The 125,100-nt window shown below is 36.7% G+C and overlaps 1 protein-coding gene across 3 annotated transcripts; it reads left to right on the forward strand.

The window, feature by feature from the left end:
- Window positions 1-57,259: 57,259 nt before the first annotated feature.
- Window positions 57,260-101,059, forward strand: SLC6A15 (solute carrier family 6 member 15). Of its 3 annotated transcripts, none has more exons than XM_059402383.1 (12): window positions 57,260-57,643; window positions 76,285-76,757; window positions 81,812-81,969; window positions 82,333-82,459; window positions 83,816-83,997; window positions 85,388-85,498; window positions 89,145-89,386; window positions 89,496-89,688; window positions 90,926-91,118; window positions 93,918-94,077; window positions 97,990-98,152; window positions 99,707-101,059. In XM_059402383.1, exons 2-12 carry the CDS (start codon window positions 76,469-76,471, stop codon window positions 100,076-100,078), a joined length of 2,190 nt encoding a protein of 729 aa, XP_059258366.1. In that variant the 5' UTR covers window positions 57,260-57,643; window positions 76,285-76,468; the 3' UTR covers window positions 100,079-101,059. The 3 variants fall into 3 exon arrangements, with proteins under 3 accessions (XP_059258366.1, XP_059258368.1, XP_059258367.1); XM_059402384.1 differs by lacking the exon at window positions 57,260-57,643 and adding an exon at window positions 58,227-58,314; XM_059402385.1 differs by lacking the exons at window positions 89,145-89,386; window positions 90,926-91,118; window positions 93,918-94,077; window positions 97,990-98,152; window positions 99,707-101,059 and having other exon boundaries at window positions 89,496-89,635.
- The last annotated feature ends 24,041 nt before the right edge of the window (window positions 101,060-125,100 follow it).

Here is a 125,100-nt window from a genome sequence, read left to right on the forward strand (position 1 = left end):
TCAGAGAAAATGGTGTCAGGTCAAAATGAAAAAAAAAAAAAAGCAGAAAATCAAAAATGAACAACAATGTAATCTAGGTTTTGAAATAAAAGTATTGCCTAATGGCCTAATTTGAAATATTATGTAACATATAAATTTGCACATTTATTTGCTGCCATATATAGTTGAAGGATTTATCTCAAAATATATATAGCAAAGATATTTCAAATAAGGATAGAATAAATTTTTCAATTATCCACTTATGGAAAATAATATCATTGAGACTCTCTTAGAACACATGTTTTTATTTTCCCTTGCCTACCCAGATATCAGTTGTCATGAGTCCTTTATTAAAATTAAGAAAATTAACTATTTAAGGATATTCATTTTACTAATCGGTATGTCTGGTTTTAGCTAACTGAATCGCTAGTAATGGGAACAAAATATATATTTAAATATTCAGTTCAGTTATGCAGATAAGGGTATTTCTGAGAGATAAAATAGTCTCAGGAGATCACCTAGTCCTGTCACAGGCTACAAATATTTTTGATCACATGTTACAAATAAGACATTCTGAACAAGATTGTAAAGTGACTTGGTTCAAGATAAAACCTTTAATGGAAGAAATAGGACTTAATTTTTATTTTTATAATTTGCATAATATTTCAATGAAGCACTGATTTTTTTCATAGGATTGTTTTCCCTTAAAAATAGCTCAGATGAATTTAACTTGCTTCTTTGTGTGGATTCTTTGTTATTTTAATTAACTTACCTTTAATGTCAGTACAGCTCACTGTGTTTTCCTTAAGAAATAATCTTGCCGGGGCCCCTGGGTGGCTCAGTGGGTTAAGCCGCTGCCTTCGGCTCGGGTCATGATCTCAGGGTCCTGGGATCGAGTTCCGCATCGGTCTCTCTGCTCAGCAGGGAGCCTGCTTCCTCCTCTCTCTCTGCCTGCCTCTCTGCCTACTTGTAATCTCTGTCTGTCAAATAAATAAATAAAATCTTAAAAAAAAAAAAGAAAGAAAGAAATAATCTTGCCTTTCCACAAAGACAAAGAAACACAGATTTCAGTTAGGAGTGTTGGTTTTAGATATCTGGCTTGGGTGCAGCTAACTAAATTGAGTGTAAGCTATGGAGGTTCAAAAGTTTACCACACTCTCTTCTCAGTAATTAGCCTTCAGAGATTCTTGCTTTGGCCAGGGACTCTGTCTCTTTTGGCTCCCCTGTTTTATCTCAGACTAACTTAGACATCAATCTTAGCCACTTCAATAGTTTGCATAATCAGTCCATTTAAACTACATATATTATGGGCTTTAGTGCACTCAACTAGAGATTTGGGAGAAGTTGTGGTTGGAGCGGGCAGTCTTCCTTCCCTCTCCTCAGTCTGCTTCCAAGAAACACATACATATTCTACCCTCCCAAAGGCTAGTGTGGCTGTTCTCCTTTTCTCCTGAAGTTCCCTCTTAAAGTGCTTATCAATTCTGATAAGCAAACCAGTTCTCTTTGGCTCCTAAACTCAAATTTGCATTCTGACACTTCACAAGGAATTCAGCAACTAGAGCCAGGAATTCGCATGACTACACTGTTTCAAAAGAAAGACTCATAAGGAATAGTGCAGAGGACCACAGAGGAAGGGAAGGAAAACTGAATGGTAAGAAATCAGAGCAGGAGACAAACCATGAAAGACTCAGGACTCCAGGAAACAGAGTTACAGAAGGAAGGGGGTTGGGGTGGATGGAGTAATAGGATGATAGGTATTAAGGAGAGCATGTATGGTACGAGCACTGGGTGTTATATGGAACTAATGAATCATTGAACACTACATCAAAAACTAATGATGTATTATATGTGGGCTAATTGAATATAATAAAAAAAGAGAAAAAAGAAGACGTAGTCCCTATATACAATGGAATGTTATTCAGCCATCAGAAAGGATGAACACCCACCATTTGCATTGATATGGATGTAACTGGAGGGGATTATGCTAAGTGAAATAAGTCAAGCAGAGGAAGACAATTATCATTTGGTTTCACTCATGTGTGGAACATAAGGAGTAGAGCAGAGGACCAGAGGGGAAGGAAGGGAAACCTAAATGGGAAGAAATCAGAGAGGGAGACAAACCATGAAAGATTCTGGACTCCAGGAAACAAACTGAGGGTTACAGAAGGGAGGGGGGGTTGGGGATGGGGTAGCCAGGAGATAGGTATTAAATGGGCATGTGTTGGGATGAACACTAAGTGTCATATGCAACTAAGGAACTGTTGAACATTACAACAAAAACCTACGATGTACTATATGCTGGCTAACTGAACATAATTTTAAAAAGAAAGAAAGAAAGATTCACATGTATTTATATATTACAAAGAAATTCTTCCTCATGAGGTAGATGTGGATGGCAGTAAGTAAGGGCAAGCTCCAATCTGAGACACAGGAGAACCTAAAATAAATACACACAGCAGAGATAATAAATAATTTGGCAGTGGTTAACTGATGCTGAGTTTATGTTCTACTCAGGATCTGAGGAAATGAGACTAAACCCTGGCATTTCTGTTCTAAAAGAAGATAATGCCTTGAGCTGCCACCTATGCTTAATTATGGCAGTGAGAAGGTACTAGATCTGACATGTGTCCTAACTGGGTTAGGTTGCAACTAAATAATTCAGATTTAACTATGTTTTTGTTTCAAAATTTGATTTTGGATTTTCCTTGACCTTATTACCTACTCTTCAATAACTCTTTACCTGATTGAGCTGCTCCTTAAAAGAATCATTTGATAGGACAATAAAAAAAGCTAATAATATTTACCATTACATAAGAGAAAATGGCAATTGTTGAATTAATTCAATCTTTTAGCTTGAATTTCATTCAAGCAAATTAATATTTCTGCATTAACAGATTTCTGGAAAGAAATGATCTTGCTTTTTCTCAAAGAAAAAGAAACAAAGATTTCAGTTAGCAGTGTTAGTTTTAAATACCTGGCAACTAGTTACCTAGATACTTGGCAACCAGTTACCTAGATACCTGGCAACTAGTTACTAGATACCTGGCAACCTGAGAACATCATCAATACTAATAATTTGATTATTAATCAATTCCCAGTTGACCAGTACAGATGTTTTTATCCCCTTTCCTCTAGTTCCCCTTAGTATACAATTTTGCTTTGACTACCTGTCCTTTAATTTCTCTGGAAAAGGTCAGTGTTTTGCCTATTAAACCACACATTTATCTCAACTGCTATATATTTAATGTCTGCTGTTTTGCAAAACTGCTCTCTGCTATGGGAATTCTAGAGAAGAGTAGAGGGGCGCCTGGGTGGCTCAGTCGGTTAAGCGGTCCTGGGATAGAGCCCGGCATCAGGCTCCCTGCTCAGTGGGGAGTCTGCTTCTCCCACTGCCTGCTGCTCTGCTTACTTGTACTCTCTATCTGTCAAAATAAAATAAATAAAATATTTTTAAATTTTTTTTTAAAAAGAGAAGAGTAGAGTAGAGCATGGTCTTTGACTTGAAAAAGATGAAAAATGCCTAGGGAATTAAAAAATTAACCCCAGGGATAATTTGGAGAATAACAAGTAAGTACTGTTGTCATAGAAGAAATCAGGTTTTCATTTTTTTTTTTTTTTCCAGGCCAGGAGATGTTTTTCTTTTATTTGCAAGGCATTCTGCCTGATACTTGGCATCCAATGCTGAAAAATACAGACATGGCCCTTGTGAAAAAAATAACCAGAAGAATGGGGCAGTTTTAATAAATAGCATAGTTATATACATAAGCTCAGCAAGAATGATTGACTGCATTGATCTCTGAGAAGTTTCCACTTGGCTGGAAATTTTTATAAGGAATCTCTAGGTCAAACTTCTAGTACCTCCCCAGGCCAGAAGCCACGCCAAATACTTGCCATCAGACATGCCTGTAGTACTTGTAGATTTGGGTGTATTCCTCTTCATGAGGTCCCCAAAGTATCCTGAGGTTCCTGCACCTGCCAGGAAGTGACATTCTTTACTCACCTGGTGAGACTGCTGGGAACTCTGTAGGCAAGGTACCAGGCCAACATTTCTCAGGGCTTTTATAGCTCCAGGTTTCATAAAGTCAACCTTAGTTCCTTAAAGCTGTTTGGTCTTATCTGAGTCCATGCATGTCTCTCTCAAATATGACATTCCAGTCAAAGTCTTGGTAAAATAACCAATGTTTCCAATGGTGTCATGTTAGAAGGAGAACAGATTCTTATTGAACTTAAGCAAATGACTATGATTGCCATGGAAGAAAGAATAGTTAATGACATCTTTTGAATTTTAGAGGGTTCAGATTGAAAGAAAAGCTAAATGCTTTAATTAGTTTATAAATGAATAATCTTTCATACTTTTATAAGTCAAAGATATCTTAAGAGAAAATTTCTTTAATCTGAGATAGCAAACATTAGATAACTGGTGTTAAAACCAAGAGTTACAAAAATCCATAATAATCTTTATTCCCAATTCACTTAGTCCCATGTTACTATTTTTGTTTAAAATGCAACTTTAGTTAGTTTTGGAAGTTTTTACCCATTTTAGTTTTGATCTTAAAGATATTGAATACCTGTGTTTGTCCTAAAAGTCCTTTTTATGAACCTCCTTGAAGATGATACTTGGTTTGTAAGAGAGTAAGTACAATTATAAATCATAAAAACTCAGAAATGGATGTTATTTAATGATCTGATGGGAGAGTTCCCTATGATGCAATTGGCAAAGAAACTCAGTTATTTCTGTGTCACATAACACCTCAATAGCTAGAATATTGAGTGATGATGACCTTATACCAGAATATAACATACCAAATAATTATGCTGTGTATTAAAACTGACTTGCTTTTTCAAACAAATTTAGTCTTATTTAGTTATCTCTGGAAATGAGGGCTATTATAGAGAAAATATATTTGAATAAGACACCTTTGCGGATACTAAATTTTAGTTCTGATTGTCTTTGAATGTTGTTTGCCTAATCTCGACAACTTGAGGTAAACTTCAGAGAAATTACTACAACAGCTCATGTATAAACAATCTCCTTGCTTGGCATTCTGTGGGGATAACAGGGTCCCATGGGCACATGATTACTTGAACAACTGGGAAATGGGATAGATTCCCCAACAATTGTATAACTCAGCTATCACCTTAACCAATTCTATGTGGCTGGGATGACAAAATTGCTCTTTAAAAGCCAGAGTGTACCCCAAGGAGAAAATGGATAGCCCCAGTTTTCATGATTCCAATCTTCATGATTCGATTGATTGATGCACTTGAGGAGGCCCTTATCTCCTGAGACAAGTCTTCTCCCATTTGCCAGTGATACCTTGTAATTAGGACATTATTTAAGCTGGACTTAAAACAAAAAGGGATTAAGCCTCTGCCTTCCAATCCAGTCCCACATTGGGGTCCCCGCTCAGCAGGGAGCCTCCTTCTCCCTCTGCCTGCCCATCCTCCTGCTTTACTCTCCCTGAAGTAAGTCTCCCATTTGCCAGTGATCCTTTGTAGTTAAGATATTGTTAAAGCTGGACCTCAAACAAAAAGGGCTTCTTGATGGTTTCATCCCTCATAGTCTTTTATCCTAGAAGCCACGTCTACTGACAATACAATTGCAAACAAAGGTTTTCACCAAGCATGCAAGAGCTCTCCTGGTAAAAACCACCTCAAAGCTCACTATGGGACTTCCAAGACTTATGACAGGACGGTGATATAAAATAAGCAAAACATTATGCTTGCTCAGCAGGAATCTAAATGATACATCCTACACACTGGATGCATTCAGCCAAGAACTAAATGAAGTCAGAGAAGAACTTCCCGAAAACTGCACCACTATTGACTGTCTACTATTGCTATACTATGTGGGGCGTAAGCAATTTCCTCACATGTATTGTTTTAACATTACAGTTAACTCCTGCAAGGTGTTCCAATTCATAGGGTACATTTGTGGTCAATCAAAGAAGATCAAGGGATCCACTGATCTATTTGTCAAAATTGATAATTGGGGATCTTATCTAAGGGATGTGATCATAATTTGGGGCCTAATATTTGTTTTATGTTCATGCTTTTGCATGTGCTGATGCATGTACTGTTTGCTGCTATCATGACCCTCCAGAGCCATACCACAAGCCCCTGGACCAACCTCTGCCTAGATTCTAACTGCCATACAGCCCACAACCCCATGTCAGCAGGAAGCAGCCAGAGCTGTCATCACCCCATTCCCTCTTGGCAGTTAGGGTTACTGTTCCAGGAGGAGGAATGAGGAAGGGCTAGGCAGGGAAGATAGGTAAGGGTGATGTGATCAAGCTCACAGAAATCCCCAAAATGTGGAGGTATGGGGAAACCAGAGCTAAGGGGACAAATCAGACCACCTTAACCTTGGCAGGTGGGTGGGTCATGTGGGGTGGGTATCTTTATGATAATCACCTGTGACCAACAAAGAATAATCAGACCCAAAAAAGGAAGTAAGCCATTGAAGGTGTTATCAGTAGAGATGTTAAAAAGATTTAAGTTCCTTGGGGGCTTTCTATAAAAGGCCAACCCTAAAGGCCCTCCTTGGCAACCCTGTCCTGACCCCTCTCACACTTGAGAGTTCTTTCTTCACTTAATAAGATTTTATCATTTTACTCAAAAAAAAAAAAAAAAAGAATGGGGCAGTGATTAAAATTATCATAAGCACTGTAGAGGGAAAATATGCTGTAAACCTCAGTAATAAAGAAACTTAATCTAGTCTGGAGAGTTGAGAAGTGTATCCTAAGGAAATTACATTTAAGTTGGCAACTGCAGGAGGAATAGGATATGGGTGCAGGGAAAAGAGAAACACAAAGGAAGAAGGGTATAGGAAAATGCTGACCAAGGCTATGGGCAGGGGAAGTAGTGAAAGATGATGAAAAGCATTCAGATCCTGCAGGATATTGTAGCCAAGGCAAACAATTTTGGATTCCATCCTAAGTGCAATAAAAATCTGTTAGAGTTTTAAGCAAGGGAAAGAATTGTGATCAAATTTGGCTTTTAGAAGTGTCCCTACGACTACTGAAAGACAACGGATGATAGGTAGTGAAGGGACTATTCATAGTCTAGCTAGTACAGGATTAAGATGTGGTCTGGAACATTGGCAGTGTTGGTTCAGATAAGTAAGAGAATTTAAATTGTACTTATAAAATAAAATTAAGATTACAGTTGACTCTTGAGGTACCTGGGTGGCTCAGTCAGTTAAGCTTCTGACTCTTGATTTCTGCTCAGGGCGTGATCTCAGGGTCCTGGGATCTAGCCTCATCTCTGGCTCAGCACTGGGCAGAGTCTGCTTAGCATTCTGTCTCCTTCTCCCTCTCCCTCTGTCCCTCCCAACAATCTCTCCAGCCCCCCTCCCCCACCCCCCACACTTTCCTTCTCTCTCTCTCTCTCTCTCTCTCTGGGGGAGGAGGGTGTGGAGAGACTACATTTGGCTCTTAAACAATGCACTGAACTCCCTGCAGTGGAAAATCTGCATATAATTTTTGATTTCCCAAAAATTTAACTACTAATAGCCTACTATTAGTCTGGAAGCCTACCGATAACATAAACAGTTGATGATTACATTTTTTGTATGTTATATGAATTATACACTATGTTCTTACAAAAAAAATTAATTTAGAGAAAAGAAAAAGTTATGAAAATCATAAAAAAGAGAAAAAAAAATTGATGGTACTCTATTGTTCACAAATCTGCATAGAGGGGTGCCTGGGTAGCTCAGTGGGTTAAAGCCCCTGCCTTCGGCTTGGGCCATGATGCCAGGGTCCTGGGATCAAGCCCCACATTGGGCTCTCTGCTCTGTGGGAAGCCTGCTTCCTCCTCTCTCTCTGCCTACTTGTGATCTCTGTCTGTTCAATAAATTTTTTAAAAAATCTGCATATAGTGGACTCCCCCAATTCAAATCAATGCTGCTCAAGGGCCAACGGTACTTGGTTATGGATCAACTATGGGAGGTGAAGAAGAGGAGAGTATCAGCAAATGTTTCCAGATTTCTGACAGGAGCATGTAAGTAGAATAATAATCTTTCCACCAGGAAAGATTCATATGAGCTGGGGTAACTGGATAAGATTTGTGCAGGGTATGAGTCAGGAGTGATAGGTTTCAGATGAATAAGAGAGGGAGGAGCCATTAGGGAAGAATATCTTTGGATACCCTTGGTAAGGGTGGGCACATCATTGGTGTTGAAGATGGTGATACTTATTGATAGGTTTAAGTAGAGAACTTGGAATCCTCAAATGTTAGTCTTGATTCTGTAAGGGGAATGAAGAGCCATTTACAATTCAGACCAGCAAATGGTGTATTAATTATCCTTCTCTTGAAATAAAGCAGGGGTTATTTGGAATTGGGAGAAGCTAGAGACAGAAACACTAATTATAAAACTATGCCAAAATAAGCAAAAGACAAAGCTTCCAATAAGAAAATAAACTGAAGACATGAGTTGGTAATTCCCAAAATGGAGTATAAATGGTCAATAAAGAAATTTTTCTTATAAAAAAAATGAACTTTATCAGGTTCCAAATAAGTCTGAGAATTAAGATACTATTTTAAGCTATACACTGATCACTTTAAAATGGTAATGCTGATTTTTGTTTGAAAGGAGGCAGAACAAGTACTCATACACAGCAGGAGGTAAGATAGAAGGACATTTGGAAAGATCATTTTTTAAGTTTTGGTAACTGATATTATATAAGTCACTCTTTCCACCTCTTGGCACTTATCTAGAGGAGATAATCAGAGATTCACAAAAATGTATATACATAGATGCCCATATTAGTGCTATTTATGAAAAGAAGAAATTAGTCATGAAGTAAATATGCAAATGTAGGGATTAAATGCATAAAGTTTGATGTATTTTTGAAAAAGTAATATACCTAATTAAAAATCATGTTTTTGAAGAAACGTGAGAAGCAACCAGAAGTGTGTACAACAAAATGTGGATAGTTGTTTTAACTAACTCATAGTGATGAGGGAACAAAAGGCTGGCTGAGGACAAAGCAAAAGGCTGACATGTTGCAATCTTTCCCCACCCCCGTTCCTGGGTGGGACATACATGACATTCTTTTGGATTCTCCCAATTATCCTAATGTTAATAACTTGCTAATAGGGAAAAACAACCTTGAGGATGGCACGGCCTCTGGTATCCCAGTATCTTGTAGACCCTCCTTAGTATATGAAAGTTCTATTGAAACTTTCCTTTTCCTTACCTCCCCCAACTCCATGATACATCACCTGCCACCCCTCACAACCCTGGGGCAGCATCTCTTCCTGCCCATGGGTCTTGTCCCCATGCTTTAGTAAATCACCTTTTTGCACCAGAAATGTCTTAAGAATTCTTTCTTGGCCGTAGGCTCCGGACCTCCCCCCACCGAACCTCACCTATATTCTACAACTTCATCAATAGCAGCACCAAAAATTATGCTTTGGGGGTGTCTGGGTGGCACAGTCATTTAAGCATCAGACTCTTGGTGCTGGCTCAGGTTATGATCTAAGTATATTGAGATCAAGCCCAGTATCAGGCTCTTCACTCAGTGTGGAGTCTGCTTAAGGCTCTCTCCCTCTGCCCCTCCTCCCTGCACTCTCTCTCTTTCTAAAAATAAATAAATCTTTTTAAAAAATTTACTTTTTAAAATTTATTTTTGTTTTTTTTAATAATTAGAGAAAGCACAACAATAAATTCTACTTTTAAAAGCTATTACAATAGCTCAGTACAAGATCATTGGACGAGGCCAGTGAGAATGAGAATAAAGAGAAAGAAAAGAGATGAGAAATTTTTGAGAGAAAAACTAGATTAAGAGAATTGATTAGATTTAGAATGTGGATGATGAAAAAATAGTAGAGCTATGATTGGAAATAGGAAAGTTGCCTGACTTTTTGAAAAATCTGGTGTTGGGAATGTTTAAAGAAAGTATTCAGTACTCTATAGGAGAAATAAGATTACTGGTAAGGAAAAAGGTCAGTTGGGTAAATTCACAGAAGAAAAGAACAGAAAGAAGACTGAGAACTGGATCCAAGGTTTTACTGGTCCAGTGCTTCTTTTAGCATTTCAATAATAGAGATAATAGGATTTGTATTTAAAGTCAGTAACTAGAAGAATAATGCTTTTTGACAGCTGCATATACACTCACTGGATGAGATTATAAATTAACTTGCTTAAAGCTATTTACTTTAGTTATGTCTGGGCACTGCGGTTTTAGTCAGGAGACATGCCAGATGTAATTTACATTATGTAGGTATTAAGGAAAAATCTTGTGATGCTGCTGGCTTATGTTTCAGGGGGAAAAAAGAGAATTTTTTCAATAGTTACTTATTCAATTGGTTTTAATTTGGATTAATAAATTTCAGAAACTAATATTTTATGACTGTACTTTACATGAAAGAATTGATAAATAATAATTGAAGAAAATTTGCTAGCTCTTGGTTCAATATAGAAAGCACCATAAAATCTATCTCTAGAATTTGTTTTCACAAAGTTCATTCTTCTTTATTTAAAATATTTCAAATCATTTATAAGTAACATGTCTAAACCCAGCATTGAGGATTTTAGAGGAGAATTGTTTAAAATTAGTTCTAATATACATGCTATATTATTTATTTGCAGAAAAATAATAAATAAAGGTCTGTTCTTCCTTTATTAGAAGAACTGTCATCCAGTTAAGCAATTCCACTCCTAGGTATTTATCCAAAGAAAACAAAAACACTAATTGAAAAGACAAATGCACTCTTGTGTTCATTGCCACATTATTTACAGTAGCCAAGATACAGAAGAAACCTAAATGCCCATAAATACTTGTACAGATAAATATCTATTCCACAACCTTCTTTATCTGTATAATATATATATTATATGTATAATATATATAATATATATATCTGTAATATATATATATATATTATTACTAAACCATTAAATAGAATGAAATCTTGCTGTTTGTGACAACACAGATGGGCCTAGAGGGGGTCATGCTAAGTGAAATAAGTAAGACAGAGAAAGACCAATACTATATAATTTCATTTATATGTGGAATCTAAAACCCAAAACAAACAAACAAAATAAAACAGAAAGCAGACTCAAATACAGAGAAGAAATGGATGGTAGCCAGAGAGGAGGTAGGTGGGAGATGGTGAAAGCGATTAAATAGATGAAAGTGATTAAAAGGTCCATTTTCCAGTTATAAAATTAGTAAGATACAGGAATGTAATGTACAGCATAGGGAGAATATAGTCGATAATATTCTAATAACCTGGTGTGGTGACAAATGGTAAATAGACTTATTGTCAGTACCATTTCATAATGTATGTAAATACTGCATTACTATTGTATGAATATAATATTGTGTGCCAATTATTCTTCAATAAAAAGGAAAAGAAAAATACTACATATTTAGGATAAAATATCAGAAATGGATTTGAAAAAGAAAAAGTATAAGAGCAGGAACAGACTATGTTTTGCCTGTCCTTATGAAAGATTGATAACGAATTGCTGAGTAAATAATTGTTGAGTGAATGAATGTATGTCTTATCATCTTTGCCATCTCAATAGGTACTCAAGAGGTACAGAGCAAAGCTATGAAATATTCATATTGTTTGAATTTTTACAATACATGAGGAATGATAATAAAATGTCATAATCCTACCTCGGAGTAGACTTTTTTCCCTAAATCATTCTTTTGAAAATTATCAGGCTTAAAGAAAATAAGTTTGGTTTCCTGGTGGCTCAGTTGTTAAGAGTCTGCTTTCTGCTCCAGTCATGATCTCAGGGTCCGGGGATGGAGCCCGGCTTTGGGCTCCATTGAGCAAGAAGCCTGCTGCTCCTTGTCCCACTCTCCCTACTTGTGTTCCCTCTCTCCCTGTCTCTCCTTCTGTCAAATAAATAAATAAAATCTTTAAAAAAAAACAAAAAACAAAAAGTTTATAGTAAATAAATGTGTACCAACCACCTAGATTTTAAGAATAACTTTTTGCTCTACTTGGCTGGTAACATAATTATCTATTCATTCCACTACCCATTTATCAATCCATATTATTTTTTTATGTTTTTCCAAATATTTTGCAGATATCAGTACATTTCCCCAAATGTGTTTTTTTTAATGATTTTATTTACTTATTTATTTATTTATCAGAGAGAGAGAGAGAGAGTGCATTCAAGCAGAAAGAGGGGGAAAGAGAAGCAGGCTCTCTGCTGAGCAAGGAGACCCGATGTGGGACTCAATCCCAGGACACTGGGATCATGACCTGAGCTGAAGGCAGTGGCTTAACCGACTGAGCCACCCAGGCGTCCCTACATTTCCCCAAATGTTTAAGCATACATAATGCTAACAAGAGTTTAATATTTTACAGAATTATTTTTTCTTTTGAGCTAAATTTCACATACAATGAAAACCTTGAGTGTACCATTCAGGAAGTTCCGATGCCTACAGTAATGCATGCAACTCTAAATTCCTATCAAGATACACATTATTGAAACCCCAGAAATTTCGTTCATACCCCTTCGCCATCTGTTTTTTTCTCCACATCCCAGAAACAACCACTTATTTTTTTTCATAGATTAGTTTTTCCTATTCTAGATCCTCATCTCAATCATACAGTACGTATTTTTTCATGTAAAATTTCTTTCACTGGGTACTCTGTGTTTGAGATTTCTTTATGTTGTTGTGTTCCTTTTTATTGTTGAGTAGTATTCCACCATAGGAGTAAGCCACAGGTGATTTATATATTCTCCTCCTGGTGGGCAACTGTGCTGTTTCTAGTTTTGAACTATTATGAATAAGTTGCTATGAAGATTCTTATATCTGTTGTGTATATGTGTGTGTGAACATATCCTTTCCCTCCTCATCAGTAAATTTTGTGCCACGGGGTGGGTGTATGCTTTATTTCAAAACTATTGCCAGACCATTTTTCAAAGTGATCATACCACTTTCCACTTCCACTAATAATATATGAGCCTTCAGTTGGGTCTATGTTCTCCTGCACATTTAATGTTGTTAGTCTTTTTTTAGTATTAGGCATTCTGATAAATAGAAGTTGGGTTTTTTGTTTTGTTTTATTTTTAATTATACTTGTGTTTCTAGGTTTTTCATTTGTAGATCACAGAAACAATGTTTCATTCTGGTTACAAAGAATTCCAAAACACATAATTCAATGAAACTGATTTTTTTCTTCCTTTTCTTTGTGCCCTCATCTGCAAGATACCACAGCAAGTCCCAGAGATTTCTTGCTCAAAGAAACACACAGGAGCCTAAGATAAGGAGTTCTAGGTTAGACTGCCCCTTCTCAGCCTCTAGACTCAGTTGGGAGTCCAAAAGGGAGCCCAGAAGATTTGTGTGCTCCACTTAAGACCTCTCCCTTGCTGGCCTCAACATCAGCACTGTCCAGTAAAAGAGTGGGAGCCCAGATTTCTTCATGTTCCTGTCAAAAGCCTCCTTCTTCCTTTGCTGAATTCTGTTCACTGCCTTGCCATCACTATCTGCATGGAGGTGATAAGAAGTAATTTTTTTTTTAAGATATTTATTTATTTATTTATTTATTTGACAGAGAGAGAGAGATCACAGTAGACAGAGAGACAGGCAGAGAGAAAGAGAGGGAAGCAGGTTCCCTGCTGAGCAGAGAGCCCCATGGGGGACTCGATCCCAGGACCCCAAGATCATGACCTAAGCCAAAGGCAGCGGCTTAACCCACTGAGCCACCCAGGTGCCCCGATAAGAAGTAATTTTATTATGTCCTGAACATGGGATTACTTCTGTCAAAGTAGTTGAGGACATCCAGACCATCACTCTTCTACTGAGTTCAAGTCTCCCTACAGTTCTGTTGGCCATCGAATAATAAGATACTGTTCCCATTTTATTTGTTTGGGCCCTACCACTAGAATATAAACTCCATGATGGCAGAGATTTTTTTTTTTTTTTCAGTTTTTATTCAATGCATATCCACAGTACTTAGGACACCTGGCACATAGTATATGTTTAATAATTATTTGTTGAGGAATAGATTTCCTTTGACAAGGAAGTTTCATGTCTTGAAATGGGAAAAACTGAATCCTTATATGTAAATGAGTGAAGCAAACTTACAAATTATTAAAGGACCCACTGTAGTTCATGTAAGTTACTAAGTTACTCACTAGCAGTATTGAACCTCTGGCCAATCTCCTGACTAATTGAATCTTAGTCTCAAAGCCGGAATATTCTTAGATATTACTTTTCTACCTCATGTAGAAGTAAACTATCTAATGTATTTCATATGTCTCCTTTTGATTGATATTTCCAGGGATAAAGAAACAGTTGACCGGTTGTTAAAATAATATTCTTCTTGTCTTGACTTCCGGGCCCTTCTTTTCAGTGTCCTATACTATTCACTTACTTAATCATCACAATGAACTTAGCAACTAGGCATTATTGATATCAGCCAGGTAAGAACATTTCATAGAACAGGAAATAGAAACTAGCAAGGTTAAGTGAGTTGAGATTTGAAGCTTAGGAATCTAGTTCCAGGGTCTTTAATTATTACAATATTCTGCTTACAGTAACTTATAACCAGTTATAAGAATCGTGAAGCCCCTGGGACACCTGGGTGGCTCAGTGGGTTAAAGCCTCTACCTTCGACTCAGGTCATGATCCCAGGGTCCTGGGATCAACCCCCACATGGGCTCTCTGCTCACGGGGAGGCTGCTTCCTCCTCTCTCTCTCTGCCTGCCTCTCCGTACTTGTAATCTCTGTCAAATAAATAAAATTAAAAAAAAAAAAAAAAGAACCGTGAACCCTCTAATTCAGTTAAGTTGAGTAAATAGACATAAAAGGACTGAGGAACTAGATTTTTTTATTTTTGAAGACTTTATTTATTTATTTGAGAGAGAGAGAGCGCATGAGAGGACAGAGGTCAGTGGGAGAAGTAGACTCCCTGCCCAGCAGGGAGCCCAATGTGGGACTCCCAGGACTCCAGGATCATGACCTGAGCTGAAGGCAGTCACCCAACCAACTGCGCCACAAAGGGACCTGAGGAATAGATCTTGACTAGAATCTTTCCCAGAGGAGTTGGGTGGAGTGCTCCTTTTTTTCAGTAGATTTCTCAGAAAGCTTACTTGTCCCCTAAAGCTAGGAAAGTATAGTGAATTTGTTCCGTACTCTCAGGTGTCAATCTAAATGCCAGAGATGGGCCAGGCAGCTGCTCCAAAGGCAAGAATAAAAGCATTTTGCCACCTAGTTAACATCAACTTTCCCTCACCCTACTTGCAGGAGCAAAAATATTGGAATGTTTCTTGAGGTCACATGCATGTAAAAGAGCTAGCATGGGGATAATCTTCAGCCTTAGCCTGTAAAATAGTTCTAGAGGAGCGGAAGAACCTTAGGAGTGGGTAGCAAATATCACTATATTCTTAGGGGTTGCAAGGGTAAGCAAACAGTCACAAGAGAGTAGAGAGAAGCATTAAGTGGAATGAGGGTGTTGCATATTCCTTCCTGTTTCGAGGAAGCCTCTGAAGAATGCCCAACCACAGTTAAAAGAGACATTGTCAGCTTTAAATACCTGGTATGCACATAAAGAATGAAGCCAGGATACAATAAGACTTGGCTTTCTCCCCACACTTTCCTTCCTTCTCCTATTTCAACTCTGAAGAATCACAGCTTAAATAAAAGGAGAGTTAGAAGCCTAAGGCAAAAGGAGATTGGCTCTATCCTTGCATGGAATCAACAGCTTTGACTTGTAAATAGGACCAGATGTTCTCAATACTGAAGCGATGCTCTTTTGTGATTTAAAGAAGCCAAGGACATTTTAATGACCTAAGAATAAGGTGTAAAATCGTGAGACTGCCCACATTTTTTTACCTAGAGGCAAGAAAGAACTCTCCAACAGAAGCAAAAAGCAAATCTGCTTTTTGGTTACATTTCATGACACCCACTTACTCAATGTACCACTTATAAGGAAGGACCTAAAAGCCCCAGTGATTCCTGAGGCGATGGTCCAGTCCTTCATCGTGGTCTCGTGGTGGAGTTCTATCACAGCCCAAAGATTTCAGAGCAGACTGGTAACTTTTTACCTTTTTCCTATAGAAATACAAGCTTGCTATTTTCTTCTCTTCTATGATTTGAAGAGAGAATTGCACTTATGGATGTGTGGACTGACACCATATTTTTAAAGTAACTTTTGGATTATGTACTCTTGGTGGTTGTAAGGACCTATTTTATATTTTTATATTTTATCAAGAGGCTTTCATTGAGGTTAAACAAAAACCTTGTTGTTTAACCCTTAAACTGTCCCTGATCCCCTTCCCACAGGGGATTCACTTAAAAACAAGTCCTGGAAACCAGCTCCAGGTAACAAAGCCCAGATACTAGGGTGGTTCAGGCTAGAGGGAGAATTCAATCAGTGGGGGTTGCATACTGTCTCCCTGGTTACCAAGGAGTATGGGCCCCGCCCTTTGCGAGCCTTTTGGGCGCCAATCCCAATCAAGGTGTAATAGGCTGGTTCAAACGTCTACTAGGGTAAATTGTAACTCAATTGGTCACCTAGCATCACTGTGGAGTTTCCTGTGTGTGTTACAATCTCATTGGCCATCTGTGCGTGGCCAAGCCCGACCACATGGCCTTTGCCCTTAAAAGCTAGTCTGTGAAACAGAGAGGGGTCGCCCTCTTTTGGAAGAGGTGTGGCCCCAAACGTTCGGTTAGATTCTTGATGCTTGGTGCAAAATAAAGCTTTGCTTGACCTTCGCTTGATATCAGTCTTGCTCCTTTAATCAAGGACCCATTATTGGGGCATAACAGTGGTTAGGATTTTTTTTTTTTTAATTTTTAATTTTTTAAGTAAAGCAGCTGTTGGCATATGCTTTTAGAGGTTTTTTTCCTCTACCAATATTTGTTATCTTTGGAAGATAGAGATAAAATTTGATGCTAATGATTAAGTATTAAATAATGAACATGATTTGCTTCAAAATGTGTTTTAAATTAGACAATTTTGTCAACTAAACCTCACAAGATGACTGCTCTGATTTATTAAACTTCTCTCCCTATGTATGTAGTGTGAGTTGAAAAAAATACAAAATATACCCAATATCTCCAAATTGGTCTCAGACAGAAGTAAACCTATGAAACAAGTAAAATCTGGATGGATGGATGGATGGGTGGGTGGATGGACAGATAGACAGGGATAGAAATACTGAGTTTCTGATGGCATAGCCTTGATGGAGGAGGACCTTTTAGAGTAGATTTGATCTAATAAATAAGAACTACTAGGAGGGGCACCTGGGTGACTCAGTGGGTTAAAGCCTCTGCCTTCGGCTCAGGTCAAGATCCCAGTGTCCTGGGATCAAACCCCGCATCAGGCTGTCTGCTCTGCAGAGAGCCTGCTTTCTCCTCTCTCTCTCTGCCTGCCTCTCTGCCTACTTGTGATCTCTGCCTATCAAATAAATAAAATCTTAAAAAAAAAAAAAAAAAAAAAAACGAACTACTAGGAGATGGGAGAGAAACCTTAAAATGTATAACCTCCCTCCACAAATTAGGGCTGGTCTAATTATTCTTCCATCCATATAGGATGGATGATATCTCTCTCTCTCTCTCTCTTTTTTTAAGAGATTTTATTTATTTGAGAAAGAGGAAGAGAGATAACAAGTAGGCAGCGAGGCAGACTGAGAGTGGAGGGAAGCAGGCTCCCTGCTGAGCAGAGAGCCCAATAGGGGGCTCGATCCCAGGACCCTGAGATCATGACCCGAGCCAAAAGCAGAGGCTTAACCCACTGAGCCACCCAGGCGCCCCAAGGATGGATGATCTCCTAATCTCTATTTTATTCCCCTAACTCTTTCTATGGTGGAGATGATGATTTGGGTATTTTCTTTTTCACATCCTATCTCTGTAAAGTGTAACAGTTCAAAGAGGAAGAATGCCTGTACCCAAAAGAATCTTCAGTTGCAAGATCAAGCAAAATTAGCAAGGGTTGGAGTTTGTTATCTATGTGGTAATGGGATTCCCAGCTTTTCTTCTTTACCTTCTCCACCCAAACAATAAATGCTATTCTCCAATTTTTCTTGTGAAAATACACAGGCTAATATTGGATAGTGTAGTCTCACCACATACGTGGGCCAGAGTGAGTTGCAATATCCTGTTTAAAAATCACAGGAAAGCATTTCAATTTCAGAAAGCATTAAACAACTATCCCCAAATCATCAATAATCTGGGGGTGCCAATATTTATGCGGAAGAACACAGAGTGAGGTGGCTAGTTTCCAAAGACAGCACAAAGCAATTCCACAGTAGCCTACAGTATATGAAGGAAGGGATGGTCTGGGACTTGGGAACCCTATATATATATTTTTTTATTTAATTAATTAATTTATTTTTCAGAGAAAGAGAGAGAACACAAGCAGGCACAGGGTGGCAGGTAGAGGTAGAGAGAGAAGCAGGCTCCGTGCTGAGCAAGGAGTCCCATGCAGGACTCCATCCCAGCACCCTGGGATCAGGACGTAAGCTGAAGGCAGCGGCTTAACTAACTGAGCCACCCAGGCATCCTGGGAATCTTATAATTTAAAAATCTTGCCTTGCAACTTCCCCATTCCTTCTCTTAGAGCACTGATTCCCACACCAAGGAAGTTTAGGTAGATCTGCTGAAAGAGAGAGGCCATATGGAAAAGCAGTGCAGAACAGACATCCAGTAACAACTGCCTTTCACTGTAACTGTGTGAAAAGTCCAAGCAAGATCCATAGGCCAAGTTTACACCTGGACCCATGTCAACCCACAGAATCTGGTATATAACAAAACTGTTATATTAAGCCACTATATTTTGGACTGGCTTATTACACAGCATAGATAATGGACAAAATAAGAATCCCCTAAATCTTGTCTCCTCTTGAACATGGTGAATTTCAGTTTCTTTTTGTGGAGCAACAAACAAATCTACCACAGCTAAGGCTTTGAAATTACCTTTTAAATTGGTTCTTGACTTTTTACCCCACACATGACATGTCATCTATCCAGGAAGCATATCACTTGAAAAATCCCACCCCTGATACACCATGACAAAATGGACCATTATATTCCCTTTTCCTGAGAAGCGAATAACTAAATTAACTAAATATCCACTCCAGTTACAAATGTTGCTATCAAAGCAAGGCCTTGTAGAAAGCCAGGACGGTGACAAGAGATAGCCAAAAGAGACTTAGTGCATTTGTTTTTAGACTCTGTGCCAGAATTAAAATGTGATGTTGTGTGGTTCCATTTTGTGTAGGTTTGAATCTTACAAATGTGAGCTAGTGTGATTGATGTAAAATACTAAGTCTTACTTCATTATACAAAGTCCAGAAATAAAAAGGAATCTTAAGAATCACATGATTTTAGAGGTTCCTAGCTATTATTTGCAAACTGAGTTTACATTTTTTAAAGATTTATTAACGTGAGAGAGAGAAAGAAAGAGGGGAAGAGAGAGCATGTGCTGGCACACAATCTGGAGAGAGCAGGGGAAGAAAGAGGGAATGAGAGACTCCCAAGTCGACTCCCCACTGAACAGGTCTTGATCCAGGGACCCCTGAGACCATGGCCTGAGCCAAAATCACCCGCTGGATGCTTAACCCACTGAGCCATCCAGGTGCCCCCAACAAACTGAATTTCCATTATTGTCACATGATAGAGTTACACTAGTTTGCAAACAGAAAGACCGACTACAATCTGGAATTATCTGTGTTTTCAACTCTGCGGCCTGTGTGGAGTCCGTTGTTTTGTATAAAATATCACTGCCTCAGGTATTTTAGTCTATGCTACCTAAGGTGGGAGTGGAGGTGAGTGAAGAGGAGAACCAGCTTTCAACACATTTTTGAAGACTTAAGAACCCTTTGTCTACAGAAGCAAAGCACCAGCATTTAAAGGGTTCTCTTAGGATTCAGGAGATCTGAATGGACTTCAAACTTAACCTGCCAGTTACCCAGTGACTGATGTCAGATACCTTACTTAGTTTCTTCTTAAGCAGTTCAATGATGGGATTCATTCATTCTATCCTATCTATTTATTCACTAGTGAATTTTTTTGAGTGTCTACAATGAGCCGGGCACTGTACAATGAGAATACAAACATGAATACATTGTGATTTTTGGTATAATGGGCCTGATAACACTTTATAGGGAACAGAAATGTGTGTAATAATCTCCAGAGTATACTTGATCTCTAAAACTTTGTCATTTGGATTCCCCTTGATGTTCCAACACAAACTGAAATTCAAAAAAAAAAAAAAAAAAAAAAAGCTACATACTAATTTTATTTCTGTTATAACTCTGAAGCTATTAAGAGAGTAACACTTTAGAAAAAGACAGCTTGTTTCCATAGCATAACAGCACCTCTGTATAATTTTGTAATATTCAATGAAATGTTCCATAAACTACAATACAATCACTGTGCAAAGATATATTTATCTTGCAATACTCTGTTGACTTGCAGAAAATCCTTCATTTAAGTGGTTAAAAACTGAATGGATAAGTTGAAACACTTTAATAATATCCACATTCCTTGCAGTTTACCTTTGCAAGCCAGAAAATCAGTTCTCATTCTTTTCTATGGAATCGAAATGAAACAATGTCTGGGGGATTTATGAGAAGTGGCAGGAGCCTTGAAGAGAATTTGTCATATTTTCAGGATTTCACAGTGGGGTCTTCAGATTACCTGCTTCAAAAATCTCTAGGGTTTTTTTTTATTAAAAGTGAATTCAGAGACTTGCCCAGTCCTAGTGAAAGAGAGTTTTTAAAGCAGGTCTTGGGAATCGTCAACAAGTTCCTCATTTGGTTCATACACACCCCAGTTTGTGGGTCTTGTGTTTTAATCCTGCCACCTTATTTTGTAGGTAGGAAAACTGAGGCACTGAGAGATTTAGTGGCATATTATTATTATTAAGTAGTCTAGTAAAGTTCTTCCTAAAAATGAAAGGAACTGAGCAAGAGTGGTGTTTTTGAATAGCTTCTACAGTGGGAAGGAAGAAAAAGAAAAAGGTGTGAGGAAGATAGAGAACATTTTTCATAGTCTGCTTTTTCCATGATTGGATTTATGATAAATATATTCATTCCTTTCCATCCTACTCAGAAAATTCCTTCTCTGTTCACTATTCAACTGGAATTTTAAATGGTGTTGATCTAAAGTCTGCTTCAAATCATTTGACAAGCAAGACAAGTCAAGTCACAATAACTCTATTCTCTCAGAATCATGTCAAACTGAATACACATTCAAAACAGAGTAGAAAGGAGAAATACTCCCCCATACAAACAACTGAATATATTGAACATCACCTGGGTCTCAAAGATAGTCTGGGTGACATAAAATGCACTTCTTAAAACGTGAGTAGATTTCATTCATAATTTTCCATCTTGTGAGATAGGTATTTTATTGTTTAGAAGCAATTATATAATTGAGTAAAATACCTTGGACTTTAAAACTTAAACTGTGAAGTCACCATCTACAGGAGATAAACTCACTAGGTTCTGCCTTTGTCTGTACTATCCTTGTGTTTAAGAAAGTGTATTTAAGAAAGAATTATGCACTTCGCATTTTAGATAGATACATAACTGGTGTTTCATGACTGTTTAACCCCTAAGCCATGCTTTGTTCAAGGAGATTTTGAGTAGGTAAAAAACTTGCATAAATAAAATGTAATTTAATTTTTTTTTTTTTAGATTTTATTTATTCATTTGACAGACAGAGATCACAAGTAGGCAGAGAGGCAGGCAGAGAGAGAGGGAGGACGCAGGCTCCCTGCTGAGCAGAGAGCCCTATGCAGGACTCTACCCCAGGACCCTGAGACCATGACCTGAGCCAAAGGCAGAGGCTTAACCCACTGAACCACCCAGGTGCCCCTAAAATGTAATTTTAATATAGTTAATATATTTATTTTGATATTCCTAACTATTAATTTGTGAAGAACTAAACGTATTTGGTGGTTATCTATGCATATGCTTTATTATCTCAAATCTATTCCCTTGTAGGAAAATAGAAATGTAGAAGTCTTGTTCTTTGGAAAACAATCTCTAGAGGATGCGGTACCAGATATTTATAACACTTGCTTTAAGAATGAAGAAAACAGACACTCATTTTTAAATTAGCTTTGGGGCAACTGTGACTTGGGCAAAGAACGTTGGTGTTAGTAAGATGGTCCTGTCTGGATTAAAGTTTCATGCAACATTGCTGGTAGAAATTAATTTTTATTTGATGTTGAATTCTTGATGAAGTTTTAACTTGTCAAGAGTTGTAAGCTTATAAATGTGTGTATATGGTGAAATTTTATTCAATTAAGCCTCATAATGCTCTAGGTATTTTACTGTTCTGAAAAGGAGATCTCTTGAACATGTTGTTTCCTGTACCCACAGGCTAATCCTCAAAGTGTACATTCATAACCGAACATTAGTCTACAATTTTAAAATAAATCCTGTGGCATTTACAAGTTAAACATGTATTATTTCCTGTACAACACAGCTTCTTTGTTGACATTTTTTGGGGGGTATAAAATGGAATTAAGGGCTTTTTATGTTCTTTTTCTTAAAGACGTGAAGAAATCTGACATTAAACAAGATTACCAATGGAAATAAACTAGAAGTGCACTGTTGTTGCATATGTACTCTTAAAGAACCAACGTTAAAAAAATAAAAGGCAAAAAAAAAAAAAAAAAAAAGAACCAATGGAATAATTTAATATAAAAAAAACAAAATTAAAAAAAAAAAAAGGAAAAAAAAAAAAAAAAAAAGAGAACCAATGGAATGATCTAGTATACCCCATACTATATGTTCAAGTAAATATCTTATATTTAAAGACAAAATTACTTAGAGGTCTTTTATTTATCTGCCTTGAAATAAAAGCACGTCACTGCAACTTAATAAGGCAATAGGTGATCTTTTTATGCCACCCATTTATTTAACCATGAGATTTCACAGAAGCCTATTCAGGATATTGAACCATAAATCTTAACTAAATATGGGAGAATATTTGGCAGAAAGATTGCAAGAATAATAATTACGTTATAATCCTTATGGGCATGGATATTATGCTATGCTGGGAACAACTTTCCTACCTAGTATTTTAAGACTAAACTTGTTGATGAAGCCCTAAAGAAGTGTTATGACTACTTATATTTATTGAAAGGCTGCTACATTTCACACATTGTGCTAACACTTAAAATATTTTTGTTTGTTTGTTTGTTTGTTTGTCTTATTTATCCTCTCAGCTGCTCTGCAAGTTAGCTAAGTCACAGATGAAAAAAACTGTGCTCCCAGGGATGAAAATAAGTAACTCCTGAAAAGAGGAAGACACAAATCTAAAGCTTTAAATCTGAGCCTGATTCCAAATTTTATAGAAGGAAAATATAACTTTAAAATAGAGGCATTAACTTCGAAGGAAGTCATTTTTGAAATGTAAACATCGGTTCTATATAGGTGTCTCTCCAAGAAAAGGACCTTATTATTACACCCATGAGAATTATGGGGCCTGAAAGTAAATCATAGTTTAAGTCACAGTATAGGAGTGAGGCAACTTAGTATCACAGTGGCTAGACCCTTGGGCTAGAATGTACATTTCAGGGTCTGATAAACTAGATTAAACAGCCTTGCTGTTTACTAGCTATGTGACCTTGAGCACATTACTAGTATCTCTACACCTTAGTTATAATATCTGTGAAATGGGCATATAAAGAATACCAATCCTTATATGGAGGATCAAGTTCATGTATATCAAGTTCAGTGCCTATGGATAGTAAATGAGGTGTGCATGTGAGCTGTTGTTCTATCACACAGAACACTTGTGGTTCAGGATCATGACATTATAGAGATGGATAGCAAATGTCTGTCAGATCCAGAAAAGAGGCAAAGGAAATCGGGGATTAGGAAAAGGAAAATATGCACGTTTAGCTAATTAATGAGCTAAAAAGTGAACAATGACTCACGGAAATAGTACAGCTGATTCTGGCATTCATATTTAACCTAGAATAAATTACTTTATTCAACAGGGATTTACAGAATGAATTTTTCATTCCAGGCCTTAGGTTAGATATAAGAAACTTTATAGAGTAAGGAAAAGAATCATTATTTTAGAAAAAGAGGAAAATCTTGGGACACTCCAGTGGCTCAGTCTCTTGAGTGTGGACTTTGGCTCAGGTCGTGACCCTAAGGTCCTGAGATGGAGTCCTGCATTGGATGGCCTGCTCAGCAGGGAGCCTGCTTCTTCGTCTCACTCTGCCTCCTGCTCCCCCTGCTTTCTCTCTCTCTCTCTTGCAAATGCATAGATAAAATCATTATAAAAAGAAAGAAAGAGAGAGAGAGAGAAAGAAAGAAAGAAAGAATCTTGACATACGCAACAACATGAATGAACCAGAAAACATTACGCTACATGAAATAAGCCAGTCACAGAAGGACAAATCCTACGTTATTTCATATGTGTAAGGTGTCTAGAGTAGCCAAACTCATTTTAAAAAGAAATAATATTATAGTTGCTAAGAGGTAGGAAAAGGGGAAAGCAGGGAGTTGTTCAAAGGGTATAAATGTATATAAACTGAGTAAGTTCCAGAGATATGCTGTAGAACGTTGTTGCACATCATTAACAATATTGGGTTGTGTGCTTAAATTTTCTAAGAGGGTAAATACTATGTTCTGTGTTTTTCCTGCAAGCTAAAAAGATTTCTTAAATGTAAAAAGAGGCACTATCTCTGCCCTTTTAAGGCTTACAATCCAGATTCATATGGATTAAGCTCAAATCAAGTAACCTTTCTTAGCACAGATTCTAAGATTCATCTGTCCAGCATAAAGAGTTAATGTCTATTGAAATAACTTATGACTACAGTATTATATACAGAAAAAAAATCCTCTGAATAAGCCTGAATCTCAGAGATAGTAGCACAAAATTATGTGACTATCAATCCCTCATTAGATTTAGGAGGGTAAATAAGAGTAAACAGGTGAAAGAGTAGATTTTGGCATGTAGCTATTGATAGTAAGATAAAAAATATTTTATGGGACATGATCAAATGCCTAAGATGTTCTCTTTTTGTCATCTTCACTTTAAAATGATACCTAATTTCCTATAAATTTTCTTATAGAGTAAACTTGGATATAATCACAATCATTTCAATCATTTAAATAGAAAAAAAATCAAGTTGCATTAGGTAGATATTTTTAAATTTCAGCAATTAGCAACTGAGAAGAGAAAGTCAGTGGAAACTGACCCTAAATAATAGAAATGACAAGGTGAAAGTTGGAACTATCAGATTAGATTAGAAAGGCAGTTAGTTCATCAAATATCCAGGTGTCCCCTATGTTTCAGAGACCTCACATACCTAACTGAGTAAAGTGGTGATTTACCACCAGATTATTGCAAGAGAAGGTGAAGATATGGGTCACTCTGCTTTAAGGCAGGCAAGAGTTTGTCGGTCTCTTCACTTTTTCCTTTTTTCTCCTCTCTGTAGCTGGAAACAATTTGAAGAAGGTGACGTTGCAAGATGGGAACAATCTGAATTGTTCTAATGTTAGAACAAAGCTCTTGTAGGAGAGCCACCTGAGCCACACTGGATGTGATGTGAATAAGAAATAAACCTTTCCTGAAAGCATCTAAAGTTTGGAGGTGGCCCCTTGCAGAAACTGGCATTAATTACTTTGGCTAATATATAGGATTATTATCATTTATTTTAGTCCAAATCTCTGGATGCTGCTGGGGAAAGTTTTTATTCCTTTCTGATTATAACTTCCTTCCTTGCCTTTATGTTACTACTGCTTTATGATTTCTTTATATCATTTTTGTTCATCAGTAGGTATACCCTGATCATTCATGTGAAATGATTGGTTCAGAATGGCTCCCTCTCCCCACAAAATTCCACGTTTTTCCTAATAAGCTCCAGGAAGAAATGGAGCACTGATGACATTATATGGGGTTTTATTTTATTCATTATCTTTAGAGCTCAGTATCATCTCATCTAGAATTCCTGATTTATATAGGTGCTCTGACAGATAGTATTCCCCACTTATCTCAGTTCTTTCTTCCCCCCAAACATCAAAAAAACAAAAAAATTAATCATGTGTCAGTGCAATCTAAAATTATGTCTAGCCCAGCACATTTAATACCATGATCACTAAAATTTTCTTTATAATTGACCCCAGAAGCTATACAAAGACTTTCCATCTTGACCTAATTATGACCACAGGAAAGGCTCAGACCATCTAGAGTAAGGATATAGCATCTATATTTACATTCAATTTCCACTGGAGATAAAGTAGATAAAAAAAATAGAAACCGGTCCTTCAAAATGGGTAGAATAAAGTATTTCTGCAATAAAGACAATAAAATCCATTTCTACGTAAGACCTATGAGAAAACTATTAATAATTATTAAAAATCACTTTTTCAGGATTTTGGAAATTAACCAAAGGCTTGCAGTGATTGGAAGAGAAGTGACAGAATCTTGATTAAAAACAATTAACTTTAAAACATTTAACTTGCGGGGCGCCTGGGTGGCTCAGTGGATTAAGCCGCTGCCTTTGGCTCAGGTCATGATCTCGGGGTCCTGGGATCGAGTCCCGCATCGGGCTCTCTGCTCAGCGGGGAGCCTGCTTCCCTCTATCTCTCTCTCTGCCTGCTTCTCCGTCTGCTTGTGATCTCTCTCCATCAAATAAATAAATAAAATCTTAAAAAAAAAAAAAAAAAAAAAACATTTAACTTGCCCTTTCCCAGCTCCATAGTAGCATTGAAAACCAGCAGCTTCCCAACCATGATAGCTATTAAAACCAAAGGCTTGACAAACTGGAAGTTGACAGGCCAGGTGTGGGGTACCTCAAAACTCCTCATCCCCTGAGAACAGTTGCAAGTTGATCTGTCTGGTAGCTTCCTGAAAAACAAAAACAGCAACAGCAACAGCAACAAAAAAACAACAACAAAAACATCAACAAAAAATCATTATTAATAAGACATGGAGAAGAAATCTTTTTTTTCCCCCCAGTTTTTTTTTTTAAAGATTGTATTTATCTATTTGTCAGAGAAAGAGAGAGAATAAGCACAAGCAGGGAGAACAGCAGGCAGAGGCAGAAACAGGCTCCCTGCTGAGCAAGGAGCCCAATGTGGGACTTGATCCCAGGACCCTGGGATCATGATCTGAGCCAAAGGTCAACACTTAACCGAATGAGCCACCCAGGAGTCCCACATGGGGAAGAACTCTTAAAAATTGTATTGGCCCATCACAAATAAGGGCTTCCCCAGTTGGTCTTCCACCTAAGTAAGATGATGTCTTAAACTCTACCTTATTCCTCTAACTCTCCCTAGGATGGAAGAGGTTATGCCCTGTGTATGCATTCCTTCTGCATCACCTCTCTGTCAGGTTAGTCCATTCAGGGAGGAAGAATGCCTGTACGAGGAGAGATATCAGCTAGGATCATAATTAATGATGTCTTCTCATTTTCCTGGTCATGCCTGGTCAGGAAGGATACTACAATAGTAGTATCCTTCCAGATTGTGGGAAATCCTGAGGTGGGCCTACCTAGCTATCCTTAGCCAATTCACCCTGGCTTTCTCAAATACTTAGGTACAGGGTTGCCAAAATTGGTTCTAATAAACCACGTCATTTGGATCTAAGATGTGAATTTCATTCATATTTTCTAAAAATGTACCCAGTCAGCCATCTTGCTATGTCTTCTGCAGGCTATTCTAGTCATTAAGCATCACCCATAGACAGTGCATTATGGCTTTTATCTGTGTGGGGACATTTAGTCTCTGACTTGACAGGCCACAGTCTAACTAGAATCTAAAAATCATATCCAGATCTGAACAAATCCTCATTCCTAAAACACTCACTGGTTAGCTTTATGAAGTATTGTGATTACCTCAGTCCAGTGATCCTCAATTACAGCTACACAGTAGAATGATCAATAAGTAAAAAGTACTAATTAAAGGCCCTAGAAGTGAACCTTTAGCGTCAGGAGTTGTAGGAAACCTTCCTGCTTGTTCTAATGGGCTGGAAGCCTTGGGGAGTGGCTTAGGCTAATCGGAGCATAGAACTGAAACTGAGATTAATCTTAAAAACCACCGACCTAACATTTTGGAAAGAAAGTTATGGATAATTAGAGGTAACCACAATATACACTACAGTAATATTCCTGTTTAAAAAAAAAAAAATCCTTGCTTTAGGGGCACCTGGGTGGCTCAGTCAATCAAGTGGCAGACTCTTGATTTCACCTCAATGACAGGGTCCTGGGATGGAGCCCCACATCTGGCTCTGGGCTCACTGGGGAGTCTGCTTGAGGACTCTCTCTCCCCTTTCTGCCCCCAGCCCTGTTCTCACAGGCGCACACACTCTCTCTCTAAATAAATAAATAAATAAATCTTTTTAAAAAAATCCTTGTTTCAATATGTATTTACCCAGAGAAATGTTTGAAAAAATAATCCAAATAAAATGGTACTTTCCATTTCTTTCTCATCAGTAATTCCTGTTACATCTTGTTCAATTGCCTTATTCTTAAACGTCCATTTTTTAATCTTACATTCTCTGAATAGCTTTACACACAGAAACTAATACAGTATATGTGTATTCTAGGACATCTGATTCATGGATGAAGTAAACATTTTGGGGCTTATTTAGAAAAGTCACTACTGTTTTCCTTTCTGGAAAATAACTTCTCATAAGTAAGGTTTTAGAAAAATTATGTATATAATTTGGATATTGCCTTTATGTATGATTATGGGCACTGCATTAGATAATGGAATAATGCCTATTTATACTATAGTCAAACATCATTTTTGTCTTAAATTTTTATAAAACCCCCCTAGTTCAAACCTGACAAAAGTTGCTTTACTGTATGCCTAAACAGTGTGAAGAAAGCTTCTATTAAAATAATATTGTGTAAATTCCATGTTAAATGAAATAGATAATCGCAAAGTTTTCATTTTACTGTCTTCACTTAATTTGGGTAACAAGAATTTTAGTAACTTATGTGGAATTTTTTTTTAATTTTAATAGAGGTAAAATTATGAAATGCCTATAATAGAAAAAAAATTACTTTTGGCTATAACCCAATGTCAAATTGGAGAAACAACAAACTAAAGCATTTGAATAGAAATACCTTGAATATCTAAATTCCATTCTCCATTTTATCATAAAGAGTTATGAATTAACATTTTTGATGATCTGTCAGCAGTATTTTCTGACTATAAAATGTAAGCAATTTCATAGTTGGCAATAAAAAAAAAGATTTCACTATTTTGAAGAAATCTTGTTTTAAAATATCAGCTTAAAGGACACCTGTGTAGCTCAGTTAGTTAAGTGTCTGCCTTTAGCTCAGGGCATGATCTCAGGGCCCTGGAATTGAGCCCTGTGTTGGGCTCTTGGCTCAGCAAGGAGTCCACTTCACCTTCTTCCTCTGTGCACTATCTCTCTCTATCCCAAATACATAAATAGAATCTTTGAAGAAAGTTGATTTAATTTCTCAGAATTGTTAAAATTAATTGAAATTTAACTTTTATAACATTAAGGTGAAACGTAGAAACATTTCCACTGTGTGTGTGTGTGTGTGTGTGTGTGTGTGTGTGTGTGTGTGTGGTGATTTTAAAATTTATTTATATATTATCCCTCTCTCCTTTTTTCATCAAATTATCCACTTTTGGGAATCAAAATGTCTTTCTATTTGATTTTATACTCATTAGGTTCATCTGGTAATTATTTAAGTCATTAAAAATCCTTAGCAACATAGTCTTTAAGGTTCTGAAACTATTATTTTCAAGAAGTACACCATGTGGCATAGGTAGAGTCAGAAAAACTTAACATTCATTTATTGTATTTTAGAATTTTGAAGAAATCTACACATTTCATGTAAAAAGCAACTCATTTATCTTCTTATCCTATCTTATCTAAATTATCCTGTTCTAAAGAAGTTAATTTCTATATTACTGTTTCTTGACGTATCTCAAGGATTTAAAACCACTTTCCACAAAATGTATTCTTTGAAAAACATAGATTTCTATTTCTAGAATTGCTCTATTATCTGAATTGTAAGTGGGGTAGAAGAAAAGTTGATTTGCATGGATCATCTTCATTCCCATCAAAGAACCATAAAGGTATTGCATTTGGACCCTATAGTCCTAGAGGTTAGGGATGCTAATTTTATTTTTTGTCCTCCATATCCATTATGGTTTATAGTTCTCTCCAATGTTTAACCAAGGAAGAAAAGATTGGGGGGCACTAATGAAGAGGTGGAGAAGGGAAAGAAAGAAAAAAAGAGAGAGAAGGAAAGAAGGAAGGCAGGAAAGCTGGAGGGAAGAAAGGAACTTAATTACTTCACATGTATCTGTGTGCCTCAGGCCTGAAATTACCATTCTTACTCATCTATAACTACGGGTATCCTACTTATTGCTCAAGATCATGTTTAAATGGACTAATTCTATGATTCTTCTGATCATCCAGAAGTAGACATCTTGTCTAACCTTACCTCTGCGTAGATGTCATGGGCAGGCAGCCTCTCTCAGCTTTTCGCACCTTCAAGTTTAAATCTATGAAGCTTACATTCCTAGGAAGAAACAGAGAAAGAGAGCATCTTTCTCCCTCTCTCTCAGCACATATATCAAACCCTAAAAAGAACACCAATTGGCTAGAGGTTGTTGTTGGCCTGGATCACATGCTCACTTCTATAAAGGGAGAAGTAGGGCTCCTTAATGGGCCACTTTATGAGAATCTTGTGGTGTATGAAATGAACAGTTCTCTCCAAGGAATTTATGCCAACTAGAGACAAAAAATCAGATACCCACTATATATATATATATATAACTATATACTGTGTTGTTGGTGGTTTTTTTTTTTTTTTTTTTTTTTTTAGATTTTATTTATTTATTTGACACAGAGAGAGAGATCACAAGTAGGCAGAGAGGCAGGCAGAGAGAGAAGAGGAAGCAGGCTCCCGGCAGAGCAGAGAGCCCAATACAGGACTTAATCCCAGGACCATGACCTGAGCCGAAGGTAGAGGCTTTAACCCGCTAAGCCACCCAGGCGCCCCTATATACTGTATTTCTTAAAAACAATTCAGTGGAAGGCATATAGAAGGGAATGAATAAATGTGAGCTAAATAGGTAAAGAAAGAAATACATTTCTATTTCATAAATGATTGCTTTGCAATATTAAGTAGTACTAAGTTGGAAAAAGGAGGCATGTCTTAGAAGAAAGAAAACCATACTATAAGAAATTTGGAACATTTCTATTCATTTAGAAATTTTTAATTTTGTTTCATGTAAGTGCCTTGTAATAGGATATAGATATTAAACTCATTTTACTTAACTATGGCTTTCTTAATCTTTTCGAATTTTGATTGAACTTTTTGAATTTGTAGAAATTTTCCTGGAAGCATGACTTGTATTTTATTTTATTTTATTTATTTATTTGACACACAGAGAAATCACAAGTAGGCAGAAAGGCAGGCAGAGAGAGAGGCGGAAGCAGGTTCCCTGTTGAGCAGAGAGCCCGATGTGGGACTCGATCTCAGGATGCTGAGATCATGACCAGATCCGAAGGCAGAGGCCCAACCTACTGAGCCACCCAGGCGCCCATGATTTGTATTTTAAAAGAAATGTGTACCAGAGTTGGTAGGTTGGGTTTAACTTAATTAGAATAAAAAGAAAAGATATTTATAAAATTAAAAAAAGGATCAGCACAATATGACAAACAAAAAAAATTATTCCATTTTAAATCTACATTAATTTCACTGCAGTAATATTTTTTACTTCTTCATATGGCTAATTGCTTTGAATGTAAAATACAATATAAATTGTATAAACCTGGAAAATCACTGTATGGATAAAAAAATTTCATTCATTTTTATGTATGATCATTTGATCATTTGTAATTTTTAATTATAAAAGTATTCTATTAGCACTGACATTCTTAACAATGGACTTTTAACTTAAATTACTAAAGAATGACTTAATTTTCAAAGTGAAAATTGCAACTATATGTGTCAACCTTTTAAGGTTGCATCGGGAAGGATATTATGTATTTACTGTTTCCAATGCCTCTGGTTACTGCCAGCATCTGTGTATAGACCCAACACATTTGGCTGCTGAAAAAATACAACACTGGCTTAAGGTGCCAACAGTGGGCCATTTAACTATGCTTGGAGAGCTTGACTACAAATAATTGTGGCAAAAAGCACTCTGCAGTATTGTTAACAAATCCATCCTTTTCAAGGGTCCTGAACTTGGTAACACATTCGTAGCAATTTTTTTGTCCCATCCTCTGCCCCTGGGTAATCGTCAATTACCTAGTTAGTTTCCACCAAACATCATTTACAGGCTCTGATTTCTGATGGACAACACATACCCCTACCAGAGAGACATCTGTGCATGTGCAGCAATGTTTCTGGAGAATTATGCTGGGTATGTGAGAAGACCTGCACATTTTTCAATACTGACTTAAGGGCTGGTAACAAAGCTGGATTTCATAATGTCAACCTTTTGCTATTGTATTGCCCAGATAAATAGCATCTCTTATGTTGCTAGCCTCCCTTTTTAATTATATTTACAAATATCTGTGTATAAAATCATATTCAGTGTCCAGTTTTAGGCAGCAATATTATTGAGAATGTGATTGTAAAATTAGTCTAGCATCTGGGTTTAGAGTACAAAGTGAGAAACACGGAATATGCAGATTCCTTTTGAAATAAGGTTGTGGGTGATGAAAATTACAGATGCAAATATAAATTTTAGAAATCATGATATTAACACAAGAGAGGAAACAAAATCACAGAATCCAGATGCAATTTAGTACTGTTATGTTGATCAGTGAAACTGACTCTTTAACAACACAGTTTTCTGTTTTCATTTCCAACCACTCGTCCATGAATCACAAAACATTGTTTTCAATTCCCAAAACCAAGATGACTACGTTTAAGGGTAAAAAGATGTGCTAATGTTTGCTGTACCTTAATTATAGATTCATATGTGTCCTCCAGTGAATTAAAAGTAGGTTAAAGTCATGATTGCTATCAATTTCATAGTTTCCAAACTAAACCAGTATACAATAAATTTCCTCTTAAGGTTTTTTCTAGACCTAACTCTTCTGTTAACTACTCTGCTTGATAGTATCATCCAACTTTACATTTTGTAGCTCACTTTGTATTCTAAACTATTGTTTGTATTAAAATTAGTCTGTAAATTAAGAATATTAAGATTTTCTCCCAAAATTTTGAAATATGGGGCATGAAGGAATTCTTTCCTTAAATTTATCTCTACCTGCCCCTACCCTCCCACCCCCAGACAAATCACTGCAATAACTAAAGAAACCGTCTGGCCTAGAAATACACATTTTAATTTAATTGTGTTATTTTGCTGGTATGATATGATGAACATAAAACCACCCTTCAGAGCCAGAAGAATTACTTTAAAAGTACGAAATGGTTGATATATTGTCAGGCAACAAGTATGGGATCATCTCTCAAGAGGTCACGATACATAAATGTGGACCAATGGATCAATGTAAGTCTGTAAGATAACAAAAATGTGATGCACTGAAATAAGTAAATACACAAAGAGCACTTGGATTGACTTTTATTATAATACCATTGGGTGTTTTATATTTTTTATATTTCTCTTTCCACTGGAAGTAATAAGAATCTAGGCAATTCAGGTATCAATCTCTGTTATGAAAAGAGGTAACAGATTTTTCTTTGCCGGACTGAGTACTCCACCATTTGGAACCTGTAAGGATTTCATGGAATACTTAGGAACTACTTCACTTGGAAACAAAGATACATAGTCTCCTGACTTGGAATTGTAAAGGAAAGTCAGATAAATGTTGATAGTTTTGAAAAGTGGTTCCATATGAAGATATAATAAGAGTTAGCTGGCTACAATGTATTTCAAGGTTGTAATCTTGAAAAATAAGTTAGTTACAATGAACTCACAATCTCTAAGGTATACTTTCTGTTTTGAAGAGCAACTTTAATGTACTAATGTGTTTTGTTTTGTTTTGTTTTTTTATGAATCTAACATAAAATCATGAATTACTTTAGGTCGGGAGATTCTGGCAAACTAGCTATTCTTAAGAGGTAAATGGCAAATGTAGATGCTTATAAAACATTTCCGTTGGCACAAACAACAACTTATGAGATGGCCAAATTGTGCTTATTTTAACTAATTCATAATATATATATATGGTTATATATAACTATATATTATATAATATAGATCAGCTAGTATATAACAATGTTGTGAGAGATAAAGAAAATACAAACGAATGTTATATCTTCTATTCTCAAGGTGCTCCAGCCAGGTAGAGACAAAGGGAAATCAGTAAACATTTAAATGTGTTATGATGAATGTGAAAGAAACACTTTTAAATGCAATTCTCATCTAGAAATGAGTGACTCTGTGGCCTCAGAGAAGGCTTCATAAAATGTAGACATAAGAAAGTTTTTAAAAATAAGCAGAGTTTGGGGGGGGGTTATGGTTATATTCTAGGCAAGGAAAACATCATAAGCAAAGATTCAGAAGCATGAAAAAGCATGGGGTTTTTGTTTGTTTGTTTGTTTGTTTTAGAGAAAGCTATAAGGGTTTCCACGTTGTTGAACCAAAAAGGAGCACAGTCCTTGGAAAGGTGAGATGGCTGATTTTAGAAAAGCAGGATGTGATGGAGGTATATGAGAGGTAAAGGCTAAAGCTTAAGTTAGGAAAGAACTTGTAGGCACTGGAAGAAGGAGAGACATTGGAAATTTTTAAGCACAGAGATGTACTTAGATGTATGTTGCAGAAATGGCACATGGTTATTAGAATGAAAGATTGGTTTACAAAGCCATATTTTTATGTAATTTATAGGCAGAGAAGTTATCACAAAATTAAAATCATAAAAGGCTCAGAATATGGCACCGGTCAAGCTAACCTTTAGTGAACATTGGGCCTTTGGTTCCAGAGGGGTGAAATTTTCATTCTTCTATGGAACTTCTGCTTATATTTGCAAAATCAGTATATTATACTCTAATTTTGCTTTTATCTCTTCCTCTTCTGATAGTAGGTGATATTTTTTTTCTTTTTAAGCAAGGACCATGTCTTATATTTACCATGTTAAGCAATATATTGAGTCATGAAATTCAGTAATGTCGAATAAAACAATGAATCAGTCAAAGACCTAGTCAGCTGCCTTATGCAGCAGTTGTATCCAACACCAAGCTTTGTTCTTTGAAAAGCATGCTCGGAATTTGATCAAGTAGTTATTATTGATTCAGTTTCAAAACTCTCTGCTGCTTTGCCATCTAGTCTACATCTCTACCTTGTATATACAGGTAGACAAAGAAATGACATTTGCAAATAAAAATATTTTCATAAAAATAATTGAGATTAGATATAAAGTTATTTACTACACTGGCATTCCAATATGTTGGTTTTTGTTTGTTTGGTAGCAGAGGAAAAAGTAGAGCTTTAGTTAACATAAGGATGAGTTTTGCATAATTTAGTTTATAACCTTAAGCATATACCCATGATGTATGTTCTTACAGGAAAATACTGAAGTGGTAGCACCAATGAATGGGGAATCAAAATAAAACAGGTATGCAGAGGTCTGATTTCATCAAAGGGGAGAAACTACTGAGTCTTTTCTTTCCATAAACTTACATAAGGTGTCTCCTCTCTGAAAGTGGTCCAAAGCCCAGCCTTTGATCTGTGTCTATTGAAAAATCAAACTAATAATTTATCTAATGTAGCATCACAAGAGATATTTCTTTTTGAATAGTAAATAGCAAAATAGACTATAACTTTGAACTTCTATATTTGATCAATAATAATGAAGAGAAGTCCATTAATAATTTTTCTATTATCTCTTGCTCTTTTACATGCATTGGTGAAAGTGTTTTAATCTTTCTAGAAGAAATTTATAATTGGAAATGAAAGAATAATTTAAAAAATAAACAAAATCCAAACACAATACAGGTAGCTTCCATTTTAATAGAAATTGACATTTATAGGGGAAAAAAAACCCCTAGCACTTCCTGTTTATGTAGTCTTTGATTTACATCACACATTTTTATTACGTGCCCACTGTGAATCCTAATTGCTCTATGTGCTTGAGATCTATCAGCTGCAAATATAAAGAATCTTACCTTCATGAGCTTAAAGAAAAACACAATAAACATAACAAAGAAATAATTATAGTTAACTAGAACACAATAAATGCTATGGAAAAAGAATAATTAAAACAGGGTAGAGAGATTTGAGAGTGCTATGGCTGAGTGGTAGGATGAAATCTAAAAGAGGATATTGAACATATTGAAGATATTGGAACAGAGCTGGAGATGAGAACATTGGCTTGCAGATATTTGGAGTGAAAGTGTCCCAAGTAAAGGGAACAGCCACTGCAAAGTCCCTGCTAAGCCATTTGTATGTCTTCATTGGAGAAGTGTCTGTTCATATCTTCTGCCCATTTTTTGATATGATTGTCTGTTTTGTGTGTGTTGAGTTTGAGGAGTTCTTTATAGATCCTGGCTATCAACCTTTTGTCTGTACTGTCATTTGCAAATATCTTCTCCCATTCCGTGGGTTGCCTCTTTGTTTTCTTGACTGTTTCCTTTGCTGTGCAGAAGCTTTTGATTTTGATGAAGTCCCAAAAGTTTATTTTCACTTTTGTTTCCTTTACCTTTGGAGACATGAAGTTTCTGTGGTTGATATCGAAGAGATTACTGCCTATGTTCTCCTCTAGGATTCTGATGGATTCCTGTCTCATGTTGAGGTCTTTTATCTATTTTGAGTTTATCTTTGTGTATGGTTCATCATCACTAGCCCTCAGGGAGATTCAAATTAAAACCACATTGAGATATCACCTTACACCAGTTAGAATGGCCAAAATTAGCAAAACAGGAGACAACATGTGTTGGAGAGGATGTGGAGAAAGGGGAACCCTCTTACACTGTTGGTGGGAATGCAAGTTGGTGCAGCCTCTTTGGAGAACAGTGTGGAGTTTCCTCAAGAAATTAAAAATAGAACTTCCCTATGACCCTGCCATTGCATTCCTGGGTATTTACCCCAAAGATACAGATATAGTGAAAAGATACAGATATACCCCAATGTTTATAGAAGCAATGGCCATGGTCACCAAACTGTGGAAAGAACAAAGATGCCCTTCAGCAGATGAATGGGTAAGGAAGATGTGGTCCATATATACTATGGAGTATTATGCCTCCATCAGAAAGGATGAATACCCAACTTTTGTAGCAACATGGAAGGGACTAGAGGAGATTATGCTGAGGGAAATAAGTCAAGCAGAGAGAGTCAATTACCATATGGTTTCACTTATTTGTGGAGCATAGCAGATAGCATGGAAGACATGGGGAGAACGAGAAGGGAGTTGGGGAAACTTGGAAGGGGAGGTGAACCATGAGAGACTATGGACTCTGAAAAACAATCTGAGGGTTTTGAAGTGGTGGGGGGTTGGGAGGTTGGGGTACCAGGTGGTGGGTATTATGGAGGGCATGGATTGGATGGAGCACTGGCTGTGGTGCAAAAATAATGAATAATGTTATGCTGAAAATAAATAAAAAATAAATTATAAAAAATAAAAAAGTCCCTGCTAAGAATTCAACATGCCTAGGGTGTATGAGAACAGGAAGGAAGCCAACGTGGCAGATCCTGAGTAAGCAAAAGGAATGAGCAAGAGAATTGCTCATAAGCTCATGCATTGCGTTCAGATATGGAGAGCAGATCATGGAAGACCTAAAATTCCATTTTATCGGAATTTGACTCTACTCTGAATGAAATGGAGAGCCACTGCAGATTGTTAAGAATGGGAGTGACAGGCTAGGACTTATATTTCAAGGTATTATTTTGGCTGCTATTAGAAATGAAGTGTAGAGGGACAGGGCAAGATTAGGTCAATCAGTTGGAAGGATATTGGAGTTGTATAGATGAGAGATAGATGGTGGTTCACATCAGGAAGATGGAAGGCTAGGAGATAGAAGTAGCCAGATTCTGGAAATATTTTGAAGCTTTATTACTATTTTAACTTGATTTAATTGGTTTATTTTTTTTTCTTGTATAAACTTGGCAAGAGATCAAAGTCTAAAATGGTCATGTAATGCTAAAATATTCCTTCAAAATGTTGTGCATCTACTGTTTCTTTCAAGTGTATTTGCATTATCTCACATGCGGATGGTGAGTTGATGAGTGGATGATATAAATTTTAAGTATCACTCTGCCTTAACTGTTCAAAGTACTCAGTAAATAGTCTTTCATTAGGTTTCTTAAATGAAGCTTTGAGAAAACTTTCTGAAAATTTCCAGTTTTGTATAGTTCTCTTGCTTATCAAGTCTTCTGTGATTACAAATGATTATGTGAGATCTAAGGATATGTTTTATGGCAATAGATATTCATTATTTTAATAAAATATTGTGATTACAATGGTTAATTCACTTAATCTTTTCATCAATTATAATATTCTTCTGGTGACAGAATTTAAAATTCTTGTATTCTTGGGGCACCTGGGTGGCTCAGTGGGTTAAAGCTTCTGCCTTCGGATCAGGTCATGATCCCAGGGTCCTGGGATAGAGCCCCACATCCAGCTCCCTGCTCAGCAGGGAACCTTCTCCCCACCCCTCCACCCCCCACCCCCCACCCCCGCTTGCCTCTCTGCCTACTTGTGATCTCTGTCTGTCAAATAAATGAATAAAGTCTTTAAAAAAAATTCTTTGGGTGCCTGGGTGGTTCAGTGGGTTAAGCCACTGCCTTCAGCTCAGTTCATGATCTCAGGGTCCAGGGATTGAGTCCTGCATCGGGCTTTCTGCTCAGCAGGGAGCCTGCTTCCCTCTCTCTCTTACTCTCTGCCTACCTCTCTGCCTACCTGTGATCTCTCTCTGTCAAATAAATAAATACAATCTTTTAAAAAAATTCTTTGTATTCCTTTTTTTTTTTAATTTGTATTTATTTATTTGATAGAGAGAGAGATCACAAGCAGGCAGGGAGGCAGACAGAGAGAGGAGGAAGCAGGCTCTCTGTAGAGCAGAGAGCCCGACGCGCAGCTCAATCCCAGAACACTGGGATCATGACCTGAGCGGAAGGCAGAGGCTTTAACCCACTGAGCCATCCAGGTGCCCCAAAATTCTTTGTATTCTTGACACAAATATGCAAACAAGAGAAATACACTACCAGTGAAAGGTAAGCATGAAAAAAAAAGAAGGAAAGAGTAAAATACTAGATTAAGTCCAAATTTTCCCCATTAAAGACATGTATATTTATGTTAATGAGATATTCCTGGTAAAAGTTAATACAATATGCTTGGATATTTCACAAAGATATGAAAATTAGTCCAATAAATGTAATTATCTTTGGCATTTATTGTTTTTAAAGTTATATTACTCTTTAGTACAAAATGAAGAGGAAATGTCCAATAACCTCTATAATGTAAGCTACATAATAAGACAAATAATATAATATTGTTTTCAAAACTGACAACACATTGAAAATATGTATCCTGTTTTTATAGGGCAATACATATTTTAACCTGGGTCTAGGAGAATACATGTTGTCCTAAAAGAAAAAAAGGTCGACACAAAGTATAATTTGGATTTGTAAGATGAAAATTAATTTAATTGTGTAAACCTCATTTTTCTTTTTTGTTATTTTGGTCTAAAGCCCATAAAATTAGTGAAGGTAACAAAGCTAGGAATTTGAAGAATACAAGGACTTATACAGAAAATACATTTGACATAATATGTCTAATAGGGAAGCAAAGCATCTTGCTTGCATTGTTGTGATAACACTTTACCTATATAAGCTCAACCTAAATATAGTTTTACATTCATGTTTAAATTTCAATGTGATTGAAATCAGAGTTTTTCTTGTTAAAAAAAAAAAACATATCAGTAACTATAAATGATAGATTGGAGACATTTAGGGCACGGGACAAAGTGATTAATGACAAGTTTTTGTAGAACTTCCTGTAACACAAGTAGTTCAGTTTAAAAATACTCTTGAAGCATCTGCTCTTTCAAAATCTGAGTTCATTGGACAATTTTGTAATTTTTTTCTTCTAAAAAGTCACCTTTAGTAGCCTTCACAGAATGGATAAAATATTATGCAAATCACAAAGCTATTTTAGTAGCATTTTTATGTGGTGGGTGTGTGTGTGTGTGTGTGAAGATTTGAAAGCAAAAAAAAATTATTATGTAGTTATGTAGATAAAGATGCTTTCCTTTTTTACTATTTTACTCTCTAGTGGGGAAACAATTCAAGTGGAGCCACATGGAGATGTTTCAAAATTCTTAATTCCCTCAGAAATAAGGCATATAAAGACTTGAAAATAAAATATGAAACACCCATTGATTCCAGTTTATCCTGAAAAGGATTTAATGCACATTTACACCTGGTAGCAAGCCAATTCATAAAGCTTATATGATTTTTATATTACGTTTATATGATCCTTTGTCTATAATAATACTTTCATTTAAGAACAGGTAAATTTAGTTGCAAGATGTGCACATTTTTCAGGTAACCTTTCCTTATAACTTCTCATTTTCACTGAGAATGAAAACTATCCATAAGAGAAATCATCAGAAATTTGGATCTGTACTTCTACTCTAATTGCTTAGAACATCTTTCATGCCTGCAGATATTTTTATATCTAAGACAGCCTGCAGTTCTGCTTGGCAATATGAAACTTGTTTCACAAATTTTTCAGCAGCTGGTATGATAATGAGCCAGTTTTTATGTAGATTAGTAATCTTCCTAATCAATTTTTAAATACAAAATTAAAATTTTAAAAATTTTGAGTAAATTTTTTAATGGTAAAACACTTCACCAAATCTATTTATTTAGCTTGCTTTTCATTCAGTCTCTAATTTTAATAAACATTTCTATGAAAGGGAAAAATTTTTTCTGCCAGAACTCTAGGTTTTAAAGGTGTGATATATTAAAGGTACATTTTACCTTTTGTTTTAACTTAATATTATTATGAAATAATACATTTTTATTAATTAAAGATAGTGAGGTTAGCATAGTCTTGCATTACCACTTTCTTTATGTATTTATTTATTTATCTATTTATTTTTCTGTGAGTAAAGTGAAAGAAGTTTGTTAAGAGAAGGTACAGAAAGAGCTCTCAAATGTGAGAGGAGTCATGATAGAGTTGCCAAGGAGGGCCTTTAGGGTTGGTCTTTTATAGAAAGCCCCCAAGGAACTTAAATCCTTTTAACATCTCTACTGATAACACCTTCAATGGCTTACTTCCTTTTTAGGGTCTGGTTATTCTTTGTTGGTCACAGGTGATTATCATAAAGACACCCACCCCACATGACCCCCCCACCTGCCAAGGTTAAGGTGGTCTGATTTGTCTCCTTAGCTCTGGTTTCCCCACACCTCCACATTCTGGGGATTTCTGTGAGCTTGATCACATTGCCCTTACCTATCTTCCCTGCCTAGCCCTTCCTCATTCCTCCCCCTGGAACAGTAACCCTAACTGCCAAGAGGGAATGGGGTGATGACAGCTCTGGCTGCTTCCTGCTGACATGGGGTTGTGGGCTGTATGGCAGTTAGAATCTAGGCAGAGGTTGGTCCAGGGGCTTGTGGTATGGCTTTGGAGGGTCATAATAGCAGCAAACGGTACATGCATCAGCACATGCAAAAGCATGAACATAAAACAAATATTAGGCCCCAAATTATGATCACATCCCTTAGATAAGATCCTCAATTACCAATTTTGACAAATAGATCAGTGGATCCCTTGATCTTCTTTGATTGATCACAAATGTACCCTATGAATTGGGACACCTTGCAGGAGTTAACTGTAATGTTAAAACAATACATGTGAGGAAATTGCTTACGCCCCACATAGTATAGCAATAGTAGACAGTCGATAGTGGCGCAGCTTTCGGGAAGTTCTTCTCTAACTTCATTTAGTTCTTGGCTGAATGCATCCAGTGCGTAGGATGTATCATTTAGATTCCTGCTGAGCAAGCATAATGTTTTGCTTATTTTATATCACCGTCCTGTCATAAGTCTTGGAAGTCCCATAGTGAGCTTTGAGGTGGTTTTTACCAGTAGAGCTCTTGCATGCTTGGTGAAAACCTTTGTTTGCAATTGTATTGTCAGTAGAGGTGGCTTCTAGGATAAAAGACTATGAGGGATGAAACCATCAAGAAGCCCTTTTTGTTTGAGGTCCAGCTTTAACAATATCCTAACTACAAAGGATCACTGGCAAATGGGAGAAGACTTACTGCAGGGAGAGTAAAGCAGGAGGATGGACAGGCAGAGGGAGAAGGAGGCTCCCTGCTGAGCGGGGAACCCAATGTGGGACTGGATTCGAAGGCAGAGGCTTAAGTGTCCCCAAATCGCACCTTTAGAAACCAGAGTGTACTCCATGGAGATAATGGATGGCCCCATTTCTTTATGACTAGATTGCACTACCACTTTAAAAGCAGTATATTTATTTCAATCATTTCTTTAGAAAGGCACAGTACTACAAAATAAACATGCTACTTTTGAACCTGCAGCTAATTATTCTTATTAATTGCATGTGCCATCATTTTTCAAACCACAAACTAAGCAACTATTAAATGTATCCAGTTATTAACAAAGTACAAGTTTCTTTATTATTATCCCATGAAATGACCATTCTTTTGAGAATAAAGAGAAATACAACTCATGGACTTTTCTTCTCTTGACTGTATTTTTGTGCACATGGACCTACTTTCCCAGTTTAAGACCCTGGACTATAGCAGTGTCCTCAGACATGAGGGGGAAAATGTACTGAAACTTTTCCACAGAACAGGGAATAAAGTTCATTGTTCTATTTATATTTTATACATGTATAATTTGTTCTATTTATATTTTATCTAAACAGTATACATGTTTCTTTAAAACACAACTGGTTGTACCTTGAATTCAGTGCTAATCTAAAGTAATCAGTGATAACTTTTGACTCTAAAAATTCAAGGATACAGATTTATCGAAGGTTTGGGACACCTGGGTCACTCAGTTGGTCAAGTGTCTGCCTTTGGCTCAGGTGTGATTCCCAGGATCCTGGGTTCCTGTACTGCATTGGGCTCCTTGCTCTGCAGAGAGTCTGCTTCTCTCTCTGCCTGCCGTTCTCCCTGCTTTTATGCAGTCTCTCTTTCTTGCTCTCTCTCTGGATAAATAAAATCTTAAAAAAAATTAAAAAATGATCTAGGATTCAGTATCATAGGCCCTTCAAAAATGTACTGAGCATAATGTGAAACACCAATATTCTAAATTCTGTTTTTATCATTTTATCAATTCATTACCATTTCATCAATTTAAATAATTACATGAATTCCTAATATTCAAAGGTGAGCTTTTAAAAAAGAGCATGGGTTTGACTGGTATTTTTGGTAGGTATTATTTTTTAAAATCTGCACCTTGACTTGGTAAATTTGGGTATGGAATAATATATAGCTTGCTACAGATCAAAGTGTGTTAGAGTTCAAAACCAAAACAAATAAGTATTTTCTGAATGACACTATCATTTGTTTTTCCACATGTTCTCAATTTGAAGATCCAAATTTTGTCCAGTGCTAGTTTCTCAGCCTCTGAAATCTAGAATTTAGAAGACTGCCTGGAACAAGCTAGATTCTTAATATATTTTTAACAATTAAATGAATGAAAAAGATATCTTTCCTTGTCATTGTATTAACAATTTTCAGGTTTGTATATGTCATTTTGGTGTATAGAAAAGTGTATTTTTATCTTTTTTTCGCTGTATTGATATCAGTTTGCCCTACGAACATAGATGCAAAAAGCCTCAACAAAATACTAGCAAACTAAATCCAATAGCACATTAAAAGGATCATATACCATAATCAACAGTGATTTATCCTTGGGATGCAAAAAGGTTTCAGCAAATGCAAATCAATAGAGGCGATAAACTACATTAAGAAAGTGAAGGATAAAAATATCATATCATTATCTCAATACATGCACAAAAAGCACTTGACAAAAATTCATGGCAAAAACTCTCAACAAATTAAGTGTAGAAGGAATGTATCTTAGCATAATAAAGGCCATATAAGGCAGACAAATAGCTAACATCATACTCACTGGTAAGAAGCTGAAAGCTTTTCCTCTAAGATCAGGAACAAGATAAAGATCCTTTCTATTAGCACTTCCAGTCAACAGAGTACTGGAAATTCAGGTCCGAGCAATTAGACCAAAAAAAAAAAAAAGAAAGAAAGAATGAAAAGGCATCCAAATAGGAAAGGAAGAAGTAGTCTCTATTTTTAAATGAAATGATCTTATATAAAGAAAATCCTGAAGATTCCTCCAAAAAAAGTATTGAAATTAATAAAATTAATAAATGAATTCAGTAAAGTTGTGGGATATAAAATTAACATACAAAAATTAGTTGTGTTTATATACTCTAAGAACAAATATTCCAAAAAAGAAATTAAGAAAACAAGCCCATTTACAACATCATCAAACAAAATAAAACAAGACAAAAACTTAAGAGTAAATTTAACCAAGGAATTGGACAATCTGTACAATTGAAAACTATTGATGAAAGAAATTAAGAAGAATAAATAAATGAAAAGTTATTCCATGATCATGGATTGGAATTGGAATTAATATAGTTAAATTTTCAATACCACACAATACATTCTTTTTTTTTTTTAGATTTTTATTTATTTATTCGACAGAGAGAGATCACAGGTAGGCAGAGAGGCAGGCAGAGAGAGGAGGGGAAGCAGGCTCCCTGCTGAGCAGAGAGCCCGATGTGGGGCTCAATCCCAGGATTCTGGGGTCATGACTTGGGCCGAAGGCAGAGGCTTTAACCCACTGAGCCACCCAGGCACCCCCGTGCCTAAGCTCCCCCACACACTACATTCTTTTTTTTTTTTTTAAGATTTTATTTTATTTATTTATTTGTCAGAGATAGAGGGAGAGAGAGCGAGTGAGCACAGGCAGACAAAGAAGCAGGCAGAGGCAGAGGGAGAAGCAGGCTCCCTACCGAGCAAGGAGCCCGATATGGGACTCCATCCCAGGGCGCTGGGGTCATTACCTGAGCCGAAGGCAGCTGCTTAACCAACTCAGCCACCCAGGCCTCCCTCCACACACTACAAATTGTTGTTACCTCCTTCTTGGTGCTTAAGAAAATTGATACAGAGTCAAAGTTTAAAAGCCACCCACCTCCCTGCGACGACTAATAGAAAGCCAACCTCAAAGTAGGTTAATAAATGCTTCACTTGTTGTTTTACTAAGGAGTATAGTCCAGAGACAGTCTGACATGACTCCGAAGAACTGCTCTGAAACTTGTTAGCTGTCAGGGATTGTGGCCATAAAAAGGGAAAAGAAGTGTATGTACTTGCAAAGAAGTTCCCCAAAGATTTGGGTGTCACAAGAACAATTCGTTCAGTTGTAAAAATTAAAGTTTACTTATTTCCACATAGACATGTGAGAGACCCAAGGGTCATCTTAATACGTTATGTTTCATCATATCTGATCGTTCAAAAGCATTGCTTGCATGCCTCCACTGAACTGATTTTCCGGCTCTTCCTGTTTTCGATATCTCCTTGAGGTCACTTGAGATGGTCACAGAAGGCTGACATCAGTCACCTACACAGTTTTACTGCACACCTGCAAACCTTTTTTAGAGAAAAAGAGGTCAATGCTCAGTAAGCCTGTAGGTCTTCACCCAGGCACAATGATAGATACTTTCTCCATCAAGACTGAATAGGAATGGAATGCTAAACAACTGCTTTCTTCATTATGCTGACTCAAGAGCTGGGTGAGACTGCACCTAAAAATGGAAGGTCTTTAAAACATGCCATTGGGCAAGATTGGGATCTTCAGGGACTGCAAAGTTGAGCTACCTACGGGACAGCTGGATAGGGAAATATATAGTTGTGGAACAAAAGAGAGAAATCTAGCTACAGAAGATAGCTTAGATTACTTACATGCTTGGGTTGTATTAGAGTATTGTTGATAATATTCAGTCCTTTCCTTCACCTTATGGGAGAAATAGACTTCCCTGTCCCATTAAATGGAGCTTGACCAAGTGACTTGCTTTGGCTGTTAGAAAGTGGGAAGTTTTGATAGTGTGCCAGTTCTAATTCTGGCTCTATGAGGCATCAACTTTTTATTGGACCTTTTTGGCACTCCTGGCTTTTGCCATTAGAAAAACATGCCTTGGATATTAATGGTCTGAGATGTGTGAGAGACATGTGAAGAAGCCTTGAATGAAGCTTAGAACCCAGCGCTTGGGAGGCTCAGTTGGTTAGGTGACTCCCTTTGGCTCAGGTCTTAGTCCCAGAGTCCAGAGATCAAGTCCCATCTTGGGATCCTGGCTCCCTGGGGAGTCTGCATCTCCATCGGGCCTTCTCCCCTCTCATGCTCTCATTCTCTCTCCAATAGATAAATAAAACCTTAAAAAAATAATTTAGAACCAATAGATCCAAGTCAGTCTACATAAGGTAATTCCCAACTACCCCATAGATGTGTGATGAGGTTAATAATTGTATTTTTAAGCCACTGAGTTTGAGAATGACTTGTTTTTGCAGCATTATTGCAGCAATAAGTGACTTATTCAGTACTCCTCACTTATTTTTGAATCAGTACTATCTTTCCATTGAATTGGCCCAGTCCCTCTCACTTACTTCTGTTACATAAATATGCTATTATTTTGAATTGTGACTATTTTCCTTCCTTTCATAATCAGAAATTGACAGATCTGTGCAGATAGGTCAGGAGGGATTGTCAACTGGGGGTCCCTGGCATTATCAAATGCAGAGAGAATCTAAAGATGCGGGGGGGTAGAGGGAAGAATTTAGTTTAAGAATCTACCTGGCTGGGTGGGAAATATAATTTTCAAGTATTACTCACAGGAGAAGTATGGGCAAATAACTAGGAGATTAAACATGAGGGTAAGGGTGTGTGGAAATAATAGAAGAGAAAAAATTGCTTAGAGTTTTTATTAGACTATAGATTCTCTTCTGACTCACTCATGTTTTACACATATCCCCAAATTCTTATAGGCATAACATTAGACAAACCTATTATTAAATATGATTGCACACTGCTGTTTCTTGAAAGATATGCTATTATATCTCTCTTCACTTTTAAGTTCTGCAAATTAGTTTGGCTTGAGTCCAAAAGAGCACCAATACTTATGCATTATTTAATTTAAAAAGCCCTGAAATCAATTTTTTAATCCCTGGATATTGTTATTTTCAAAGGAAATATGATCTTCTTGGCTTTATTTCCTACAACAAAGGAAATTATTCTAAGAAATTATTTGACAGAACTTATAAATGTAATTGGACTATAGCATACCAACTTAGAATTAAAATTACCCTCTGTTTATTACAGAGTAGTTTGCAGGGTTTTTTTTTTTTTTAATGTAAAAACCTAGAATATTTAAGCTCTGTTAAAGTTAGAACTTTTATTATAAGATACTTAGTACTGTAGCAGAACTACTGTGTTTCATGGAAGCTATGTCTTCAAAAAACATTCTGCTTTCAGCTTCTTAGCCTTAACTCGATTGTCTTTTAAATTCTCTATTGTGGTGAAGCTCAATATCAATTTACTGATTATTCAAGTTGTGGCCAATAGGAAGCCCTTACTCCCCATTCAGGAAACTGTATCTAACTAACCACAGAAACCTTTGGAATTGTTCTTTTCAGTATTTCTCAGAGATGTTCTTCCCTGTCCTGACATTGCGCTATCTCCCACTTTAGCACTTCTTAAAACGCTGCAAACAGGAGGCATCTGGGTGGCTCAGTCATTAAGCATCTGCCTTTGGCTCAGGTCATCCCAGGACCCTGGATGGAGCCCCGCATTGGGCTCCTTGCTGGGCAGGAAGCCTGCTTCTCCCTCTCCTGCTCCCCCTGCTTGTGTTCCCTCTCTTACTGTGTCTCTCTCTGTCCAATAAGTAAATAAAATCTTTAAAGAACAAAACAAAAAACACCGTGACCATCATTGTGATGCTTGAATATGCTTAGCATTCAGAAAATGTTTACTGTAGAGAATGAATGAATGAAAATAATTATGCTTTCCACAAAAAACTCAAGATTTCCCATTTCTTTCTGTCTTAAGCCACAAATCTTTAGCACTATGATCAAGCAGATCACCAAGACATGACTTAATTACCTTTGCAGTCTTATCTCTTAACTGTAGCAGACCTGTATTTCATTTCCCTCGCATGAATAAACTTCATTCTCACAACCATGTGCTTTTGCTGATACTATTTTTTTTAAAGATTTTATTTATTTATTTGACAGACAGAGATCACAAGTAGGCAGAGAAGCAGGCAGAGAGAGAGGAGGAAGCAGGTTCCCTGCTGAGCCGAGAGCCTGATGCGGGGCTCGATCCTAGGACCCAGGGATCATGACCTGAGCCAAAGGCAGAGGCTATAACCCACTGAGCCACCCAGGTGCCCCACTAATACTATTCTCTTAATCTGAAGTATTTCCCCCTAAATTTCCTATCTGGAAAAGTCTCATTTTTCTTGCAAGTTTCATTTCAACTCTATTACATAATTAAGAATACATACTTGGAAGTAAATTTCCTTTCGAAAATATTATTGTTTTCTATAAAACTAAACATATGTCTGCTACATGGCACAGAAAGTTTATTCCTAGGAATTTACCCAAGAAAAATGAGAATATATACCAATGAAAAGAAATATGAAAGAATATTTATAGCACTGTAGCCATAATAGCCCAAACTGGAAATAGCCCAGGTACCCATCAGTAGGAGTATCGATAAATATTGTGTATTTATATTCATACAAAAGAATAATACTCGGTAATAAAAAGGAATGAAGTACTTCCATAACATGGATGAATTTTAAAGTATTATTCTGAATGAAGGAAGACTTAATAAGATAGACTACTGTATGATTTCATTTATATGAAGCTTCAGAGAAATGAAAACTGAGCTAACTGTAGTTGTTGAATGTCATATGAGTAAAAAATGCTCATTGTAGCAGCTGTAGTTCTTGGGTAGTTAGTTGTACAGCAAGGTTGACTAATACACGCATAGCTAAGAAACATATTTTTAAAGTTTAATATGATATTGTGCCCAATTCTAGGTTTGACATTTGGTTGAGATAAAGAATAGGCTCTGAAAAAAAAAGTTTTGTTTTTTTTTTTTTCCAAAATGACTAAAAAGGAAGAAGAAAACCTAAATAGGCAGATTTTTTAGAAGCTTTTGGAAAAAACATGAATTACCTCTACAAGATTACTAGGCCCAGATGGTTTTACAAGCTAATTCATTTCAATCTTTAAAGAAGAAATACTTCCAAGAAGATATATACACACTATTCAACAGTTTAGTAAAACAAAATCTTCTCATTTCATTTTGTAAAGCCAGCACAGCCACAATAACACTGAAGATCTCTCTCTCTCTCTCTCACACACACACACACACCTCGCTCATGGCAGAAGTGTTAGATGGTAGATTGCCTGTTGTCAGTCTGACACTTTCATTTCTTCCCTCTAAGGGGGGCACTGCGCTTCTAAGAATCCCCTTCTTCGAAGACTCTGAGGGTTTGCCAATAAAAGGAACACATGGGTAATTTGGAAAACAGAAGTGAAGTGGAAGTCACCACTCTCACAAGGTCACGGGGCCAGACACAGTGGCCTTTTGGAATTCCTTGTGATCTTGGATATCTCCGGCTACATAGCTTCAGGCTGAATTGTTGGTGAACGTTCCTCTGATTCTCTGGCTATAGTGATCTAGACCTTCACTGCCCTGCCCCAATTCCTTCCACATTTTTAAACTTCCATTTCCTGTATTAATTTTTTATTCTTGTACATTCATAACAGCTCTGCTCTGCTGACCAAAACAAGACTAATAAAAATGTTCATTCCAGAGTGGATCTAAGGGAACAGAGCCTTAAGGAAGGAAGTCTGGAATTTGTTCATGTTTAAAAAGGCTCCATGAGGGGCACCTGGGTGGCTCAGTGGGTTAAAGCTTCTGCCTTCAGCTCAGGTCATAGTCCCAGGGTCCTGGGATGGAGCCCCGAGTTGGGCTCTCTGCTCTGCAGGGAGCCTGCTCCTTCCCTCTCTCTCTCTCTGTCGGCCTCTCTGCCTACTGTAATCCCTGTCTGTCAAATAAATAAATAAAAATATTTTGAAAAAAATAAATAAATAAAAAATAGAAAGGCTCCATGAAACCCTTGCAACTGGTAAAAGAGTTTCTGATGGTCTCTCTAACACTAGGAAAGAGACTAGAGAATAGTGATAAAACTGAGTCTGAGAACTCTAAGAAGTAGGAACTCAAGTTGTAGGGGTTACACATTTAAAATATTTGGTTTGATCTAGATTTCAATTGTTTTTCCTCCTTACTTAGTTGCCCATGAATGATGTATCCCTTTTCTCACTAGAAGCTTTCCCTCTTTATCTCCCATTCTCTTCTAGTGAGTAATTTTGCCTGTGTTTGTTTTGGAATTCCTCATACAACAGAGATTGTCATAATCATTTTATTATCTTTAAAAAGTTGCCATAGGAAGGCTGAGACAATTCTTTCTAGAAGACTGTTACAATGCAACTTTACTTACTTACCCTTCCTGCAACTTGGGATAGAGGTATTGTGGGGGAAGTCTGGGGTTACCCATCGACCTCTCTGTGGTGGTGGAGGGTGGGTGGCCCATATGTCAGACCCTGGCTGGCTCACCAATTGTTGTTTTGAAACCTGAGGAGCTCCCCAGGTGAAATCTGAAACTAGGTCCCATACACAGAGAGCAAGGAGAGACCCAAGAAAGAGACAGACCATGCCAGATTGATTGGTGGAATGTGTAAAAAGCAAGGAAATATACCTACGAGGTTTGTTTTAGGCTGCTTGAAGATGAGTAAATCTCTGCTCTTGCTCACCAGAATCTTACAAGTTTCTATAGAGTCTTAGTGGGGTTCAGTCACATTTATGGTCCAAATGGTCTCAACAACACATACTCTCTCAAGGTTGCTTTCTTGAAATGTTTCCAGTTATGGAAGCAGTAGGAAGAACATACATTCCAAGGAAAGGGTTGGGAATAAGGAATCTCTGATTATCTATCAGCAGGCACATCCTCTTGATGACCTCTTCCAACATCCAGTTTCTAAAATCCAATGTACTTACACTGCCTGTAGAAGGTATATTCATATGATGCTTTGTAGGGGTTCTTCCACTGGCCCATATTTTTAGCTATTTATAATGTTTTTTTCATTCATGCCCCTTTTCTGTTAATAGTGTCTACTTTCTACTCAATGTGATCATTATGAAACTATGAATCTCATTTCCTGAGCTATGTTACTTGGTTCAGATATAAAAACGTGACCCAGAATAGCCAAACAAAAACAAACAAAACACACAGTTTTTTAAAATTCTAGTTGGAGGGGTACCTGGGTGGCTCAGTGGGTTAAAGCCTCTGCCTTCAGCTCAGGTCATGATCCTAGGGTCCTGGGATTGAGCCCACATCGGGCTCTCTGCTCAGCAGGGAGCCTACCTCTGACCAACCCCCATCCCCATCCGCCCGGCTTCTCTGCCTACTTGTGATCTCTGTCAAGTAAATTAAAAAAAAATAATAATAATAAAAATCAGGTTGGAGTAGGATTATATAACCATGTGGACATCAAAGTTTATGCTACATATTGGAAGATTTAAAATTCATAATTAATGAGCTTTATTTAATAAATAAAACATATACACTCTTTTGACTTCAACATAAATTATTTTTTAAAAAATGAACAAATACTGGACCACAAAAGATCTCAAAACTTCCAAAGGAACTCATATTACAAAGATCAAGTTACCTCACTACAAGGTCAACATAAAAGATCAACAGTAAAAATAAAATGAAAAAATGTGCTTATAAATTATGTAACTAAGAATTGAAATTATTTAAAAGGATCACTTAATTAATTTATAGTTTACAACTAATGTTGTACTCGGGGAGAAAATTATAATGTTGAAGGAATATAATAACAGTTGTTCAAATCCAAAAGGTAGAAAAGATAACTAGAAAAATGTATAAATAACATGAGAAAAGAAACTCACAAAAAAGCAAAAATACATTACTAACAGTATCAAAAGTTGATCCTTTGGACAGACTAATAGACAAATATTCAGCAAGACTGATAGAAAAGAGAGAGATGCGGTCAAAATAAGCAGCATTATCTACAAGTGCATGTTTCTACAAGCGTAGTCTAGGATTTAAACTAAGAAAGTAAGCCGCCCTCTTAGCGTAGTAGGTAGCGCATCAGTCTCATAAACTAAGAAAGTACTAACAAATATATTGCAACACTCTAAAAAAATAGATGAAATGAACAATTTTTTTAAAAAGGATTATCAAAATTTACTCAATTAAAAATAATTAAATAGACCAATAAAAAATTCAATTCATAATAAAAAATTAATAAGTAAAATAATAATAATAGATTCAATTATTAATAAAGTATCTCTATGTAACATCTTCTTCCTACTTTCTTCAGTTTCCCAGGCAAGTAATGAACAATTTTTATCTTATGTAAGAGTACTTGAGAGAGGGTGGGTGGCTCAGTGGGTTAAGACTCTGTCTTCGGCTCGAATCATGATCTCAGGGTCCTGGGATCAAGCCCTTCATTAGGCTTCTTGTTTGGCTGGGGAGCCTGCTTCCCTCTCTCTCTACCTGCCTCTCTGCCTACTTGTGATTTCTCTCTCTCTCTCGATCTGTCAAATAAATAAATAAATAAATAAATAAAATCTAAAAAAAAAAAAGTATTTGAGAGAGTGTGAACTTTGGATCTCACTTTACAATGCTAGAATAGCCCTGATTTAAAAAAATATCATAAGGGGAACATAAACAAAAACCAAATAATTTCATTTTTGTATATAGAAAAAAACTTTAAATGAAATATGGAAAAGTTGGATCCATCAATTTATTTATTTATTTTTTTTTTTAAAAGAACTTTTTATTTTTTTTTTAAGATTTTATTTATTTATTTGACAGAGAGATCACAGTAGGAGAGAGGAAGGGAAGAGATCACAGAGAGAGAGGAAGGGAAGCAGGCCCCCTGCTGAGCAGAGAGCCCGATGTGGGACTCGATCCCAGGACCCTGAGATCATGACCTGGGCCGAAGGCAGCGGCTTAACCCACTGAGCCACCCAGGCGCCCGGATCCATCAATTTAAATAAAAAATAATAGTATATCATTGTCAAGTGGGATTTATTCCAGGAATAAAAAAGCAGGTGTGAACACCAAAAAAATGATGACTGTAAATTTTATAAAAGAAATTAAAGTTTTTAAACTTGCCTTTATAGTGTAAGGCAAGTGTAAGGCAAGAATTTGCTGTATCTGGGTCTCCTCTCTTCCTCAGACATGTCCTGTAAACTCCTGTTTGGGTCTTTTACTGACTTCTCTACTTGGAACATCTGCAAGTCTAACTTCTCAAAGTGCTTTAAGTCACTGTTCCAATAAAATCTCAGAGGCTTATCCTGACAATTCAATTTTAAAATTGAAGTGTACCTTCCTTCCCCTGAATCTTCTAACCTCTTTAGCCTACTTTATCTTGTTTTAAAATTTTATAGCACTTAGCTCTTTTAAACATATTGCATGATTTACTTACGTTTAATATAAATTTTTGTCTTCCCTTTCCCACTCCACTGGCTTATAAATTCGACAAGGTTAGGGATATTTGTCTATTTTGTTTGCTGATATATTTCAAGACACCTAGGACTGTGCTTGTTATACAATAAGTACCCAATTAATATTTGTTGAATGAAAGAGTTCATGATTTAAAAACTCAGTAAATTAGTAATTTTTTTTTTAAAATATCAGAAATAGCATATACCAAAAACACACTTTAATATGAAGAACAGTTTTTAGTTACCACACATTGTTCAGCTAAACCAGTGGATGGAATATTGAAATATTTTTGTACTGCTGGAAAAATAGCTGTGCCTTAGTCCCCAATTGTCTCCTTTCTGCTACTTTATTCACTCTGGCTCCCTTCCTAGGATGCTGGTCCTCTCTATGCTCAATTTCCTTTGGTCAGTACAATTACAGTTATTAGTTAGAGAAAATTGAATATTTTTAACATCACCATTATTTAAATCAAACATGAAAGAAAACATAGAATGAAATCACCTAAGAGAGTATGAAGAGGGAAAAAAAAAAAACCCCACCAAACAACCTAAGGACCAAGGACAGAGCCCCAAAGCCATTAAGTTTAGAAAGAGAAAAATAAATGAAGATGTATAGAGTTACTACAGATGTCGGAGAAAACCTCCAAGCATTTTATTTTCACAAAAATCAAAGAAAAAGAACCTTGAATTTGTCCTGTTTTCCTCAAATAATAGTTGAAACTGTTGAAACAACATTTTGAATTTAAACCATAACAATTGATTTGATTGCTTTGACATTTGTGAATTCAGTTAACCCATCCTCTACCTATGGAGAGATCAAATAATAAAGTTATTTGCCTTGCTTCTACCTCTCACCCCTTGAAAAATCAAGAAGATGTAGGTTGAATATATATTCACTAGGTATTTTGGGTTTGTACAGTCTTTGGTGTCATAAAAATTTTGAAACTGTATATCAAATACCCTTTAGTATGGAGAATAATATAATAAAATATTTATCAGAAAAAAAAAGATTTTCCACAATATACTACATGTCTAACAAATAAGAGAATGAACTAACATAATCTCATGGTGTGAATTGATTTAAACATTTTCCTTTAGTACTGTGACTTTTAAATCTTTTTTTTTGTGTGTGTGTGTGTATTTTTGCATTGCATTTCTGAACTCTGGTGCTATATTTTTGGGAATTTTTGCACAATATTGTCATTTTGAAGGATTAGGTGCTTAAAAGTACATATCAAATTCAGAAAAGTATTTAGATAGAGGTAGGTATTTATTTACAGTATCTAACATGCCTCCTTACTATAAACACGACAACTACAGTTTCATCTTTTTCTGCAATGTGTGGCTAATAACTGTAATTATTGTATAGAGAGTTGGTATAAGAACTAGGGAAAATAAGGCATTTAAATTATTCTACACATTGCCAAGGCACATACCTAACTTCGAATCAATACTTGCTAATATTAAATAGTGTGGCCAAAAAGACGAGCCTTCCTTTACTTGTAGGTTGAAATCGTCTTAGTCCTACACTTTCCCTTCTGCTACACCAGCACCATGTGATCATTTTCCCTGTGTGATAAAGCACTTAATAATTATTGGTTAAAAGATATTAGCAATGGGACATTAGATTGAAAGGTCTTTATTGTTAAAATTAAAAATAGATACTTTTTTTACCTCTATGACTAGAGTTTCTAGGTTCTCCTTTTTGGATCTTTCCACGTGCCCCACTCCCCAACTCCCCTTCTTATTTCCAAAGGTGACTAGCCCTTGTGTTTGTTCTACATTTTCTTCCTGTTAAAATTTATTCACTAAAGATTTACAAGATAGCATTAAAAAACATGAATTCTGGGGCACCTGGGTGACTCAGCCAGTTAGCATCTTCTTTGGGCTCAGGTCATGATTCTGGGGCCCTGGGATGGAGCCCTGCATCAGGAATCTCACCTCAGTAGGGAGTCTGCTTCTCCATCTGTGCTTTCTCTCTCTCTCAAATAAATGAAATCTTCAAAAATATAAAAATAAAATACATGAACTCTGAAGTGAGGCAGATCTGGGTTAAAATCTCCATTCTGTCATGAACCAGCTATGCAGCTTTTTGCAAAATTTTTTGAATATCACCTATATCTAATCTCTAAAATCACTTCATTAATTAATTGAGATTAAACGAGCTATTTTAAAGCTCTAGGTACTTAGTGGGAAACTCAATAGCCGTTTTTTTCTTATTTCTTCTCATTGGCTTCAAGACATGAATTAGTATTAGTAATTTTTGAGGGTATCACTCCATAAATATTTTGTGATTTTATAGCTTTGTACATGTATTTGAGGTAGGTGTCAAATGTCAGTGAACGAGTGTGAGGAGGGAATACTTCTAGACAAGTAGGCCTTCTTCGTACTGCTATAAACCATTCTTGTGTGCATACAGAAAACTTTGTTTCCCACAGATAAACCTAATCCTGATTATGGAAGACATAGTTTTATTTTCTTAAATTCTTCTCAGTTGTTATTGGTATTATTTCTACTGTATATCACTTTCAGTACATAAAAATGATATATTTGAACATAAATATTTGCCTGTTACCAGTATGTGAAGTAAAAAACCAAATTATACACAATGTTCTGTAAGAGGTTTATTGGAACTGTTCCTCCCCCCCCCACCCCCATCTGTCAGAGTATTTATTTACTCATGGCAGGGGAGGGGCATCCAGGGAATCAAATCTCATTTAATTTAAATATATATATATTTTAAAGGTGAGATTGGAAGAGACTGAGAAAAACTCTCTTGACTGCGTTAAAAGCTAAGGATTAGTTGCAATGTTCTGACCTGAAATTTAGGTCTTGTGATTTCTTTCCAGGAGATTTTTCACTGCATGAAAAACCTGTCTGCAATGGCCTTGTTATTTAATTCAATCTTAATTGGATACAAACCGTCAAAATCTGAGGGATTGTTGGAGGGACCCAAAGTGCACTTAGGTATTTAACATTAATCGTCTGCAAGTGAAAAATGCCCTTCATCAAATCCCGGAACCTTTCTGCTATACTGTGTTTTAGGCTTATTTTGCATTTCTTTTGAATTTCGAAAAGAAAGTTTCAAGGACATCAAATCTAATCTCCAGAGCACATGCCCTGTTTAGGGGAAGATTCAGCCATTTTCTCAAAAGAAGGCTTAGCTTTGTGTTCAGTGATGTAGATGTTAGGGATTCTCCACGTGGCTTAATTATGGGCATGTCTTGATTGCTGCAAGAATTTGTGTTGTACTGAGACCCCTTGGGGAGGAGTCCGACGCTAAGGGACCCGCATAGGGTGAGGACCAGCTCCCTAAAGCAGCCTTTCTTAACCCGGCCGGAATCCCTGAACGCTATCAGGCCAACGTTCGGCAGAGAAGCAAATGCCCAGATGGCTTTTCTTTTGCAAGAGATGTAAATGGCCGGCTTGAGAGACAGCTAGGGAAAAGGGTTCTTGGGGTCACCCCCCCACTTCTTGTCCCGTCACGGACTCTCGGAGAGTATTAGGGGGTGCGAGGCAAGACCGTTTTGTTATCCTCGCCGAGACAAAGGCGCCGGGCGGGCCACTGGTGCCTGTCCTCTGCGCCGGGTGGGTTCAAGGAGGCTGGGATGTCAGGGGTAGCCGTTTGGTTTTTGCTTCGGAGCGGACTTGCCCGGTCCACACCGCCCCGGCGGGCCCATCCCGAAGCGCAGGGAGGACGCGGCTGGGCAGCCGCAGCGGCCTCTGCGTCAAGGAGCGGTGGGGCAGGGAGGTGCGGCGCGCAGCCGGGCGACCTGGCTCCCTTCCCCCGCGGCGCCCGCAGCCTCCCCCTCTCCCCCGCAGCCGGTCGGCGGCCGCAGCGCGGGCGGGCCGGGCACGTGGGCGCCTCCGTCACACCCTCGCTCACACCCTCACACACACACCCGCGCGCACGCACCCGCGCGCCTGGATCTCGTGCTCTTTCCCTGGCCGACACACAGGCGCTCGGGAGTCCCTCGCAGGCAGCTCGCAGGGCTGCGACCCCCTCTTGCCCAGCCCCAGGGCCCGCCCTTGGCAAGCAGCTGCTGCTCTCTGAACAGCTCCTCCGCGGCCTCCGTCGCAGCCACCTTTGGCCACTGCTGCTCCTGTTGGGACGTGGAAGAACCAAGAGGTGCCCGGTGGAGACACGCGAACGCTACTGACACGTTCCTGCTGCTAAGGGCACGGTTTTAGGTAGGGCGGGGCTCACCGTTAGCCACCCTGGAGCCGGGGGGACGGGAACGCGAGCGGACTTGATGGATGCATCCCGGGAAGGACTCAGGCTGGGTCCTGGGATGAGGGGAGGGGGGCAGCTCCGAAGCTTCTGAGGGTGAACTTGGGCCGGGCGGGCGACCCTCCAGGCTGGGTCCTGCACCTGTGCACAATGGGGGGGTAGGTGGCGGGTAGGGGGAAGCACATGGGTCGAAACGTGCCGCCATCCTTCCTTCTCGTCGTGGAACTCGCCTACAGCATCCCCGAGAGACTAGTCATTTCCAAGTCAAGTCAGGGCTGGCTGGACGGGTGGGGTCCGACTGGGGCGAGTCCGAGAGGAAAGTTGGTAGGGTCGGGACGGAGCGAGGCGCTTCCGAGGTTCTAGGTGAGTTGGAAGCCGATCCCCCGCGCGGGTGGGCGGTGGGGCGGGGAGAGGAGCCAGTCTCATTCCTCATTCGCTTCTCGTCGCTTTTGCCACTGCCGAGGGCGACTACCGGAGGCTGTGTGTTTTCACGTGACCCCCGTTCCCTTTTGCCCGAGGAACCCTGCGATAAAAGGTCCGTAAGTGGGCCTTTCCGCGCACGAGGCACGTGGCTACGGAGGAAAGCACAACCTGTGTGTTCCTGCGCATCCAGGAATAGGAGAGTGTGCCGGTGAGAGGGTGATGCGGGGAATTTTAAGGAGAGGATGGGAGGCATTGGAAACTCAGATCGTTTTCTGCACCATTCACTCGGCTTGTCTGTGCGGGGCCTGGGCAGCGGATGATTCTGAATAAAGGGAGAGGCTTTCACATCATAACACGCAGGCATCCCAGCCTTATAAATACGAACGAATCGAAACGCCCGGCTGAGACATCCCGGGGACAGGTGTGACCCACCCAGTCGCAGAGGCCGCGGGAGCGGGAATTCTTTTCGGTTAAGACCAGGAGCGGCGTTGGCCGCGCGTTGGAGAGGGACGCCCCTAGGCTCGCGCTCTCTCGTGTCTCGCTCTCTCCCCTCTTTCCATCTTCTTTCTTCCGAGGGAAAGGCTGGAGTAAGACGGGGCGGGGTCCGCACTCGGGCGCGGCGACGTCAGCAGTGTTTGGGTGCTTATGCAAATGAGGCTGCGTCCGTTTCTCCCGGTCTGGCCTTGCTCTTCCAGGTCTTAAAGGTAGACGCAGCCTTACTTGGTCTGCACCATTTGTGTGGTTCACTACCCAGAAACACGGGAGGACTGAAGAATATGCACTGGGTTTAAGCGCCTCATCACCTAGTTTTTAAAGCTGTTTTATACCTGTCATGGCCTGCTGGCTTTCCCGGGATACCGAGAGCAATGTGTTTGCTAGTATTGAAGTATTCTTTGACCAAGCAACCTCCTAGAGCATCTTACCCCACCCAGCTTCATGTCCACAAGAACGAGGCTGAGATACAAACCTCCTTACTTCTTTGGCGCCTAGGTTTGACTTGTGTAATAGGTTCTTAATAAGTACTTGATGACGGACTGAATTGTCCTTGAAGAGTTTTTATCTGATTAAATTCAGAGCATTCTCATCAGAGTCATATTTTTATTTTTGTGTGCGTACCCTCTGTATCCACATGATCAATGATCCACGTTGATTTATGAGAGTAAAATATATTACTGAATTCATTGACCATTTCCTGCCAAGAAAAACACTTTAATGCGTTCTTTTTTACAGGAAAGCAGGAATTAACACTATTTTGAAAGGATAATAATCTCTGTATGTTGACAAGGTTTTTTTTTTTTTTTTTTTTTCTGATTGCATGCGGTATTCTTGATTCAAGAATTATTTTATACTCCCAATATATGCTAACTCAAGATATAATATTTTAATTGCATCAAGAAAGATATTTGTACATGTTTCTAGAAAGTAATTGCTCTGTCATCCAAATAATAACGTAAATAAGAAGTACTTTCTTGCTCTGTTCAAGCTGCTGTAGCAAAATACCATAAATTGGGTGCTTTATAAACAAAAGAAAATTTATTTCTCAGTATTTTGGAGGCTGAGAAAATTCAACATACAAGAAGATTTGTTGTCTGGTGAAAGCCTGCTTCCTGATTCTTAGATGTTAGATGGTGCCTTTCAATGTGTCCTCACATACTGGGAGGGGCTAGTTAGCTTCCTGGAGTTACTGTTATTACTCCAGAAGGCCCCTCTCCTAATACCATCTTAGGGTTTGAATTTTAACATATGAATTTGGAGTGGTGGTCACAAACATTCAAGCCATAGCAAATAGAAAAATTTAATTGGCTAATAGCTATTTGAGATACCAATAATCAAATGAAATGCCTTACTTGTCAGTTATTAACTTAATAAGTAAAATAAGTTAGAATAACTTCTAAAACCTAAACTTCGGTTATTTTTTTTTTAAGATTTTTATTTATTTATTTGATGGAGATTACAAGTAGTCAGAGAGGCAGGCAGGGAGAGAGGAGGAAGCAGGCTCTCCGCTGAGCAGAGAGCCCGATATGGGGCTCAATCCCAGGACCCTGAAATCATGACTTGAGCCGAAGGCAGAGGCTTTAACCCACTGAGCCACTCAGGCATTCCACTTTATGTTTATAATCATTAATTTACTCAGTGATCAGAGTTCAGGTTTTGCTGTGTGCATGTTAGAAAATATGCTGTCCTGTCATAAAATAAAGCTGGTGTATGAATAGGTAAGAAATTTGCATTCTTTTGAACTCTGGGGTTATTACTTAGGTAGTAAAAATATCATTGACTTAGAATGATAGACCTGAAAGAGACCTTGCTGGTTATTAAAAGCTCTGAAAATTTTACTGTTATTACATACATAGGCATGATAGGATATGTTTATATGTTCTATGCAGAGTAATTTTTTTTAAGATTTTATTTATTTGAGAGATAGAGATAAAATGAGTGGAGGGTGGGGAGAGGGAGAAGCAGGCTCCCCGCTGAACAGGGACTGGATATCAGGACCCCATGGTCATGACCTGAGTTGAGGGCAGACCTTTAAATATCTGAGCCACCCACCCCTATGCAGAGTAATATTAAAATAGTTTCTGAACAAAATTCCATGGGCATAGTCTTTGCACAAAAACATGGCAGGAGGAATCTTTATATTTTTTTCCAATTTCCCTTATAACTTAAAATAAGCCCTAACTACTCTTCTGAATGTATTAAGTAAAATTTTTATGAATTTATCTACTTAAATATTTACTTTGACCAATTATGATTTTCTCATATTTCTCTGTCAATAAGCCCTAGACACTGGGCTACAAGACAGTTTTATTTTTATTTTTATTTTTTTTTAAAGATTTTATTTATTTATTTGACAGAGAGAGATCACAAGTAGGCAGAGAGGCAGGCAGAGAGAGAGGAAGGGAAGCAGACTCCCTGCTGATCGGAGAGCCTGATGTGGGACTCAATCCCAGGACCCTGAGATCATGACCTGAGCAGAAGGCAGCGGCTTAACCCACTGAACCACCCAGGCGCCCTACAAGACAGTTTTAAATACACAATGTCGCTTGATATAGAAGACTGTTTTCAGTCTTGAAGGTCACTTTATTTCCTTGTGATTAATGCACTAAGGTATCCTTTCACAAAGGATTCATTGATTGTTATCTTTAAATCAAATGCTTATACTGGGACCCTTTTCACCTATCAGATTGGCAAAGATCAAAACATTACTCACTATATTGAAGAGGACAGAGGGAAACAGGCACTCTCATATATGGCTTGTTGTAGTACAAGTTGGGACAACGTTTATAAAGTGTCACTTGGCAGTATTTACCAAAATTCTAGAAGCATATAACCTTTGATCAGGTAGTTCCACTTCTAGGAATTTATTCTACAGATCTGCAAATGCCAGATATACAGAGTCAAGTTGCTTGGACTAATTGAGGCAGATTATCAGAAATGATCTAAATATATACTCATACCATGGTCTGTCATACAATTAAGACAAAACAGAACAAACAAAAAGCAAAACAAAAACCAAACAATTATATTGAGAACGAAAGCTTTTGAAGGCTTTTGAAGTGAAAAACCAAGAAGCGGAATTATGCATGTAGTGACAGTTGTGGAAAAAAAAACAGGTTGGGTGGGTGGGGCAAAAACACACAGCACGGTGGGGAGAAAACACATAATAGCTTGAATTTACATACACCGATTCCAGTGGAGGACTTTGGTGACTTACAGGGAAGTAGGGGTGGGACTGATTGATATGCTGAGGGACAGAGTGGAAAGATACTTTTCACTCTATGCCTTTTAATACTCTATTACTGTACTATTTATTCAAAGTATACATTAAAATATATTCTAAAGTGAAGACAATATCCTTGGGAAGCAAATATCCTTGGGAGTATCCAGGCATCAGATGCTGTACAGTGAATAAGGTATAAAAGTCAATGGGTATTTTGGCTCCAAGATTTCCATTGTTCCTGAATTTACAAGAAAGCTTCTGCTTTCAACAATCTTAGTAATAAAATTATATTAGTGCAGCAGATGAGATTTACTGGATTCACTAAATTTAGCCAGTTTCACCAGCATAAAACTACAATAAATTTTTTAGTGAGTTGACTGGGGTTTTAAAAAAAAAAATCTATTTTGGGATGGCTATAGATTCACATGTAGTCGTTAAGAAATAACACAGGGAGCTTCTGTGTGCTCATCATACGGTTTCCTGATAATGTAACATCTTGCAAAACTGTATGACAGCTTCATAATCAGAGTATTGACATTGATAAAGTCAAGTTACAGAAGAGTTCCTGTGTCACTGTAAGGATCCCTGTCTTGCTCTTTAGAACTATAACCATGTCACTCTGCTCTTCATACTTATTATTTTGCATTTCAAGAATGTTACCAAAATGGAATCTTATAGTATGCAACGTTTTGTAATTGGCTTTTTCCACTCAGCATAATTGTCTACAAATTCATCCAAGTTAGTTGGTATATCAGTAGTATGTTTATTTTTATTTTTGAGTACTACTCCATGGTATGGATTTACCAAAGTTGGTTTAACTATTCACCCACTGAATGACACCTGGGTCATTTCCAGTTTAGGGTTATTATGAATAACGCTGCTATGGATACTCATTTTCAGGTTTTATGGAACATAAATTCTCATTTCTCCAGGATAAATGCCCAGGAGTATAATTGCTAGGTTATATGGTAGATGGATGTTTAGTTTTCCAGACTACTGTACCTTTTTGCATTATCACCAGCAATGTGTGAATAATCAATCAGGTTTCTCTCTGTCCTTGCCAGAGTTTTGTTGTCACTATGTTTTAACCACTTTGAGAGGTATGCAGTGACGTCTCATTGTAGTTTTAATTAGCATTTCCTTAATGGCTAATAATGTTGAACTTTATTTCATGTGCTCATTGGCCATCCAGACATCATATTCAGTGAAATGTCCCAGTTTATTTTTTATTCATCTTAAAATTATTTTTAATTGTTGAGTTTTATGAGTTTTTATAGATCCTAAATACCTGCCTTTCCCCAGATTCGTGGTCTACAAATGTTTTTCTTCCAGTCTTTAGCTTATTCTTTTATCCTCTTAATAGGTTCTTTCACAAAGCAAAAGTTTTTAATTTTGAAGTTCAGTTTACTAAATTTTGCTTTTGATGTTGTAGCTAAGAACTTGCTCTGGATCTCAAAGATTGTCTCCAATGGTTTATTTTTGGAAGTTTTATAGTTTTATGCCTTACATGTAAGTCCATGATCCAGTTTGAGTTAACTGTTGTATAAGATGTGAGATTTAGGTTGAGGTTGTATTTTTGCCTAGAAATATCCAGTTATTCCAGAACCATTTGTCAAAAGGTCTGTTCTTCTTTCTCCATTGAAATTACATTTGTATCTTTGTCAAAAATCAGTTGGGTGTATTTTTGTGGGTCTATTTATGAGTACTCTCTTCTGTCTATTGATCTGTGTATCTATCCTTCTGCAAAGATAACACAGTCTTCAGTCTTTCATTGGTAAGTATACCAACTGTATGTTTTTTGCAGATGATTTTTGTAAAATTGAGAAGGTTTCCTTTTATTCCTGGTTGGGTTTTTTGGGAACATATTTAAATTACAAATGGATATTGAATTTTGTCAAAATGTCTTTTCTATAACAATCAATATAGTCATGATTTTTTTCCCCTTAGCCTGTTATGGTATATTACATTATTGATTTTGAATACTGAACCAGCTTTGTATACCTAGAATAAAGCCCATTTGGTCATGGTATATAATTCTTATTATATTTTGCTGAGTTCTCTTTTCTGATACTGTTTTGAGGAATTTTGTGTCTGTATTTATGAGGAATATAGGTTTATAATTTTTTGTATTGTTTTTATTCCTAGTACTGCTTCAGAGTATCAGAGTAATACTAGCTTAAGAAAATGAATGTGCAGAGCCACATTATCTTCTATTGCCTAGAAGAGGTTATGCAGAGCTGGTGTTAATTCTTCTTTAAATGTTTAATAGAATTCCCTAGTGGAACTGGCTAGGCCTAGAGATTTCTTTTGTGAGAATTTTAAATAATATTCATTTAACTTACTTGACAGATATAGAGCTATTACATGATCTGATTTGGGGTAAGTTGAGGTAGTTTGTGTTTTCGAGGAACTTGTCCATTTTATCTAAGTTGGTAATTTATGTGTGTAGAATGTTTTGCTGTTTAACTGTATGATCATTTTGATGTCTGTAGGTTTTGTTGTGATAGTCCCTGTTGCATTTCTGATATACAAATGCCTTAAATATAAGACTGACCACATGGAGCTTTAAAAAAGAATAACTAAATGTGTCTCTCAAAGTTAGTATTTACCTTATGGCTAGAAGAAGAATCACTGCATGGATTTAAAAATCTAAACTACACATTTTTTACACAGGTCTAGCCTTATTATGCACAATTCCTTGGATGATACTTTAAATTTCAGTAAAGACTTACAGTTAAATTCAATGAATATTCAATTTGTATCCCTTTTGGCAAATGTTTCAGTTATCTATTGCTGTGTACCAAATCCTCCCTGCCACTGTGTTTTTTTCAGTAGGTTCAAAACAATGGTTTATTGAGCCCCTTTACCCTCTGTTGCCTTTCTGATATTGTAATGATTTAAAACAATAATAAATTATTATTTCTTATTATTCTTCATGTTGGCTGGGCTCAGCTAGATACCTCATCTGTTCCAGTTAGTATGTGTTAGCAGCTGGACTGGCACTAGAATGTCAGTGCCTTTGTTCTTGTGCCTAGGGCTTCAGTCAATAAGGCGCTCTCTCTTTTTCCAGCAGGGCAGATGGACTTTTATGTATAGTGTCTGGATTCCAGAAGAGTGAAAGCAGGAACTTGCCAGGCTTCTCGAGGCCTAACCTTGGAACTTGCAGTGTCACTTCTGCCATCTACTGGTCAAGGCAGTGTCCCATACTCCCATAATTCAAATTCAAGCTCAAGTACAGCCCAGAATTAAGAGAAGAGGAAATAGATTCCACTTCCTAATGGGAGGAGTAGCAGACATGTACCTCATTGGGTGGAATTGTTAAACATGTTAATTGTTTCGAATTTCATTTTTCCTGACGTGATAATACAAATATATAAACAAATGCAATATGGGGCGCCTGGGTGGCTCAGTGGGTTAGGCCGCTGCCTTAGGCTCGGGTCATGATCTCAGGGTCCTGGGATCGAGTCCTGAATCGGGCTCTCTGCTCGGCAGGGGGCCTGCTTCCTCCCCTCTCTCTCTCTGCCTGCCTCTCTGCCTACTTGTGATCTCTCTCTGTCAAATAAATAAATAAAATCTTTAAAAAAAAATAAACAAATGCAATATAATATTATATGCCTCTAGTCTGCTAAAGTAGCTCCTAAAATGTTTCTACCTACTAGTTCTTGGTACTTGTAAATGTTATCTTGTTTGGAAAAAGAGTCTTGGTAGACATAATCCTCTAATGAAGAGATTATCCTGGTATATTCAGATGGTACCTATATGCCATCACAGTGTCCTTATATGAAAGAGTCAAAGGGAGATCAGACACCCAGAGAGGAGGAGGCAGCAATGTGAGTGTGGAGGTGGAGATGGGAAGGATGTGGCTATTAGTAAGGGAATGCTGGCGGCCTCCAGAAGCTAGAAAAAGCAAGGAACAAACTGTCCCCTTGGTCCTCCTGAGGGTGGGACCTGCCCACACCTTGATTTTGGTTTATTAAAAGTTATTTTGTATCTTTTGTATCTCTGGTTTCCAGAGCCTTGAAAGAATTCATTTATGCCACTTGAAGCTACTAAATTTGAGGCAATTTGTTACAGAATTCTTAGGAAATGAATACAGCATCTAAATCTGAAGTGTTCTCAATGTATTAGCAGAATTTTAAGTATTTAAAATAATTTTTGTCTGTTTTTAAAATGTTTAAAAGACTTATTGAAATGCTTTATTAAGACTTAAAATCTGTCCGTGGTTCATAGAAGTCAGCAAAAGATACATTTCACTTTATGGAAATTACTTTATGATGTTCAGATAATTACAGGTCTTAGGAATGTACAAAGGGAGGTCCTGTTCAGCCTTCACCTAGCTTCTCTCATTTTACAATTTTGCGTAGAGTATCAATACAATATCAATACCAGCATATTGCTATTGGTGTAATCCATAGTTTTTTTCATATTATGCAGTCGTTTTCTCTCCGTGTGTGTGTGTATGTGTGTAGTTCTTTGTAGTTTTATCAAATGTGTAGCTTCCTGTAACCCTTCACCATAATGAAGATACTGACCTGTACCATCTCACAAGATTCCCTTGTCCTTTTTAGCACACCCACCTGCCTTTCCCTATCCTCGCTCCTAGCAACCATTGTTCTGTGGTTCATCTCCATCATTTTTTTATTTCACGAATGTTATATAAATGGAATTATGCAATGTGTATCCTTTTGAAATTGGCTTTTTTCCCCACGCAGCATCATTTCCTTGAGGTTCATCCAAGTTATTGCATGTGTCAGTAATTCTTTTCTAGTGCTGATAAATCACAGTATGGATATAAACTACCACTAGTTGTTTCATCATTCACCCACTGAAGGACATTTAGTTGGGGGGCTATTGTAAGTAAAATTGATGTGAACATTTATGTGCAAGTTCCAGCTTGAAAATAAGTCTTTATTTTTCTGGGGTATATGTCTAAGAGTGCAAATTGGTGGTCTATGTGCTAACTCGATTATTAGTGCTAAAATGAACTGCCAGCTGTTTTTTTAGACTGGCTGTCCTGGATATTTCTATCAGCAATATATGATTGATCTAGTGTCTTTGCATCCTCACCAACTTTTGGTGTCTTTACTTTTTAAAGTTTGTTTTTAGTTTTAGCCATCCTCATAAGTATGTTGTAGTCCACCTTTTTGGGCAAAATACATAAAAGTATAAGTTGTGACTTTGTTGTCATTTGTAAAAAAAAATGTTTCTCTCCTTTTTAAAAAAATTTTTTTAAAGATTATTTATTTATTTATTTGACAGACAGAGATCATAAGTAGGCAGACAGGCAGGCAGAGAGGGAGAGGAGGAAGCAGGCTCCCCGCTGAGCAGAGAGCCCAATGCGGGGCTTGATCCCAGGACCCTGGGATCATGACCTGAGTCAAAGGCAGAGGATTTAACCCACTGAGTCACCCAGGCATCCCCAAAAATGTTTCTCTCCTTTGATTGGCTCTGTGATTTTTGTTATTTTTTTATCACAGTGAAAACATTTTTATGTAAAGGGGATATAATTTGCAGAAGAAATGTTTAGGCTGAACTCTATATTGTTGGGTTTTTTGTGCTATTTGTCAAGATCATTATTGCAGGGTGTTATAGAATCCCTTATCTTTTTCCTCTTGGAATTATTCCATAACTAAAAACTTCTCAAGATATGTCATTTTTTTCTTGGGTGTTGCAATATGGTTTAACATTTTGTTGTTATTCAGATAGCCTTTACTTTTTACCTTATATATAAGAATTAGAAAAATGTATTTCATTTGAATCCACAATGAAGTTCAGATTCACTGTTCATAATTAGTTAATATTTAAAGAAAATTTTATCAGTAAAATTTGTAATTGTCCGGGTTAAGGAGGTAATTTCCTGTTCTAGTTCTTTATTATAAAATATTAAACTTTTGGCAAGTGCCAGTAATTACCCAGTGCAGACATGTCTCTGAGATGCAAGTGCCTACCTGTTATTTTAGGTCTTTGCATATTTTCACTGGAAATGTTAATTAGAATTTAATACAGTTTCAGAAGAGGTTGTAACAATAGTTTAAGAGCTAAAATGTCTTGAAAGAGTAAGAATTGCATAATATTTTGAGTTAGTTACATAGTGAAAATATTAGCAAGACAAAGACAAAGGCAGAGAAAACACCTATTGTCAGTATCAGGAATAAAAAATGTGGTATGACTACAAATCCTAACATGATTAAAAAAAAAGCCCTACAGAATATTACTAATCACTTTCTACAAATTTGACAATTTAAATGAAATGGATAAATTCCTTGAAAAAAACAGCTTACCAAAACTAACATAAGTAAGAGAAAGTCTCAGTAGCTATATATCAATGAAACAAATTGAATGTTTGTAATAAATTGAATTTTTAATTAAACGTATTCTCTGAAAGAAAACTCCAGGTCCAGATGGCTTTATTGGTGAATGCTGCCAAACATTTAAGGAAGAAATAAAACTAATTCTACATGTATTTTCTCAGAAAATAAACGAGAGACCATTTAAAAATTATATTTATGAGTCTACCACAACCAGAGAAGTGAAATACAAGAAAAAAATTATATGCCCATATTCCTATGAATATAGTTGAAAAAATCCTTACCAAAACACTAGCAAATTGATTTTAGTAATATATTAAAAAGGTAATACATCTTGACCAGTGATGTTTATCTCATAATGAAAGATTGGTCTAAGATACAAAACCAGTGTAGATTAAGAAGTTACATGATTAATGGGGTACCTGGGTGGCTCAGATGGTTAAGCCACTGCTTTCAGCTCTGGTTCTGATCCCAGGGTCCTGGGATCGAGTCCTGCATTGGGCTCCTTGCTCAGCGGGGAACCGGCTTTTCCCTCTCCCTCTGCTGCTCCCCTTGCTTGTGCTCTCTCTCTTAATCTGTCAAATAAATAAATAAAATCTTAAAAAAAAAAAGAAGCTACATGATTATCTTAATAAAGGTAGGCAGTAGGAAATCATGTGTCAAAATTCAACAGTTAATCAGGATTAAAAAAAAAAAAAGACCCTCACTGAACTAGGAATAAAAAGAAACTTTCCTAAACTGACAAAATGCATCTATGAAAAAAACCCCATAATTAACATTGTCCTCAGTAAAATATTGAATACTTTCCCATTAGCACTGCAGCATAGATTAAGATGTCTGTTCTTAATTAACACTTCTGTTCAAAATTTTAGTAGATGTCCAAGCCAGTGTGGTAAGTCAAGAAAAAGAAATTAAAGATAAACAATTAGAGAAATCTTAAACTATCTTTATTTACCTTTGACATACTGTGTGTCCTAAAACAACATCAACTTGAATTAGCACTATTGCAGGATGGGAAGCTTGTATTAAAAATCAACTTTGCCCACAGATAGTTTAAAGAAGATACCAAGTTCACAGAACGGAAAGCTCAAAATTTGAAGATGTCAGTGTTCCCCAAATGGGATTATAGAACCAATGTAATCCCAGTTAAAATTCTAACAGGCCTGGGTTTTTTGGGGGTAGAAATGAACAAATTAGGGACACTGTTGGTTAAGCATCTGCCTTCAGCTTAAGTCATGATCCTGGGATCCTGGGATCAAGCCCCACATGGGGCTACCCATTCAGTGGGCAGTCTGCTTCTCCCTCTGCCCCTCCCCCTGCTCATGCTTACACACTCTCTCTCTCTTTTTCTCTTGCAAATAAATAAAATTTAAAAAATTAAGAATTAAAAAAAGAAATTAAGCTGACAACAAAATTTATGTGGAAAGGCAAGGAAAATGTCTCAAAAAAGAAAAAGACCATTAAAAATGGTTAGGATTGAGAAACACTGAGTTAGAAATTTATTATGTTGATTTAAAAATGTTTTGAATCTAGTTTCAAGTGCTTTAAAATAGATTTTTTTCTGAAAAGTTGCATATGAAGATAATTAAAGCAATACAAAAATGGGAGAATGAGAAAAATGTAAATATAAGTCTAAATTAAGTAAGGTAATGTTCCCAACATTTTTTATATAAGTCCTTACACAGTAAATGAGTGTAAGGACACCAATTGTTGTAAATTTATAATAGCTGTATAATTTAGGGTGCTTTGTTTGAAAGCTGTAGAAACTGATGCTGGCTGAGAGGAAAAATAAAATAAAATAAAAAATAAGATAAAATTAAAAAAAAAGAAGAAATATTGGCAAGGCTCAGAGGCTCAAAAGAACAATGGGGTGCTTGGCAATGAGATGGAAAGGGCAAGAATGAAAACAGTTCTTAAAACTAAGAACCAGAATCCATGACTACAGTAGTAGTTACAGCCTGGGCATAATGCCTTTGGAATTGAGTGAGATGCCAACCTTTCGATCTCTTTGTTCCTGTCCCCAAGATTCAGAATCCAGAGAGGGGAATTCTAACTGGACAAGTGTAGAAGATTATTTTCAAAAAATATTTTCAAAATTCCAAAATATTGGCTGTATTTTTCTTTTCTCTCTATGTACACCTTTTGCAATTTGACTTTGTTGCTTCTACCATCAAAAGGTAGAGTTTACCCACTCAAATCAGTCTGGACTTAGCTGTGACTTGCTTTGGCCACTGAAACATTAGCAAATGTTACACTGAGGCTTTACTAGCATTTGCATCTTGGGCTTACTTCCTTTGGGTAGGGTTGGAACTCTTGAGCTTATAATGTCAACAAGTTGAAGCTAGCATTTGCAGAGACTACATATGGGAGAATAAAAGTGCTCTGGCTGGTAGGCTGCCTCCTGCCAGAATGTAAGACCATCCTAGCCCATCCTTACCCAGCTGAGTTGACAGATGACTGTAGGGAAGAAGGGACTTGAGTCAAGACCAGCAAAACAACTGATCGCCTAAGCCTAGTTCAAATTGCAAACCCACAGAATCATAAGCAAATAAAACATTTGTTTGTTAAGCCACTAAGTTTTGAGGTAAATTGTTATGCAGCAAAAGAAAATTAGCATTAGGAAAAAAGTGATGTTAAAACAATTTAAACATATAACATTGGCTCTAGACCTACATTATCCTTAATAATTTGCAATAAACCAGTTGTAAGTGTACAACTATAAGAGTGATAATAATTATAAATAACAAAAGAAGGCATATATTGAGTTCTGTCAATGTTTTGGCATTTATCTAAGCACTTTATTATTAGATAACAAAGTAACTTAGCCAAGGTCATAAAACCATAAGTGATAGAGCAAGCTAGGATTCGAACTCAGTCTGTTTCTAGAAACTAGATAGAGTGTGTGGCATTAATACATGTCTCTTCCCAGCAATAAATATAAATTTCTATAAGATCTCATAAAAAGTAAGTAAGAAAGATTATATGAAAACGTGAAGAGGTTGGGGTCATTATCCCCTTTTTGACTATGAGTTTTATATTTAGACAGTATCCTAAATTGCTTCCTCATATGAAAGATGAGGATATTCTCATACTTTTATTTCTATCTTCTCCCATTTCAATTCCTGATTGTTAGTTATTTCCTTTTTTGACTTATATTTTTCCCCTTAAACATAATTCATTTAGATTTTAAAGCTTATTTCCTGTTTAAATTAATGTTCACTTTTATCCTTTAACATGACTTCTCTCTTACTGACGTCTGTACTTTGTTCTCTCTCTTGGTTAGCCACATTTCCCGATCATGTAACCTGTTCCTCTCCCTCCTCAAAGGGATTGTCGGATTTCTCACAGACAAGATTATTTGCCTGTGGCATTTATAATTGGAATACAAAATAAGTGAGTATAAAAATTGGAGAGTGAGGGGGCACCTGGGTGGCTCAGTCATTAAGCATCTGCCTTCAGCTCAGATCATGATCCCAGGACCCTGGGATAGAGCCTCACATCAGGATCCCAGCTCAGCGTGAAACCTTATTCTTCCTCTTCCACTCCCCCTGCTTCTGTTCTTGCTCTTGCTGTGTCTCTCTCTGTCAAATATGTAAGTAAAATTTAAAAAAAAAAAATGGAGATCGAGTATTTTTTCCTTCTAGTTTTTTTTGGAGGTTATTAAACATCCTGAGAAGTCCTTTTATTTCCCCTTTCTACTTCTGCTTGAAATCCCTAAGAATATTTAGCCCAGTATTTTTCAGTATTCACCCTTCTGTATTATTATTATTTGAAAATATGAATCTAGGCAAAACTTCTGTTAATTTATCTTTCAGAATTTTGTGTCATATTAATTCTATTATCTTCCTTTCCTTTCAGAGGCTGCATAAAGCCAAAAGTATAGATATAAATTTAGTTTCTCAATGGATTTATAAAATCCAATTCTAAGTTTGTTGGATCACCTTTATCTGACTTCTATTTCCATTAGCTTTTTCTCTGAATTCCTTTAAGATATTTGACTCTTTTCATTCTTTTTGAGAAGTTTCCTGAAGTCTGTTCTCTATGTCTATGGATGTACTTGTAGCAGACTTTGTTTCTAATGTGCCTTTTATTCCTATACTGAATTTTCCCATTTATTATCTGTATTCTGTATATATCCACCTAACTTTTTTCTTCCCAATCATCTTTTACATCTTTTCTTTGAGTTTTATTTTAAAGGGACACTTTTTAAAAAAAATCTTGATTTTATTGTATCTGAGTTTTTTCTTTCTTTTTTTTTTTAAGATTTTATTTATTTATTTGACAGAGATCACAAGTAGACAGAGAGGCAGGCAGAGAGAGAGGAAGGGACGCAGACTCCCTGCTGAGCAGATAGCCTGATATGGGGCTCCCAAGACTCTGGGATCATGACCTGAACCGAAGGCAGAGGCTTTAACCCACTGAGCCACTCAGGCACCTGTATCTGAGTTTTCTTAAATAAGTAACCTGTTTGAAACTCTAAAGCTATTTTCTACATTTGTCTTTTGCTTCTGTTTCTTCCCTTTTCAGCTATAACCACTCCCATCTCCCTGGTTCTATAGAACCTTGTCATTCTTAGTAATTATCATTAAATGAGGAGAGTTTTATCTTGTCATACTGTTTGATAAAGAAATTAGTGCCATGAAAATGGAGCCTCGATGAAGTGATCTGAGGAACTCCACATCTTCTGTTCAGATATATTCTCTGGAACATTGGTTGTCAAATTTTTTTCAATACAGTCAGTAAATATTTTAGGCTTTGCAGTTTGTACAAAGTGACTCTGCTGTTGCAGCACAAAATTAGCTATAGAAATATGCAAATGTGTGGGCATGGCTATGTTCCAATGGAATTCTATTTATAAAATCACATAATAGGTTGTATTTAACCCATGAGTAATAATTTTTTGACCCTTGATCTTGACTGTCTGTTGCTCAGGGGTAGACAGGAGGCCCTTTCCAGGTCATGATGTCGACTGCTGATGCAACTCCTAGGTGCAGATGAAGTGCAGTGGATGATAGCTTAACTTCTGTTGCAGGGATGGTGTGTGCTAACTTGGCCGTGCAGTTAACTTGAAACTGATTATCCTACTGCCTGTGACCTGTAGAGTACTGATGTTGTATGACCTTCCACCCCGCTTGTTTTCTGGACATTTCTGCTTCATTTCTTCTTTTCTCAAATGTAGCAATGATTAATATGTTTTTGGCAGTGGTCAACCTTGCTATTTATCGTATAGTCTACTTTTATGAACTAAGTCCTTCAAGAAAGCTTTTGGCATCATAAAAAAAAATGTTATATTTTAGAAAAGTTGGGTCTTGAAGATGTGAAATTAATTGGGTTTCCAAACTGTTGTCTTGTATACTAACTTTTTACAAGTTACTTTACTTTTGGCTTTATGCGGCCTCTGAAAAGAAGGTCTCTGACTCAGTAAGTTATAGGGACCTAGGATAAAAAAAAAATCCCCAAACAACCAAACAGGTAATAGTGCAGAATACTTGTAGATATCATACAATATTATTCTGTCCTACTTTTGGGGTTCATTCATATGACAACAACTTTAAACCTTGAAAATGTGAAATGAGTGAAATAAAGTCCTTTTCCAGACAGAGTTTATGGCCTAGTTAAGAAGACAGCTCTAAATAAATGCAACAAGATATTTAGCCATCTTTTTAAATATGTTTCATTTTATAAATGTTACCTAGGATTATTACATTATATAATATGTATATATAGATATGTTTTATATACTAGGTATATTTCAGGCATTTGTACCATTGTATTTAAATTTTGTTTACATTTGGGACTTTTTTGTGGAAAATACAAAATCTGGATAATTTGGTAGAAAGTTGTGTGTGTGTGTTTTTTTTTTTTTTTTTTTTAGGATTTATTTATTGATTTGAGAGAGAGAGAGCATGAGTGCAGGGTGGGGCGGGGAGGGCTAGAGGGAGTTTTAAGCAGACTCTGTGCCTAGAGCTCAGAGCCCCACATGGGGCTTGATCTTATGACCCTGAGATCACGACCTGAGCTGAAACCAAGAGTTGGACACTTAATCAGCTGTGCTATCCAGGCACCCCAGTCTGATAGAAAGGAACTTTTTTTTTTTTTTAAGAAAGGAACTTTTAAATGTAAAATTTGCCAAAAGATATTATACGTACAATTGTATGATTATTCATTAAAAATGTAATAAAACATTCTGCAGTGTCCACAGTTGTTATTTTTCATTTCAATTTTTTTTTTTTTGTTTGGGTGTTTTTTTGTTTTTTTTCTGCAAAGACTAGACATTTATAGAAGAAATACTGTAGTTTATGAGATGATTTGTGGGAGGCTCATGAGTAACCGTCTTTTAATTTTTTTCTTTATGAAATGGTGGGTATTTTTACTGTAAAAGCATTTCTAAACTTTGATACATTCCTTACCTTTCTATTTGTATGGAAAAAGCAAAAAGAATACCTAATAACCTTAGCTTATTGAGGAAACTAAGGTTTAGAATGATATAACTTAACTACCAGAAGTTATGCAACTGATAAATAGAAGAACTAGGACTCAGCTCCAAGTTTGTCAGATTAAAGCCAATGCTCTTATCTATGTATCAGTTAAATTACTGTGCCAACAGTTTATCTTTAGATAATTGAATAAGTGTGGATCTTTACATAATTCATGTCTCACAAATTACAGTTTCCTATATGCCAGATTGTTTTCTTACAGTAAAAATTATTTGGTAAGTTAGCTTATTTCAGTCTTTCAATGGTTGTATTTACTCATTTACTCAACTAATATTTACCGAGCTCTCAGGGAAAAGAAAGCAAACTAAACAGACATAATCCCTAACCTCTTGAAACTATTTCCACATCAAAAACTTGGTGATCTATTCACAGTAGTCACTGTGAGAAGTTGTTACATTATTCTAGAGATGGGTCTATTATTTAAAAATTTTGCAGTGCTGTTTTTTCAGAATTTCCTTTACAGCCTACCTCTTAATCTTCACCAAATCCAAAATGAAGGTTTGCTCTTAGGGTATGTATTTTAGTTCGGAAACAACTAAACACCTCCAAGCCTAACAGCAGCAAATAAGCTACATGGTCAAGTTAATGAATTCCTTTTTTCTTTTGCATTGAGTTAATCAGCACCCTGTCTTGTTCATTAAGATTGTGAATTAAAGTATGATGGGCTATTTCTCTGACTTTGAAAATAAATCTAACACAGTTCTATCAAAGAATTCTATTTTTTTCTAGCAATAAGTGACAGAATTCTTAGGATATTATTTCTAAAGCACCCAAGCCAGCTTTGAAGAGAAAAATTCATATGTTTTAACACTTTTTAAAATAGACAATGTCACTGGTTTGTAGACATACCCTATACATACCTTACTTGGTCTGTATTTGAACAGAGAAAAGGATATGAGATATAACATACAAAGATATAAAGAAAGGGAAAAATGCCAAAGTGGTGGCAGTGGGTTTTTCAGGGTCATGTGAGAGAATAACACAAATAATAACAGTCCTGCTTCTGGTTTTGGTATTTATGTTTGGTGCTAATGCTGCTTTTATCCACCCTTCCTGATCTCTCGCATTCTAATGATGTTGGGTCATATAAATTATGTAATGTGGTGTAGTTATTTGGGGAGTGCCTTTCTCTCCAGTAGAGATAAGCTCTTTTAAAGCTGATCACATATGATGCATTACTGTTTATATCTCTGAATTTTATCCATCTTACAAATAATATCAAGTGAGTGAATGATGAATATGTGGACAGAAGAGATTCTGCATAAGACAGATTTACAGGATGGCATGCAATTGTATATAAAATTCTAGAAGGAATAAAATGCGGGATATGTTGTAGTCAGAAGTAAAAAGGAAGAATTAAGAAAAAAAAAAAGTCAGAAAATTTTAATTACTAACAAATAGCATCTGTTAGGCATTAGAATATACCTGAGATCAAATTAGACTTGTGCAAGAAGGAAGACATAGTTAAAAGAAAGTGTGTCTGAAGCACATGTGTACTTCATACTGTTTACACTTCTGAAGGGCAAAGGACGATCAGATGTTGTTATACTCTGTAGAAAGAGTTTTTGTCATAAAAATTTATAATAAAGAGTTTTCAGTATTTTAAGTGTTTTTCCTTATTAAATATTATTGTTTTTCAACTTAAAATTTTACAGGTACCCATAAGATATTGGACATACAGGGATCCAGGAACCATTAAGACTCTGTCACCTTGAGCCAAGGATTTATTTGATACTCCTCTCCATCTTTTATTCATATCAATTAACATATTTCAAAAAAGAATTAACACATTTACCATCAGGAAATTTAAAACAAAAATTGTTCTACCCAGACTTTCCAATGCCGAAGAATAGCAAGGTGGTAAAAAGAGAATTAGACGATGAAGTTATTGAGTCTGTTAAAGACCTTCTTTCCAATGAAGACTCAGCTGATGATGCTTTTAAGAAGAGTGAACTAATTGTTGATGTTCAAGAAGAGAAAGATATAGATGCTGAAGAAGAGTCCGAAGTCGAGGATGAAAGGCCAGCTTGGAACAGTAAGCTACAGTACATCTTGGCCCAAGTTGGATTTTCTGTAGGTTTAGGAAATGTGTGGCGATTCCCATACCTATGTCAGAAGAATGGAGGCGGTAAGTTTTGGGGTTGTTTTTGTTTTTGTTTTTGGTTTCTGTTGTTAAGAGTGATACATTGCTGAATAAATTGCAATTGACTGTCTTGAATCGCTCGTGTTGTTTCTGCAGCCTCATTATTTCAGAAGCCACGGATTCCACTGTAAAGCCAGGGAGATTCCTTTGTTGGAAGTGGGCTCAATTCTGTTTTCAGATTCGGTTTCCGTAGGAGGAGATGGCTTGTTATGAATACTCAAAGATTGCTTGAGGGGAATACATTCTCAGATTTTTTTCTGTGGATGCTATTAAACATTGCTAAATTACTGACCTTTCTAACAAAAATGTTAGAGGCATCCCTTGTGCCTGTCAGTTATTCTCTTTGGCAAAAACCCCAACGTTTCCGGTATAAGACAGTACTGGTGAAATAAGTCAGAAAGAGTGTTCTCTCCATAATTTATTAACTCTGAATTTTAAATTATTTCACTTTTCAAAAACAAAATTGCATATAATTTAGAATAATTGTGGTGTTGAAGTGCTGACCAGAACTTTGTAGATCCCAGGAGAAGGGATTTAACCAGATAATTAATGTAATGGCAGACATTCTTCATCCTTATATATAATATATATTTTATTTCTAATGCTGCAGTATTTGGGGACAATGCTTAGTTTCAAAGAAAACTTCAAAGAAGTTAGCATCCTTAATTTCATTTGTTTTAAAGATTTTATTTATTTGAGGGTGAGAGAAAAAGCAGGAGAGAACGAGGGGGGTGGGGCTGAGAGAGAGGGAGAAACAGACTCCCCACAGAGCAGGGAGCCCAAATCCACGCGGAGGCTCCATCCCAGAACTGGGATTACGACCTGTGCCAAAGACAGATGCTTAACCCACTGAGCCACCCAGGCACCCCCCACCCTTAATTTTTTAACAAAAATATCTCCCATTAACATAGCATTCTAGTTTTTTGGATTTTTGCATATAACCAGTAACGGTTATTTAGCAAAAATTATCTTAAATATCAGAAAAAAAGCATCTACAAAGGAATGGATTGTTCAGGTAGGACACAGGCTCTATAGTACACCAAAGTCAAGTAATGTTAACTAACATTTGGGTTGAACTTTGTTGCCTATATATAGGAAACTATTAAATGGAAACTCTTAAAATAATAGTTTTATTGGAAACTATTAAAATAAATGTGGTCAAAAATTAAGTATTATATTAACTGCATTTCAGCACACAAAGGGTAGAAAGAATATTTTGGTATTTGATTCTAGTTTGTGATAGTTTTGTTGACTGGCCAAAGATATGGTTTTATATCTGATGTACAAATCAAATGAAATAAGTATAATCATACGTGAAAATTCTTTTTAGAGTATGAGATAAAAAATTGAGGTCTTCTGATGACAAAATATGTTAAAGATCTTGTTTAGTTTATTTAGTTAGGCACAAAACAGCAGGTTTGGAAAAAGTTGCCTGTTTGATGAATCATTTGAGAGGTAAAAATCAATGCAGGAAGTCTGTGATACACTACGCATCCCTCCACCTACGCTGGAAGCTCCTTGCTAGTCATTAACACTACATATGAATTATTTATCAAATCAGCTATAAGCAGCTACATACTACCCTGCTTTTTGTTTCTCAGGGGCCAGCCCATTTGCCAAGACTAGCAGAAGATGAATTCTGATTTTTAAGCCTTTTACCTCATGAGCCTTACTGGCCAGACTGTTAAGGAAGAAGACTGTCTTGGCTGAAGTCACCTCGCCTTCCATTTAATACCATTTTTGTCTAGGGAGAACTCAAAGGATTTCATATTTAGGAATTAGTCTTTAACAAAAATTGCTCTTCCTCATTTTCATATGTAGAGTCAAAATGTTCTTCCTACTATTGTTTCCTCCCTTTTAATCACAAATACTAGACAGTGATGTTATAAGATGCCAGTGGAATTTATTGTTTCAAAATAGTGTCAGGGAACAAAAGTCTGTACCCAACATGCAGTTTAGCATTGAGCCTTCCAGGTATTTGAGTAGTGTTTTCTGGCTGTTTAGTCAAATAGCCTCAGACTAACTTGAATCTCATTTGTCACTTGAGGCACTTCATGAGTAATACAACTAAAAAGTGGTAGACCCAGGTGCCTGGGTGGTTCAGTCAGTTGGGTGTCTGCCTTCAGCTCAGGTCATGATCCCAGGGTCCTAGGATCGAGTCCCACCTCGGGATCCCTCCTCAGCATGGTCTGCGTCTCCCTCTACCCCTCCCCCCGGCTCTCACACTCTCTCTCTCTCTTTCTTAAATAAAGTAAAAAAACAAAACAAAACAAAACAAAAAAGAAGTGATAGACCAAGCATGAGTTGATTTGTCTGAAGATATTAAACTTAAAAGTACAATGGTTAAACTTAATAATAAGTAGTGTAATATAGAAGCCACCAGCCCAAGTTTTGAATTCAATTTGGCCTTAAAGCCTGGCTCTTCCCAACACTGACCATGTGACCTTTTACAAGTTAACTTACTTCTTCCGGTTTAGTTCCCACACCTGTAAAGTGATAATAATGGTACTTACCCCACTGGATTCTTGTAAATACATGTAACATCCTTAGAAATATGAGTGGCAGATAGTAAATGCTCAGTTATATCTCAGTTATGATGTTTTTATTTAGTTAGTTTAATTATTTAATTATGACTATTTTTAATATGGGGGCTAACAGTAATTTGAGTTAGAAGAGAAAGCTAAGCATCTAACAGCATGCCATGCACATATAACTGAGGAAAGATTCCCAGTGAATCCCGTTTTAATTCATTCTGTCTCTAGTTATTCACACATACGTAAATTCATTCACGTTCTAGGATTAGGTGCATGTATGCACTTTCAGTCCTTTGGGAAACATTTTCAGATCATTAGCACCAACGTTCCTAATCTTTTTAGAGTTAGGTATTTTATCATTCTGTTTTATGAGTTCATGCATCCATGCTTTACATTACATACCCATCTGTAGAATCAATTCAAGTCCAAAGGACTGCAAATCAGTCATAAGAAAGTAGAGATTTTCTGTGGACCACTATATTAGGGAAATTATTGTTATGTGGTCATTATTTCAGAGCTATATAGAGAAACGGAGATAAATACCTTGAAAAAAGAAAAGTTTACTTCTTTAACATAATAGCTACCAGAAAAATTTGAATAGCTTCCAAAATCTATTCAATACCATTAAACACTTTTTTAAAATGGAAAAATAGGGGCACCCGGGTGGCTCAGTCACTGGACATCTGCCTTTAGCTCAGGTCATAATCCTGAGATCCTGGGATGGAGCCCCACTTCAGGCTCTCTGCTCAGCGGGAAGTTTTGTTTCTCCCTGTCTCACTCCCCCTGCCTGTGTTCCCTCTCTTGATATGGTTTTCTTCATCAAATAAGTAAATAAAATCTTTAAAAAATAAAATAAAATAGGAAAATACAATAATGGCCTCTTATTTGAAAAGGGCATTGACACCCATCAGTTGCATGACTGACTTGACAATCCCTGGTTGGACAAAGCTCCAGATAAGAAATCTGAATGTAGGAAGTCCATTTTAGTGGTTACTTAATGAACAATTTGCATATGTATTCTTATGTAGGAATTGATACATTTCACATTTAACTTTATCAGTTAAGAGAGCCTAATATTAACATTGTCAAACCACTTTAAAATCATTAGTCATATGTCTTAATTTGAGATTTGGCTATAAGATAATTTTCTTAAGTATGGAAACCTTACTACATGGATATATATATATATTTGCACATGTATTTTACAATAGTTATTAAATATTTAGTGTCTCATTCAGCCTCACTGCGCCTTCACAGAATTTTCAAAAATTAAAAAAATTCCTTTTGGGGTGCCTGGGTAGCTTGGTCTGTTAAGCTTCTGACTCTTGATTGTGGCTCAGGTCATGATCTCAGGGTTGTGAGATCCAGCCATGTGACAGGCTCCACACTGGGCATGGATTCTGCTTAAGACTCTCTTCTCCCTCTGCTCTCCCAACCCCTCAGCACCCTCAGAATGCAAACATGCTCTCTATCTCTCTCTTTAAAAAAAAAAAAAAATTCTGAAACTTATTATTTATTTTTTTAGATTTTATTTATTTATTTGACAGACAAGTAGGCAGAGAGGCGGGCAGAGAGAGAGGGAGAAGCAGGCTCCCTGCAGAGCAGAGAGCCCAATGTGGGGCTCGATCCCAGGACCCTGAGATCATGACCTGAGCTGAAGGCAGAGGCTTTAACCCACTGAGCTACCCAGACGCCCCTGAAACTTACTTTTTAAATGAAGTATATATAGGAAAAAAATTACATTTGTCTGAGGTAGAAATTCTTTTTCTTTTCCTTTTTTTTTTTTTTTCTTTTTCAATCTAGGCAGCCATTTTTTCCTCCCCTATTGTTATTTACGGGAAAAAGTAAACTTTAATACTATAAAATCTCATTCATTCTAATTTATCTAGTTTGGAATGCATGTTTAGTTGAGTTTGAATAATATTTAATAAATGACTTCATGAGCATTGTGTGAGTAAGAATTCCAGGAATTTGTGGAACCTACCTGAGAAAATAATTAATTTTAAGGAATCAGTTTTTTTAAAATGGAATATGAAGTTGTTTTACCCTTTCAATAAAATGAAATTAAAACTTTATATTTTCACTTTTTTAAAAAAAAATTTATTTATTAATTTGACAGAGATCACAAGTAGGCAGAGAGGCAGGCAGAGAGAGAGGAAGAGAACGAGGCTCTCCACTGAGCAGAGGGTCTCATGTGGGGCTCGATCCTAGGACCTTGGGATCATGACCTGAGCTGAAGGCAGAGGCTTTAACCCACTGAACCACCCAGGCTCCCCTATATTTTCATTTTTATTATAGTTATTTATTAAAAGAAACTCTATGTAGCAGTCACATTCAGGTTTCAAATACTAGAAAGGTTAAAATGGTGAAGTTGCATTTTCTTTAGAGTCTTTTGTAATTATACTATATAGAAGTTCAAATATTTTATGAAATATTCAAAATTAGTGTATTCTCTACTGTGACTGTTGAAAATGTCATCTATTTTATTTGTTCTTGTCTCTGTAGGTGCATATCTTTTGCCATATTTAATACTGCTACTGGTAATAGGTATTCCCCTTTTTTTCCTGGAACTCTCTGTGGGTCAAAGAATTCGGCGAGGAAGCATTGGTGTGTGGAATTATATAAGCCCTAAACTGGGTGGCATCGGATTTGCAAGTTGTGTAGTAAGTTTCCTAGTATGGTACATGCCATATAACTTTTACAGGGTTTATAATTGTGTAGTTTGCATTTAAATGAAACCTTTTGAGTGTATATTTCCATTCAACTCTTTAATCAGGTTTTTAAAAAACACCATTGGAATTTGTGCTAATACACTAACCAAGCTGTAAATACTAACACAGTTCATCTTGATAATGCATGTTCTTAAGATCTAACATGGACATCTATTTAGAAAAAATAAGGTGTCCCAAATAAAAGTGAAATGAGGAGGATTTTTAATAGGTTAAATGGGGTTTTATGCATTTCATTTTTGTTCCAAAGGAAGGGGCATGGGAGGTGTAATGTCATCTCACTATTTTGTTTTGCAGGTGTGCTTTTTTGTGGCTCTCTACTACAATGTCATCATTGGCTGGAGTCTGTTTTATTTTTCTCAGTCTTTTCAGCAACCTCTTCCTTGGGATCAATGTCCTTTGGTGAAAAATGCTTCACACACTTGTAAGACCTGTATCTTGTAGTGTTTCGGTATAGAACGATCATAAAGTTGCTGATGAGATTTTGAGGTTTTTTTTTTTCTCTTTTTTAAAAATAAGGTGGGAAAAAAAAACAAGGTCGAAAAATCGTTCCAAAATTGTCATAACAAGCTTCTCTCACTTTTAGGATTGGCATACTTAGAGTGAAGACTGATGCCACCATCTAATTTTTACTAGCTCTTCCTAAGTTATTTTATCATGCCGTGTGACATTAGGGTCAAATATCATAACCCTTCAGTTGCTAATTTTGACAGTTTTTATTTTGTACATCTTTCTTGATGCCTTAAATTTTGGTTAAAATAAATATAACTTTCAGTTATAAAATAAGTAAGTCATGGAGATGCAAAGCACAGCATAAGGAAGATGGTAATACTGCAATAAGTGTATGGTGACAGGTTGTAACTATACTTATTGTGGTGAGTATAACGTCACGTACAGAGCTGTGGAATCACTATATTGTACACCTAAAATGAATATAACATTCTATGTCAACTATATTTCAGTAACACAAGTTTTTTCTTTTCTTTTTCTTTTTTTTTTAAAGACCTGCAAGTAATCATAGAGGAGATAAATAAATAAAAATAATGTAGAAAATAGGACAAAAAGAATTTGGATTGAAGTAATTGTTTTTATGCCTTTAGTTCCATTGTTTCATAGTTTTCCCATCATTTATTTTTAAATCCTTAAAAATCATTTTAAATAAATGACAATTCCCTATAGTAGTGATGTCTGGTAAATTTGGAATGCAACTCACATATATAGTCTAAAATTTACTAGTAGCCACATTGAAACAAGTAAGAAGTAGGGGAAATGTTTTTCTTAAAATATTAACATTTCAATAAATAGTTAATATAAAAATTATCGATGTACTCATTTACATTATTTTTCTTGGACTAAGTCTCTGAAATTTTCTTCGCAGTTTGTATTTACAGCACATACCACTTTAGACTAGCTTCATTTCATGAGTCACGTAATGACCAGCAGCTACATACTTGACAACTCTGTCACAGGAAGTCAGTCAAATAATTCTGGGCATGGACGGGGCTATAAACCTGATGTGCTTCACTTACTCTGATTAAAAAAAAAAAAGCTTACACATTTCCTATTTCAGAAATGTGTAATAAAAACCACCAGCAAGAATACATGTCTGTGGATTTTTCACAACTTTGCTCAATTGAGTTTTTACTGTGAATTTAAATGCATCTCTAGACTAATAGTACTTTCCTAGGAAATGCTAAGGACTGATTTACAGGCTTACTGGGGAGAAGAAAAATGCCATTACTCTTCCTCTGAAATGATTGTAATATCTTTCTTTCTACAGTTGTCGAGCCGGAATGTGAAAAAAGTTCTGCCACCACCTATTACTGGTACAGGGAAGCCCTGAATATTTCCAGTTCCATTTCTGAAAGTGGAGGCTTAAACTGGAAGATGACCGTCTGCTTGCTGGCTGCCTGGGTTGTGGTTTGCTTGGCTATGATCAGAGGCATTCAGTCTTCTGGCAAAGTTAGTATGCTAGATAGAGCCCCTCCTGCTTCTGCTAATCACCACTCCTGTGTATGGTGCCTGCCTCAGGCTCCCCTAGAAATGTCTGTGGACAAGCTACAAGGACCATGTCATTTTAGGGAGTTAAATAATAATTGTTTAAATGAAAAGAAAGAACATAAAGACTGTTTTATAGTGAAAGCTAAAGTCACTCATAATCTTTCCTTATTTCATCAAAGAAATTTTTTGAAATTTTATGTTAATACCTAGAAGATTTGTATTTTTGCTGTTAATTCCATTGACCCCCGTGTTTCAGTTCACTGGTGATGAAGGTGAGACACAAATAGCAGGAGAGCAAGTCCTACAGACCAGGAGATGAGAGCCTCAGACCTAGGGTGCAGCCCTGCTGGGTCCTGAAGCAGCAGAGCTGAGTCTGAGGCCACTGGCAAGGCCCTAGGGGCAGAGCTCAGTTGGGGGAAGGGGTGGTGGGGCGGAAGGGGAGGCACTCTAATTTTAGAGAGGCTTTGCAGCTTAAGAGAGAGCAATTCACATTTTATTGCAATTGTGTTAAAGATCCCTGGAGTGCATGACTCAGGAGTAAGATAACCTGAGTGGTAGCCTGGAAACTCAGAGAGTATTACCAGTAGGGCAGGACTACGTCTGGATGTTTGACTTTAACACCTAGATGGATGGTCACCCCATTTGCTGACACGGAGACGGGTGGGGACATCTTTGGGGGAAAGTCAGAAGTTCTTTTTCTGGACCTGAAAAGTTGTAGAGACCTGTTAGCCTTCCATGCTGAGATGTCAAGGAAGCAGTAAATATCTGGTCAGGACAACTGCTTTTCTACGATAAACATTCGCGTAACTTTGAGTGTGAACACTTGTGAAGCAGGAAGTTAAACCTTGACATTGTTAATTATTCAGAGTCTTAGGAGTCTTAACAGGGGCCCGCTCTCTACTCCAGAAGCTTTACAGAATTACAATGGAATTTTGATTAATGAAAAAAAAAAAGGACTCTTTTTTTTTTGCTGTTGCTCTTACCTAAAATCAAAGTACGAATTAGGGAGAAAGTAGCCATTATTTCTCTTAAATTTTGCTTGTCTTGTGAACTATAAGAAAAGGACACTGTTCAAGTTACATCATACCTGTGGACTATTTTAAAGCAGTGTTAGTAATAGAGGTTCCCTATTTCTCATTATATCTTAAATAGGATCTTAAATAAATCACATTCCATTGAGACAAATAAGCCACTCTAATATGATGGACATACAACGTATTAATAGTACTATTAGTCATGCTATGAAAACAGAGACTGTCAAAATATAGAATAAAATATAATCTTAACTACCGAAAGGAATACAGTCGTTAGTGTGTCTCACTGATATTTACTTTTTTTTTTTTCTTTGTAGATCATGTACTTTAGTTCTCTGTTCCCATATGTGGTACTTATATGCTTCCTAATCAGAGCACTCCTTTTAAATGGTTCAGTTGATGGCATCCGCCACATGTTTACCCCTAAGGTATGTACTGCATTTCTGTTTAAGGCTTATGATCATAAAAGCATTGTTTACTGTTCACATGTTCCCACAGTTAGATTTAAAGCATAATCGTTCTAACATATGTATACTGGCCTCTTAAATTATAGCTGTTATGTTAACCAGCCTAGAAAAACCAGGGCTTTTAAATATCCATAATTATATCCATCCATTTCCAATTTTAAATGTCGCCGTTTTAGTTCTAGAGTGACAGTCACTATGTGAACTTTAAAAATTCCTTATATAGTAAATTAATTTCTGATTTTTTTACATTGATAAATTTTAGGACTTTTCCATCTTTTTAAAAAAGATTTATATATATATTTATTTATTTAATTTATTTGAGAGGGAGTGAGAGAACATGAGCCAGGGGTGGGGGTAGCAGAGGGTGAGGGACAAGCCTACTCAGTGCTGAGCAGGGAGTCTGTGGTGATGCTTCGTCCCACAACCCTGAGATCATGACTTGAGCCCAAATCAAGAGTTGGACACTTAACTGACTGAGCCACCCAGGCGCCCCAGGACTTTTCCATCTTTCCTCCGCTTCCTTCTCAATGTCAGTGGCTCTTAACTTTTAGTAATTGACCCCTTTGAAAAAAACGATAATAAGATCTTACCAGAGAAATATAATGAACATATTAATTTGTTTAATGTCTTAGAAGGTTGACAGAAGGCCTAAGAGCCATGAACCCAGGCTTCTGTACTCTAAATCTTGTCTCAGAGAATATCCATGTTCTTGTTTTGAGGTTTTGTGCCTCCTAGAATAATAATTACAGTGGCGAGTTTGGGAAGTTTTGTAATCTTTGTAAATGCATATACATTTCAGGAAAGTTCTCATTAGGCTCCACAAAAGGTTCAGAGTTTATGTTCTTTCATCCTTCTTAGAGCTGAACTCAATGCTGGGCACCTTGAACCTGATTATTAATCCGTCCTTCTGGTCTTGGTATAGTGATTTGGCAGGAAACAACAACAAGTTTTGAGGTATAGATACATTTAGTTACTCCCTGACATGAAGTTAACACCTCATTACATTAGTCCACTAACACTATTATAGGCAGACATGGAGTTATAAAGATCAGGTTTCAAAAATTAGTTCAGAAACTGGAAGTTACCTGAAGGGTGAATGTGCAGCCAGCATCATGCTGTGGGATTTGGGCAGAAATTAGTTTTCCTGGAATTCTCTGTCACTCCTGGCAGCTGCCTGGATACTATGTAAAAGAGGCTGTGTTCTTTGGGTATCAGGTTTCAGCTGAGTGTTCATTCTCTAGTAGCAAAAATGCTGCCACTGGTATCTGATTTTCTTGACTAATTCAAAAGTCCTGGTTAGCATTTAGAGTTGTTGCAACTCCTCTGTGAATAGCTAGTTAAGATATATAGACTATATAGCTGCATTAGAATTTAAATTGGCTTCAAATGGGCCATATTTATGGTTGAAAAATATTTATATTGTAATATCTAAAAGATTGCTGATTTTAAAACAACCAGCTTTGATATGAACTTCTGGAATATCACCTTATATAAGTTGGCAATTGCTGGGGTGCCTGGGTGGCTCAGTGGGTTAAAGCATCTGCCTTCGGCTCAGGTCATGATACCAGGGTCCTGGGATCTAGCCCTGCATTGGGCTCTCTGCTCAGCAAAGAGCCTGTTTCTCCCTCTCTTTCTCTGCCTGCCTCTCTGCCTACTTGTGATCACTCTCTCCCTATCAAATTAAAAAAAAAAAAAAAAAGTTGGCAATTGCTTGTGACATAATTCTAAATATTTGATTTAAATAGCTATCTTAGGATTCAGCTACTTTAATATGACACTTTTACATGGCCCCATATTTAAAACAATGGCATTATTGACATTTTAACCTGGGACTAGGAATCATTATTAAAGTTAATTCGTTTCTCAGCTCACTTTTCATGGACTATAGATAAAATTCTGTGTTAGGTCATAATAACGATAAGTTATCAATTACTTTTTAATTTACATTGTTTGTCCAAGGGGGAAGTAAAACACACAAACTATCCCCAAAACAGCGAATGGAGATTTAGTTCCCAAATTGGAAGTGGAATAATGTCTTTAGTAAATGGGTGTTGTCTGCCATCTAGTGGTTAAAGTAGAGATAGATAGTTGAGTGTATTTGAAATCAGTTTTAATGATAGAATGGTAATGTAGCAAAGAGCAACAAACAGTATGCATATTTCAGTTAAATTTTAAGAAATTATAAATACAGGTGTGATTATGTTTGATGTCTGCCTATAATAACACTATTACAATATTATATAATATTGTATTATATTCAATTTCAGTAATAGTCACTAAAATTGATAAATTGAACTGAAATTGGGCAATATATCCTAGTAACTAGTAACAGAAATAATTAAATCCTAGTAACTATATTTGAACAAAAAAAAATCCTAACATTTGAGAAAATGTGCATTTTGGAGTCCACTTTGGTTCATACTTCCTCTCTACCCCAGAACTGTTATGTAACTTTAAGCAGGTTACTTAACCTTTTCAAGATTCAGATAATGGTAGCAACAAATTTCATTGATTGTTTTGAAGATTAAATGAAATAATCCGTGCAAAGTGGTTATCAGTGTTCCTACCAGTACAGTTCATATACATCAACAATTATTGAACACTTAGAGTGTGGTAGAGGATGCGATAGAGTGCCATGTGGCTTGGGAGTGCCCATTTTCATTTGAAGAAGCTGAAACTCCGGGAGAGCTGCCCCTTATTCGAGATTATACCATTTACAGGTATTAAATGGCAGACTCAGGATCTGAAACTGTGGAACTCATCTTCTTAGCCACATTTGACATTGCCCCCCATGAGGGCAATCTCGTTGCAATAGTAAAAAGAGATAAAATACCAATTTAAACACTTTAGTTACTCAAATCAAACCTGTTTATTGACATCTGTGTCAGATATGGCTAATATTAATTGTTCCATTTAAAAAGTTGGATTATGTACAGTGATAATTGTCCAAGAAGTAAAGCAGAGTTCCTTGAAATATATGTTCAGCACAGGTTCAGAACTGTAGACGTTTGACTCCAAAAGGGTCTTAGAGATGATGTAGTGGAAGTGCTTCAGTTTTCAAAGAAAAAGCTTTCAGAAAACTATTGAAAGGGATGCCTAATACATACATGAATATGAGAAGTACATAGTTAACTCTCCCAAGCTTATAATCTGCTTATTAGCTGCCTTGACTATTAGACTACCCCCAGAAAACACAAAACTTAGGGTGTTAGGTAAATAATGAGATTTTATTGGTAATTAACTTATTTTGCTTTGGAAAGAAAACAAAGACTTAAATAGGAAATGATTTGAAGATAGTTAATTTCAAAATAGTCCTTTTGATTTATTTTAAAGATAACTTAAAAATTCCTATAGAAGTAGAAAGTCTCCATTTGAATAAAATCTCCATCTACCTGATTGTCTTTAGTTTTTCTTACTCATATTTCTTGTCTCACTACTAAGTGAAAACTTTGTTATTTTTACTAAGAACAGATTATTCCCCCAGTTTAAATAAACTTTGGATGCATAAATATCATTATGATATATTTAGATAGTAGAACTAATTCCGTGTAGATTTTTCTGAAGTACTATTTTGCAGCTGACTTCTATTATGTTTAATTTTAAACAGCTTGAAATGATGCTGGAACCCAAGGTCTGGAGAGAAGCTGCTACTCAGGTGTTCTTTGCCTTAGGTCTGGGATTTGGTGGCGTCATCGCCTTTTCAAGCTACAACAAAAGAGACAACAACTGCCACTTTGATGCTGTTCTGGTGTCCTTCATTAATTTTTTTACATCCGTCCTGGCAACATTGGTGGTGTTTGCAGTTCTGGGCTTTAAAGCAAATGTCATAAATGAGAAATGCATAGCAGAGTATGGATATTAATTTCCTCTAGCTTTTGATGGTATAATTATATAAAAAGTATGACCCCCCTCCCCGGACCCGTTGATGTTCATTCATTATGTTGTTCTGTTTTTTTAGAAATTCCAAAATGATCGTAAAATTTTTGAAAATGGGCAATATTAGTAAGGATATTATTCCTCATCATATCAACCTTTCATCCGTTACTGCAGAAGATTATCATTTAGTTTATGACATCATTCAAAAAGTGAAAGAAGAAGAATTTCCTGCTCTTCATCTCAATTCCTGTCAAATCGAGGATGAGTTAAATAAAGTGAGTAGCCTCTGTTTAAGCAATACAGTAATTATCACTTGGGTAAAATATGCATAATCCAGAAGACTTCTTTTAGGAAAATGACCTTTCAAATGCCGGCAGAAGATTATGCTGTTTCAAAATTCACATTTTTCATTTCAGAGAACATACTTTTAAAGTTTTTATTTTAATTCCAGTTAGTTAACGTGGTGAATTTAAGGAACAAAACAAACAAGTAAAGAGGAAAACATGAGAGAAATCAAAAGAATGTACTTAAATTATAAATATTTGCTTTACTTTAAAAAGCCTTCTTCCTGATTCAGCTGCAAAAATGTAAAATATGAATATAAATTGATTTTTGTCATAGAAAATGAAGTTAGTCTGATACTTTTTCTGGTCTGATTTTTTTTTTTTAAAGATTTATCTATTTATTTATTTGTCAGAGAGAGAGAGAGAGAGCGAGTGAGCTAGTGGACAGGCAGGCAGAATGGCAAGCAGAGGCAGAGGGAGAAGCAGGCTCCTTGCCGAGCAAAGAGCCTGGTATGGTACTCGATCCCAGGATGCTGGGATCATGACCTGAGCCAAAGGTAGCTGCTTAACTGACTAAGCCACCCAGGCGTCCCTAGTCTGATCTTTAATACAAAATTTAGATTATGACTATCATTTATATATTGCACAACTATTTGGACACATAACTGATATTTAGCCATTTTAATATTTATGTTTGATGAGTCACGATTAACTCCTTTTGTTTAGCCAAAAAAATTGTATTTTAATTTAATTTATTTTAATAACCATGAAACAGGTGAACATTAATAATTGTTACTGTATTGGTTGTTACCCTTTTGCTCTATTGCCAAAAAGGGAAATATAATGGAGAAATGGTCCATTGATCCCTTGCAGTAAGATAGCGTACACCATACATAAGACAAAACATAAAGACTCACATGCAGGAAGTTATGGATGGAGCTATCATAACAATTTTGAGTTCAGCAAAGAAAAAATTACTTACTAACTTAACCTTTAAAGTTTTTGTTTTTCTTCCTTTTTAAGTTCTGGTCTATCTGTTGTGTTTATGAAATAACACAATCAACCTTTCTTTAGAGGTAGTTTCTCAGGAGACAGCATGATATCAGCCTATCTATTTCCAGTAACTGCCAAGCATTGTTCTGAGTATTCCCTCCCCTCTGTGACTGATATATATAGCCATCCCTTAATATTGCTCAGTACTAATGTTGCTGTTTTGTATAATTTACAGGCTGTTCAAGGGACTGGTTTAGCTTTCATTGCCTTTACGGAAGCCATGACGCATTTCCCTGCCTCCCCCTTCTGGTCAGTGATGTTCTTCCTCATGCTGGTAAATCTAGGGCTTGGCAGCATGTTTGGAACCATTGAAGGCATCATCACGCCTGTTGTGGACACTTTCAAAGTGAGGAAAGAAATTCTTACTGGTGAGTTTCTAGGTATTTGACTTCTCATTGAACTGATACGGGCCATTTTCTCTTGGTGAGAGGTCACAGATGGAAGTGGAAAGTGTTTTGTTAATCCCCAGTTATTAATATGTATTACTATTATTTATTTTATTTGTATGTTATATACAATGCAAGTGATAGACTCAATGTAGACTATATTATTTTTTGGTGATTACTTATATTACTTTTTATTAATAGTAATGTCACTATCGTGAATCTATTATGAATAGAATGAAGTCACAGAATGTTCATATCTAATTTTGTAAATGAAACAAGTAATTATTTTTAAAAGTTCAGATCCAATATTCCTTTTCCAAAAAGTGCATCATTGAAATTGATAAACCCAAGTTCAGTTCTCATATAAAATAGCTCTTGTAGCCTACTAGTAGTTAGTATCTGTAAGTAGGAAATAAAATAAAATAATCCATATTTACAGTTACTGTAAGTCCAATCTGGAAGCAATTATTAAAGTACCAGTTTTGGGGGCTTCTGTGTGGCTCAGTTGGTTGGGTGACTGCCTTTAGCTTGGGCCATGATCCCACCGTTCTGGGATCAAGCCCCACTTTGGGCTCCCTGCTCTGCAGGGGAGCCTACATCTTCCTCTCCCATAGCCTGCCGCTCCTCCTGCTTGTGCTCTCTCTCTCTTTCTGTCTCACTGTCAAATAAATAAAACCTTTAAAAAAAAAAAAGTTCCCATTTTGTACTGCACCACCCTTGCATTTGAAGGATATAAGAGAAATTATAAAAGAGAGAGAGATATAGGAGAGCCTTGTCTCCAAAAATAATAGTACTGATAACAAAACCAAATGTGGTATATAAGACTTACACCATGTACTATACTGATAGATGACATAGTAGCGATTTAACATGTTACAGGAATTAAGGCGCTTTGAGGGTCATCTGAATATGTGATGAAACTCTCAGTGAACGGGATGGCAGTTGAATTGGAAAGGGGAAGAGTCTTGCAGAGGTCAGAGGAGAGCTTTAGTAATAGCTTTAGTTTAACATATATAAGCAGAGATAAAGGGAACTGTTAAGAAATCCAGCCAGACCAGAGTGCAGGCATAGTGTTGGTAATGATGCAAAAAAAAAAAAAAAATTGGGAAATATTTCTATACTGTATCTATATCTTTATGATATTGAATGCTGGGCAGTAGTATATAGTTCCTCAATGCTCTGTTTTTAGCTCTGAAAGATTTAGTAATAAATTACTTCTGTGTAAATAACCTTCAAATTACGTATCTTTTTAAATTACCACTCTGCTAAGTTTGTGCATGTATGTGTAAAACAATTTCAGCAGTTTGTTGAATACTTATGTCTTAATATCCTCTACTCAGCTGGACATAAGTGAGAAACTTCCTCATCTTCTCCCCAAAAAGGCAGTCTCCACTTCTGAAGTTCCTATTGAATTCAAAGCTACCAGTATCCCACCTGATGTGCGTACTACACAACATCTTCGCTGCTTTCCTCGTCTGTGCCCCGTATCTAAACCCTCCTATAATAAGAGGGCTTGCAAAAGTAAGGGAAGAGCGACAGCATAGTGGGAATAAACACACAAGGTAGTATTTGGTGAACCCCACTGGAGATCCTGTTTGGTCAGAGCAAAGGGGAATGTCCTCTCTTTTCCCATTACCTATCTTCTGGGATCACACCTATACTTAAAAAGTCATACTTCGCTGTGATGAAACGTTCCTCCATCACCCTGGCCAGATGCGCTTTCGTCTTCTCTGATAGTACAGTACGACTTAGATACGTTACTTAACAACCTTTACTCTCAAATCTCCAGCCAATTTCTTACTATCTATACTACCTAGAGTATGCTTTCTTCATGTTCGCCATGAACCACAGTGTAAGTAGGCGAGAGTGAATGTGACACAGGCCTATGGTTCAAGCTCTGAGACTTCGCGTGCAATATACTGGGACAAGCATTTAAATATTTCCACATGTGACAGACTCCAAGTAACTGTTACTTTTCCTTCTCTACCTTGTATGTTTATGTATAACATCCATTTATGTATGATGCGACTCATACTACTAGCATTGTGCTTAAGAGATGGAGGTGATAACTTCACTTAACCCATGCTTATGGAGACTATTAGGGAACCGCCATGTGATTGAACCCCAGGATGTCTGTTTTCTCCCCTCCCAAACAGCCAGTACCTGCTCTGCTTCTTTTACATCTCTGCTTAAAGGTGGCTGAGAAATAGAACATAGTCATTTTGTATTATTTATTTATTTATTTTTAAAAATTTACTTATTTATTTGACAGAGAGAGACACGATGAGAGAGGGAACACAAGCAGGGGGAGTGGGGGAGGACAAAGCAGGCTTCCCTCTAAACAAGGACCCCAATAATGGGGCTCAATCCCAGAACCCTGGGATCATGACCTGAGCTGAAGGCAGACGCCCAACAACTAAGCCACCCAGACACCCCTCATCTTTTATTTTTAAAAGCTTCTCTACTAAAGTATGTGAGAGAACAGAGTCGGACATAAATATGGGAATATTATATGGATCCCAGAAATCTCTTTAAGCTCTTACAGTAATAGTAGCTGGTCAAAGGTCACTCTCTTACAATGGATTCATATTAAATACGGGGCTAAATCCGGGAAACTCCCAATGTATTATATTGCATAGTATCAAGAAAGGTGTTGCCTGCTTTTAACATTGACAAGTTATAAAAGTGAAGACCACAATGATTGCATGTAATAACTCATAATTAAATGTAAAAGACTGGACTGAATAAAAACTTAATTTTTCATCTATTTCTTTTGTACAGTTATTTGTTGTCTTCTGGCATTTTGTATCGGCCTGATATTTGTGCAACGCTCTGGAAATTACTTCGTTACCATGTTTGATGATTATTCTGCTACACTGCCTCTGCTAATTGTAGTTATTTTGGAGAATATTGCTGTATCCTTTGTTTATGGCATAGATAAGTAAGTATATTTCTTTTAGGCATTCATTTTTCATCTCTATATTGGGAAGACCGATTGTCAATATCTTTTTCATTTAGAAGAGGAGGGGTAAATGACTGGAGGGAAACAATCTTTGCAACAAAATCAAATCTTTTGTATGCTCTTCTTTGTTCAATCCTTTCTAATAAAGTATATTCCCCTATTAGGTGGATTAGATAGAATTGTGCAGATGGCAATATAATCTAGGATTCTGAAGTTTTATTTAATTCTAGTTATCAAATAGTAACTTCCAAGATCTAGTGAGTAATAGCTATGCTCCAAGAACCTTGTTAAATTGTGTTATTATTATTGTCCATATTTCACATTTCTCAGGCTTATGAGACACCCCATGTCACTTGCTCATCCCCTGGGCAGAGGCACACCTGGGATTCATAGCTGTCTCTGCTTAACTTTAAAGCCTGCCTTCTTAATTACTTTGCTAATCTCTTTTATGGGAGGAATTTTATTTTATTATGATACATAATGCCTTATTTTATTATGCTATATAACGTCCTATGTAGCAGGTCAGTTTTGGGAAATGATCTATCCTGCTCTGAGGCATGTATGGCATTTAGTATGCACAAACTTCATGTTCACGTGGAGTCATTACTTGAACAACTAGATGCCTAAACCTCTAATGTTGGAAAGTATATATACTTTAAAATGAGTATATATATATTAAAATGAGGCATTAGAGTCATCTCAGAAGAAAAATTTTACTGGAGATTTTGTACAATATTTGAAAAAATTGCCTTTAGTTAACATATATGGACTAAGGCAATAAGATTGGCAAGCTTATTAGAGGTCTGTGTGAAGGAGGAATGTGTTGCATGGAAACCAGAGTTCTCTTAAACAACATAGAGAATATTACTGGTATTGAATGAGCTTCGTGACAAGATTGATGAATGTTTTTATTAGTGTCAAAAGCTCCAGGCAAGGAAGGGGAAGGAGACTTACTTTTAATAATCATGTACTATATGGCAATAGAAGTAATAGCTGTTTGACGTACATTAAATCTGAATCCTCATAAAAATACCCTGTGATAACTAATATCATCCATATTATAGGTGGAAAATTGGCCTTGGTTGTACAGGAGAACAAGTGTATTAGTTATAGAGCCAGGATTGTAATTTAGACCTTAATTTCAAAATTAGGTATCTCTATACCAAGATATCCCTGCCCCTAACTTTCAATGTGTTGGAATTTGATATTGTTACTGGACTGATCTGTGGATCAATAAGGTCGTAATTTAGATTTCCATTTATACAGTTTGTAATTTACAATAGTCATAGTACAAATTATCTCTTTTTAATAGTTAATGTCCCTAAATAATAACAGTTAACAACAGCAGAAGTGATACTACTACTAATGGTAGTTATTAAACTGATATCTATTAAATTCCTACTATCTGTGCACCTATTAAATTCCTACTGTATGTGAGGTAATGTACTCTGCATACATTGCCTACGAGCCTAACAATAACCTTCCATGATAGAAATCTTTTTTTTGAAAATGCCAAAAAAGTGCTCTGCCATTTTTTAGTGTATATCTTAGTGTCTAAAAATACAAGAAAATTTATTTTCCTTGAATGTGGTCAAATCTTAAGAAAAAATTTTCTTGAAAAAAGGAAAGGAGCAGAATAGATCCCTGCAGACAACAAAAGCACACAAGCAAAATAGATGGAAAAGTAACCATATTTCAAAAAATGAGTTGAAATATATTTTTCAAGAAGAAAAAGAATAGCATATATCAGTTGTTTAAAAATCCAGAAATATGAGAATTGGAGAAAAGGAAGATTTGAAAACAGGTGACAGAACTCAGGAAATGTGAATAAGAATGTGAATAATAATATTCAGAAATGATGATCAGATTAAAAACACAACAACAATAAGCACAATGGCTAGTTCCACAAGAATTAGAAGCTAGAAAGGAGGAATAATTTTTTTAATCAAAAAATACTTTTTCTAATCGAGAAGAAATACTAGGGCCATGTGGGTGGCTCAGTTGTTGGGCATCTGCCTTAGACTCAGGTTGTGAGCCCAGAGTCCTGGGATCAAGTCCCACCTCAGGCTTCCTGCTCAGCAGGGAGTCTGCTTCTCCCACTCCCCCTTGCTCACACTCTCTCACTATCTCTCTCTCTCTGGAATAGTATGTTAAAAAAGGAGGAGAAATAACAAAGGAGCTAAGAAAAGGAATAGGAACAGGAGTTAAAGATGACTCCACGTGTGTACAACAATGAAGTTCTCTAAAAACGGTGGCCAGAGCAATACTAAGTGCTGTAATTGAAAAACTTGCCTGAAATAAGTGACAACCTGAATGATGAAAGGGCACATGATACACTTTGAAAAATAGACAAAAGCCAGCACCAGGATGTAGTCTAGGCTCTTACTTCAAGACAAAAAAAAAAAAGAAAAAAGAAAAAAGGCCATTCAAGCTAACTAACAAAACAAAATTATTTATGAGAGAACACTCTGATAGTCAACAAACTTTGTGTTAACAATATTAGGGTAGTTAGAAATATTTACAACTCTCAACTTTTCAACCAGCAACTCTCACGTTCAAGTATAGTGGCCAGAGACAGACAATTATGAACATACAAGAAATTAGGAAATATAGTTACTATGAGCTCTCTTTGAAGTCTCTGCTAGAGAACTGTCTTTACACAACCAAATAATCTACTGGAACATTGGGGCAAGCACTGGTGGGTGGGCGGTGATTATCTCTAGACAAACAATGAGGGATATAGACCACTATGTAATGACTACGCCTTGTCAGTGTTAACGTAATATACCTGAAAGGGTGAACTTTATTTCATGTAAATAACACCGTAATAACCTTACTTAAAACAGCAACATAAGCCTAATGGTTACTAGTCTAAGTACTAATCTACAGGAAGTAGGAGGATCAGATGCGCTTGTGAAGCAGCACTGTGTGGATGTAATAGCAAAATCCAGACTGTGGGATTCCTATAGTATAAAGTTTCCAGCTGACTGAGCAAAAAAATTGGAAGAAACAAAAAAGACATGTGAGAGGAACGTAGAGATGAAGAAGGAGTTTGAGAAATACATCAGTCAGCAGCAGTGTGTGGACCTTCTTTCAGTTCAAACAGACGATGACAAGGAGTGAAAGTTTACATTATGTAACCACTGATTGGATACTGGATGACTTGAAGTAATTATTGCTAAGTAAAAAAAAAAAAGACAAGGAATTTTTAAAAAAGATTTTATTTATTTATTTGACAGAGAGAGACATAGCAAGAGGGGCAACACAAGCAAGGGGAGTGGGAGACGGAGAAGCAGGCTTCCCACCAAGCAGGGAGCCCGACGCAGGGCTTGATCCTGGGACCCTGGGATCATGATCAAACGCCCAATGATTGAGCCACCCAGGCGCCCCGACATAAGGAATTTTTAATGTATTGTGAATATTGTGTTTATAGAGTAGAAAGTCATCAGTGGGAGGCTTTTCAGAAATTGGTTTAAAGATTTTATTTTTTGTGTGAGAGAGAGCATAGGTGCAGAGAGGTGGGAAAGGGGCAGAGGGAGAAGCAAGACCCCCTGCTGATCAGGGAGCCCAATGCAGGACTCAATCCTGGGACTCTGGGATCATGACCTGAGCTGAAAGCAGGAGCTTCAACCACTGAGCCACCCAAGACACCCTTCAGCAGTTGGTTTAAGAGGGCTTTCACCAAACAAAATTCACAGTACTTAACTGTTTACATTTTACTTATTAAGTGTTCTTAGTTTTTAAGTCGTCTCCCAATATGATTTTTTGATTCTGTATACAATGTCATAGGGTATCTTAGCTAAACCCTTGTCAAACTGTTGATATAATGCACATTTTTAAGGTATAGAAAAATTGACTCGAGGCATAATTAAGTGCTTTCTTTTTATTTAGATTTGTGGAAGACCTGAAAGATATGCTGGGCTTTGTTCCCAATAGATATTACTACTATATGTGGAAATATATTTCTCCTCTAATGCTATTATCATTGCTAATAGCCAGCATTGTGAATATGGGATTAAGTCCTCCTGGCTATAATGCATGGATTGAAGATAAGGTAAAATAGAAAATAAGGAAGTTAGATGAAAAAATATATGTAAATATTATTTTAGGGGTTTTTGTCTTTTGCTTTCTTCACACTTTATTTTGCTGCTTAATGAATGGTGTTGTTTTTAATGCAAGGATTTTGAGATTTATATTTTGTTTGGCCCCAGACATGCATGATTTGTTACAGATTGAAGATTTTTTTTAATACGTGAGAAACATGGACTTGGTTCTCACCAAAGTAGCTGTGTTTATGTCACCATAGATGAACCAATAATTATGGGGCCTTTGACCCTAGAAAATATATTGCACAAAACACCAGCAATATTTTTCCTATATAAATTTATGAAATCATTCAAGCAGAGAGAGTCAATTATCATATGGTTTCGCTTATTTGTGGAGCATAACAAATATCATGGAGGACAAGGGGTATTACAGAGGAGAAGGGAGTTGGGGTAAATTGGAAGGGTGAATCATGAGAGACTATGGACTCTGAAAAACAATCTGAGGGGTTTGAAGTGGCGGGGGGGTGGGAGGTTGGGGGAGCCAGGTGGTGGGTATTATAGAGGGCACGGATTGCATGGAGCACTGGATGTGGTGAAAAAATAATGAATACTGTTATGCTGAAAATAAATAAATTAATTAAAAAAAGCCATGTCATATAAAAAAAAAAAACTTATGAAATCATATCCTAGATACTATGTAACAAGAACATGTGCATTAGCCATGAAGGCATAACTGAAATAAATATTGAAGGAAATATATTAGCAATGACCATTTCAATTTGTTTTCAAGATGCAAAAATTAAATTATGCTACCTCATAATAAAGATACATATTGTTATAAAATCAGAATGCTTATATTTTTAAAAAATTGCTTATTTTTATTAACATACCATGTATTATTTGTTCCGGGGTACAGCTCTATGATTCACCAGTCTCACACAATTCACAGCATTCACCATTGCACATACCCTCCCCAATGTCCCATCATCCAGCCGCCCCATTCCTCCAGAATGCTTATTTTTCAGAGATATCTCTGACCTTTAACTGTTCTATGGTCAATAACTCTATATAACAACTAAATTCACGACTGGGGCATTAACAAGCCTGTTAACCCTTACTATAGCCCTTGGGACGAGGTGTGCTTCGAGAGTTAGATTTTCAGATTTTAGAAAGACAGTGCGGCCCATGTAATTTAATGACTGAGAGCAGTGCTCACTTATTTTTCTCAGCGTTCTGCAGGTGAACTGGGTCATTCTTCTCTAGGCTTTACCTGAGCTAACTCCTACAGTTGACTGAACTTAGAGGGCCAGTCACTCTCTATGTAATCTTTCATTTTTGGCTTCTTCGTAGCATAATGGACTCAGGGCAACATCCCACAGAATAGAGGCAGAACTCACAAGGCCTTCCTCACCTTTAAAGTTGATCTGCAGCGTTCTGTTGGTCAGAGCATATCACAAGACTCTTTGCTTATAGACCTGAGACAAATATAATTTTTTTTCATGTACTTACAGAGCAAGATCGTCAATAATGATTTTTTTTTTTTTTTTTTTTGGCTTTCACAGGCATCTGAAGAATTTCTGAGCTATCCAACATGGGGACTAGTTGTCTGTATCTTGCTGATGGTCCTGGCAATTCTCCCCGTCCCAGCCGTCTTTGTCATTCGTCACTGCAACCTAATAGACAATAGTTCTGGTAATTTAGCATCTGTGACCTATAAGAGAGGAAGGGTCCTGAAAGAGCCTGTAAACTTAGAGGGAGATGATGCAAGCCTCATTCATGGGAAGATACCCAGCGAGATGTCATCTCCAAATTTTGGTAAAAATATTTACCGAAAACAGAGTGGATCACCTACTCTGGATACCGCTCCCAATGGACGCTATGGAATAGGGTACTTGATGGCAGATATGCCGGATATGCCAGAATCTGACTTGTAGCTGGGAGGAAACTATCAGTGGGCTCTATTTGGTTCATTTTTATCAATGAACATTGGCTCTACTAAGAGAAGCATTAGGCTTCACTTACCAGAGGGCGATCTCAGGTGTTCCTTGGCTGTGATCTTTAATCCTAAGTACATGTACATTCAACTAGAGCATTCCTTCGGATTCTTCGGTTTACATTTGCGCAGAGAGTTGCAGACAGAGCTTATAGTGACTGAGGTCCAGACTTGTCAGAATTTTTAAAAATACTTCTGGTGTTTTTTCAAGCATTTCTATCTCAAAAGAAAAAAAAAAAACAGGCGTTACCTCAGTTTCTAATAATTTCTGGTTTAATAATATTGGCAATTCAAAAGTGGCATAATTTAAAATTTACGTTTGCCTTGAGGGTAACTCCCAGTATTACAATGAACAGTTCTGTAAGTTGGTGCCTCTAAGCACACTTCCGTGAATATATTGTGTAGATAGGCTGTACTTATTTTGGTAGCATTGAGACCTTCTTAGGCAATTAACTGAAGAAAACTGCAAAATATTTTCTTATGTAATAGCTGTATAGAGCAATAGTATCAAAGAATAAGAAGGCACTAATGCTGGATGACAGTTTAGATTTGAAGGTGACTGGGGATCATGTGTGCGATGGTTGTATATTTTGTGTAAAATATATGTGTGAAAATGATCTAAGAATGAGTCACTCAGCACTCTCAAGAATTATGCAGATTCTGCATTTTCCTATGCCATGTGCCTAAAAACCTACTTGATATTTATTGTGGTTTCAAGATTACTCATAGTATATTTATATATACTTGCAATGTATATAGATGTATATTAGTACTCTAAGTACTGATTTGAAAACTTGAAGCAAGATGGCATTTTATTTCATATCTTTCTGTTTTGCTTCTGTTTTATGCAAATATAAATCCTTTTTTAAGTGATTGTTAAGATTGTATGGCATTACATTTTAAGCTACAAATAAATGAAGTTAAAAATGATGTTTGTTTTCCACACTGATTTTTCTTGTATCACCTGAGTTGGATTATCTTGCATTTCAGCCAGCACTTAGGCATTGTGTAATAATTAATCATTGCATTCCAAGAGGGATTAATAGATTGATTAATAGAGTTACCACCACTTCAGAGATAAAAGGGAAGTAAAGTACTATGATTGAATGGTGTTCTAACGTAGTCTCATAGTTCTTGAAAAAGTAGTCTCCTAGGAGACCATGTGTACAGTTGACTGCTTGTGGAGTCAGTAAGTGTAAGAAATTATGATGATTTCTTTTTTATGAAACTGTTGGCATCCATGAAAGTGGATGAAGCAGAACTCCAACTGACTCCCATCTCAGTAAAGGACTTTGATTTATAACTGTCCTACTGCTATATTCATCACATTTAAAAAATCACAATGAATACAACAGCAAAATAGGGAAGGTAGTACACATACCATATCCATTAATGTATTTTTGGCCAAATATGTTTGGTCTGCTAGAGACATATGTTATCAGACTACATCACAGCATTTAAAATATAATTACACTGGTGACTAAAACTTTTGGTTTTGTTTTTACATATTAATATTATATTTTGTATCATTTAAGATTAAAAAATATTCATTGATAGGCAATGTGTGTACATTTCACAAAGCTCAGAAATTATAACAATTTGGCGTAGAGTGAATTTCCCTCCCAATATTTCTCCTAGCCACCCAATTCCATCCTTAAAGGCAACCACCATTACCAGTATCTTATGTATCCTTTTGGCAATGTTCTGTGTATACGCATCACACAAATAACGGCATTCTGTGTTCTGTCTTCTGGATCTAACTTATCTCTGTATCCTGGACATTGTTTCATGTGAAGGCACATAGGTCTGCCTCATTATTTCAGAAGTTGAAAGAATAATATTTTTGTGTTGAAGCACTATTTTTTATAAGTTTCCCCAATATTAAAAAGTCTGTAGCCAATACTTACTTTACCTGCTGGCCTTTAGCTAATCATGTCTAAAGACTGTCAAATAGCACTATCTCTCTTGGCTCCTTCTCACCATGGGCTCTTAATCTACAGATGGGATACCTGCCTTCCACTGGTAAACGGACCTCCTTCCTTCTGTGCACACAGTAATGTGAAGCATGCAGGAATCCTGTGTGATGGAAGAGAAGCCAAATTGTTTCTAATGCCCTTACATGGCCAATGAGATGAGACAGTGAAAAGAATAAGGTCCTCTCTCCTTTCTGCTTACTTAGTTCTTCAGCTCTTCATTCATTTACTCGTTTGCTCCCTTTTCTTTGAGTATCTCTCCACCAAGAATTTACCCTATTCTTAGTACTAAGCCAAGGTGCTATTGTAATTAGTGTGAACCATTCATTTTTACCTTATTCTCCTCTTTGTTAGGGAGACCCCTCTTCCCTTTCCCAGGCAGTGTAGTATTTAATCAGTAAACAGTAGTGCACATGAGCTATCCCTGTTTTTGTGTTACTTTCCACTACTTTTGTAAACTCTGGCCTAAATTGTACCTGGATGTAACGTAGTCAGATGTTGTCTACCTTCAAATGGAAAGGCGGCTGGGGAGTGTGACAATAGGGCTAACAGAGTGTTCACAGTGGGTAAAAAAGTAAGGGGAGAAGTACTTACTGTTAGGTATTCGAATCATAAGGTGGGAGTCTAGTAGTTTCGGGCAACTTAGTTTCGGGCAAGTCTTAGGATATGATTTTATGAAAGCGTTTTTTTCATTTCCATGTGTTTATGTGTATGTGCATTTTCGAAAGGAAAGAGTTACTTTCATTATGCATCTTCAGATGGACAAGTGATCCAGAACGTTTTAGATCAAAATGCAGTGTTTCTTAACTGTAATTATGCTTTAGAGTTTCTTGTGACCTTTTTAGAGACGTATTTCCAACCTAGTAAATGTGAATTCTTTTGGGATTGGATGCAGGACGTGACTTTTTTTTTTTTTTTTAACTTATTCTAATGTGCATTATTGGTTAGGAACCGTGGGTATGAAGGAGATGAAAAGAAGGACAAGTAAATATGAACTCTAATTGTCTTCAATCAAGCAGAATGAAAATGAAGATGCTGCAATTGTGATAACCGGGGAGAAAAATAATTTAGGTGGATAGAAGTTGGACATCATAATTTAAAAAATGCTTTGAAGAGTGAAATGTCTTTCTCCTTTTGAGACTATTCAGGTCACTGCTTCCTGAACACTCCCCCCAAAAGACCCATATCTGTGTCGATTAAATATGAATAAAATAATACCAATTATATGGGTTTTCCCATAAATTTTAGTTGCAAATTTTTTAAGCTATAAAATTTTGACCAAAAAACCCCCATAAAACTCTAAAAAACTACTGGAAATATTTATGATAACACTTTCCATAAGCTAGTCATTACCGAGTATAACATATTACTTTCATAACTAGCACTGAAGCAAATTATTTCATATGTTGTTTTTCATCAAATGACTGACTTCAAAATTGGCTGATTGTCTGCTTATTCAGACATATGTTCCCACCTAAAACATTGCCTGTGGAATGCCTATCATGTGGAGGTAATAAGACTGGGATGTTATCTTGTCCTAAAGTCAATGACCTCTCGGTTCTGCTCTTGCTTTAACACCCCTTTCATTCCCAGAGCCATCTTCAGATACACACCCAGACCACCACCACAACCACCAATAGCAACAAAAATAAAAACACCATGAACAGCAAAAACCATGCCCTGTAGGACCCATGCAATGAGAACTGTGGTGCCATGTAAGTACAAGGAACCAGGCCCTGGAGATTAGTGGTGGTAGCCCAGCTACTCTCCCTCCCCGCCCCTACCCCGCCCCGTGGCCTTTTCAGAATATATTCTTACGTCACATAGTAAGGAAGATAAAGATTTTAGAAGAGAGTGGCATTTATATTTCTGAGAATACAATTTTCTTTAGAAAAAGCCTTTCAAAGAGTTGCAAAAATATGTCATTTTACTGTTCTTTAAGGGGACGCTTATGAAAAGCAAAAAGGCAGAACACAATACTCTAGTGTACACCAATTTGTAAAGATTGAGTAAAGCATTTTTAAGCATGGCGGCCATGTGTTCACCTGATCTGCTCATTACTGGCTTCTACCCACCTCACAGACCAGGTCAACAGAATTCATGCGGGCAGATGCCTAGTCTAGATTCATTTTCCCTAGAGCGGTGGTATCTCTCTCTTGTCAGGATTATGTCGTCTTCCCCCCCTTCATTTTAAAACTCTGCTTTAATTTGAATAAATATTAAAAGGATCAATCTGAGATCACTTAGGGTCAGTTAAGTCAATGTCTGACAGAACTGAACAAAACAGATGCCCTCTCTGAGCAAAAGAGGGAACCTGGATGGCCCAGTCTCTCGGCTTAACTAATCAAATCAAAGTTTATTCATTATATAGTTTTAAAATACAGTGTTAGGTAGAATCAGCCATTCAGTTCAGCCTTTTATAATCCTATGAGATTGAATTGCCTCAATCCTTTTTTCCGGGTTACTGTCTGAAGTAGCACTGTATCAATGAGGACAACCAAACAGCTAACCAATCAGCCATTCCAGAAAAGACGGTCTACTCCCCATTACTTTAGCCACGTGAGGTCACTGATAAACGGAATCTGAGACTTAGGTTTAATAAAATAAATCTAATTACTTACATAATGCACACTTTATCATGATATGGAATGTATTATCTATTTTATTTTCACTTTTTAGCTTGTAACTCACATCCATTAAAAATAGCACTTTCTCATCCAAAACCCTTCCACTTTTCATTGTTTCCCACCTCTTCATAAAATATTTATATTCAAACAAACCCCAACCAAAACAAGTAGATGAAGCTGCCTCCCTCTTGAGTTTTACAGATGAATTACAATAGCAAAACAGCACATACTTTTTGCCATCACTCTGTGGTTAATTTATCTTCTGTATGGTTTTAGAAAATATAGTAGTCCACATCCTAAACTTGAATTTTTTGAAGTTTTTGAAGTTTTTGCATTTCTAACTTTTCCAGATAAGACTTTTAAGACTGTTTCTCTATTTTTAGGCAGAGTAAGCAAAACACCTCCAGAATGGGAGTGATAGAAGCATCACTTTTTTTTTTTTTTATTCTTATCACAGAAGTAAACTTTGTAATGCATATAGTGCTGACAAGCTCTAGTGGAGAGATTTTGCCACTATTTAGATGAAAAAGTACTTGGAATTTCACAAGTAGTTTGTCTCACGGGAACTCAATAGCTGTAAATGATTAAGACACAAATATTTCGTTATTATAATTACGTAATTTCAGGGACTTGACGTCAAGGACACAAAGGAAGTTCTTGTAATGGGGAGGAAATATTTTTTGGCATTAAACGGTCCTATTTCTGAATAAAAATAATGCTGATCATTATCTGACAATAGTCTGAAAATTCTGAATCTGTCTTTATAACACTGTTCCGGTCATCAGAGTGAAAAGTAATTTATCTGCGAATGAGTCTTTGTCTTTTAATAGAAAAAAAAGTATTTCCTATGTGATATCATTAAAGAAAGATGAGTCAGTCAGCTCTGATCTTTTCAGAGAAAAGAGGGAAATGTTTCTGGCAGAAGAGCTTCCTGGTGTGCACTAGATGGATGAACAGACTGTGGGACTTTGCTTCCCTTTCCCATGCTGTGATGCCCTTCGCTGATCAGCCAGGCATGGCAGCCTTGTCTGCTCTTATTGATTAACTCTCAAGGCTGACTTGGAGCCTTGTGCTGTCCAGGTTTCAGATCTGTCCAGCTGGTTTCACACAAAGGAAAACTAGGAGCTGTCACATTAGAGTGTAGCCCTAACAGCAGCCTCGTCTTAAAAACCACATGGGAACTAATTGAGAGCAGGGTTAGTGCTTAGCAGAAACTATGGAATTCTGGAAAAGTAGCTCCCACCCATTACTCATGTTTTATGAAGCACAATATATTTTAGGTAATACGGATTTGAAAGTTTAGAGACTTAGCTACTGAAAATTATAGTTCAGGCTTTTGGAACAGTGAAGTGTGAACATTCCAGGTAAGAGCTCTAATATAGAGAGACCTGGGCAGCTAGGTAGAGAGAACTTACCTATTGCATCCTAATCTCTAAGAACACCATTTAAGCTGGGTATTTACAGATATTTATGAATGGACTTATGAAGGAGTTACATCCTGATAAACCCATTGTAAGTTGAAAATATCATGACAAAAATGCATTGAATACATCTAACCTACTGAACATTATAGCTAAGCCTAGCCTAACTTAAACTTACAGTTACCTACAGTTGGGCAAAATCTTCTAACACAGTCTATTTTACAAGAAGCTATTGAATATCTGATGTAGTTTATTGAATACTGTACTGACAGTGAAAAACAACACCGTTGTAGGGGTCATGTGTCAGCTGTTTACCCTTGGGATCACGTGGCTGACCCGGAGCTGTGGCTGACAGTGACATCCTAGCATCACAAGAGACAGTATCACACTATGTATCACTAGCTTGGAGAAAGCTCAGAAGTAGAGGTGTGGTTTCTACTGATTGCATATGGCTTTTGCAACATCATAAAGTCGAACCATCATAAGCTGAAGCCTCATAAGTCAAACCATCCTAAGTCTGGGATGATCCATATAGTTTTAACTGAGGTTTAAAGCCGACCACGTCTTCCCAGGGTCTTTCCTCTGTCTTTGTCCACTTTGAGGCCGTAGTGAACTCCTGCACTTTTCTGTCCTCTTTTCCTTAACTCTTATCATCAGTCAGTGAATAAATAATTAGAAAAGTTTTAGGTTTTAGCTCCACTCCCAGGGGCAGCTGCTAGAAAATACAGCCTGCCTTCTTCCTTTTCTTTCCTTTCCTTTCCTTTTCTTTCTTTCTTTCTTTCTTTCTTTCTTTCTTTCTTTCTTTCTTTCTTTCTTTCTTTCTTTTCTTTCTTTTCTTTCTTTTCTTTCTTTCTTTCAGTAGGTGCCACACCCAGAATGAAGTACAACACAGGGCTGAACTCATGACTTTGAGATCAAGACCAGAACGGAGACCAAGGGTGTGGCACTTAGCCATCTGAGCCACTCAGGTGCTCCCTCTGGCGAGTACAGTCTTAAATCAGTTCCGCTTTTAATCTATGGAGCCCCTAGTGCCTAAGGAGGGAGTAGATCGAGCTTCTACTCAACCCCATCCCCCTCTTCTATTCAACTAAAGCAGCTCCACTTTTTTTTTCTGTTTTTAGGTTGGGTAACATTTTATTAAAAAATATGAATTCTGAGTTTACAAGAGGCTATATGCAAATTCTCTCTCTCTATATATAATATAGATAATAGATATTTATATAGCTAGATATTTATATAGATATAGATAGATGGATACACACACACACACACACACACACACACAATAAAAACACTTTGGTCCTGGAGTCAGATTAATTTTTTCCTTACTATAAGCTCTACCACTTATTGTTACATAGCTCTGAACAACTTATCTAGCTGTTCTTGAACCTCAGTTCCCTTATCTGTAAAGTGGGATTGGTAACAATATCCACCACGTATGGCTATTATGAAAATGAAAAAAGATAGTGAGATGCAATGTTCAGCACCGCTGCTGGCCCAGATGCAGCGAGCCTTAGAACTCAGGCATTCTTCAAAGGCTGAAGATGATCCTTATAAACTTGAAGCTTTTGAGAATCCCTAAGAATCAAGCCATATATTACGTTTTCCCCTATTTTTATTATGTGTAATACTAGACTTGAGATGCCAAAACAAATTACTCCTCTTTATTTAGAGATGGCCAAGGCATTACATACTTCTCGTCCATTCCAAATACATTTTCCAAGCCTATGCTGTGTGTAAATAACCGCCAAATTATAGGTACAGAATAAGTTATAAGATCCAACCAATGAATGAAGGGCTGGGTATGGGAGATGTGGCCTCCAAGTCGAATAGAAGTCAGAGACCCAGGGAAGAAACAGGAGCTAAGACTCAAAGGAGATGAGGTCTGAGGGATCAAAACTTTGTGAACCGGGATACCAAATCTCCTTCGTATGGAAGAAACAATGGCATCTTTGCAATGGCTTAAAACCAGATCAGTGCCAACCCTCTCTGCCTTCTCTTAGCATAAGCATAGCCAGATGACAGATACATCCATGGAAAGCAAGGTAGATGGTGACAAACTCAGAAACTTCAAATTAAGCAAATTTTATAACCTAGAGAGTAGGAGGAAATGCTAGGGACTGACTACTTGTCTAAATTCATTCCAAATGATTGTTTAAAAAAAAAAAACAACAAAAAACCAAGATTCACAGGTGTTAATGGAATAAAGTGTCTGGGCGCCAGATTCTGCACCCAGGCTGCCAGTGTGCAACCTCACCCATCCACAATATCTCATCTGTGTCCTTCCAAACTCTTGAGAATCGTGTGACCAGGGAATACTTCTTCATACACTATTATTATCCTTGCAGGGAAATGAGAAGACACAAGACTTCTGAAACATGACTGCTTGAATGAGAAGACACAAGACTTACGAAACATGACTGCTTGGATCATTGCATTTACCTAAATAGAGAACCGTGTAGAAAATTCAGAGAGGGGGAAATACTATGTAAAAATGCTTTGCAAGATACAATGAGGGTCCTTTCTCCTAAGACAACTGCCTATCTCTTGGTGAATTCTGTAGGGCTCTGTGTGCTCCTGGAATGAAGTCAGTATACAGGCAGAGCTAGGAAGGAGAGTATGTTCATTTTCCAGAGCTGCCAAAACAAAGTACCACAGACTGGGTGGCTTAAAACAACAGAATTGTATTCTCTCATAGTTCTGGAAGCTCCAAGTTTGACGGTTCTAGAGGAGACTCCGTCCCACGCTTTTCCTGGCGGTGTTGGGCAATGCTTGGTGTTCCTGGACAAAGATGCATCACTGAGATCTCTGCCTTCTTCTCCATCATAGGACATTCTGTCTTCATGTGTCTGTGTATCTTCTCTTCTTGTAAAGACACCAGTCCTATTGGATTCAGGCCCACCCTGATTCAGTAACACCTCATCATAACTTGATTTGATCTTCGAAAACCCCATTTCCAAATAAGGTCTCATTTATGGGTACCACGGGTTAGTACGCCAACATACCTTTTTGGGAGACACAGTTCAAGCCACAACATTTAGGTTCAGCCTCCCAGGTGAAATGTAAGTCTAACACGGCTGTAATACTAAAATATAGATTTCACCATATTTCTTCATATTTTGGGGAAAAATGCAGATAACTAGAACATTTAATGTGTGATTCTGCTCTTATGACTCTCTTAAAAGTCCTTCTAAGGCTCTGTACTTAAGATACTTGGGATAAATTACAAACTGCTTAAGATGGTAGACCTGATTTTCCATAATAAGTTTCTGCCTTACCCCGGCTCATCTCTTCTCTAGCACATTCTACCCTGCGGTCATGTACAATCACTATAGTTGTGTTTCTTTGAGGTTCTAAATCCCTTTGAACCCATTTCTTTGCACATATTGTTCTGTGTATCCAGAGTGCTCTCTACTCCTCCCCATTCTCCCTTTGTCTTTGGCTAGCGTCGACATATCTTTCAGTTCCCAGTGTAAAAAGCATTTTCCTTTGTGGATTTGTTTGTCCCGTTTGCATGCTCTCCTTACCCTTGGAACAGCGCTCCTGATATTATATTCAAATTCTCTGTTTCCCACATTAGCTAACAAATTCCCAGAGGTTAGACGTTTGTTTTATTTAGAATTATATTTCCTGGAGCTACACAGTGCTTGGCACAGAAACGACATGCACGTTATTTTTTTTCCCTTTTTAAAGGAAAGAGGAATAGGAGAGGAGGAGAAATTGAAAGAGGAAGAAGCATTAGAGGAGAATAAACACATATCTGAATGTCCACACGCTTATTAAACAGAATCACCTCACTGACCCACTCAATTTGTTCAAGCTCATTAAAATGATCTAAACAGAGATGAGCTGACGATTTCTGGGTGATTTCAGGGCTCATTGATAAATGTATCAGATCTTCATATAAATTATCTTGATCACAGAGAACCAGTAGAGTTTTGACATTCAACACAGGGAAGCCAGTTGCCAGGGTTTAGATGCCAGCCCTGATACTTAGTCCCCCAAGTGACCTTGAATAATTCACCTCTCCTTGCATCCTTTTTTTTACCTGTAAATTACGGATGATAATAGCACTAACTCACAAGGTTGATGTGAGAAGGCAGTGAGTTAATACATTTAGAATGCTTTGTACCTAGAACAATACATATCAAACAGTACGTGTTATATAGTGATAATTATTATTTTCAACAAAAACTGTGCCAGTTTTTCCATCTGGATTAACTAGCCATCTTGACCAGCTAGGATTTAAACATTAAAATGAGTATTTTCAGCCACCCTCAAAATTAGATGGTCAAGTATTATATTTCAGTTTTCCATTAAATATACTAGTGTAATTCTGATACAAACTCAAAAGGATACTATGTGAGAAGGAAATTTGTAGAAATTCTGTATTGATTAGGGGAAAAGAAAATCATACAGATAAATTTTTGAAATGTGTTGTGGTCAGGAAACTAATAAAACACGACATGAGTAGAATGGAATATAATGAATTGAATCATATTTTTAAAATATTTTTTATTTCTACTTCAAGAGAGGTGTAAAATCACTGACTGTCATTCAAGAATATTCCATAAGAGGGCAGTAGTACATTTCTGTATCAATAGGTTTCAAATATTTTCATTCACATTATGTCCCAGTAAATTGACAGTAATAATTGGTGCTTTGGAAGGTGTATGTTTATGTAAAAATCTTGTTTTTTATGGCTTGAAGCTTTATGTTTTACACCTCTATTGCCTTGTAAACTTAAAGAAAAAAAATTTATTTCTATGTAGAAATAAAACCTTTTTTAAAAATACGAAAAGACGAACATAATTGATTCTTAAAAACAAAATACAAATGAACAATCATTAAAAAATCTTGTTTCCCTCAATGAAAGCAAACTATCAAGAAAACTGACATAATGTATTGATATTCCAGTAACAATTCTGGATATTAATAAAATATTTTGAAAACACTTTTTTTTAAATCAAAATATAAGTAGTTAAAATATACTATACTAGACAATTTCCATCCTTGTTTGGATATTTACTCGTGTGTGTGTGTGTGTGTGTGTGTGTGTGTATGTTAGTGTGTAGAGTGCCATGAAACATCTTTGAAAATAAATAGTACCTCTTTGTAACAGTCTAGAAAATAAACCTACTCTCATTATTTTGTATAATGTGTTGATAGGTATGTAATGTTGATATACATTTATAATGTTTCTTTAAAAATGTATAGATACTTTAATGGTGGCTGTGTAAGGTATGATTTGGGGGACACAAATGTTTATGTTCTTGAAGAACATAAATCTGGAGTGTTCATGCTAGTATTAAGATAAAGTGAAGTTCATATCAATAACAATCTTACCCAAAATATATTTCAGCAACAATAAACAGCGTTTTTTGATGAAGTGCTTGCTACATGCCAAGTAGAGCTCACAGCAGAATTTTACAGTTCTGGTCTCATTTATTCTTCATGATATCTGTTTGTGTTAGCTATCCTAATACTATGATCACCTTTTAATATTTAAGGATTAAAACCTGTTGCCCAAGTTCACAATGCTAGTAAGTGGCAGATCAGGTCTCAAGAACCTGAGACTTAAACCAGTTGGCTGGAAGAAAGCATGAAAAAGTGGACACACTTAAAAAAAAAAAATTAAGAGTTTACAAAAACTAGATAGGCCATCTTTCTGTATTTTTACTTGTGACCAGTGTGCCCCTGTGTGGAAAGGACCATTGTAAAGGGTGGCTGGATTTGAACTAAGACCTAAGAATGATACCGAAATGGTTAAAAGACATGGTGAGGTTTCCTCTTTCTTTCTTCCCCCACCCTCTTTTTTTCCCCCTCGTAGGCACTGAGCTTTTGCCAGCACTCCTGGAAGACAGGTAGATACAATACAGTGGGGAGGAGAAATGAGCAACTAAATCAAGGATAATGGGAATAAAGATCCACACTGTTTAAAAAAATGGAGTTACCAGCTTAGAAAGGGGAGGATAGAGTTGTAGTGTGAAATTATGCTTTTTAAAAAAATAAATTGTAGAGAAGTAGGTGTAGAAATATATGCTCACATATATGTGTGCGTGTGTATGTATATACACATATGTATTTCCCAATTCTCTCCACTGACCAGCCAATGAATACTGATGTCCCATTTGAAAGGACCACAACTAGCACCCAGACCTTGGTTTATAAATACTACTTATACTATGTGTGTGTGTGTGTGTGTGTGTGTGTGTGTGCGTGTGTGTGTATTATTTATACTATTTATATTTAAATACTATTCTCCACGAAAATGATTAAAGGGATCTTGAAGAAGTGGCTGACTCCAGGATTGTGTAGGGAAGAAGCAAGATGAGCTCAGGTCAACTCCTCGGGCTAGGAACGAGGAAGTGCTCTAAAAATGACATAGATGAGTCGAAAAGATACAGCAACCCCTCTGAAGAGGCTTCCAGTGACCAGATAGAGGAGAATTTGAGTATCAAAACAAATAACAATTGTAACAATTATCAACATTTTGAGTAAAACAGACGTTCAAATTCTATCTATACAAAAATAATTATGTATTAAATTACAGAAACAGCAAGTTCTTTAAGTAGAACGATAACTAATATATGTAAAAGCAACGTTGGAATTGGACCATCAGCATTTTACAACGATCATACAAATAATTCATATAAGAATCATAAATAGATGCAAACATTAATGAGGGACATAATGTTTATAGAATCTCAAGGTATTTTTCTATAAAATACTTCAAAGTTATTAACAAATACATTAAGTAATGAACTCTGTAGTGGAGAAATCTGGCACTATCTTAACCAAATGGTAAAAGTTAGCATCATCAGGAATACAATTAACCATGGTATACTTCCTAATACAATGTATTAAGGAGAACACAAATCAATATAAAACATCCTACATAGTAACTGGCCTGTATTCATTAAACCTGTCAAAGACATGAAATATAAGGAGAGCCTGAGGAACTGTTCCAGATTTGAAAAGTCTGATGAGACATGTCCAATAAGTATATCATAAATTCTGGATTGGATCTTAGTCCTTTAAAGCATATTATTAGGACAATCATTGAAATTCAAATGGGGTTTGTGAATTAGATGGTAATATTTAAGCAGTTTTAATCAATGGTAATTTCCTGATTGTGATGATTTTACTGTGCTTATGAAAGCAAGTGTCCTAATGTGAGAAAAGGATATATGGGAGCTCTTAATACTATCTGGCAACTTTTATATAAATTTGAAATACTTCAAAAGAGGGGCACCTGGGTGGCTCAGTGGGAAGCCTCTGCCTTCAGCTCAGGTCATGGTCCCAGGGTCCTGGGATCAAGCCCCACATTGGGAATCTCTGCTCAGCAGGGAGCCTGCTTCCTCCTCTCTCTCTGTCTGCCTCTCTGCCTACTTGTGATCTCTCTTTCTCTGTCAAATAAATAAAATAAAATAAAATAAAATAAAATAAAATAAAATAAAATAAAATAAAAAGGAATACTTCAAAAAAAAGCAGTAGGAAAGTAGTTTACCAGGGAGACAGAACAGCAAATGCTAGAGGCTAGAGCAGAGAAGGGAGGAAGAGCCAGGAGGGCAGGATTGCTGAGCACCGTGAGGGAAAGCATATAGTATGAACCAGATAAGGCTTGGGAATTAGGCAGAAGCTCTATCTTGCAAGAAGACTATGCTGGACAGAGGTATTTGGGTTTTATCACGAAAGGAAGAAGCCCCGAAAGTTGTATGATAGGTAAATTGTCACGATCTGATTTATGTTTTAAAACCATACTCTGTGCTGAGTGTGGATTGAGTTGTTGATGGTGGGGTGGGGAGAAGGGTAGAAACAGGAGTAAGGCAGGTGTGGGGGAGATGATGATTGCTTACCCAGTGTGACTGTAAGGTAGATGAAAAGGAGTAGATTTTACGTATATTTTGGAGTTAGAAACTACAGCTACTGAATGGAGGGATTAAGAATGACCCTGAGCCCCTGGGGATAAAAATATATGTTTATTAAAAAAAAAAAAAGAATGACCCTGAGGCTCTCTGTGAAATATGGAACATGTAAATTACTCTTTGTTATGTCCCAAAGTATATGCATAGCATACAGTCTTGCATATATGAAATATTCCAGTGTTTTTTTTATATCTGTTTACTGATAATTTTATATCATTTGAAAATAATTGTAAGGGTAGATGTAATTATAGAATAATGTCTCTATAGTGAATGTTTTATGAAGAAATTATGCAGGCTTTTTACCCTGAAAATTTTTAAAGTGCTAATGTAAGCTATCGATATGATTGCCTCTATTATTCTATGACATTTTGTATCATTTAATAATCATTCCATAATGGTTCGGAACGCCCACTCTTTAGTTGCTATTTGTTGGTTCCTAGAATTACAATATGGTAGCATTAAAAGTAATTTTGAAAGTAACTAATAAAACAATACTGTATTTCAGTATTTTCTGACCAATGTTCATCTGATCCTTCTCTAAGGATCCTGGTACTAGGAAATCTGCATGAATTTCAAAGACTAATCAGCAAATATTGCTCTCTGCTGCCTTCTTTTTTGCCTCTTTGTGCTTCATCCATCTCTGTCACATCCCTTATGAGGAAAAAAGTGTGGGATAGAATGGTATGTCATTCAGAGGTCATTCTAGATTAATGTGATACAGAAAAGACTTTTAAATGGGTTAACTAGAGGCTTTTCTAGATGTGGAGGGCAGAAAAGGCCCTTCTAAGAAACAGGGAAATAATGGGAGAATTTGAAGATCATCACCAGTGACCTCAGCTGCCTGCAGTACCTGTGTGGGTTATTTCCAGGAGGACTCGAGGAAGCTTCTGGAAGTTCCAATGAATGACCCCAAAGGCACAAAACACTGAATTTGGCAATAGGTAAAATTTGGATGCCTGCCGAAAATCCTCATTTCTGCCTGCCTGCTGATGCCCACACACCTGTTTGCAGCTACCACAGAATACTCCCTTTTTCTCACCTCCATTTCCCAGCTCATGAAGAAGTCTGGGAAGTATGGCTTTTGGCATTCTTGCCCTGCAGCCTTTGGGGGAGCTTTGAAGGACAAAGATAGTGCTGAGAATCAGCAAACGCTATCAATCACAGGTGGACTGATGTTACTCTTTCTTGGAGCTCAATATTCAAATTAATGGTTTTTTATTTCTCCACACCTGCTATTAAAGTCAGTTGAAAGTGAACGTTTTGTCTGTAGTTCTCCAGAATCCTTATATCAATATAATGAAAAAGCAATGTGAGAAACTGGGGAATTTCTAATCAGGATGACTCAGATCTTTATCAGGACGGTAAAGTTAATTTAGTCACTTTTTTTGTTACACTTGACACACACTTATGGGAAACAAACAATGGACTTTCAAACCTGAAGTCAGTAATGAATCTGATAATTTAGTTCTGAAAAGAGCACTTGGTTTAATGACAATTTAGATAATTAACTTGGTAGATAAATTTTATTCAGTTGTCAAATATTTATTAAGCACTTAAATGCATTTGAAACTCTATTAGGTTTGGGGGACACAAAATTTAATAGGCTATGATCTTTATTACACATTCCCAAAGCCCTTTACTTAATGTCGGGATCTCAACTGGTTGAAGTTCTCTATGCGATGTTTAATGTTTGTTTTCTGAAGGATCTGAATCATGAGTGGACCTGCCTCATCTGTCTGTTGTTTGGTTTGGTTTGGTTTTTCACTTGCTTGATTGTTTATTTGTTTGTTTTGTAATTATCTTTACTGATTGGAATGGAAGCAATGAAAAGTAACCCTCAAGAAGGCCAGAGATTCCAGAGAAAGTTTTCTTTCCTCCACTATGTAACAGCAACCACAGTTTATCCTGTTTATTTCCAATCCATTATGTGACCAGTATACTACTCCCTTTGCCTCTTGCTTGAATGGCATGAGGAGTGCAACATGGCCAGGTATCAACTTCCAGGACTATGAAAGCCGGAGTGCACAGGAGCAGGTGGGTATGGACTCCCAAGAACTGATGGTGTGTGTCATTTCTCATTCTGTCTTCAGTGACACATCCTTGGAAGCTTGAAATCAGCCTTTGGAAATATTTACACCACAGTAATCGACAAATGCTATAAGGCAGGACCTGTACAGCTCATTATTTCAGGACCTATTACAAAGCAAAATACTGCAGCAGCTATGCCTGTTTTCCTTGGCATACTCTGTTTGTGTATACTAATTACTTTGTCTCCCATTCTTATTCTTACCTTTCTTATTTTATTAAGGATCGTTGTGCATGGTTAACTTTATGATATGGTCTTTAGATTATGCAATATAGAGGTAGGAACAGAATATGGGGAGTAATTATGATATCCAGCGGTGGAATCTATGACCAATGGGATTTTGTGTCACCCTTTTTAGGGAGTAGATGAAAAGATCTTTATAGTATAAAAGATAATTGAATACTTTTAGGTGAAAGCATAAATTGTTATTTTTGTTATATTGTTTTCTAGCATATGGTAAGAGTGAATAGAGGTGGTGTGTAGCTGAAGGGATTCACCATGCTGGTAATTAATCTATTTTCTCTCATCTTCAAACCCATCCTTCCATCCCGTGTTCTGTGATGGCTGGTTGTTCCTGATAGTGTTTCCCCAGCAATAGCTTCTCAGTTTGGGAGCAGCACTTAATTCAAGTTTCTAACCTTTTCTTTTCTTTCTTTCTTTCCTTTTTTTAACACATTTCCCCAAACAGTCTCATTATGTCCCCTCAGAAATACAAGTTCCAGCTGAGTAGAACTCTTCCCTTAGAAATCTGGGCTCCCTCTTTGCCAAAAACACTGGCTCTGAGATCCTGAGGTACCAAGCATTGGATAGGCAGTATCTTCTATTCCAAGGCATGGGTCTTAGAACTGCTGTGACCCTCCTAAAAGCTCTACAGAAATTCTTCTCCAAGCTTCTGCGTTCTAATCCTTTCAACCTCTTCCCCTCCCTCCTACCTAATAATGGTATCTCTTTTCTCTGTATACTATCTTTGTGCTACCTTTTAAAATTTTTATTTATTTTTAGATTATTTTTTAACTTCAAATTCAAGTTAGTTAACATACAGGGTAGCATTTGTTTCAGGAGTAGAATTTAGTAACTCATCACTTACATGTAATACCCAGGGTTTATCCCAATAAGTGCCTTCCTTAATATCCAACACCAAATTACCCCAACTCCCCACCCACCCCTTCTCCGGCAAACCTGTTTGTTCTCTATAGTTAAGAGTCTCTTATGGTCTGTCTCCCTCTATGTTTTTATCTTATTATACTTTGCTTTCCATTGCCCTATGTTCATGTGTATTTATTTCTTAAATTCCATATATGAATGAAGCCATATGATATTTGTCTTTCTCTGACTGACTTATTCTGCTTAGCATTATATACTCTATTTCTATCCATGTTGTTGCAAATGGTAAGATTTTGTTATTTTGGGTCACCAAATAATATGCCAGTACACACACACACACACCCCGCACATATGTATATGACACATCTTCTTTATCCATTCATCAGTTAGTGGACCTCTGGGCTCTTTCTATAATTTCTATAAACATTGGTGTGCGGGGGGGGACAAGATGGCGGGGAAGTAGGAGAAGGCGTCTTTTCAACCTGTACCCTAAAGTGAGCTGATTACCTACTAAAGAACTCCGATCACCCATGAAATCAGCCTGAGATCAGAATTATACACGTCTGGATCTCTACAGGGGCAGAAGACGCCAGTGGGCAGGTAAAGCAGAGTGGGAACGGCGGACTGATATTGGAAGATAAACAAAAGGGGGAGGGAGCCACCAGAGGCAACCAGATGGAAAGTAATACCCCAATACGAGCAAGAGTGCCCTGCATCTGGGGACCAGCATTAACTTGGAGACTGGTTTAAAGCACTAAACATTGGGGTGCATGTGTCCTTTTGAATGTCTTTTTAAAAATAAATCTTTTGAGACCTCCAAATCTCTTACTAGATTCTTCCTAGATCTTCTCTTCCTAGATTTTAATTTGGGGAATAATTCTAAAGCTATTATGAAGGTCAATATAAAATCAACATTAAAAAAAATTGTCATGCTACCATATGTTAGCCCCATCACTTCACAAAGAAAAACATTTTAATAGAAATGGTGGGAAAAAATACTATCAAAATCAAAATCATTCCTTCACAGAAAGGACAGTACCTTACCACTCAACATAGACACAGGCAGACATACCACAGACACTTCTCAAGGATCATTCTCCTCAACTATATTCAGGAACAAAAGGAGTTGTATGTTTGGCTAGCTAGATTAGTTTAAGGCAGGTTTCTTTAGTGTTCCTTCTCAATTCTCCTACTTCTAACATCTCCCACTTACTGCAACTTCTTTGCTGATTATGGTTGAAAATTTCTGGATCATTGCCTCCCTAGAATGATGCTACAATTGCCTATAAGATGTACTGATATGCAAAAGGTCAACCTTTATTGTGCTGTATCTTTGTGCTCCCCATTAAAAGCTATATATTTGTAAGACATTACTGAAAACCTGGAGATACATACACAATTTAAGCAAAGAAGAAAAAATATGAAACTTCACAGTAAATATGGCTTCTTCTATACTGCAAGGTGGAAAAAAATTACTTTAATAAGATCATTGTTTTAGAGCTGGCTTAAATCAAAGATGGTGTCATTTCCTAAGATAAAACAATGAAGTTTTAATTATATAATTTTCAAGTATATGCAAGGAATAGAAAAGAATAAAATAAGCACTCATGAATTTCTTTCACACAAATTAAAAATTTTTAAAGTATTGGCTTATTTTGTTTATTCTATTCTACAACTATTTTTCCCCCGAAGTATTTAATTAATTAATTAATTAATTTGCAAAAAGATAGAGCAGGGAGAGGAGGGGCAGAAAGAGAGAATCTTGAGCAGACTCCCTGCTGAGCATGCAACCCAATGCAGGGCTGATTTCAGAACCCTGAGATCACAATCTGAGCTGAAATCACCAGTCGGATGCTTAACTGACTGAGCTACCCAGGGACCCTTTCTCGGGAGTATTTTTTTTTTAAAGATTTTATTTATTTATTTGACAGAGAGAAATCACAAGTAGATGGAGAGGCAGGCAGAGAGAAGAGAGAGGGAAGCAGGCTCCCTGCTGAGCAGAGAGCCCGATGTGGGACTTGAATCCAGGACCCTGAGGTCATGACCTGAGCTGAAGGCAGCGGCTTAACCCACTGAGCCACCCAGGCGCCCCTGCAACAACACTTACCTATTAAGGTCAATGATGACTTGTAATTTTTAAAGACATTTCATGGTTTCAGGGCAATCATGGTCTATATTTGTGTTCTGGGAGATTGTCCTGCAGGGAAAGAACACGGACTTAAAGTCATACAGATCTGCAGATGCCGAGTGCTCAACAAGCTACTTCACAGCCCTGAGCCTATGTCTTTTTTTTTTAATTTTTAATTTTTATTTTTTTATAAACATATAATATATTTTTATTAAAATTTTTTTTTGAAATTTTATTTATTTATTTACTTACTTACTTATAAAGCAGGGGGAAGGGCAGAAGGGAACCTAGAGGAAAAGCCGACTCTGAGCTCCCCACGGGCTCAGGGCTCCCTCCCTGCCTTCCCCAACCTGAGATCCAGACCTGAGCTAAAACCAAGAGTCAGAGGGATGCTTAACAAACAGATTGAGCCACCCAGGCTCCCCCAACCTTAGGTCTTTAATTCTCAATAAACTAAAATTTTTGCATGAGAGAAAAGTAGAGTAGGCAGGCTGCAAGCAATTTTTGCTTTGCTTCTGAGACAAAGGAGCCCAAAATTATGATGTGATAAAGGGGAGTTATCAAGAATAAAAATGCACAAACTATTGAATCACTAATTTATCTTGTCACCTGAGTTAATCTACTGGTATTGATATTTTTGATGATTATAACATTGTTCATACCATTCAAAATTCCCATTTAATACATAATTTTTTTCTAATTATGGAAGTACATCAAATACATTATATAGAAATTTGGAAAATACAGAAAAAAATCATAAGAGTATATCACCCATAATTCCAGCAACTGGAAAATAATCTAGAAAAAATTTTAATAAGCTTTTTATAAACAGCCCTAAAATCTCTATACCAAACACTGTATTTCTTTCTTACCTAAGCAGAATCTTGAAATAATCATAGATGAAGCAATCTCATAGGAAAAACTAGTAAAAATAAATATGGCATAATGGAGTGTGGAAAATAATAATTGCAGAGATATTTACTTGAGGTTTTCTTCTTGCCTGAAATCATTCCTTCTACCACAGGACACTGGCGTGAGTGCCCAGTTGCATTTAGTGGTTAATATGGTTGATCTCTGAGATAATAAATGGCCTAAAGCAGGTTAAATAGCTTATAGGAAGAAAAAGTGTAATTTATCTAAGTTTTCAAGTAGGAACTGCACTCAGATACAATACTGATAGATTTTTAGGCAGTTGTTATATATTACCTGTTTTTTTTTGTTGTTGTTGTTGTTGTTGGTGGTGGTGGTGGTGGTGGTGGTTTCCTTTCTCCTTTACATGATTCTGTCGATTTTCATATTTTGGCATAGATCCTATATCTTTATATGTAGACCAGTCCCATATGAGTCTGTTGAGGAGTTTTAAAACATTTTTCCAATTCTAGGAACTCCACTGAATCAGAATCTCCAGGGATTAACTTTTGAATTCTACATTTTTATTAAATAATATGTGCAACTCCAGCTTGTAGACAAGCTCAAGAACTACTAAAATAGGCCAAAGATGTGGGTGTCACTAAAAAGTTGTTTTCCTTTAAAAATTGTCTTCAATATATTTGAACTTCCTTCCAGAATCTTTTCCCCCAAGATGACACCCTCTTGATTGTGACTCAATCAAATTTGTATTTCTGGTCTTGCAATGACTTTATTTTGAAGAAGTTTTGATAATATTGTTTAGGATTGCTAAAAATAGATAGTCATTGATTAGTTAGTTCCTTATCTTTCCAATTTCTTTGCAACTCAAGCAAAGAGATACAACCCATGCTTTTGTTCTACCAAGGTAATTCAGTTTTAAAAAAAATTGCCTGAATTATTCAAACTACTTTAATACCATATGAAAACCTCTCATTTTATTCTTATTTCTGCTATTATGACTGTATATTAGCCTTTCTGGTGGTTTTAGTTAAAATAAGGACAGTTTAATTTAAGTATAATAAACAATTTCTGTAGCCTTAAACATGGAAGAATTAGTGGCATTTCCTTTTGAATCTATGCCAATAGATCAAATTACAAGATAGCATGCATCTTTTTATTTTTCCATTCCCTTATACCACTGCATCTTTGGAAGATGTGGAAGTGACTGGACAAGAATTAATTCAGGATGTGCACATTTAGATAGAAGATGGGTTAATAAATTGTTAAAGAAGATTTTCCCCCGCCCCGAGGCACTCCTAACTAAGGTTTTGTCCTAAATTCACAGAATTATAGTGTGGCTAAAATGAAATATTTTATATAAAACTTCTCTAAAAAGAAAAATTTACTCATTTTTAAGGAGCACTTTCTACATGTGGTATATTTTATCTCACAATGTTTTAAATCAAGTTTGCCTTTAGAAGATGCAGGCCAGTTTTAAAAACTTGTAACAGCAATTCTGAGTTTCTCGCAAAACAATTTATGTACTTTTTGCTCTCCTGAATCAGTTACTTACTTGGCTGATTTGTGGCTCAATTAACAATCTTTCATCATTAGAGGTGACCCTACCAACAACATGTGATAGCTTTTAGTGTACCATATAGAATTGGGTGAAGTATCATTTAACAAGCCAACCTTGTTCTTTTTCAACTGAAATTTCTCCCCTGTCATAAACCATGGACTCCGAATGATGAAGAAACACCTTCAGCTTCAAAATTGGATATTAAATAGACTAATCAGCTTTTCAACTAGCTGACCATGCAGAAACAAATGTGAGTCATTGGGAATAGCTTCAATTCATCGTCAACCACAGGTTGCTACTTCTATAATATTTTTACTTCCAGATGTGATGTTTCAATCAGGATTATAAGTCCCTTTTGCCATGACCCTAAGAGAAAGATATTTTCTGATATATATATATTTTTGTTCCTTGGTTGTGGTTTTGAGATTTGTGAGCTATCACTCTGACAGCTGTGGAAATTAGTGGGTATAATTGTATACTGTTTTGAAGTTTATTATTTTTGTTGAATATATAACTGCATTTAACACAGTATATATATATGAATGCTATATGTAAGAATAATACACATATATACATATGTTTATAATGAAGAAACCCTAAGTACTTTTCCTTCAATTTATTTGTTTAATTTAAAATATTTTATTTCAATTATAGGCTGTTATTTATTCTTAAAACCTATGTGGATAAAGATTCTGAACGTGTAAGTTTACTACTCATGTCTACTGATTAAATACGAAGAGAGAAAAAGGACAAATTGAAAAGAAGTTACATTGTTTGCCAGACCCTAAGAAATATATTCCCTAAATTTTTTCCTATATGAATTTGATCATTTTCTAATTTCAAACATGCAAAAGAGCCCACTCATATTTCCAAGCTAGAAGAAAAAAAATAAAATTCAAGAATGTTTCAGAGAAACTTTTTAAAAATGTTTCTCCAGTGAATTAACAAATAATTATATAATCATGATATCAAATTACATAGAATTAGTGTGATAGATTTCTGGCCACATAACTATTTTTTTTTTTCACATAAACTATTTAACAAATTGTTTCCAGATTATAAAAATACTATGAGAACCAGAACAGATTTACATAAGAAGTCCCATGAAGAGTTTCTGTTGGGGAGATACTTGTATTCTATTGGTTAACATTTGCTTCCATCTAAGAAACAGGTCCGAAGTACTTCGGCAAATCTTCTCAGGCTAAATTAAAAAAAAAAAAAATCGAGAATTGAGGGAATGATTTGGAGAAGTATATCTTGAATTTGAATGTGCATACAAATCATCTGAGGAACTCGTTAAAATAGAGCTTTTGATTCCATAGTTATCTGATGAAGTCTGAGATTCTGCCCGTCTAACAGGTTCCCAGATAATGCTCTTATTGCTTAAACTACAGTCTGAGTAGCCAGGATTTAAAGCAATTGATCCTATACCTGACTTCCTGTCGAAGCTGCTTTGGGGAGGTTTTCAGCCAAGAGAGGCCAGGGCCCTACCCTGGATGTGAATCCCGTGTCACCCAAGTGAGTCTTCGACATGTGGGCAGTTAGTAAGATTGTGAGTCTCAGCCAGGGAGGTGAACCACCGACTTATATGAATGGTTTTCTCTGCCAAGAGTGCGCATAGATACAGGTGTGGCTTGCGAGGTGTCTGGACGGGGATCTGGAATGAAAATTTTTAATAAGTCAAGAGAGAGAAAGCAAATTTCATTCTGAGCAGGCGCACCTCTTGCTTTCAGAGCTTCTTTCCTCCCAGAGAACCACTTTTGAGGCAAAATCAATTTGGTACATAGTTACAGCCTTCTTATTCAGAAGGAATCATCCCCTAATTCTCTGATCTTCTCCAAATCTGCTCTGGTCATCCTGGCTTCCTTGCTATTTCTTGCCCACCCCCCCCACAAATCACCCCCAAAACTTTGCACTGTTTCCTCAATCTGGAATATTCTTCTTCCAAATATCCCACAGCAGATCTTTTCTCTTTTTCAAGTATTTGATCAAAGATTGTCCCCTCTATAAGGCTTCCTGACCTTCCTATCCAATTTTAGTATATGTGCTGCCGAAGCAAGCACCTGACCTTCCTATCCAAATGACAACTTTCAACCAGCTCTTCTGATGCCCCTTATTTATATTACTTTTCTATTTATATTACTTTTCTATATATATTACTTTTCTATTTATATTACTTTTCTATACATCACATTCTATCATATTACTTATTTATTATGTTTACTGGTCATTTCTTGGTTCTCACCCTTCTTCTCCACCATCAGTAGAAGACAGTAATGGCAGAGATCATAAATATTGCCAAGCTGTTGGAAAAATTCCTATCCCATGGCTGGGTTTTGTAAATGAATGAACGCATATAAATTCAGGTATCACTTCAGAGAGGTCTGTAACTGTTCTAATAAAAGAAGCACTCACTCCAAACTTCTGTCCTCACCACTCTTTATTATAATAGCCTATTACATTTCTTTATTTTATATCCTGTATTCCCTCCCTCTCTCTTCATCAATCTCTCTTTTTCCCTGCTCCCACATATACACATATATAATTTTTCTTTGTTTTTGAGTTTATTATCAGAATATAAATTCTTTAAGGATAGTGTTAGTTTTTCAGAGGTACATACTAAGCAAACACAACATTCCTAGCACAGACTAGATGGGTAATAAATATTTTCTGACCCTTTAAAAAAATAGAGGTGGGGGGAGTTTAAAGATATTTTAGCTTTTCTGCATTGCTATACTGTAACAAATAATTTCCATTTTACATTTCTCTGGATAGAAAAAACATTGACCAGTGTTCATGGCTGATTGAGTGCTCTTTTAACCAAGTGAGCAAGGGCAAACGAATCAGTTAGGCATTTATTCCCAAATTTATATGATGATCATTTCACCAAGTATGTTTGGAGTATGATTGTGTCCAACTGGTTTGCTTGTTAAAAAACACCCAGGTTTTGAGATTTCTCCTCTCCTGCCTCCAATTTTCTTTTCTTTTTTCTCTTTCTTTCTTTTTCTTTCTTTCTTTCTTTCTTTCTTTCTTTCTTTCTTTCTTTCTTTCTCCTCACTCCAAAAGATGTGTACCTAGAGTTCTGCTTATAAGAAATTAGCACTGTGTAAGGAGATTGAAACAGTCATTAAAAATCTCCAAACAAACAAAAGCCCAGGGCCAGATGGCTTCCCGGGGGAATTCTACCAAACATTTAAAGAAGAACTAATTCCTATTCTCCTGAAACTGTTCCAAAAAATAGAAATGGAAGGAAAACTTCCAAACTCAT

Source organism: Mustela nigripes, chromosome 6 (assembly GCF_022355385.1).
Source record: "Mustela nigripes isolate SB6536 chromosome 6, MUSNIG.SB6536, whole genome shotgun sequence".
NCBI lineage: Eukaryota > Metazoa > Chordata > Mammalia > Carnivora > Mustelidae > Mustela > Mustela nigripes.

Bases quoted from the DNA above. Each gene is read 5' to 3' on its own strand.
- SLC6A15 (XM_059402383.1), top strand. From the start codon at position 76,469: ATGCCGAAGAATAGCAAGGTGGTAAAAAGAGAATTAGACGATGAAGTT. The intron at 81,970-82,332 runs GTAAGTTTCCTA...TTTGTTTTGCAG, and splicing joins TCGGATTTGCAAGTTGTGTA to GTGTGCTTTTTTGTGGCTCT. The intron at 89,689-90,925 runs GTGAGTAGCCTC...TATAATTTACAG, and splicing joins TCGAGGATGAGTTAAATAAA to GCTGTTCAAGGGACTGGTTT.